This window comes from Homarus americanus, unplaced genomic scaffold (genome assembly GCF_018991925.1).
Source record: "Homarus americanus isolate GMGI-L3 unplaced genomic scaffold, GMGI_Hamer_2.0 scaffold53233, whole genome shotgun sequence".
Lineage (NCBI taxonomy): Eukaryota > Metazoa > Arthropoda > Malacostraca > Decapoda > Nephropidae > Homarus > Homarus americanus.
Window position 1 is genome coordinate 1,059,759 of NW_024751660.1, and position 117,500 is coordinate 1,177,258.

The 117,500-nt window shown below is 41.5% G+C and overlaps 4 protein-coding genes and 1 long non-coding RNA gene across 10 annotated transcripts; 3 read left to right on the forward strand and 2 right to left on the reverse strand.

Annotated features, from left to right (window-relative positions):
• Positions 1 to 13,360: 13,360 nt before the first annotated feature.
• Positions 13,361 to 14,720, forward strand: LOC121854714 (basic proline-rich protein-like). Its single transcript, XM_042349451.1, has 2 exons — positions 13,361 to 14,019; positions 14,300 to 14,720. Exons 1-2 carry the CDS (start codon positions 13,361 to 13,363, stop codon positions 14,718 to 14,720), a joined length of 1,080 nt encoding a protein of 359 aa, XP_042205385.1.
• LOC121854716 (collagen alpha-1(I) chain-like) lies at positions 14,717 to 16,709 on the reverse strand. Its single transcript, XM_042349452.1, has 4 exons — positions 16,684 to 16,709; positions 15,962 to 16,592; positions 15,010 to 15,480; positions 14,717 to 14,902 (listed from the first exon to the last, which is right to left on the reverse strand). Exons 1-4 carry the CDS (start codon positions 16,707 to 16,709, stop codon positions 14,717 to 14,719), a joined length of 1,314 nt encoding a protein of 437 aa, XP_042205386.1.
• Positions 16,710 to 25,343: 8,634 nt separating this feature from the next.
• Positions 25,344 to 48,707, reverse strand: LOC121854768. Of its 2 annotated transcripts, none has more exons than XM_042349534.1 (9): positions 48,615 to 48,707; positions 47,262 to 47,338; positions 45,680 to 45,794; positions 38,716 to 38,883; positions 38,078 to 38,152; positions 36,210 to 36,432; positions 33,579 to 33,784; positions 27,600 to 27,772; positions 25,344 to 26,418 (listed from the first exon to the last, which is right to left on the reverse strand). In XM_042349534.1, exons 2-9 carry the CDS (start codon positions 47,322 to 47,324, stop codon positions 26,152 to 26,154), a joined length of 1,290 nt encoding a protein of 429 aa, XP_042205468.1. In that variant the 5' UTR covers positions 47,325 to 47,338; positions 48,615 to 48,707; the 3' UTR covers positions 25,344 to 26,151. The 2 variants fall into 2 exon arrangements, with proteins under 2 accessions (XP_042205468.1, XP_042205467.1); XM_042349533.1 differs by lacking the exon at positions 48,615 to 48,707 and adding an exon at positions 47,614 to 47,965.
• A 5,525-nt stretch (positions 48,708 to 54,232) lies between these two features.
• On the forward strand, positions 54,233 to 58,591 carry LOC121854764. Of its 5 annotated transcripts, none has more exons than XM_042349519.1 (4): positions 54,233 to 55,088; positions 55,319 to 55,965; positions 56,217 to 56,380; positions 56,705 to 58,591. In XM_042349519.1, the coding sequence occupies exons 2-4, from the start codon at positions 55,911 to 55,913 to the stop codon at positions 58,556 to 58,558; spliced, it is 2,073 nt and encodes a 690-aa protein (XP_042205453.1). In that variant the 5' UTR covers positions 54,233 to 55,088; positions 55,319 to 55,910; the 3' UTR covers positions 58,559 to 58,591. The 5 variants fall into 5 exon arrangements, with proteins under 5 accessions (XP_042205453.1, XP_042205459.1, XP_042205454.1 ...); XM_042349525.1 differs by having other exon boundaries at positions 55,319 to 55,561; XM_042349520.1 differs by having other exon boundaries at positions 54,233 to 54,633.
• A 5,643-nt stretch (positions 58,592 to 64,234) lies between these two features.
• On the forward strand, positions 64,235 to 70,802 carry LOC121854793. Its single transcript, XR_006086639.1, has 3 exons — positions 64,235 to 64,638; positions 64,791 to 64,892; positions 70,563 to 70,802. It is a non-coding gene; the product is annotated as an uncharacterized LOC121854793 (long non-coding RNA).
• Positions 70,803 to 117,500: the final 46,698 nt, after the last annotated feature.

Sequence of the window (117,500 nt, forward strand, 5' to 3'; positions counted from 1 at the left end):
TCTACTTTCCTGGAAAAGTAGATACTTACGATCTTTTGTGAATTAGAAAAGTAATAAGTTAATTTTTTCTCTTAGAAGTTCGAGCTTATGACAATTAAAAAAGATCGTAAATTCAGTTGTCAAAGATCATTATCACTTTTCGGTGAGCGTGAATTTTTCTACTTTTTCGGAAGAATATAAATTAGCTCTATCATTTTGTCTTTGGAATCTTTTGATTTCTACTTTTTTAATAGGATTGTGATAAAAGAAAAGAAAAATATCTCTTTTTTCATTTATTCGACATTAAGTTCTTTGTAAATATTTATTGTAATGATTGACACCACGTTACTGCTAGGTTAGGTTGCCCATATGGCACTACAACCTGTGTACACAGAGATTAAAAGGCGACAACCTGGATCATCACAATCACCAGTGTACCTTGGTCGACTTGTCTCGCCTATATCACTATGGTAGAGGCTCCAGACAAACCCTCGGCACCCAGCCGCCAGCAGCATCACTGTCACTAGCAGTGACAGACAGCCTTCAGTGTCATCATAGCCCTTACTAGTTGTACACAACTACCTGTATAAACCCCCTAGAAGCATCATGTGGGTCTTAGGGGAGAGATCAATCAACCTCATCCAGAGACACAGATAGCTCTTAAGGAGCCTCCACATCCCCAAGTTACAAACATCACTTATCCTTGAAGATACACTGCCTTGTAATTAATTTTTTAATATGTATAACATTTGAAAAAGCAAAACAAATACAATTACAAAGTCATCCAGGAGAAAAATTCATTGATTTACAAAGTAAGTTGTGAACACGTAATAAATAAATAACTGATAATTGAGTAAATTCTTAAGCTGGCATCTCTTATTTTCAATTGCTGTGCAGCTAGGTAAAACATTGTTTATACAAATGAAGATAAGAAACTACTGTAGAAGACATCGCCTTCAACAATGTTATGACAGTGGCAGCTTATTTTGCACTTCAGTTTTATTTCACTTATAACGAACTTTTACTCTTGCTGGCACTGGATTAAAGCTGCTACTTCAGAATTTACATATTTTTCAGTTCTTCAGTAAATCATTACAACTTGGCATAGCTTGTTTCTCAAGTTCTCTGCACATTTTTAAGTGAGCTGAAGTCGCCTTGGGCATTCCATTTGGTGGACCACAGCAGTGACGTCACCGCCTAGTAGTCTGCGTCAATGGTGGAACAGACCACAAGAGCAATGACGTCATCACCAGTAGTCTGCCTCATTGGCGAGACAGAAGCCCTTCTTTACAGCTCACAATCAGTCCTTCCCTCACTCCTACACATCACAGTGAGGTCCTTCCCTCACCTACACATCATGCTTGAGAGACCTTCCCTCACTCCCTACACACATCAGTGATCCTTCCCCTCCTCCCCCCACATCACATTCCCTCACTCCTACACACATCACAATGAGTCCTTCCCTCACTCCTATAAAACCTGCCGTCCTCCTGTCCTCCTTAGCAGGTAAAGTAGTCCTCCTCTCATTCATTAGGGGGTCATGATCCTTCCCCTCATTTACGAACATCACCATGTCCCTTCCCTAGGTCTATACAACACCACAAGTCCTTCCCTCATTCCTACACAATACTGAAGTCCTTCCTCAATGCTACACAATACTGCATGTCCTTCCCTGTCACCGGTAATCCAGTAGATAAACTTTCAATACACCGTTATAATCTATTTTACTTTATAAAGACTTGTCGAACCAACAGTAAATATTATACACGATACAACTTTACTGTCATGTCGGGTGGAGCTGACATTTAGGATATATTCATCTTTTTCTGTACTGGCATTAGGAGCGTCAATTAACCTCCAGTCACAAGTACAGTAGCTCTCTAAGAGCCTCACACATCTCAGGTTGATAATTACCAATATAGCCTAAACAGCCTCTGGTTGAATCAGACTACCCCTGACAACCTTACACCATTCACAACACTTCAAGTCCTTCTCACTCATACACCACATTACAAATCCTTGTCTTTCTCCTACACAACCCTGCAAGTCCTTCTCAATCCCTTTAGTCCTTCCCTACTCACACTACAAGTCTTCCCCTCACTCCTACCACTACAAGTCGTTCCTCACTCCTACAACAAAGTCCTTCCTCACTCACCTATACACTAAGTCCTTCCCTCATTCCTTCCTTATCTCTTCTTCACAACCTGTAATTCCTTCCTTACTCTACACCACACACTAAAGTCCTTCCCTCACTCCTGCACCACACTACATGTCCTTCTCTCCTCTACACTGCAGATCCTCCTGCACCACACTACAAGTCCTTTTCTCACTCTACACAACCCTATAAATCCTTCCTTACTCTACGCCACACAACAAGTCCTTCTCGCACTCCTTCACAACCCTGTAAGTCCTTCCTACTCCTACACAATACTACAAGTCCTTCCTCAAACCTACACACAACAAGTCCTTCCCCTTACCCTACACAACACTAAGTCCTTCCCTTACTCCTGCACCACACTACAGTCCTACTCCTACACCATATAAAAGTCCTTCCTCACTCCTACACAGCCCTGCATGTCCTTCCTTCTCCTGCAGCACACTACGTCCTTCCTCACTCCTACACCTCATAAAAGAGTCCTTCCCTCACCTCCTACAGCCCTACAGTCCTTCCCTCCACTCCTACACCACAAAAAAGTCTTTCCTTTCCTCCTACACAGCCCTGTCCTTCCGTTACTCCTGCACACAAGTCCTTCCCTCATTCTACCACTACAAGTCCTTCCTCACTCCTACACATTACTAAGTCCTTCCCTCACTCCTGCACTACAAGTCCTTCCTCCTCCCTACACCACAATAAAAGTCCTTCTCTCACTCTCACAGCCCTGCAAGTCCTTCTCTCACTCCCTTCATTAACCCTGTAATTCCTTCCTCACTCATACACACACTGCGTCCTTCCCCCAGTCCTTCTTAACCCCTGTAAGTCCTTCCCTCTCTCCCTACCACTACAAGTTCCTTCCCTCAGTCCTTCACACCCTATAAGTCCTTCCCTCACTTCTGTTGCTTACTCTGTAACCCTGGTCCTTCCTCACTTCTACAACACTGCAAGTCCTTCTCTCACTCCTTCTTAACCCTGTCCTTCTCTCCTCATACACAACACTGCAAGTGCTTCCTCCTCCTACACAATACACAAGTCCTTCCCTACACCTACACCACACTACAAGTCCTTCCTCTGCAATACTACAAGTCCTTCCCTCACTTCTATCAACACTGCAAGTCCTTCTCTCCCTCCTTCTTAACCCTGTAAGTCCTTCCTTTGCTTAGTCCTTCTCTCCTCCTTAACCTGTAGTCCTTCTCTCACTCACCCTGTGCCTCACTCACACAACTACCGTCACCCCTTCCCCAACATACCAAGTCCATCCCTCATTCCTACAACATACTGGTCCGTCCCTCACTCATACATAATACTACAAGTCCTTCCTCACCTACACAACATACCTAGCCCTTCCTCACTCTACACAATACTATAAGTCATTTCCTCACTCAGCAGACATAAAATGTCTTTCCCTCACTCCTTCACAACATACCAACTCCTTCCCTCACTCCTACACAACATACAAGTCCTTCCTCCTCTACAAGTCCTTCCTCACTCTACACAATACTACAGTCCTTCCTCACTCCTACAATACTGCAAGTCCTTCCCTCACTCTACAATACTACAAGTCCTCCCCTCACTCTACACAATACTGCGTCCTTTCCTCACTCTACAATGCAGTCTTCCTCACTCCTACACAATACTAGTCCTTCCTCACTCACTACACAAACTTCAAGTCCTTCCTGACACTGGGTCCTTCCCTCACTCCTGCACAATACTACAAGCTTCTCTCCTACTACAAAATCTTCAAGACCTGCCTCATTCCTACACATGTGCTAGGAGTCCTTCCCTCACTCCTGTATAATGCTACAGAGTCCTTCCTCACTCTACACAATACTAAAGTCCATCCTCACTCTATACAATACTACAAGTCCATCCCTCTCTACAACATACCAAGTCCATCCCTCACTCCTACACAACATACCAATTCCATCTGGCTCTATACAATACTACAAGTCCATCCTCACTCCTACACAATACTACAGTCCTTCTCTCCATCTACTACATACTTCAAGACCTGCCTCATTCCTACACATGATTAGGGGTCCTTCCCTCTCTCCTACACAGTCCTACAAGTCCTCCTCATCTTGTACAATACTACAAGTCCATCCCTCCTCCTACACAACATACCAGTCCATCCTCACTCCTACACAACATGCAATTTCATCCCCGGCTCTATACAATACTACAAGTCCATCCCTCACTCTATACAATACTAAGTCCATCTCACTCTACAACATACCAAGTCCATCCCCTCACTCTTACTGCAAGTCCTTCTCTCTCTCCTTTATCCCAAGTCCATCCCTCACTCTATACTACAAGTCCATCCTCACTCCTGACAGTCTGTCATCCCCCCTCCTACACAACATACCAAGCCAATCTCTTGCTCCTACACAACATACCAGGTCCTTCCCTCACCCTACACAACATACCAAGCCAATCTCTGGCTCACCTTCTCAAGTCCTCCCCTCACTCTACACAACATACCAAGTCCTTCCCTCACTCCTACCTTCTCAAGCCAATCTCTCCTCTACACAACATGCAGTGCCTTCTCACTCTCAACATTACCAAGTCCTTCCTCACTCTACACAACATACCAGTCCTTCCCTTAATCTACACAACATACCAAGTCCTTCCTCACTCTACACAACATAACAAGTCCTTCTAACTCTACAGCTACAAGTCCATCCTATCTTAAACAACATACCAAGTCCATCCCTCACTCCCATCCCTCACTCCTACACAACATACCAAGTCCATCCCTCACTCCTACACAACACTGCAAATCCTTCCCTCACCCCACAACATATCAAAGTCCTTCCCTTACTCCTACACAAAACTACCGAGCCATCCCTCAATCCCCTACACAACCTCACCCAAGTCCATTTATCACTCCCTAAACAACATAACAAATTGACTTCCCTCACTCTCACCCAACATACCAGATCCATCCCCTCACTCTAAACAACACTTGGAGTCCATCCCTCACTCTATACCAACATACCAAGTCCATCCTCATTCTAAACAACATACCAAGTCCATCCTCACTCCTACCTGTTATACCAGAATCATCCCTCACTCTACGCACCCAACATATAAGTCCATCCCTCACTCCTAAACAACACATACCAGTCCTTCCTCCCTTCTACCCCCAACCTCAAAGTCCTTCCCTCACTCTACTGGCTGCTTCAAGTCCTTCACTCACTTCTACCTAGCACCCTTTAGATGCCCTCACTCCTACTGCTGTGCCAAAGTCTCATCCTCTCTACACTGTCACCAAGTCCTTCACTCACTCACCCCTGGCAGCCACCAAGTCCTTCCCTCACTCCTACACAACATACCAAGTCCTTCCCTGCAGAGTTAATCACCATCTATTAAATCTCTGATTCTTTTTTCATTCGACTTCCGAACTGTAATAAATTATGGTCACTGTAAACTACAATTCTCTGGTAGGTGTTGCCAAGATATATGTTAAACTTTTCCAGTGCCATAAGCAGAGCCACAGCTTCTTTCTCTATAGTAAAGTAGTTCCATTGCACCAGCCCCAACATCACTGGTAAAACATAAATTTTACTTACGAACCATTCAAAATCCTGTCTCTGCCTCGTCCAGTTCAACACGACTTCAATCCATCTGGCAATCGAACCCGAGGCCTCCATCATCCACAACAGGTACTTTGCCAGTGAGCCACCATACTGTGTTGAATAGTATATACACCAGTGTCAACATTAGATCGGGTCAAAAAGGGCATACATATTTTAAATTGCAATTTAGAATTTGTAATAGTCTTGAAAAGTTTCACCTATATAAAGTTTATCAAACTCCAACATGTGGTATTAGTCTTGTATTATTACAGTAAAAGATGGCACCAATTTGCAGCCCTTAACTAATACTACGTAGATCTATCCATACTATTAATACTGAAATGTGCTCCTTAATTTGGGTTACTTGATCAACAAACACCTTTCCCTCAATACCAATATTTTGTTCTTTTTTTCCATCAGTATATAATACAGTTATCTTTTATTTTTCCTCTTCAGTGTACAACAGTTTACATTACCCATCATCATCTCTGACGTTTGCCTCGAGCTGCTGGAGGCTGCCCACCATCCGTGCCTCCACACTCGCCTATTTTATTTTTCTAAGTCGCACATTTTCACCTATATGAAGGCGCCAATTCATGATATAAGTGTTAACAAATTGTGTTTGATGAATATTGTTCACTTCTTTGATAACTGCCTTGTTCACACGGCACGAGAGATGAAGCGCTGGTCAGGGGAAAGGTCGAATAAAATTGACCTTTTGGACTGGCCATCTAAATCTCCAGGTCCATATTCAATAAATTTCTTTCAGTTAAACAATACAACTTTTCCTTTACCCAATAGAATAATAATGTTGTATTTTTATTGAAACATTTAATATCACAAATATAATATTGTATAGGGCCATTGCTTGTGTTAAGAGATTACTATGACTGAGTGCTACCCAGACCTCAACCCTATAGAGACCATTTGGACCCAGATAGTGAACGCGTGGGAACCTGAAGACAAGCTAAACACTGGTCCCGACTCCTCCTACACACCCAGGACGAGTGTGAGCAGTTTGTGATTCTGTTGAATTACGTGGACGTAGTCCCGACACGAGCCTTCTTGGTGGCGGTCAGGTGGTTTCGGCTGGGCTCAGGCCGGATTGGGATTGGGGTTGTCCTAGAATGTGGAAGGATACTGCAGGTTTACAGATGTGTTGGACCCCCGATCGTGGACACCATAACCCCACTCTTGGACGTGGTCAGTGTCAGGTGTGCGCCAGACTGGGGTCACGCACCGCTGGAAGACACTTTGCTTGTATGTCTGGTGGTAAGGTATCGTGGCTTGACTTGGAAAGAAAGGTGGTGAATGTGGTTTTGTTTGAGCCTAAGATTCCGTGGCCGCTGGTATTTATGCCATCCGCTACCAGTTTTGAGTTCTGTTTCAGGCTTTTGTGTGACTTAGGTCAGGAGAAAGTGTTTAATCAGATGGCTGCTGGCTCCTTTTAAAACTTTCCAGCGTTCCGCACTTACAAGTTGCTAAGCTTGTTCCACTCGTCCCGCCACTTTATTTTGTAGAGGGCAGTTCCTTCTTTTCCCTCTAAACCTAAACTTATCAGCAAATCCGTTTGTCGAGTCTATCCTGCTCGGATACTATGGGCTGCTGCAATACCCATATCTCCTTTATTGATTCACTTTCACCGCCATCTTCTATCGTGTCTCTCCTTTCTTCAGAGAATGCAAGTTTAGTTTACTTAACCCCTATCTTGATATGAAAGGTTTCTAAGTCCGGAATCATTCTCGTCATTCTTACATTGCACCGACTTCGGTGAATTGATATGCATTCTATAATAAGGGCACTAAACTGAACACGCATAATGGAGTCTTGACCTGACTAGCGGCGCAAGACTCTTAGTTGCAATAAGACACTCTGCACTGCACCCATTACTTTTCTGAATATAAAACCTATCCTCTGTTGTATTGGCCCATGTTTCGCCAAACATATAAAATTATATAAATGGGTTAGTACATTTGATTTATAATATGATTCATCATAGGCAGCTTTCCACTGGCTGTACATATTTTAAAATGCACGTGATAAGGTGTGCAGGCTTTGTCTGCACTTTATGCTGATAAGGCATAAGTAACGCTCCTGCATACCTAAAGCAGGCATAGTTTGATATCCTTGACAGAGACGTTGTTGAGAAACGCCGCCGTCGGATGGCTCCGTCTTCCCCTCGGCGAGCAACGCGCATCTATTCGTTCTCACCTAAATGGAGGTCACTACCAGTCCTGCTCAGTAACTTTTACATCCGAACGGACGTTGATTCGCATCTGTTACGCAGGCGGCGTCACTTTCTTATCGTATATAAATAAGTGGAACACGGTTTGATCTGCACTCCAGGGAATTGTAAATAATACTTTTTTAATAAAAGAAAAACTTCCAGTGGGTTTTCGTTACTAAAAGCCTAATAATAACCATACGCGAACCAACCTGGTTACTTTGACTTAACCAGCCGGTTCATGTTTTGCCCTTATTTCGAACATTAACGCGCACACTGTTTTTTCCTAGGCATCAATTAAAGTGCTTACAAGTACCCTAAGTCTCTTTCACAAGTCTGACTTCTCTAGGTTGATGTTGTTAAGGCTGTATATATTGACAGTATTTGTTCTTCAATATTAATGCCTTTGCACTTGTAGTGTTGAATTTCATTTGCCATTTTTACAGACCCTCCTGCAGTTTATTTAAATGTGTAGCCAGGGCATTTGCATCGCTTCCCTGAATTAATCTGCGCCCTATTTTGGTGTCATCCGCAAACTTACTTATGTCACTGCTGATCCCAGTATCTAGGTCGTTTATGTGGGTGCGAACAAGAGTGGAGGCCCAATGCTGACCCTGGGGAGCCCACACAAGTTACAGCCACTCAGAATTTAACACCATCTACGCTGTCCTCTGTGTTCTATCGGTAAGCCACTTGATTTACCATCAATTTAAAACTTTCCCTCCTTACCGCCCAGGCCTTAACTTTTCTCAGAAGCCTCTGATGCGGTACTCTGTCAAGCTTTAAGTCTGGTAAATAACATCATGTTTTCTCGTCATACATCTGCCCCTCGAGAACTTTTTCTAGCGTCAGCTGATTTTAGACAAATTTTCCTTTGTAAACCCTTGTTGAGAATCGTAGATTGGTTGTTTTTCTCGTAATCCTGGATGGATATTTGTTGCTATAATTGATTCAGGGGTACCACTACTGACGTCAACTAATCGGCCAGTGATTTGACGCTGATGATCTGTCTCCTTGCGGAATATGGTTGCTACATTTTGCCTGTTTCCTAGAGTCTGGCACAACTCCCGTGTCTATCGTTTTGTCATCGTTACGAGGGTCCCATAATCTGTTCCTTACACTCTTTCAAAACTCATTTCATCGGCCCTGGGGATTTGTCTTCTTTGAATTTGTTATCTTCTTAACCACATCCTCTTTTCTGATAGTGATATTCTTTGTTCTCTTCTTCATTTTCTGTCTCAATGAATATCTTGCGAAAGGTCACAAATATTTTTTATCCCAACAGTAAATACTGGTGATAATTCAAAGTAAACTATTTATTTGACCATTGCCTTCGCGGCTATGTAATAATTTAAAAGCACAAAAGTATATTATTCTGCTTTGTCATCTATCACGCCACACACTGTGTTGATTGGAGGTTGGCAAATTTTACCTACGCGACTTCTTCACACTTACCACTATAAACACTTCCTCACCATCACTGTACTTCTACTTACCCCAGTGCTTCCCCACCATCACGAACCTTTTCACTTCTCACCACTTTAGACTTCCCCCACCATCGTTCACTCTGATGACCGGCAGTGCTCAAGATGGATTTGATTGTTCCTGGCTACAATATTTGACTGTCAGGTGAACACGGTAACAACGCCTCTTACACTGGGATTTAAAACGCTCATAGAAATCGTGTTTAGTTTAAACAAGATAAAATTATGAAATCACGAAGATATGGCAGCAGCCCATCTTATATCACCTGAAGATTAACTACCCTATCACACCCCCCACCACCACCACAAGTGGCACTTCTGTGTATAACAAGTAAAATCTGATTGAGTGCCTAATCTTCACGTGATGGCTAATGTCGAGCTGAGTTTGGCTGCGCTGAGTGGTTAGTTGCTTATATTGTTACATACGTTTTAGCCTAAAAGTGCTGTTTACATTTTGCTCCCGACAATCATAGACCACTTAGAACACTTATGAATACACCAATGAAGACTGAAGGCATAATGTACACAGTTGAGACATCTCTATTACGCCGACTGGGAACAACCACTTACAAGGTTTGATCATGGACACGATTAGGTGTTAATCTAATGTTCATAATCCTCTAAAGCCGTGTTAAAGGACTCCGTATAAATGCTAAACCGGATAATGGTCTAGGGGAGAAGGTCGGGTTAATCACCGTGGGTGGTCGCCTTGTTCTGGTACCTAACCTTAAACTCCTACAACCAAATCACGTTGAAATGGATTTCTACCCCAGTGAAGCTGTCAAGATCATTCAGTATAATTAAGTCCCAGTCATCAACATTTCTATACAATTAATGGGCCATCGAATTGACGTAGATTGGAGAGAGAAATAAGTTGTAAGGGAAATACACACAGCGACATACCATATATTTTTCAACATCAACACACACATGATGGCGTCTGTATTTTATAATCCTTGACAACTGGATGTATTAATTTAGGAGCATTTTGTAGACGTTAACTTCCATCACACATCCACTAATCGCCTCGACCGTCTCACTACTGGCCGGCTCCCTCCCTCCACGACTGGCTGTCCCTGGTCTAAAGTTCATCCACATCTCCACCACACACTGAACCATCTCCAGTACGAACATACGCTCTTGTGGTCTTGAAGCACATGATATAAAGCGTCACATGTGAACCTTAGTAATAACACTTAATCGGATGGCTGGCGTGGCCATATTTGTTTTGCTTAATTTGACACCATAAGACAGTACTGATGCCTTCCAAAGTGACAACTGAGAGCTCGACTCCCAGACACTGAACCACCCGATCGAAACTTCGATCTAACCGACGCTCTTGTAATTTTATGGACCGGATATTACATGTAAATGCTCACTAACAGAAAAACTGAGTTGCTTCTGCAGGAAATAATGAGAAACGTTTTTTATTCAGCTGATCAACAAAAATCACAGATGGTTCAGAGAAATGTGGCTCCAAGCTCGACTCCTGATTCAGCGCTTCGTTTGTGGTGCCCAGCCACTCAGAACTCTCGATACAGATTCAGCGCTTCCTTTGTGGTGCCCAGTCACTCAGAACTCTCGATACAGATTCAGCTGTGTTGACCAGCCACTCAGAACTCATGATACAAACGACAGGTTGACATATTCCCCTGGAAGGGCCTCTGGAGGCTCCCCTGGTTTTGGAAGAGCCCCTGGAATGGCCCTTGGGGGCGACGTCACCCTTGGAAGGGCCCCTGGGACCGCCGCCGCAACTGGCAAGGCTCCTTGGATCGCCACCGCCCTTGGGACGGCCCATAGAGTACCGCAGCCCCTGGGAGGTACCCCGGTAGTGCCACTGCTTCTTCGAGACCTCTTGGGGCGCCACCGCCGTTGGGAGTGCCCCTGGGGGCGCTGCTGCCCCTAAGGAGAGCCGCTGGGTGCGCCAATGCCCCTGGGATGTCCCCTGGGGGCAGTTGTTTTAGCACAGTTTAGAGCTCTAGGAGATATGACGTTAAAAAAATACGCAGTCCATCGCATTTCCAGTATCATCGCACCCTGAATAATGTAAAGGAGAATAAATATCCAACAGGAAAACATAAGATGGGGTGTTGTGCTGACTGACTTCTCTGATCTCCTATTGGCTGTAATTTCGTGGATTTACATTATAGTCCACCAATCACAGTTAAGTACGGGATTACTGGACGAATGCAATATTTACGACACCACAATCAAGCCCCTGGTGCCGCCGTCCATGGAAGGGCCCCCGCCGCCACTGGGAAGGCCCCGGGAACCTCCGCCGCCCTTCGGAAGCCCGGGACGACACTGCTTCTAGGAAGGCCCCTGGGGGCATCGCCGGCCTTGGAAGGGTCTCTCCTGCCTCTGTCAGGGCCCCTACTGCTCCTGTCAGGGCCCCACTGCGCATGGGAGAGACTCCAGCGCCCCTAGGATGGCCCCTGGGGGCGCCGATGCCCCTCCGAGGGCCCCTTTGGACGCCGTTCCCCTGTGAGGGCCCCGAGGGTGCTGCCGCCATTAGGTGGACCCTGGGAGCGCCACCGCCCCAGGAAAGGCCCCTAGGAGAGCTGCCGCCCCTGGGAAATCCCCTTGATTCGACACTCCCCCTGAGAAGGCCTCTGGAGAACTAACACCTCTAAGGAGGGCCCATGGGGGTGATGCTGCCCCTGGGAGGGTCCCTGAATTGCCACCGACTCTTGAAGTACTCCTGCTGCCCCGAGGAGGACCCCAGTGGGTGTGGCGCCGCATTTGGGTAGGCCTCTGGGGGTGCCGCAACCCCTGGGAGTGTCGATGATGGCGCCACAGCCCCTGGAAAAGGACCCTGAGGGCGCCACACCTCCTGTCAGGGCCTCTGGGGTCTTCGCCCCCCCTGAAAGGGTTCCTGGTGGGTTTCACCGCCCCTGGGTGGGCCCCTGGGAGCGCTGCAACCATTGACAGGGCCCCTGGGGTCGCCACTGCCCAAAGGAGGTTCTTTGGGGGCGCAGCTGCCCCTAAGAAGGACTCTAGGGGCGCTGTCACGCCTAGGGAGGAGTCCTGGGGGTTCTGCCGCCCCTGGGAGGGCCCCTGGGGTTCTGCCGCCCGGGGGTGGGCGTCTGGATTCTCTGACACCTTATGGAGCGTCCATGGGGGCGCCGCCGTTTCTGGGAGGGATATTGGGGCGCAGCAACCTTTGGAAGGGCCCCTGGCAGCGTTATCTCCCTGGGAGAGCTCCTGGGGCATAACCGCCCCTGACAGGGCCCCTGGGGTCTCTGTCACTCCTGAGAAGGCCCCTGCGAGCACCGTAGTCCCTGGCAGGGCCCCTGAGAGCTTTGCCGGCCCTGGGAGTAACCCTGGGCTTGCGCCACCTTCCCTGAATGCGCCATCGCCACTGGAAGCGCCACCGCCACTGGAAGGGCCCCTAGGCGGCACCACCGCCGCAGAGAGGGCCTCTAGGGGCGCCACCTTCCTTGGCAGGGCCCATGGGGTCGCCACCACCACTAACGAGGGCCCCTGGGGGGGCAGTTGTTTTTGCACTATACAAAATTCTGGGAGATATGATTTTAAATAAATACACACAGCATTTCCAGTATCATCGCAAACTTAATAATGTAAAGGAGAATAAATATCCAAGAGGAAAACATAAGAAGGGGTGTTGTGCTGACTAACTACTCTGTTCTCCTATTGGCTGTAATTTGGTAGATTTTATTAGTCCACCAATTACAGTAAAGTAAACGATTACTGGACAAATGCAATATTTACGACACCACAAACAAGCCCCTGGGGGCGACGCAGTCCCTGGCAGGACCGCCGCCACCGGGAAAACCCACGCTGCTCCTAGGATGGCCTCAGGGGGCTCCGCCGCCCTTGGAAAACCCCTTAAGGACGTCACCGCTTCTAGAAAGGCCCCTAAGATGCAACTGCCCCTGGGAAGACCCTGGGAGCGCCGCCGCTCCTGGGAGGGCCTCTGATGCCCCTGGGACGGCCCTTTGGGGCACCGCTGCCCTTGTCTGGGCCCCTGCCCCACCTGGGGGCACCGATTCTCCTGGGTTGGCTCCTGGGGATGCAGCAGCCCCTGTGTGGTCTTCAAGGGGCGCCTGGGCATGTGGGAAAGCCCCTGAGGGAACTTCTGCCTTTGGGAGGGCCCCTGAGAGAGCCACCGCCCCAGGGAACTCCCCTGGGAGCACCGCCAGCCCTGGGAGAACCCCTTGTGGCGACGCTGACAGTCGGAGGGCACCTGGGGGCGCTATCACCAATAGCAGGGCCCCAGTGGGCATCGCCGACCCTGGGAGGCCCGTGGGAAAGCCGCTGCCTCTGGGAGATCTCCGGGGGGCGCCGCAGCCCCTGGAAGGGCCTCTGGAGGCTCCCTGCATTTGGAAGAGCCCCTGGGGGAGCCTCCGTCCCTGGGATGGCCCTTGGGGGCGATGTCACCCTTGGAAGGGCCCCTGGGACCGCCGCCGCATCTGGCAAGGCTCTTTGGTTCGCCACCGCCTTTGGGACGGCCCATAGAGTACCGCAGCCCCTGGGAGGTACCCCGGTGGTGTCACTGCTCCTGCGAGACCTCTTGGGGGCGCCACCGCCGTTGGGCGTGCCCCTGGGGGTGCTGCTGCCACTAAGGAGAGCCCCTAGGTGCGCCAACGCCCCTGGGTGTTGTTTTTGCACAATTTAGAACTCTTGGAGATATGACGTTAAAAAAATACGCAGTCCATCGCATTTTCAGTATCATCGCTTCCTGAATAATGCAAAGAAGACGAAATATCCAACAGAAAAACAGAAGATGGGGTGTTGTGCTGACTGACTGCTCTGTTCTCCTATTGGCTGTAATTTGGTGAATTACATTTTAGTCCACCAATTACAGTTAAGTACAGGATTACTGGACGAATCTAATATGTACGACACCACAATCAAGCCCCTGGTGCCGCCGTCCATGGAAGGGCCCCCGCCGCCACTGGGAAGGCCCCGGAAACCTTCGCCGCCCTTGGGAAGCCCGGGACGACACTGCTTCTGGGAAGACCCCTGGGGGCATCGCCGGCCCTGGAAGGGTCTCTCCTGCCCCTGTGAGGGCCCCTCCTGCTCCTGTCAGGGCCCCCATTGCCCATGGGAGAGACCCTAGCGCCCCTAGGATGGCCCATGAGGGCGCCGATGCCCCTAGGAGTGCCCCTTGGGATGCCGATTCCCCTGTGAGGGTCCCCGGGGGTGCTACCGCCCTTAGGTGGACCCTGGGAGCGCCACCGCCCCAGGGAAGGCCCCTAGAGGCGCTGCCACCCCTGGGAGAACCCTTTGATTCGACACTCCTCCTGAGAGGGCCCCTAGAGGACTACCACCTCTAAGGAGGGCCCATGGGGGTGATGCCGCCCCTGGGAGGGTCCCTGAATTGCCACCGACTCTTGAAGTACTCCTGCTGCCCCGAGGAGGACCCCAGTGGGTGTGGCGCCGCATTTGGGTAGGCCTCTGGGGGTGCCGCAACCCCTGGGAGGGTAGCTGATGGCGCCACAGCCCCTGGAATAGGACCCTGAGGGCGTCACACCTCCTGTCAGGGCCTCTGGGGTCTTCGCCGCCCCTGAAAGGGGTCCTGGTGGGTTTTGCCGCTCCTGGGTGGGCCCCTGGGAGCGCCGCAACCATTGACAGGGCCCCTGGGGTCGCCACTGCCCAAGGGAGGTTATTTGTGGGCGCAGCTGCCCCTAAGAAGGACTCTAGGGGCGCTGTCACCCCTACGGAGGAGTCCTGGTGGTTCTGCCGCGCCTGTGAGGGGCCCTGGAGGCTCTGCCGCCCAGGGGTGGGCCAATGGGTGCTCCGACACCTAATGGAGCGTCCATGAGGACGCCGCCGTTTCTGGGAGGGATCTTGGGGCGCAGCCACCTTTGGAAGGGCCCCTGGCAGCGTTACCTCCCTGGGAGAGCTGCTGGGGTCATAATCGCCCCTGACAGGGCCCCTGGGGTCTCTGTCACTCCTGAGAAGGCCCCTGCGATCACTGTAGCCCCTGGCAGGGCCCCTGGGAGCTTTGCCGGCCCTGGGAGTACCCCTGGGCTTGCGCCACCTCCCCTGAATGCGCCATCGCCACTGGAAGCGCCACCGCCACTGGAAGGGCCCCTAGCCGGCACCACCACCGCAGAGAGGGCCTCTAGGGGCGCCACTATCCTAGATAGGGCCCATGGGGTCGCCGCCACCACTAAGGAGGGCCCCTGGGGGGGCAGTTGTTTTTGCACTATACAAAATTCTGGGAGATATGACTTTAAATAAATACACAGCCCATCGCATTTCCAGTATCATCGCATCCTGAACAATGTAAAGGAGAACAAATATCCAACAGGAAAACATAAGTTGGGGTGTTGTGCTGACTGACTGCTCTGTTCTCTTATTGGCTGTAATTTGGTGGATTTACATTTTAGTCCACCAATCACAGTAAAGTACAGGATTACTGGACGAATGCAATATTTACGACACCACAAACAAGCCCCTGGCAGGACCCCGCCGCCACTGGAAAGAACCTATGCCGCTCCTAGGAAGGCCCCGGGGGCCTCCGCCGCCCTTGGGGACGTCACCACTTCTAGGAAGGCCCCTGAGATGCAACTGTCCCTGGGGGCACCGCCACTCCTTGGAGGTCCTCTGATGCCCCTGGGACGGCCCTTTGGGGCACCGCTACCCTTGTCAGGGCCCCTGCCGCCTGTGGGGGTGCCGATTCTCCTGGGTTGGCTCCGGGGTATGCAGCAGTCCTAGTGAGGTCCCCAAGGGGCACTTCCTCATCTGGGAGAGCCCCTGGGGGAACTTCCGCCTTTGGGAGTGCCCCTGAGAGCGCCAACGCCCCAGGGAACTCCCCTGGGAACACCGCCAGCCCTGGGAGAACCCCTTGTGGCGACGCCGACAGTGGGAGGGCCCCTAGGAGCTTCGCCGACCCTGGAAGGCCAGTGGGGGAGCCGCTGCTGGGGGGCGTCTCAGCCCCTGCAAGGGCCTCTGGAGGCTCCCCTGCTTTTGGAAGAGCCCCTGGGGGAGCCTCCGTCCCTGGGATGGCCCTTGGGGGCGACGCCACCCTTGGAAGGGCTCCTGGGACCACTGCCGCAACTGACAAGGCTCCTTGGATCGCCACCGCCCTTGGGACAGCCCATAGAGCGCCGCAGCCCTTGGGAGGTACCCTGGTGATGTCACTGCGAGACCTCTTGGGGGCGCCACCGCCGTTGGGAGTGTTCCTGGGGGCGCCGCTGCCCCTAAGGAGAACCCCTGGGTGTGCCAATGCCCCTGGGAGCAGTTGTTTTAGCACAGTTTAGAGCTGTAGGAGATATGACGTTAAAAAATTACGCAGTCCATCGCATTTCCAGTATCATCGCATCCTGAATAGTGTAAAGGAGAATAAATATCCAACAGGAAAACATAAGTTGGGGTGTTGTGCTGACTGACTTCTCTGTTCTCCTATTGGCTGTAATTTGGTGGATTTACATTTTAGTCCGCCAATCACAGTTAGGTACAGGATTACTGGACGAATGCAATTTTTACGACACCACAATCAAGCTCCTGGGGGCGACACCGTCCATGGAAGGTCCCCCGATGCCACTGGGAAGGCCCACGCCGCTCTTAGCAGGGCCCCGGGAAACTCCGCCGCCCATGGGAGGCCCGGGACGACACTGCTTCTGGGAAGGCCCCTGGGGGCACCGCCGGTCCTGGAATGGTCTCTCCTGCCTCTGTCAGGGCCCCACTGCTCCTGTCAGGGCTCTCACTGCCCGTGGGAATGGCCCCGGCGCCCCTAGTATGGCCCCTGGGGGCGCCGATGCCCCTAGGAGGGCCCCATGGGACACCAATTCCCCTGTGAGGGGCCCCGGGGGCGCTGTCGCCCTTAGAGGGACCCTGGGAGTGCCACCGCTCTAGGGAAGGCCCTAAGAGAGCTGACGCCTCTGGGAGAGCCCAGGGGGTATCATCACCATTACCTGCACCATCATCACCATTCCCTATCCCATCATTACAATTACCTGCACCATCATCACCATTACCTGCACCATCATCACCATTACCTGCACCATCATCACCATTACCTGCACCATCATCACCATTCCCTATCCCATCATCACCATTACCTGCACCATCATCACCATTCCCTGCACCATCATCACCATTACCTATACCATCATTACCATAATCTGCACCAGTATTATAACTGGTTCACTGTAGAAGGTTTGCTCAACTAAGGCCTTGACTGTTCAAAATGTTCCAATAAATTGATGAGAACACAGAACTCTTATTACATTCCATCACACATCTGGCAGCCATGTATTATGTTGGCTCTTTTAATAATATTCAATAAAATAAATTAACCTTAGCTACAGAAATTAAAAAAACAAATTCACATAATCGAAATTTTAAAAAAATTTGCAAAATTAATTTTACATTATAGATTATCAGTAATATATCCGTTAGCCGGAATCCCTCAAACCCGGAACTCTCCGATAGCTGGAATTGAAATTTTCTCAGAAAATCGTTCCCAAAGCCAGAATTTTCCAGAAAATTCTGGCTTTGGGAATGATTTTCCGAGGGGCACATTTTCCGGAAAATTCAGGAAAAAAATTCCCAATACCTGGAAAATTCCAGGGACGGATCTTTTTTCCGGGTTTGAGAAATGAAAATGAGGCAAATTTTGCGGAAATTGAGAACATTTTTCCGTTACTCGGAAATTCCGGGGATGATGGATTTTTTCCGGTTTTGAGAGAGTCGTCTCATTACCCGTAAATCTCTCATTCCCAGAAGACCTCTGCACCAATTTTTCTGGCTTACGGGGATATCACTGTATTAACAAATTAAAAAAAAAATTAAATGGATTTCAGGATTATTAAAAACTCTAGTACAGAACTATAAATTGGTCTGATTAGATTAGGTTAGGTTAGGTTAGGTTAGGTTAGATTAGATTAGAATAAGTTACGATTTGGTTAGGTTGATATGTTTCTATTCCATTATATCCATTTTTAGGCAAAGAAAAACAGTTATCATGCACATTTTATTAGCTAGAGAATATACAGTACATAATTTATGTATAAGCCTGAAATATATTTGTAAAATAACAGTAGGCCTACTAAATTGAGGTAAAATATTAGTCCATATATTATGACATTTTACAAACATGCATGGGTGTCCGCAGGGGGTGCCAGGGAGTACAATTGTCCCACCCTGGAAAATTATAAATGTTTTTCTTCCCACAATCTATCTTCACATTATGTACATGATCAGTGGTCGAAATAGAAAATTAGAATGGAATGGTAGTACCGTTTCCTTTATTTTTTAAGCAAGGTACATTGTTTTTCTAACCTTTACATCGTATTATGATTATACAGTGGTCCCTCGGTTGACGAACACAATCCGTGCCAGCAGGCTGCTCGTTAACCGAAACCATTGTTTCAATGGGTTTTTGGGTAATTGGTTCCAGCTCACCGAAAATTGCCTAAATTCAAATTTTTTTTTTAGAAATTGACACTTACCTTCAGGTGTGTATATAGAAGGCTCCTGGATGAGGATGCTGATGTGAATTTGAAGAGAAGGAAGTGGAGGTGGAGGAGAAGCATTTTACTGCTTCTTGGAAGGTGAGCCACCTTCCATGAAAATGTCAGGAACCTCTGGACTGACAGATTCTCCACCATGAACATCCTCTCTCCTTCTAGAAGTGGAAGGCTGAGGGATAGCATCTTGTTCCCTCTGCCTTTTACTGAAGAAAGTGTCAATTGTGGTCTGTGGGGCATCTCTCCTCCTCACCATTAACTTATGTTTAAAGAAGGAGACCACTGAGTCCTCAACATGACACAAAGTTAGTTCATTTCTTTCCACATCTAGGTGCTTTGATGCCAGTTCCCTGAACTTCTCCCAGTGGTAAATCACATTTTTCAACTCTTTAGTTGACATATGGTCATCACTTTCAATTTCCTCCTCACCACTGTCAGCCTCTAACATCTCATCCAGTTGCTTCAAGTCATCAGGAATAAGTTCCTCCTCATGAGACATCACAAGCCCTTCGACATCATCCTCTTCCACGTCAAGACCCAATGACTGACCAATGGACACAATCTCCTGGTCCAACTTTGTTTCTTCCTCAAATCCCTCAAAATCATGGACTACTGATGGCCACAGTGCTTTCCATGAAGAATTGAGGGATCTAGTGGAGACTTCTTGCCATGATGACACAATCAATTTTACAGACTCCAGGATGTTGAATTGTGTCTTCCAGAACTGTTTCAGTGTTAGTTCAGGATCATTGGAAGTTGCCTGATGACACCTCCTAAACATTTTCTTCATGTACAACTTCTTGAAGTTGCTGATCACATTCTGGTCCATTGGCTGTATGATTGATGTAGTGTTGGGAGGCAAAAACAACACTTTCACAAAGTCAAATTGATACTCCAAAGTTCTGGCAAATTCAGGGTCATGACCAGGAGCATTATCCATGAGGAGAAGAGCCTTTAAAGGGAGTTTATTGGTGGTTAGGTAGCTCTTGACAGAAGGGCAAAACACGTCAACAGCTCATTCATTAAAGAGCTGTCTTGTCACCCATGCCTTACGGTTGGACTTCCAATAAACTCCAAGCTTTGTTCTTACCACTTTCTGTTGCTTGAACACCCTGGGGTTTTCAGAGTGGTAGACAAGCATAGGCTTCAGTCGGAAATCCCCTGAAGCATTGGCACCAAGCAATAGAGTGAGACGGTCTTTCATCGGTTTATGCCCAGGTAAAGAGGCTTCATCTCTGGTGATGAATGTTCTTTTGGGCATCTTTTTCCAGAACAGCCCAGTTTCGTCCACATTGAACTCTTGCTGTGGAAGATAATTTTCTTCTTCCAAGAGTTCTTTAAATTCCACTAAAAACTTTGCTGCCCCTTCCTTATCAGCACTAGCAGCTTCACCATGCCTAACAACACTGAGAATGTCACTTCTTTTCTAAAATTTTTCGAACCAGCCTTTGCTGGCCCGAAAATCTTCAAATTCTGTGCCTGAAGAACCAGGTTGACCTGTCTTTAAATGTTCGTAAATCTCCCTGGCTCTTTCACAAATGAATTCAGTAGAAACTGAATCACCTTTCATCTGTTTTTCCCTAATCCAGATGAGAAGTAACCTCTCAGTTTCTGCAATTAGGGATCTACTTTTGAATACTCTGGTAGATTTGTCTCTCACTTTCACTTCTTTAAATTTGTCTTTCTGTACAAGAATTGTCGACACAGTTGATGTCAACATGCCATATTCTTTGCATAGCGCATTTGTTTTAATGCCTTGTTCATGTTTTTTTATAATTTCCTGCTTGGTTTGGATTGAAATCGCTTTTCTTGATCTCTTAGGCCCCATGCTGGATTCAAACAATGTCAACACGTGTTTTTTAAAGTTAAACTAGCTGTAAATAAAGAATATTTTCTTTAAAATAACACTGCACTGCGCTATACAGTATATTGTCAATATGTAAAATAAATTTCAAAATGACCAATAATTTGCTTGGAAACAGAAAAAAAGCATTTAGTTGAAGAGTCTCAAGCAAGATGTTACCTCCACTGAAAAAAGAGAGACTAACGCTTGTTTGCTGTGTTAAGAGGCTGGATGGTGCGCATAAAACTCGTCACTTTACCTTCAAGTATGTTCAATAATTCACTGGTCATCATAAAAAAAAAATTCTCATGGTTCTGGATCAAAACAGTCTGATTCTAGTGTAATTGTATGTGCTGAACTCAATTATGACATTCGTATAGCTGTATCAGGCTCAGTTTTCCAGAACCAGCATATCTATATATTTAGTGTACCATGCTATTCATACAGTAATTTATATGCTCATTGGCTCCACTTATGCAATTATTTTGTCCTGATTTGTGCTTTTTTGTTTGTTTCAGTTTGCTGATTCATGATATTGCATATCTACACCTGCATGATTTGTAATTACTCTGAAATTAACAAAACATGGAACGTCGCAAGTGTGTGAACGGTGCTGACAGTTTTTGCTACATATGTGGTGCCTTCACTCCTGGTAGCCTCAAGAAACCAATCACAAAAGCTGTTCGACTGAACTACAAAAGTTACTTCAAATGTCATTTGGGTGACCAAGACAAGAAATGGGCACCTCATGTAGCCTGTAAGTCTTGCGTTAACCACCTGAGCGAGTGGATGTGTGGTAAACGAAGTTCAGGAATGCCGTTTGCTGTACCAATGATATGGCGTGAACCTAAAGACCACAGTAGTGACTGCTACTTCTGTCTCACAAATATTAAGGGAATAAAAATCAAGACACGAGGCAAGGTACAGTACCCCAATATTGCTTCTGCAATCCGACCAGTACACCACAGTGCTGAACTTCCAGTCCCAAATCCACCGACTGAACAAGAATTGAGTGATTCCGATTCTACCTCTACCTCAATGGAAAACGACTACCAGGATGACTCTGAAAATACCAGGCCTAAACTATTTACTCAAGAAGCGCTTCATGATCTCATCAGGGACCTAAACTTGTCAAAAGAAAAGGCTGAAGTTTTGGGATCCAGACTAAAGCAACATAACCTGCTAGAAGATGGAGTGCATATCACTGCAACGAGAAGAGAGCAAGCTGTACAAGAGAAAGAGTAAAGTTCAGAAGCACTTTTAGAACTTCACATTTTGTCATTATAAAGGATTTGAACTTATGTGTTTTGGTACAATTTTTTATGAGCTTATCTGTGATAGGTTTAAAATTGTATCTTGCATGACGCGATAATGTTACTATATTTACTATTTTTTTTATTCTTTAAGAAAGTAGGTCTGATGGTAGAATGAAACATCCAATTAATATTCATTAATATGAAATTAGTCATGAAAGCACAGTCACATGAGATAATCTCATCTTTTGCACGACACGTGATGGAATATTAAGTAATTGTACCTATTGATTTTTTATAAAACCTGGTCTGATAGAACAAAACAAATATCAGATTCGAATTCAGCAATATGAAATTAGTTGTGTGAGCATGATCTCATATGTGAACCATTTTGGCTGTTGACCATTGAATTGTTAAAATGACTAAAAAATTTAATATTAAACTTTTAAAATTATTGAATAGTATAAATTTCTTGATATTTACTAAAATAGTAAGGAATTTAAGCCCTAGAAACAGATTACTGTATTGGCGGACTAATACTACAGCTGGTTGACAGCCAAGTTAGCGAAAACTTGTTGAGGTCGGTTTCACTTTCGTGATTTCTCATTCTGGCGTTACCTTGCCAGAACGGACTTTCACTTTCACGGTGCATCTAGTCATATCTCGCGTGAAGTATAATTTTTTTTTTTTTTATTTAGCTCATAAAATTCATACAAATTACCCGGACAGAATATAATCTACATTGCTGGAATTCTTACAATATGATGATCATTTTGAATATAAACATCATGGATTTGCATTGAACATACAAATTTTAGATCTAATGTAATAATTTGGTTTTACACAAAAGCAAGTATTTTTATCTTTTGTGCAAAATATATGAAGTTTACATTCAAAATATTCCCTGACCTGCAAGGAATCCAGAAATGTCAATTATATTATCTAACTTTAGTCTGAGTTATTATTTATTAGTAAAATGTAAATTACTAATTTCTCCCAAAGCTTCTCTCTGGTAGGAGGACCAACAGCTAGGGCGAGTATTTTGATTGACAGATAGTTTCCTTGAAGAATATTTCTTTGTTTATTTAATGAAGATATATGTTTTAGCTCATAAAATTCATACAAATTACCGGTCAGAATATAATTTACATTGCTGGAATTCTTACAATAAGATGATCATTTTGAATATAAACATCATGGATTTTGCATTAGACATACAAATTTTAGATCTAATGTAATAATTTGGTTTACACAAAGCAAATATTTTATCTTTTATTGCAAAATATATAGCGTTTACATTCAAAATATTCCCTGACCTGCAAGGAATCCAGAAATGTCAATTATATTATCTAACTTTAGTCTGAGGTATTATTTATTACTAAGCGTTAAAATCTAGTGTTTCACCCAATCATTTCTCAGAGGTAGGGCCACTGAGCTGGAAAGAGTTGGTCCTATTTGAATGGACATTAACCTGGCGACTGTATTTCTCTTAAATATTAATTGTGTGAGCATACCATCATAAAATTTAGATGTTATTTTACTACAACATAGGTATTGTGTAGGAAAAAGTGGAGTTTAGAGGTTGGGCCAGTCTCTATTGGAATTAATCCCATATGCTCTGTTGTTCACTTTCTGTGATACTCTGTGGGTTCAATTGACGCGTAAATCGAGGTACTACATTATATATATATATATATATATATATATATATATATATATATATATATATATATATATATATATATATATATATATATATATATATATATATATATATATATATATATATATATATATATATATATATATATATATATATATATATATATATATATATATATATATATATATATATATATATATATATATATATATATATATATATATATATATATATATATATATATATATATATATATATATATATATATATATATATATATATATATGTAATCAGCGCTCACCGGCAGGGTCGAGACCTGGGCCTGCGGTGGGACTGGGGGTTACGCTGGGCACTGGTCTAGTCACCCAGTAGGTGGGGTTCATTCTAGTGTTATTCAAGTCGCGTGTTATATGGACTAAAATGAGTATATATATATATATATATATATATATATATATATATATATATATATATATATATATATGTAAATATATATATATATATATATATATATATATATATATATATATATATATATATATATATATATATATATATATATATATATATATATATATATATATATATATATATATATATATATATATTCTACAAGGAAGATGTGATTACAGCGCTGAACCTTGTTTTCTTCCGTTTATCATATATACCTGAATCACCAGCACCTACAGTGATTTAGCATATATATATATAAATATAAATATAATATAAATATATATATATATATATATATATATATATATATATATATATATATATATATATATATATATATATATATATATATATATATATATATATATATATATATATATATATATATATATATATATATATATATATATATATATATATATATATATATATATATATATATATATATATATATATATAATATATATATACAGTGACCCCTCGGTTAACGAATAATCCGTTCCAGAAGGTTGTTGTTAACTGAGTTAGTCTTGAAACCATTGTTTCAATGGGTTTTTGGGTAGTGGTTCCAACTCACGAAAATTTCCTAAATTCAACAAAAATGGTGAAAAGTTCACTTACTTTGAGGTGTGTATGTAGAAGGCTCCTGGATGATGATGATGATGATGATGGGAATTAGAATGGGGTGGAGGAGAAGGAGGAAGAAGAAGGCATTGGGGTGGAAGAAGTCACCCCATGGCACCATTTCACCCATAAAATTTTAGTTCTCTTGGTGTATTTCAAGATTATTTTCTTTAAATCAACACTGCACTGCATTATATATTGTCAATATGTAAAATATATTTCAAAATGACCAATAATTTGCTTGGAAACACAGAAAAAAAGCGTTTAGTTGAAGAGAGTCTCAAGCAAGATGTTACCTCCACTGAAAACAGAGAGACACTAATGCCTGTCTGGTGTGTTAACAGGCTGGATGGCATGCCAGAAACTAGTTTCTTTACCTTCAATTATGCTCAATAATTGTTAAAATGACAAAAAAAAGTTAATATTAAACTTTTAAAATTATTGAATAGTATAAACTTCTTGATATTTACTAAAATAGTAAGGAATTTAAGCCCTAAAACCGATTACTGTATTGGCAGACTGATACTAAAGCTGGTTGCCCGGCCAGTGCAAGCGAAAACATGTTGAGGTCGGTTCGTAAGAAATTCGTTAACCAAATTTTTGTTCGTTAACCGAATTGAAGATCCTTATGGAAGGCAGTTCGTTAACCGAAATTTCGTTAACCGAGGCGTTCGTTAAACGAGGGGTCACTGTATATATATGTGTGTGTGTGTGTGTCCATTTGTTTCACACACAGTACATATCAGAAAAACAACAACGAATACGGTATATAAAACAAGATATATCTAAGCAGGAGGGTTACAGGGCGGGTAGGCTTAATGTAAAACACACAAGCTACACAAAAGTAACTTGTACATGTGCAACAGTGGAAAGACATCCTGCAGTGGACCATTTTGTGATAATTTCAGTTATAACACTGATAAGTGATAATGCTTATCAGACAGTACTCAAAAGTATGGTAACTTGATTAAACTTTATAATACTTTTTAATAAACATACTGTATGTCAGGTCTTGTCTTGCTTTCTTTGCACCCACCTGGACACAATCCTGCGGACACCCATATGAGAGTTACATTACTCTACTGTATTCGCTTCCAGAAGAAACAAATTATTAAGTTTCGTCTTCAACCTTTGGATAATGAAATTTAACTGATTTTTTCCCCCAAAAAAATTTTCTGCAAAAAAGACAAAGTCTTTAATTTACCAAAACACATCAGATAATATCATGTTATTTCAGATTAGTATAACTTTCATCGTGTTCACTTTTTGTCAAGATATTCCCTGTAGCATTAAGTGATCTTCAAAAATATTTAACATTTCTATAAACAGTTATTTGCGAAGAAGATATAGCATAAATTATATATTATCACACTCTGTATAGCACCAGTGACAACCATAGTCAAAATACAAAAAAAAATTATCACTAAATCATTCTCTTTTACAGAAGAATGTTCAATTAAATTTTAGCTTCGTTTCCTTTTTCTTTTGGTAAAGAAGTGTGCGAGAACTTCTGAACAACAGGTTGTAGAAAATAACAGCTGACACAACACAGACAAGAACAATAACAGATATGTACTCGGCTCGGTTGGGGAACGGCGTACCACAGATGGTGTACCATTCCATTCCATCACTGACGCGCTGTCCGCCCGGTAAACAATGGAAATCATAATATTTCTCATCGTAATCGTCGGTACACAGATATGTCTGCCTCTTTAACACCTGAAAGATGAAATTTTAAAAGAAAATTACAGTACAGTAATTAGAAAAACATCAAATAAGATTCCAACAGATACACAGTGTCTATGCATCAGTGCAACTAATATGATAAATATCCCCCACCAGACCACAAGGTGCAAATGGCTATCACCTGGGACTTATACCTTGCAGTCCTGGGTTCAATAGGTTATATTGATTGCATTAAATTACACCATCTGAAGTAAAATTATAAAACAGATATGAGAGAAATATTATATGATATACCTGCTCGCCATGGTAGTGAGAGGGTGTGGGAGATGTGGCTACAGTGAGAAGTCTAACTTGGCACCAATGTCACCAGCAATGTTATCAGATGCAAACGAAAGTAAAAATATCTGTAAATCTTTATTTACATCAGATCTTTGTAGATTTAAAGTGGCACCTATATTGAGTCACCAAAACATAAGTGGCCAGCCGGTGAAACTACAAGATGCCCTCGCTCGATGGGAGGTTTGCTAGGTACAGATAGTCAAATTTTCGTTCATGTTACCATCTGACCACATCCTTCTTTAGGAGGTTTGTCATGTAAAGGAATTTCTAAAAGTACCTGTAGTGCTGTTTTTGGGAGTTGCCTTGTGTTACAATGTCAGATAAGGGAGCTTCAACCTGTATAGTATACTGTATACAGTAGTATATATTGTTTAAGGTAGTGTTTGAATAAATAAATATAGCGATTCTTTCTGGGGACAAAAGAATTTGCCTCAACAACCGGAAATTTCTCAAACCCGAAAACACACTGCACCAATTGTTCTGGCTGACGGGGATACAATATTAATTTCCTGTGTGCCGAAGCAGTGCAGGTAAACAACTGAATTAAACAATGAGGCAACTTGACCAAGGATAGCTGACAAAGCTATCAGCTGCATATTTCCAGGAGAGATAATTCATCTTAAAGTGAGCAGCTTAGACGTGTTCTTACACCTCCAGTTTAATGTAGAAACACCAGAATTAGAACTTTTATGTGAAATGTGACTGTGAATAAAATTTTACTACTAATCCAATTTCCTCTGTGAAAACAAGTCATGGGGAAGTCAGTTGTAAAGCTCAGAATAAGGAATTAAAGTGACGTAACTTTTAAAACTGATACTGTGCCTGTACCTGTATAGTATAGTCTGGAAATGTACAGTAAAAACAAAAGAACTTACACCACCAAAAGCTGTATACACATCAGTTTTTTCATCACATGGTCCAGTGCGTTCATGTAAACCTATTGACACCTCTTCTTCAGGCTTGCCAAACACAGCCATTGACAGGTAGAGGCCGTAATGGATGACCATGTTGAGTACGATGATTATCACCGACCAATGAGATTTTTCACCTGTAATGAAAATTTCCTACTGAAGTAAACTTGATTAAAAACTCAATATTAACACTGTAAAATAAACCTTTATATACACAAATTCTCTGTATGTGATCTCTGAATAGCTCATCACACACTTGGTGACCAAATAAACTATCTCAGTCCTATATCAAGATGTAATACTATAAATACCAATGATATTACTGTACTGTACACAAAATATGAACATATTTATCACATGTGAAAAAATAATAATAATCTTGAAATGGTTGCCCTATGAGGTGGGTCCTGGGTGTACCATAAAAGAGATGAAAAATACAGGTTCAATTGTTAACTTGTAATACAGTACAGTAAAAATATAACCCTAGACTATCCTTCCCAAAGTAAAGTACAGTATAGTACAGTACAGCACAGCACAGTACAGTACAGTACAGTACAGTACAGTACAGTGCAGTACAGTACAGTACAGTACAGTGCAGTACAGTACAGTACAGCACAGCATAGTACAGTACAGTACAGTAGACCCTTGCCATTTGCGAGTTTGTGATTTGCAAATTCGACGATCTGCAGTGAGCAGATGGTGGCTATGGTGGCTCGCTTGCAAGCCTTTTCCCGCAGCACAAAGAGTCATCCCAGGCAGCATCTCATGTTGTTGTCTCAAAACTTTAGTGTTTCTGTGTGAAGTGGTCCCTAAAAGACTGCCTAGTGTCAGTGCTAGTGATGCTAGTGGAATGAAATGTAAAAGGCAGAAGTCAGTAATGACCCTAACAAAGAAAGTTTTATTATTAGATAAGTTAAAAGTGGGGATGAGTGCTGCCGCGGCTGGTCATTTGATTGGTATAGGTATACAGTGGTGCACTAAGGTAGTATAAGTTGCTATTTGTGGTTTTGCCGATTCGCACCATTTCTTGGAACCTATCCCTCGCTAATCGAAAGGGTCTACAGTACAGGACACTTAAATAGTTCTAGGGCACTTTGTCACCAGACAAATCATCACTGGCTCAGTATAAACCTAACCTAACCTAACCACAGCTTTATTGTCTCCAAAATAAAGATATTATCTAACTTTGATAAATAAAACAAAGTATTTAACAGACTGGTGACAAAATGTGTGCTCACCTCCTCAAACATGAAATGATAGACTTCCTGGATAGGATGTTGCTGTAATAACAGACTAGTGTCTCAGGACTTGCCATGAAATAAAATCGAATTAGAACCATTGTCAAAAATCTAGACAGTTGCCATGTGAGGCGGCAGGGAACTGAGGGGTGAGCAACGCCCGTAAACTGATACACAACATGGTAAATACAGCAGCCTCTTAAGTTTATTATCATTATAATGTACAGTAGCTAAAAAAGTATCTGTGCACACACTGTGTGAAACGATATGAGACCACGGACGATTGGTATTGGGATATGCATGTTATCTCCTTATACTATGTGGTAGTAATCACTTAACTGTTTATTTTATTCCTATATGCAAGCTCACCCCGTGTTGCATATTGAATGGTGGTGGGTGAAAACAAGCATACGAACCCTCCCGAGACATCACGAGTTGTAAGTATAACTTTGGAAGTCACCGGACCCACCCTGTTGGATACCGTATTTATTTTTACTTTTTTTACTTTTACTTTTATCTTCTTCACCACTGATCGGCTAGTTAGCCGCTTGGGCGATCGGTCATGTCTCTGTTGGCAAGTACTGGGCATGCACCGGCTCCTGAATGTACCTGAACCTGCTCCAGTGTTGGTCAAGTCTTGTCTTGAAAGAGCTCACACTCGGTGCCATCACAACACTTTGTGATAGATTGTTCCAAGAGTTCACAACTCTCACTCCGAAAAAGTTTGCCCTCACAGTTTTCTGGACTTGCGGCTTCTTCAATCTTGAGCTGTGACCCCTTGTGGGGCGAGCGTCCGCCAGCTCCAAGTAAGGACACTAGACTGAGTAGTGCCCCTTGAGATGCTTATACACCTCAATTAGGTCACCCCTTGTCTGTCTGTAATATAAGCTAGGCAAGTTCAGGTGCTCCAATTTCTCAGGGTAGCTGAGGTGCCGAAGTGCAGGCACCAGTCTGGTGGCCCTCCTTTGAACATTTTCAACCAACTGACAGTCCCTAGCATATCTCGGGGACCAGACGGGGTGACAGTACTCCAGATGGGGAAGCACTTCACTCTTGAAGATCGTTACGAGGGACGAACCGTCTAGACATCTGAACGACCTTCTTATAAGACCCAATAATTTATTTGCCTGATTTATTTTCTTCTCGCAATGGCCCGAGAACTTCAGCTCATTGTCAACATACACACCTATAGGGGGCAGGGAAAAAACACTTTTATTTGAGTTGCAGGCTGCACTTTTCAGGCATCGTTTGTATGGCTGTAACAAACACCTGTGCAAAATTTCATGCCATTTCATGCATACTTACCCTGCCGCATCGCGAACGACTTTTTGTCAACTTTTAGTGTATACCAAAAATTAGGTGTCATTTAATGTTTTCCAGGATAATGATAAATTTTACATGGGTGACATCGATTTAATTCACATGTTATTTTACAGGTACACCGTATAGAAAATCATTACAAGTTCATATTGAAATTCTTTTTTGTGCGGAACCTTGGCATCATTTTCCTAGACAATAATCTTTGCCTAATATATCCATCTCTCGATTCGTATCCCGTCACTTCAGTGCAAGCTTCAGTCATCACTTTTATGCCTCTCTCGACCGCCTGAGTGCTGTTTGGCCACTTGGGCACCACTAATGGTGTCTCAAGAATGTCATTAACCTGTAGATTTGACAGAGAAGCAATGTAAGGAGGCTCAGTCTTGAGTTCATTCCTCCAGTTAATCATGGAATGATAGTTTTTTGCTTGCCACTTTAGTTTCGGAGTCACCACCTTTCTCATGTTGACTACAGGAGGCACATCCTCATTCCCATCTCCATCTTTACCCTCCTCATCAGTATAGTTTAACAAATTCTCGTCAACAGCAGCATCAGAATCTTCCTCCTCCTCTTCAGATCTGCCAGTGCATTCTTCCTCTTGCTGATTCTCCTCTCTAATTTTCTTATCATTGAGACAGCTTTTTCTCTAACAGTCATGTCCTCATCTGCACACATACCAAGAAGAAGTTGATCTGTGTGGGCGAAGTATGCATTTCTCTGGACAGCCTTCTTCACTATCGCCTCCTCCTCACTATTCAGGTGTTTCATATATAGCAGGGACTGGAATACGTTCCTTGAGCCGTGTGTTACGTAAGGGTGTATCTTGATGTAATGACAATTCTTTTCAACTCATGGCTGGGTCTTGATGTTGCTACATACAGCCTGAGGATTCTACTCCATAAGGTGTTCCACCTTGACACACAGGGAGGACCTGGCTCAATAGCAGCCAAGTCATCTTCAACAACACCTGTGATAACTCCTTTACAAATCCTATACAGGTATTTCTGATCCCAGGACAGATCTTTCTCCATTTCATCATTAAACACAGGGAAATCAGGGAAACTGACTGGCTGGAAGGCGACAACTGGAAGCTCAGACAAAGACTCCTTGATCTGCTTTCCAATGGGACCACGCCAATGCTCAGGACCACTTGGTTTACCATCATAGTGATAAAAAACTGCGCGGAAAGGCAGCTCATTTCCGTGAAGCTGACATATGAAATAATGGAGCGGGTGACCAAGTAACATTTCAAGATGATGAATGACTCCATTTTCTGATCCTACATTTACATTGGTTCCATCACAACCAACACACACAATGGGCTGCTGGGTTAGATTTTTCTCCACCAGAAACTCGTGAATAGTTTTGGCAATCTGCTTTCCGTGTCCAGTCTTGGGAGTCACATGTGTGAGATATTCATTGCCAGGCTCAACCATGATGACATAATGATCTTTCACCATCATCCTCGAACTCCATTTCTCGGTCTTCTCATTCTTTATCATCACACGAGTGGCGGTCTTCTTACCATCAAAATAGAGTGACGTCAAATTATCTAAACTAGCCATCTCAATTTCTTGCCTCTTAAATCGGTGTGAACTGCTTAACGATAACTATTTGAATAATTTCAAGTGCGCCAACTTACCCAGGTCTCCCCTACATTACAGTACAATAACACAACATTGAGAAATGAAATGAGAAAAGGCTGATAATCAATATAGACATAGCACCATACTCATCTGCAACAAGACAACTTAAATGAAATAAGAGATATGAAAAAAAAGTTGATAAACACTGAACAGAACATTGCACCGCCACAGCGGCTGTTTGGCTAGTACTGTAGGTAAATTTAAAAATTTCAGTAGAAAATGCGGCAGACTAAACCTCGACATATTAGCTTCAAATTTGGCATGGAGTCTTAGATATGTATATGGAACAATGCCTGAAGAGTGCAGCTTTGAACAAAATTTCACTGCCCCCTACACACCTAGGTCCTCTTCACATTCAGTCACAAATAGTGCAGTTTCTTCATCCCGTTGGGACATATGATACGCCTCCTTACCGTTGGTATGCCCCAGGTGCATCCTCTTACACTTCGTGACATTGAATCTCAGCAGCCATTTCTTCGATCATTCTTGGAGCCCACAGAGGTCCTTCTGCAGCTCTTCACAGTCAGCCTGGTTTTTTACTTAACTGCATATACTGTAAGATGCACAGCCATATGAGACGCACTCCCAATTTTAGCAGGAAGAATTTAAGAAATTTTTTTTTGCGGATTTTCCTCCTGTAGCCATAGTTTTCTTAAAACATTATGTACAGTATCAGTAAATGTGAGGAATAAATAAAAATAAATACCAATAAATAAGTTACAACAGAAAATACTGTAAAGTATTGCCAAACCGGTAAATAAAAGCCAATTGAAAGTTTAACAGTCGCCACTTGCATTTAGTCCCTGGTTCACCATGGCAATTCAGACGATGTCTCCGCCAATTAACTCACAATGCCCCCCACGCCTCGCCTCCTCCCTCACTGAAGCAGGTACCTCGTGTGTGAACAAATGTATATTCCCTTTATGTGTTTGCCCTTTGGTCAATTATTTCTTTTACTTTCTCACAATATGTATGTAGGATAGTGTGTGCATGGAATTGAGTAAAATGAAGAATGTTACGTATATCTACCCAAAAATACCTTGTTACAATGCTGCCAGCGAGGTTAACGGCTGCAAATGTGAAAAGAAAGTTATCTGTTAATCTTCATTTGTATCAGGTATTTGTCGATTGAAAAATAAATGTTGCAGGTATGGCATTAATAGATTGCAATGCTTGTAAAACCCCCAAACAGTGGGTCATGCCTATAGGGCTTGGGTGGGCACGTGCCTCCCAATTTACTTGAGTATACCAATAAATATGGTAGCGAGTGTCGAAAAATTTAAGGAGCCGCCATATTAAATCAAGATCTCTCCTCTTACAAAAAAGTTTAATTGATTCCTAACTAATTATGTACTGTATTTCAAATTATAAACTAATATATTAAAGCAGCAAAAATTTTTACAATTCTTTTGGATGACGCCCTAGATGTGCCCCATACTAAGCAGGTCTCCAGTGTTGTACGTTTGGCTGCTGACATGGACACCAAAGATCATTTCATACAGGTGTGTTATGTGAAGTCAACAATAGGTAAACAACTGGATAACATGGTTATAGCTATTCTTGAAAACAATGGATTAAAAATGGAAAACATCAGGGATGAAGGTTATGATGGAGCTCCAAGTATGAGTGGGCCTCACAAGTGCCCTTTTATCAGTTGAGCACCTACCCTCCTAAAAGTCTGTGCATGGGCCTGGTTAGAACTAAACTACCCAATGGGGAACATACAAACTCACACTTACCCTTCTGTCTGCGTGATGTCACTCGCGGCGTACGGTCAGCTGCCCAAACAATCAAGAAGTACACGAGAACAATAGCTAGGGTGCAGTTCTCTGTGTGGATGCCATAAGTGTCATGGAGGGGGTGATACAAGAAGATGAACTGTATGACTCCCCCGGGCATACCACATAAGCCAGCCAGGAAGGCACAAACAATTTCTTTACCAGGACTGGAAAAAGAAAACAATTTGGTACAGAAATTATCCCATAAATTTATCTCATCCTATATCCTACAGATTCTATTCACTACTAAGGAGTCCATGAACGATCTTTTCAAGGTACAGTACTTCAGGTATGCTGCGTTACTTCTTATCTGCTCAAAGTAACGTTTGTCTTGTATATTAACTGTACTGTAACCTATCTACTATGGGATTAAATAACATCATAGAAGCTAAGGAAAAGTTGGGTATACAGGAAGACAGTCTTATCCCAAAATATTTCTAAGTAAACAGGGTTAAGAATGTGTCCCCATAAAAAAAATTAATTAATAAATCTAAGTTCTGATTCACTGAAGCGTTTGAGCCAGGGCCACTGAGAGTTGGCCAAGGCCCTTGAGATAGATAATTTTATGGGCCTCCTTTTGGATTGTTAACAGCTAATAATATCTATCTATAACACTTTTGTTCTATATATTTATTTTTAGCGTTCCATTTAATTCGAATACCTTTTTATAGATATACAGTGACCCCTCGTTTAACGAACGCCTCGGTTAACAAAATTTCGGTTCACGAACTGCCTTCCATAAGGATCTTCAATTCGGTTAACGAACAAAAATTCGGTTAACGAATTTCTTACGAACCGACCTCAACAAGTTTTCGCTTGCACTGGCCGGGCAACCAGCTTTAGTATCAGTCCGCCAATACATTAATCGGTTCTAGGGCTTAAATTCCTTACTATTTTAGTAAATACCAAGAAGTTTATACTATTCAATAATTTTAAAAGTTTAATATTCAATTTTTTAGTCATTTTAACAATTATTGAACATAATTGAAGGTAAAGTGACTAGTTTAATGCGCGGCATCCAGCCTCTTAACACAGCAAACAGGCGTTAGTCTCTCTCTGTTTTCACTGGAGGTAACATCTTGCTTGAGACTCTCTTCAACTAAACGCTTTTTTTCTGTGTTTCCAAGCAAATTATTGGTCATTTTGAAATATATTTTACATATTGACAATATATAATGCAGTGCAGTGTTGATTTAAAGAAAATAATCTTGAAATACACCAAGAGAACTAAAATTTTATGGGTGAAATGGTGCCATGGGGTGACTTCTCTTCCACCCCAATGCCTTCTCTTCTTCCTTCTCCTCCACCCTCATTCTAATTCCCATCATCATCATCATCATCCAGGAGCCTTCTACATACACACCTCAAAGTAAGTGAACTTTTCTACCAATTTTGTTGAATTTAGGAAATTTTCGGTGAGCTGGAACCAATTACCCAAAAACCCATTGAAACAATGGTTTCGGTTAACGAACTTTTCGGTTAACGAACGACCTTCTGGAACGGATTGAGTTCGTTAACCGAGGGGTCACTGTATAATTAATCTATCCCTAGAGGCCCCTGTCCTGGGGATTTATCCCAGCTTCCCTGTACTCTCGGTAGCCCTGATTAGAGCAGACAGATAAATATCTCGTGTAGCTGTAAAACTGTCAGAAAATCTTAAAATCTTTTTATTTCACCAACTCGGGCCACCAGATTGGTGCCTGCACTCTGGCACTTCAGGCAACTGGAGAGATTATAACACCTGTAGTCGCCTAGCTTATACCATAGGCAGACAAGGGGTGATTTAATAGAAGTTTATAAGAACCTCAGAGGACATTACTCAGTTAAATGATCATCTGGAATTAGCAACTGCTCACCCCACTAGAGGTCACAGACTGGTTAAAGAAACCACAAGTTCAGAAAATTGTCATGGCAAACTTTTTTAGTGAGCGTTGTAAACTCTTTGAATAACCTGCCAGAGAGCATTGTGACAGCACCAAATGTGAACTCATTTAATACCAGACTTGACAAACACTGGCACAGGTACAAACACATTCTGAAGCCAGTACATACCCAGTACTTGTCAACAGTGTGTAACAGAGACTTGACCAACTGCCCAAGCAGCTATGTGACTGATCAGTGAAAAAATAAAATAAACTAGAGTTAAGTTTGTGTCCCCCACCTGTAGTACTCCTGAGTCCTTCCTGGAGTCAAGATGACGTAACCAACAACATAGGCTTTTGTGTATTAATTTTTCTATTATTTCTTATTTTTTCAAAAATAAATCCAGAATATGAACAAACTCACTGAGTGTCTTACTGGCCCATAGAGAAAATAAGTAGCCAAGAACCTCAGTTCCAGAACAGTATTTTTTGCAGGCCTATAAAGATCTACAAGTGTCAGTGCACAACCAGATGTTTTGTATCAGCAAATCAATAAAGCAATGTTTCCATAATGAAGGTTTTCCTGTATACAACAATTCATTAAAATCAAGACATACCATAATGAAAAAGTGTTTGATCAATGTTTACACACAAGTGTACTGTATCAAGTGCCTTACATCTAAACCTGACCTAATGTTTTCACCAATCTTTACAGAGTATACAACTGTACCTGGACACTTCTCCTTTGTCGTCACTGCCGGTTATCTTGCGGCGCCAGAAGTTGAGAGCAAACGTGAATGCTGTACCAAAGGCAAGGTGAAAGTAATAGGAGTTCCAAGGCACCCAGTAGTGACGGTCATAGATATTGGGGTCTGTGTCGTGCCACGTCCAATGAACAAATTTGACTGCCATGATATCATAAGGAATGTCAATCAAGACCTCTACCAAGCCAGCTGGGGAGAGAATAAATTCATTACTGATATATAAAGTATCCTTAAGTCATCCCATCTGTCAGCCATGTGCATCTGGGAGTACGTGTACTGTACTGTACTCTGGATATCTGTAAGCCATTTGGGTGTTGATTATGGCACTTAATGATGGGCCTGAGGCTACACCACTAACTGTACAGTCTTTATCTAACTGAAAAACTGTTTGATAATTGCCACTCATTAATGAATCATCTGGGACTTATGTGTCATGTATACCAGTCTACAGCTGAAAGCAATGTTACCAGTTTCAATTTATACAGTTTTACCAGTTAAGGCTAAAAGCACTTACTACTTTAGGTCTGCAAAATAATCTACAAGCCATATATTATTAGCCCACGACAATATCACATTGTGTTATGTGCTAAAAGATTATTATGAAGTCAATAGAAAGCAATGGTTTCTGCAATATTCCAATTATGTATATACAGGTAAACAACCTATTTTCCTTCACCCTTGGTTCCAAACCCTTGTCAGATTATCCGTTTTGCCGGACTAACCGAGGTCAGGTAATAATAATTCAACAATACACCTCTGAACCACTAATGATACACCTCCCATGTCTCTAAAGCACCATGGACTGCTAAAAACCTAAATTAAACAAATGTTAAATATAAATTAAATGTGAAAAAGCCATAACTTTGAGCAACATATTATTGTACTCACTACACTAAAGGACTAAAATTTTATCTCTTGTGCAAACTTTGTGATGTTCATACTCAAATTATTTGCTATCTTGCAAGGATTCCAGCAATGCAAGTTATATTCTGCTAAGTCTAGTCTGTGACATTTTATAAGATAAAAACGTTAAGGCTAAAACTACCTTCACCCTGGCTGGGAGGGAAGGAGGGAGGGAGGGAGAGAAGTTAAGTGACCTCTCATAATTTTGTCCGGACAAAAGGAGGTGCCGGACCATCAGTTCTCGGAAAATCGGTGGTATACCTGTACAAAAAACTGAATAATTTTATGCTCTAATAATAATAATAATAATAATAATAATAATAATAATAATAATAATAATAATAATAATAATAATAACAATAACAATAATAATAATAATAATAATAATAATAATAATAATAATAATAATAATAATAATAATAATAATAATAATAATAGGTGTAATATTATTATTATTTTTATTGTTAATATTATTAATATTATACATTATATAAATTATTATTTATTCAGTAAAATCATCATACATGATTACAATTGGTTTGACATGTATGAAGACTATGTAGGCATACAGTTCAGCATGTGCATAGACGACACAGATATACGGTGTACATAAACCATGGAAGTACAGTATACAGTTTCCAAAGTATACTGTACCTTGACAGTATAGGTAGACAGCAAGAGTAAGCAGTAAGGTAATTTGATCAAAGATAGTCAGCAAAAGCCATTAGATACTTATTTCCAGGTAGGGTCGTGTACTTAAGGTTGGTCTATATCTACCAGAGTAAATGGTGAAGTTTTGTGATAAATATAACGAGTATTACATTACACTTGGACAGTCCTAGGCTGATGGATCACTTCAACAATACAACATTCTCTGGTTAATAATACAGAAACTCACTCTTCTTAAGCAAGGATTTAAAATGTCACTGACCAGCCATGGGTTCTGCCCACCGAGGAAGCTTTGCATGTGCGACCATATATGCTGCATTGTACATGAGTGATGGGTCTGGAAAATAATCACATATCAGTACTGTATTGACATGTACAATATTTGCATATACTGTACAGTCAAGATCAGAGAGAGGGATACTATAAAGAAGACTATAACAACTGATACTGTTACACTCTCTGTATACTGGGTCTCAACACAACATTTTAATAACTAGCTACAGTATATCTAACCATCCATATCGTTTAGTTTCAATATCAGTAAAAAAAAACATTAAATGAAGAAAAGCCCAACTGATCACTGCACTATATTAACTACAAGAAAATGATAAGTATTTGAGTCATATACAAAATTCACTGGAAAACATATTACTGTACATGTACTGCATTACATCTATTAGCACTGTACTCTATATTCACCTCCCCAACTTATGTAAAGTAAGGTACCCATTTACTGCTGGCTTGACATAAGTAATGGTAATATTTGTTTATCCATCAGTTTATAGTTAAATAATATCAAAAAAAAACTAACTTTCCATCCAAACTACATATTTAAATTCTTGTACACAGTAGATGAACCTTATTGATTTTGCTATCAGTCAAGCCATTTCTGTAACTTACAAATCAAGGGTATGTGGAGTGGAAGTCTGCGACCCAGAAACATTATGGTGGTCTGTGAGTGCCAGTAGTTGTCTATGTCCGGCATCCAGAATGAGACCATCTCCGTAGTCCAGCCATGAAGGTAACACGCCAGCCAGTGGTACTTCCAGCGGCCCCCCACAATAAAGGCTAAAATTATAATCCTAAGTCATTAAATATTATAACAGTGTTCAGTAACAGTTAAGACCAGGTTAATTTCTTCTTATACTTATTTAGAGGAAGAAAATACCCAACTGACTCACAAAAATAGAATGATAGAATGATGACAGTAGAAAAAGTAAACACAATGATAAATAAAGCGAAGAAAAGACAGAATGATAAACAGAAAATAAAGGGAAGGGAAGATGTCATTAAGTAATCTTTCTTTTGTATAAATTTCAATACCAATTATAGTGAAAGGCTTATTATTAATTATTATTATTAGTAGTAGTAGTAGAAGTAGTTAGGCTTGGATTAATTACAGTAATATCTCCGTTAGCCGGAGTCCCCCAAACCCGGAACTCTCCGATAGCCGGAATTGAAATTTTCCAAAATAAAATTCCCCGTACCCGGAAAATTCCGAGGATGGGAGATTTTTTTTCCGGGTTTGAGAGATGAAAATCAGGCTCAATTTCTGGAACTTCTGAGAAAATTTTTCCGTTTCCCGGAAAATTCCGGGAACGAAGGATATTTTTCCGGGTTTAAGAGATGATGTAATGGGCAATTTTTGGAACTCCAAAGAACATTTTTCCATTCCACTGAAAATTCCGGGTATGAGATATATTTTTCTTGGTTTGAGAAATGATGTAATGGGCAATTTCTGGAATTTCTGAGAAAAATTTTCCGTCACCCGGAAAATTCCAGAATATTCCGGGGATGAAGGATTTTTTTTCCGGCTTTGAGAGAGTCGTCTCATTACCCAGAAATCTCACATTCCCGGAAGTGCTCTACACCAATTGTTCCGGGTAACGAAGATATCACTTACATTATTTAAGGTCAATTACAATTTCAATTAAAATTACTCAATTAAAGTTTAAATTACAAATATGTACAATTACAATTACTTGGTTCACAATACTGTACTCTCAAATTACAATTACAATAACATAAAATGTTGAAATTAATTACATATAAAATTACAATTACAAGTTTTTTACCCATGTTCGGACTACATAGTTAAGTTTCTAAGTACCAAGCAAGCACATTTTATATCAGATTTTGCACTTTATTGTGGTTCGAATTTTTGCTTACATTTTCTGTCACTATAATTCATTGCTATTCAATTCACAAATTGAAGCTTATCATATATATCTTTGCTGGACTTGATCACCAGAAGTTTCCGGTGCTGAAGTGGCTGTGCAGCTCAACATTTCTCTGGCCAGGTGCTTCAGGAGGAGTACAGTATCTTTGGAGGAGAATCCCTCCAATAGACCAAGGGGTCCACGTCAAATGGGACACAGCCCTCCACTTATATACTCCATCAACACTTGTTCAAACTTATCTGTGTGTGAGTTCTGCTCACCGTTAGTTGCAGGAGACGTGAAGGAAAAAAGGAGAGGCCTCTTTTGTAAACTTCTGAATGGTTTACACAACTAAGGCAAATAATAAAAACAAGTAAGATGCCGACCAAAACTTATTTGTTTCCAATAAGCTTAACCTTAGCCAGTAGTCCCAGTACACCACTCATCCTCGACGTGGCACTGTCGATACTGTAACCGAGCGCCGAGCGACATTATCTGTCACAGTGGGCTCCACACTGGACCACTTGGCGTACGAGTGTTGGACGTGACTAACTCTAGTCCCGACTCCCAAACGTGTGTACTGTCAAGTGTATAAGGACTACATCCTTGACCACCGAAGGGTCAAGACGTAACTGGTGCTCCTCTCGGAGCAGCCAGGTCAACTGTTAAGTTGGCCCATACTAACCCCCTCCCCTGAACCCTCCTCCCCACCTGAATATCAACAAGTTCTCGCCAGAAGTTACAATTTCATTTAGGAAAGGAATGGAACCAGTGTTAAACAGAGGTGAACAGTGGTGAACAGTGCTTAAGTCAGTGAGAACAACTCAACAGTAACAGTCGTACCCAAGTTAACCTTCACACAGTGAGGTCCCAGGTACCCAGTGATAACGGCCCCCGCGAGACCCAACAACAACCACCGATGTGTTAATCCGTCTACAATAGGAAGGCCTGGGACCAAACCTCACTCATATAACACCATCTGTGAGGGAATTACTACACCACATGTCCCTCATAACACCATATGTGAGGGAATTACTACACCACATCAAGTCCCTCATCACACCATCTGTGAGGGAATTACTACACCATGTGTGGTCCCTCATAACACCATCTGTGAGGGAATTACTACACCACGTCAGGCCCCTCATAACACCATATGTGAGGGAATTACTACACCATGTGATGCCCCTCATAACACCATCTGTGAGGGAGTTACTACACCACGTGAGGCCCCTCATAACACCATCTGTGAGGTAATTACTACACCACGTGAGGTCCCTCATAACACCATCTGTGAGGTAATTACTACACCACGTGAGGCCCCTCATAACACCATCTGCGAGGGAATTACTAAACCACGCCAGGTCCCTCATAACAACATCCGAGGGAACTACTACACCACGTGAGTTCCTCCTAACACCATCTGGGAGGGAGTTACTACACTACGAGTTTGCTGTTCAACACCTACATTAATCTGTATGTTCACTGTATGTTCCTCTACCTTTCTCTAATGAAGGCTTTTGTTAAACCACCAATGTATGTAATAAGTCATTTATGTCCAATGTATATTTTCAGCCTTCGGGCTGCAGAATTTTTTCAATAAACCGTTAATTATTATTATTATTATTATGTTGGTACCTATTATACTTTTATCAATATTTAAGTAATCCTTCATATTTCACAATGTCCCAGTTTCATGGCATAATTGTAATTGGATTAAACTTGAACAGCAAATTGCAATTATAATTAAATTACTTTTTATTCTCAAAGTTCAATTACAAATACAATTACAATTATTCAGAATTGTGTAATTAATTACAACCAGCTTCAATTACAATTACTAATTGATCCAAGTAGTAGTAGTATCACTTAGTAATACAGGTTGCACTTCAAAAATCTGAACATCAGTTTTCTGAAAACATAAAAAATCTGAAAAAAAAAAAAAATGAGTGGTGGCATTTTTAACTACTGTATAGTAGACCCTGCCAACTATGGATTTCCCATCCGTGGATTCCGGGTATCCATGGTTTTTACTCTGTATACACCTAACGCCAACCACGGCACTGAATTTCAAGTAACCGTGAACTAGCATGGCATCTTTATCTCTCTGAGGTCTAATTTATTACTCTGTAAATGTGAGGAATGAATAAAAATAATACAAAAAAAAAAAAAAAATATTGCACTTCCATTTGGCAATGAACACAGGAGATAGAAATGCACTCCCCCTCCCACAAAGGGGAAGCCAGCCACTCAGCTGACTTAGAGATGTGTGTGGTTGCTGCCACGATGCTTTGTATGTATGCCGTGATGTCATATTGGGGGAGGCAGCACGACCGGGCTGGCAACGCAGCTACAGCCCACTGCCTCCACACACACATTCACAGCCCACACATACACACCCATGTTCTTCATTTTTCTTATTTTATAGTTTTATATTTTTGTTTTTTATTTCTAAGTCACATCAAAGTATTGACATGATTTTCCACAACCTTTATAGTTTTATTACATGTAACAATGTCAACGTGTACAGCCATCTCACAGCTGACCAGCTACGAGTGTTATGGGGAATCCTACAGTATTACTGCACACACCTTCTCTCCTTTCATTAGTTTAATTGCTGTATTATTATGTGTGTCTACATTGAGGATAGTGTTAATAAAGTTTGTTATTGTGTGCCACTGAGTGATAGCACTGTAGCACATTGGTGAGGTCTATAAACATAACTGTCATCACTGATGGAGTATTTTACCGCACTTATTAAAGCCCAAGTAGTCCTTCAAATACTGGTACTTAGTTGAATTTCAGTTATACTGTACATACAGGTATCATACATTACAGGTAGTTCATACAGTAATTTACATGGTGCTTAATTAACTATTAGTTGTTGTTGTTGTTGTTTATAATGATCTTTAGTTAACTGAAAATTTTAGTTATTCATATTGGGTCTGGTCCAAATTATTTTTTATTTTTTAAGTGTAACTTGTACCATCACAATATTACAGTAATTTAATACAGGTAGTCCAATGGTAATTAATCTGATGCCATTTCCAAAAATCCCAAAAGCTAACTCTGTTCAGAACCAAAGTTTAATTTAAAGTACTGTACTGTGCTGTACTGTACTGTACTCTGTATCATCAATAGTAGAGACAATCAAGCTAACATGTGCTTAAGAGATATTCCATTATACAGCACAGTATATGTACAGTACATGTACAGTATATTGACCCACACCCACCACCTCTCATCTAGACCCACACCCACCACCTCTCATCTAGACCCACACCCACCACCTCTCATCTAGACCCACACCCACCACTCTCATCTTGACCCACACCCACCACCTCTCATCTTGACCCACACCCACCACCTCTCATCTTGACCCACACCCACCATCTCTCATCTTGACCCACACCCACCACCTCTCATCTTGACCCACACTCATCATGATAAGATAATCACAACACAATCATGTACAGATCTCATTGGCTGGTTATGTAACCTTTCATTTTTAAGTACAGAATTTTTATTATAGCCGATGTATTCATTACACTACTGTACAACTCCAAATTCACTCTTCTCGCTGCGACCTTGATATTACTTTATCTATAATCAAAATACGATCTTTGGGTCCTTGAGATGTGACCCAAATTTCAATCAAGTTAAACCACTGGTTTCTAAGGTACATATACATACTGTACTGCACAAGTTAATCAAACTGCACGACTCAACACCACAAACATTGCTATTAATGCTGAGTGGAGAAGCCAGGGACTGATAAGGAAGAATCCACTGTTACTAGCCGTCAACAAGAGACTGATGACAATTACTTGGGAAATTACATAACAGTTCAGCAATAATTTCTCTTTGCTTTTACTTATTTAACTTTTGCAGTTTTGTCAAGCAACAGTCCGAAGTTTTAGATAATCAAGTCTACTAAATGAACAGGTCCCCCCAGAAAAATATAGTGGGCCATGGGGTCAATGTGGTTCGTAGTTTAGTGAGCAGTGTATAGTTCACTAGTTTCAGAACAGCTGGTACAATTAACCACAGGGTTTTTTTCATTCATCATTATCTACTATATGGATCAAATTATCTTGTAACAGTTTGGTGCAGAATTTCAAAATTACCGGACATACTCGTAATTTAAGTTTCATTCCTGCATAGCTAGATTTTATAAATGTATATGCTTGAATACTGTACTGTTGCATAAATGAAGAGTAGGTATGCCAACATTATGACAATGCACTTTGTCCAGTGTTTCAAACTATAGAGATGGAAAAATTACTAATACTGTACAGTTTTGGGGGACTGTACATCTACATAGTTGTCTACTGTATGGAAATTGGTCCCTATAAGAAATTTGTTAAAATTACTCAACAGTGTTACTTAAAAGAATGATGGAGTGAAAAGCAGAAAGGCACAGATACCATGAGGTACCTTAGTACACAGTAAGGTGACGCATTGTAAACCAGCTGGGGCCCTGTATGTGTCAGTACTATTAACAGACTCACCACACACACACACTCATGTAAACCATTGGAAATGTTTATTTATAATAATCATCCAATATCTTACTCTTACATAATCACGAACAAAACTCACCAAGAATCTGATAAAAAAGCAGACTGATCTTATCACTACAGTACCTGGCACCTAAAGTCTGTTCACAGGAGCTTCCAACTTAGGTGAAGGGTCAATTAGTAGTAAGGCAGCTGATTGGTTGGGATACTGTAATAAGTATTCTGTGTTGATCTCTGATAATTTCCTCACTTTGGGAAGCAAAAATTACCATGTGAAATGTATTGATAATAAAAATAATCTTAAAGAGAACACGAACATGATCAACAAATTCTAGGATGTAAACTCCTCTTCACCACATGACGACACGTAGAGCATTGGATGTTGTCTCTGAAATTTTTTATTTTTTCTCTTCTCTTCAAGATAATTGTACAGTATAACCAAAGCTTTTCACATGATAAATTTTGCTTCTCAAGTGTGGAAGTTTTCAGAGATAAACACATAAAAGTTATTATCTTTTAATATATCAGTATGATAGATAAAATACAGGTACTGAAGAACTATAAAAATTTTTGGGTGTCTGTCAGCCAACCAATCAACTGCCTTGCTACAAACTTACCCAAGGCCTTAGTTGGAAGCATCAAATAAAGACTATTCATCGGTATGTAACTAGCATTATGGTGGTAATGTTGAAGATCTTAGGCAACTGAGCCAACACAAACTGTGGTTAAAACAGCTACATTGCTGAGTTACAGCATTATTAGGCCACTCACAAGAAGAGCTTGGTTAAGCATCCTTAAACTTCAGACTTGCCAAGCCTGAAGTAATACATTACACACAAAGCTCACATTGCCTGCACAGAGCTAAGGATCTAGGAGAGGTGAATTATTTCAAGTCATATCTTCCCTTCTAAGCCATAAAATTAAACTTCCAATTCTTCATCCTATTCTTTATGGTTGATACAGAACACCAGACAAGACCCTTGAGACACCAGCCAGCCAGGCTAGGAATAAGACACAGGGAACACTGATGTTTAGTTTATTGCCAATAAGATCAAATTAACCAAAAACCTCACTCTGAAATTATGTAAGTTGCTCCCACTAATAACAGGAGATCTTGACTCAATTTGGCCAAAACTAAACTTATAATGTTATTCCTCCCAAAAGACAAAAATATAACATAATTACCATGAATTAATGACAGAAATGCAATGATCACATAAGACCATTCTGAAAGAAAGTAAGTTGGCTGGGCCTTGAATACTTCTGCTGGGTCTCTGACATGCACAAACCAATCTAGAGTCTGAAATAAAAGGCATAGCTACTACATACAGCATGAGGACAGACCATGGCATTATCATATACAGTAGACACAGTACAGTTCCTAACTATGTCAAAATTATGGAAAAAACTATCCTTTCTTTCCTTTTTCAAAATACAGTTTGTGTTAACTAGTTTATCAAAATAATTGAGAGATTTATTTAATACCATTGATAAACATAAGTGTTTACACTCTCTGTGACTAGTCAACAGAACAGTTTACCCAACACTGATATGACTCTTAGTCTCTGGAGAAACAAGTGAAATTAATGAAAAAAATAAACTCCCGCTATGACAGATAATGTGGGAGTGATAGTGAAAGCAGGCATTTGCTGCTCTTAGAAATATATTCTTGCTCAGACACTGTTGCTATATATTATCAAAGCTTTTTATTTAAAATTTCCCACAAAAAAAAATTGATTTAGAACCAGCACGAACAGTTTCACAGCTTCTTTAAGACAAAATTTACCCGGCAAAAACAGATACCATAATAATGTTCTCTGAAGGACAACCAAAAGATAAACACAACCATGCATACCAGTATTCCTTTAAAGCTCACGGTTTTATTCCCTTATAGCTCACGGTTTTAAAGCTTGCATCCCTCGGAAACTAATGGATTGCCACGGAAAATAAATCTGAGGCTGTGTGCCAGGGATCAAGATGAGTCAACACTACAGGGCAGTACAAAGCACCATATTTCCCAGGTCATAAGATGCACCCTATAATTGGCAAGGTATATTTTGGAGAAAAAAAAATTGCAGATTCAATATCCTACTGTGCTGGCAAAGCCAAATCACTGGCTATATGCTATCATGTTTTTCACTACCACAGTTAACTATGACTTTATGGACCTATTATATCAAACATTTGTTGGTATATTAATAAAATTTACCTAATTTAATTCAAAATGATATAATTGTATGTATAGGTACCTAAGGTATACACATTACAAATACAGTACAGTACCTATTGGGATCAGGCATGTGCACTAGGAACTGTCCAGTAGTTCAAGGATTTTTTACATCCTGTGCACCAGATCAGATGACATTTCAGAGGTATTGTCTTTGCATTGTCACTACCACAATTAACTATCACTTCATGGACCTACTGTCCATACAGTGTTATTCCATGTTTATGTTTATTTATATTATTTCATATTTATTATAATGTCTTATACATACATAATGTTGTTATACATGTGCATATAGCTCTATATATATATATATATATGTATTTTGCACACTCCTGAAACTGGCATCAAAAACTCGAGGACTCTGCTTTCTCACAGGGTCCATTACCTAACCCCAGCGAGCTTTAAGGGAATACTTTATAAAGATCTATATATGCTGCTGAATCTTATTATAAGTATGGTAGGTTAATCATCTTCAAGAACCATTAAATGAACATTTGGTGATCAAATTCCTAGAGTTAGGTGCAGTACAGTACTCACATCCTTGAAGGTGTAGTTTTCTGTCTCATCACCAAACCCACGAAGATCTCTTGGGTTGACCATCTTGCTGTCACCCACTGAAATGCCACAGTTCTTTACTCCAATTATTTCCTTATTTACATCAGATTTTATCCTCTCTATTTGTTATCAGTCTGAGAAAATGGAAGCTACTGTTAAATGTTAAGTGACAACAGTTGTGACAACCAGGTTATGATCACATGAACTGTACTGTGCCGGGGGAAATGTAATTATTTGTTACCAGTAGTTATAGTTAAAACGGTAACTCATTACAGGTAGTTAACACTTTATAGATGAATATGTCAAATATTGTCCTGGACATAGAGGTACAAACTGTATTTGTTAACTTCTCACGCCCATTGCTGATTAATTTCTGCAGAAGAGTAAGACATAGTTAACCTGTAGCTACAAATAAACTGTCTTTACACATTTAAGGATGATTCAATCAAAATAATTTAAATATTCACAGGGAAGGTAAAAAATCTTAACAGAATTAGTCATGAAGGCAGCATTTATACTGGCAAACAGAGAATACCCAGACCTAACCTAACAATCATTGGGTGAAATTTAGTCTGGTTTGGTTACATCATTTGTCAGAAATATGGGTCACTGATATACAGCTGCTCCTCGACATAGAAAATCTAAAATGGATGTCTCTTTTTCTTCTCAGCACCACAAAACTCTCACTTTTAAGCTTGCCAGCCATTTTAAAGTGAATTACAAACGAAAATTTTGTCAGTACACAGCGCAATCACTAATGTTGGGACTCGAAAATACGTAATTTGACAAAATTTTGGTACGACCGAGGCGGTCGTATGTCCGGATGGTCGGAGGTCGAGTATGTCGTAAGTCGAGGAGTAGCTGTACTTGGTCTGTTGAGTGAATTAAGAAGTGCTAACAGTCTGACAAATACCTTCATGACCATTGAGTGATATACAGTACTGCATACTGAATGTAACTTGGTGATATGATTAGTATTCTATGTGTAACTGTGGTGTTATGTTCAACAGGTTATGACCAATAAATCGTTGCGTCCACATCAGCGGGCTATCATTCCAACCTAATAGCTACATGACGATTAAACTGATATAGTTCGAAGATATTTTTGCTAATTTACGAAAAGGGAGGAGTCATTATCTAAATAAAATCAAAGGAATTATCCCAAATAAAATATTAAAACAGGGACTTAACAGCAGGTAACATGTGACTGGCCTCTTAACAGTGGAGAAGAGGCTAAAATAAAGCTCACATCATGCAGAAATAATGTACTACAACAGCTGAACCACCTCAATTAACAGCAGTAACATATGGTAACAGCTAAAACACCTGTCTTACCTCAACAACAGTAATATATGATAACACCTGAAGCTACCTGGCCATCACAGCTGACCAGGAAAAATGTTTTACTGCACTATCTTGCGAGACCTACACTACTAATATGGTTTTAATAGATTAATATTATTTTGAGTGTAACATAACTCTTAATTTATATAAAGCACAAAATGATATATTCATAAAGGGAACGATTATATCAAGTATATTCGTATTTTGGCAGCGGTACCTCTAAGATAATGGTTAATAGTATTTATCTTTGTTATCTTAGGAGAGGTTTATATAATTGTAGTAGCAAAGGTAAAGTCCCTCTAATAAACCACTTCTTTATCTCAGACACACTTGAAATTGACATCTACCCCTTCGACCTTCTAAGAAAGTCACGTTTAGAAGTCTTAAAGGGGAATAATTTGGTGGAGAGCACGTGTGTGTGTAGTGTGTGTGTGTAGTGTGTGTGTGTGTGTGTGTGTGTGTGTGTGTGTAGTGTGTGTGTGTGTGTGTGTGTGTGTGTGTATGTGTCTCTGTGTGTGTGTCTCTCTGTGTGTGCGTCTCTCTGTGTGTGTGTGTCTCTGTGTGTGTGTGTGTGTGTGTGTGTGTGTGTGTGTCTCTGTGTGTGTGTGTGTCTGTGTGTGTGTGTGTGTGTTGTGTGTCTGTGTGTGTGTGTCTCTGTGTGTGTGTTCCTGTGTGTGTGGTGTGTGTCTCTGTGTGTGTATGTGTCTCTGTGTGTGTGTCTCTGTGTGTGTGTCTGTGTGTGTGTCTCTCTGTGTGTGTGTCTGTGTGTGTGTGTCTCTGTGTGTGGTGTGTGTGTGTCTTCAAAATTACCGGGTATAAGGAATTTATTCAAACATAAGATTGATTAATGGACAAGTTCCGTGTGATAAACTATTAGTGCTTCAAAAAAATTCGATGATACAAAACTTCTCCATTTTCCAGCGGTATTGAAAGATTGGAGTGAGGGTTGTGAACTATGAACAATTTGCGAAGGTACAGATAAATCCTAGAGCCAGTACAGGAATAAATCAGGTTTACAGTACCTCGATAAAGCTCCTTGGTTAGTGGGAGGATTGGTGATGACGGCCATCTCGTTTAACCAAGGAGGCCAATGGAGTGTGTAGGATCCCTCCATAGTTCTTGATAATTTTGTTCAAGGTTATTTTGAAAACCAATTCTGTTCTCGATTCCACACCTCGTCTAATGCACCAACGGCCAACTTGTCTTATAAACCACTAATCTTCAGAATTCACAAGAATCCCAAGAGTCTACACCGATAACGTCCCGTTCAGCGCTGCCTCGAGCCACACTGACGGTCTGAAGTTGTGAACCCTCACTCACTGACTCGTTCAACTGCTTCGTTCTCAAGTTTCCAACGTGTTGTTGTTTTCTATATCAAGAAACCAAAATAAACTCCAATATTTGTATTGTAGAGTAAACCAAACCTTTCTTATTTATTCACTTAGTAGTTTAATTATATAGTTAGTTATTCCACTTATACCTTTGGTTATTTAATTGTTAACGTAGTTATTTATTAAACGAGTCACTAAATCTCACGTAACATCAAGTAACCTCACGTAACCTAACCTAACCTAACGTAGCCTCCCCTAACCTAACCAAACCCTCAACTAACCTAACCTAACCTCACAAAACCTATATAAAAAACTTACAAAACCCCATAAAACCTATTAAAACTTTACAAGACTTCAGAAACCCTCAAGTAACCTCACATAATCCCACAAGACCCCACATAACCTCACAAGACCCCACATAGACCCACAAAACCCCACATACACCCCATATAACCCAACAAGACCCCACATAACCCCACATAACCCCACATAGACCCACAAAACCCCACATAACCCAACAAAACCCCACATACACCCCACATAACCCAACAAAACCCTACATACCCCTGAAGATAACCCCACATAACCCCACATAATCTACAAAACCCCACATAACCCAACAAAACCCCACATACACCCCACATAACCCCACATAACCCCACATAGACCCACAAAACCCCACATAACCCAACAAAACCCCACATACACCCCACATAACCCAACAAAACCCCACATACACCCCACATAACCCCACATAACCCCACATAGACCCACAAAACCCCACATACACCCCATATAACCTCACATAACTCCACTTTAAAACGCTATTTCCGACAATTGAGCCCGAAAAGTAGTCTATTGAAGAACATGAAATTGAGGACCGAGAAATGAACACGTCCCTCTAAACACTGTGTTCCGTGATATTTGCCTCTAATGGTAATATTTTGAAGGGACGTACTGTATATCAATGAGGCTTAAATTAACCTGACATGACCCTTGGTGAACACATAATTAATAAGTATGGTACTATTAGTCTCTATCTTACAAGTAGCAAGCAATAAATAAACTAGTGAATAATATTAAAACTGATACATTACGTTACATTCTTCCTTCATAAAGTACTGAAATTCCTAAGGCCTTCCCTCTCTCCTTCACCTATAGAATACATTAAAGAAATACTGGTACTTATAACAGGTGAGTGGGGTGGGTAAAACTTTAAGAATGGCCACTCAGTAGGGATAATATTTTACCAATGGCCACTCAGTAGGGATAATACTTTACTAATGGCCACTCAGTAAGGATAATACCTTAAGAATGGCCACTCAGTAGGGATAATACTTTACTAATGGCCACTCAGTAAGGATAATACTTTAAGAATAGCCACTCAGTAGGGATAATACTTTACTAATGGCCACTCAGTAAGGATTCTCTGCCTGAACCTGAACTTTGAAACAGGTTCGAAACACTTAGAGTGAAGCACCTGCTGTGTATAATGGTTGGTGGTGTAGTGGAGTGTGCACTTTGGTGTAAGTTGATGGAGTGATAGTGTGAAAATGGACATAATTGACAATGAAGGTCTGGATGGAATATGGTTGAGATAACAAATAGATTAGGACAGTCTAGTTGAAGGTTTGATGAGTGGATTATGAAGCCTGGTGGAGTTGACAATGGCGCCATGCGATTGATCATAGAATTTGGTGGAAATAATATATTGTAGAATGGAATAGAGGACTGGTAGATGAGTTGTGAAAATTGATTTGAGAGCTAATAATAATAATAATAATAATGATGATGACAATAATAATAATAATAATAATAATAATAATAATAATAATAATAATAATAATAATAAGAGATATTAAATAATAATAATAATAATAATAATAATAATAATGATGACAATAATAATAATAATAATAATAATAATAATAATGATGACAATAAATAATAATAATAATAATAATAATAATAATGATGGCAACAACAACAACAACAACAACAACAACAACAACAACAAAACAACAATAAATAAACAACAACAATAACAACAACAACAACAAACAACAACAACAACAACAACAACAACAACAACAACAACAACAACAACAACAACAACAACAACAACAACAACAACAACAACAACAACAACAACAACAACAACAACAACAATAATAATAATAATAATAATGTCACTTGCACTAACATCACAACCCCTCACTACAACCCCCCCTCACCACCACCAACCACATCCACCACCACACTCCCATCACCACCCCCACCTCAGCCCACCACCACCCACTCCCACAACCACCACAAACTTCATACACAACTCACAGTGATTGGTCGTAACGGGTCGTCGCTGCTGTGGAAGGACCAATCAGAGCAGAAGGAAACTGTGTGTATGTGTGTGTGTGTGTGTTCTGAAGTCCGTATAATACCAGGAAATAGGAAAATAAACAAGAATAAACAAGTAAGAAGAGAAATAACATCAAATAATAGGAAAATAAATGTAAATAAAAATAAAATAAATCACAATTGCATCAAAAATAAGAAAATAAACAAGAATAAAGAAATAACAAGAGGAATAAGGTCAATAAATAAACAAAAATAAATACAAAAAAATGATAACCAGAAGAAAAACAAGTAATAACAATGAAAAACAAACACAACAAAAATAATAGAGTTACTTTCATGGACCTAATTAGGCTCACAAAGACACCTGGAGATTAACTTACCTGTTGCAATTGTTTCTGTTCCTTTTAAAACACTGACTTAATGAATACAGGTGTAGACGAGGTAACTTAGGTGAAGTAAATAATGTTTTCAGTGGAGAGAGAGAGAGAGAGAGGAATGATATAGAAGGAGCAAGACAGACAGAAAGACAGAGAAAAGATAGACAAACATATACAGACAGACAGACAGACAGACAGACAGACAGACAGACAGACAGACAGACAGACAATCTCACCGGACGGGCTACAAGCAATTCGTACACAATCCAAATATCACACATTCTGAGTGCCTCACCGCCTCTCCCCTTCACCAGAGATTGTGGCAGTGAGTGTCTCCCGAGGACCTGAGCCACACAGTTAGGAGATGAGAAGTAGAGATAGGGCAGGTCTCCTGTTCATCTTATTTAGTCTCTTAGGGGTCCACATCCTGCATACAATAATCGGCCACAGTCATCACACACTGTATTATAAATTATGTATTAAATTCAGAAAAATAAAACATGAAATATAAAAGTCAATCATATACCCAGACACTGCAGGTAAACCAACGGGTCACAATAAACATGTGAAAGTCGAGACTGAATATGCTCTGTAGTTTAGGTGACATCTGGTTCAAATTTAATCAAAGTTGATGCCTTAAGTTCTTTTGTGTGAGTGTTAGTGAGTTTTGAGCGGTACAGTACTGGTTCTTTACATAAGTCTGACGTTGAAGGCGTTGTCAACTTTACTCACTTCACTCTGCTGTCTTGTGAGTGTTTCAGGACATTAACCTGCAGGTCCAGCAACTACTGTACAGCTGCGTCACCACGACTTCCCACGTCTAGCAGTTATTCTTTCCCTCTCTTCCTTTACTCTCACACCTCTCCCTTCCTTCAATACCCTCCTCCTTCTCTGTTTGATGGCAGTAGCTACCTCATCCCGGGATGGAGGATAGCTGAGGTTGGTTAGCTCTGGATGCTGAGGGACCTGCTGGGTAGTCAGGACATCAACATCAATGTTTCGGTTGAGCAGTGAATGGTAGCGATCTTTCCAGTGTTGTTTACCAGTTAATGAAAGCAGCACGTTTATCAGAGAGGAGTATCCCTGGACGTCAATTTCCTGACCAATTTAATAAAACCAAAGACACACTTGGTATCTTAAGTGAACAACAATCATAAAGTTAATAACGAGATCATGACTCAACTTTTACGACGTCACTTACAATTTTAGATGTGTTGTATCGTCTTTATTAAAGTCATACGAGTATAACAGATGGAAGCAGGTTTGGTAATCTTATCAATTTGTAAGAGATAAACCCTGATAGTGATAGGAATTGACCGTAATGGCGATATTATACTTTTATTTTAAATAATGGCGATCAGGAGAACAAGCAGTAATGATGTAATGTTGTTCTCGCGAGACTGCAGTGCCGGTGCTGAGAGAAGACTTGTAAAAAAAACGATAGAATTGACGTAGAACACAATTATAAGGTGTTGATGACGGTACCGTGTGTCTGAAAGATAACCCTGATTGGTCTTATCTCACTGCCTTTATCAAGTCCAATGCATCTGTGTCGTTCCTCAGTGATCGTTGTAAGGCAGAGTTCAGTTAGTTCTTATGCGAGTGTCATTGTGCCCTTATGACCACGACTGTGTCCAAGGTACGCACCTATTTCTCAAACAGCCTGATGCAGACAACAAGACACAGACAACCTGACACAGACAGCCAGACACAGACATTCTGATACAGAATGCCAGGCAAAAACAACCCGATACAAAGAGTCTGACACAGAAAACGTGACACAGACAATGTGACACATAGTCTGACACAGCGGCCAGAATAAAACAGACTCCTTCAATCTCATTAGCAAATCTGTTGGCTTCAAGGAACTTCCTGCTGAAGAAGAGGAGCACGTAACATCAGCAAGGCAAGCAGTCATAAAGAGAAACAATGGACAACCTGTATCAAGTGAGTGATCGTGAAAAAGTGAAAAGAGTGAGACACAATAGGTAAAGTCATCTTGGTTCAGAGAAAGAAGTACAGTCCACGTGTTATCTATTTTCCCCCTCAATACCTATCAGTCTCTCGGGCGTGGCAAGGTTGTGAGGCTAACGATGTGTTATGGAACTCTTAAGTGCACAGAAGGAGATATTATTAAGAGCGAATCAAAAGAGGAAGCAAACACGAATTAATATAAAAGTATAAAACACAACTACAAGAGCTGGGAAATAAACACAAGAAAGTTAACAAAGTATTGATAACATTACAAGACGACGAAAGGAAATTTATTAAACATTAAATACATCATGAAATTATTAGAGGATTTGAAGCTTCACCAGTTACAATAAGGAAAGGAGAGGAGAGGAGAGGAGAGGAGAGGAGAGGAGAAGAGTTGCTGCCTCACCACCACCAGCCACCCTTAGGTAAAAAAAGAAGTCATCGACATTGCATTGACATTTCAGAGTTCCTATGTTGTCTTACTCGAGCAGGTATTAATGTTTGTACTCTTGTTTTACTGTAAATATAATAGTTAACTGTTATAAATTAGTATTTCTCAGTCTTGTCTCAATTTGCACAGTATAATGAACAGTTTCCTTGGATGTATTCTTACAGTCTACATGATCTGGTCTGTTAACCAAAGTCATTATTTCAGAACTCGAGTCTGATTAATGGGCCTAGGAGTTGGAGTACTGCAGAAAGAGGGTTATTCTGTAGTGGCCGTGACATTATCCTGCCGCGTCTACGTCATCGTAACTATAGTGAAGAAGACAACAATAGAAAGGTGGACAGAGGTGGACAGGATAAACGGTGAAATAATCTTCGACCAAAGAGACGTGGAGGAATGAACGACGACCGAATGTTAACAGAGAGAAACATTATATAGAGAGACAGTGAAGTAAGTGATGACAGTGAAGTAAGTGATGGCAGTGAAGTAAGTGATGACAGACAGTGAAGTAAGTGATGACAGACAGTGAAGTAAGTGATGACAGACAGTGAAGTAAGTGATGACAGACAGTGAAGTAAGTGATGACGGACAGTGAAGTAAGTGATGACAGTGAAGTAAGTGATGACAGACAATGAAGTAACAGGTGACAGACAGTGAAGTGATAGCAGACAGTGAAGTCAGTCATGACAGACAGTGAAGTAAGTGACGACAACAAGAATTTTACTGAGGAAGATCTGAGGGCTGTTGGCTCCATGTTGGTGAATCATTAATATTTACTGACAATTAAGACAAATGTCAGATGTGGAAGTTGATTGAGTGGCTCCGGGCGACGTTTGCTTCAGCTGATCTTGTGGGTAAGTTCAGTATATACACGGCAGTCTCTTTCTTATGCCTTTGTTAAGTGTTTAATATTGTTAGTGTTCCCTGAAGAGTTTTGTTGAAAGTATATTAAGTTTATCTTTACTACAGCTTTCTTTAAGGTCACAAAAAGTTAATATTTTCTGGAGTTATACATAAATACTTTATCTTAAACTTTCACTGAATGTATGAAAATGAATAATTTGGTACATAAATTTACCAAGTAAGTGTTTTAATTATTTTACAGCACCGCGAGGCATAATGAGAGTGTGGGTGTGGGTGATGATGTGGGCGTGTATGGGGCGGGTAGTGTGGGTGTACCCAACCTGGGAGGTGAACGTGGGTGTGGATGCTCCTTACTGTGAGTACAGGAGTCCCACACTCGTCTGTGACTACAAGAAAGTGAATCAGGTAACATTATACTGTACATACATTCTCAGGGTAGGGTAGGGTAGGGTAGGGTAGGGTAGGGTAGGGTAGGGTAGGGTAGGTTCATTATACTCGTTTACTTATAAGTTCATAATAACTCAGCAGGAAGTAAATTCTTGATTTGTTCGTTATCAATTAACATTAAGATCAAGTGACAGTAAATATAAACAGATGGCGGAGACTAGAACACGTTTCCTTATGAGTTAAGACCAAACAATAAGAAACAGAAGTAAACAATTAATGGCTTGTGTTACCCTGAATACATGGTGAGTCTTATGATGATCATTCACTATAACTCTCCCACAGATGGTGAATATGGTGCAGGTGAACGATACAGTGCAGATGGTGTTTGTGAACAACGCGGTGAAGCTACAGCTGAGTGAGTCTGTGTGTGTCAGTGTTATGTTGAAGAATGTGGCCGACGTGGTGGTGGTGAAGGGCAAGGACCACCCCTGTCACCGTCACCTTACACTCTCAGCCACAAACTCAACCTTGAACAGACTGCCCGGCCGGGTGGGTCACGTTCACCTGGAGGACGTCAACATCACCTCGCTGGACACCACCGTCAACATCACGCAACTCAACGTCATCAACTCCATCATCAAAGTCCTCGACATTTCCAGCCCCCTGACCTCTGTTATCTTCTTCTCAACTCACATAGACACTCTCCAGAGCCTTCACGTAGCTGATGGCTCAGAGCTTCTTCTACAGAATACAAAAGTTGACGATGTTGCTTCTAAGGCTGTGATAATAGACGGAGGAAACTTGGTGATGAGAAACTCTTCTATAGTCAGAGTAGCAGAGGAGAGTGTCATCATGTTTCCAGGATCTCACCTCAGTCTAGAACACTTCTTTGGTAGCTTGAGGGTGAAAGCTGTGGAGAGTGTTGCTGCCACGAGTCGTCCAACACCACAGTGTCCTACAAGGTCCAGTGAGTGTGAGCCAGTGACCAGTTATCTCGGTGGGTTTGTAACTTGCCTCTTACTACTGATGGTCTCGGTCACCATAAACATATTGGGTGTTGTCTACGTGAAACACAACTACCCACAAAACGTCGGTCAAAAGACGACAGAAGAACACCAAGACCAGCGAAAACCTGAGTCTTGTGTTGAATATTCTAAGGATGAAGAAGAAAACCTGTTACTTCAACAGTCACCTTCAGACAGTTTCCTGACGTACATAAACAGTCACTCACAGTTACTCAAAGATTTTAGTGATGATCTACAAAGTGTAAACTCAAAACATGAATCATTTACCTCGGAGGTGAGTCTTAAAGACGAAGCCGAGATGAGCGAGATGAAAGATAATCCAGATGAAAAGTTGAGTGAAAATAATGAGTCGAAAACACCGAAGATTTTAGAGTTGGAAAAAGAGATACAAGAGTTGAAGTCTTCAGCAAATGATAGGGATAAAAGAAAGATATTACGAGATAAACAAGAGCTCTTAGAAGCAGAATATAAGAGCAACAAACTCGATAATACACGTAATAAAAACGCACAAAAATTAGTTGACAGAGAGAAAGTTTGTAGTGAGAATCACCAGTTGCTCAACACTATGGCCGAGATGGGACAAGGTTGGTTATCACGGTGGAACGAAACTCTTAAAACTCATGATGAAATTATGACTCAGTTATCACCTGTTATGGAGTTATTTATAATTACCGATAATTTGTTGAGTTGTAGAATTAATGATGTGTTAAGTAAGTATAAACAGCAGCGTCCAGAGACGGAGAGAATTATTATGAGTTTATCAGAAGAAGAAGATGAAAAGTTTAGGGAAATTGAAAATCAATTGTTATCGCAACTGCCGAAGCAAGAACAACAACACTTACAAGGTCGTGATTATGTGAGAAAGTTTGCACGACATTTGATTGGTGAAAGGTTAAGCAACCAACATCACTCATTACAACTGGAGCTCCTCAAGGTTCGTCACTACATAAAGTTACAACAAGAAATGATGAATCACTCAAGAGGTGACGATAAGTTACGTCACCGGGAAGCTCTCGTGAGGCACCAAGAGAAGCACCTGACGGACATACAGACAATACTTAACACTATATTGTTTATACAGAGTTCTTATGTTGCCTTACTGAAGCAGATATTTGACCGACAGACACACGGGACTGAACAAGACGAGGGTGAACCTTCAACACGGGACTGAACAAGACGAGGGGTGAACCTTCAACACGGGACTGAACAAGACGAGGGTGAACCTTCAACACGGGACTGAACAAGACGAGGGTGAACCTTCAACACGGGACTGAACAAGACGAGGGGTGAACCTTCAACACGGGACTGAACAAGACGAGGGTGAACCTTCAACACGGGACTGAACAAGACGAGGGTGAACCTCCAACACGTGGTTGAGACTCAGTAAAACAGTCTTTCACCTCCACACCTTGGCAGGGTCAGCGACGTCACTCTTAACTTTACTTCATTAAACGATGATTTAATTGATTCTTTTAATGTTATTGTACAATTAATAGTTGTTGGTAGTATTGTAGGTTAGGTATTACTTGTATCCTCTTCACCACCGATCGGCTCGCCAGCCGCTTGGGCGATCGGTCACGTCCCTCTTACGCACTGTTGGCAAGTGCTGGGCATACACCACCTCCTGAATGTACCTTAACCCGCTCCAGTATTGGTCAAGTCTCGTCTTGAAAGAGCTCACACTCGGTGCCGTCACAACACTTTATGGTAGATTGTTCCAAGAGTTCAGCAGCGTTGTCACTGTGCACATAATTATGATGTTTGTTAACAACTGTTGTTTACATTAACCTCTGACAATATTATAAGTCTCTGGTCTCATACTACCAACTGTGTATTATGTAGACCTATTTACTGTCGCTAAATATTGTTATGCCGAGGCATAATTTAGTATTATAATTTTTGTGAACTAGGTGTTCTGATTATTTTCTATTCCAAGCAGCAGTTGTTTTGGCAAGTTTGGGGAGATTTTCTTGTATATATTGGTGTATTACCTATATAAGAATTTTCTAGAATATATTGCACAATTTTTGTTATGATTTTCTTACGTATTGTAAGCCTCAATCATTCTAAACTCTCTAGGCGTGTCTCGATCTCGATAAAAATGTTCAAAGCAGTGCCACCAGACTGGTGCCTGCACTTCGGCACCTCAGCTACCCTGAGAGATTGGAGCGCCTGAACTTGCCTAACTTATACTACAGACAGGCAAGGGGGGACCTAGTTGAGGTGTATAAGCATCTCAGGGGGCAGTACTCAGTTGAGTGTCCTTACTTGGAGCTGGCGGACGCTCGCCCCACAAGGGGTCACAGCTCAAGATTGAAGAAGCCGCAAGTCCAGAAAACTGTGAGGGCAAACTTTTTCGGAGTGAGGGTTGTAAACTCTGGAACAATCTACCAGAGAGTGTTGTGACGGCACCGAGTGTGAGCTCTTTCAAGAGAAGACTTGACCAACACTGGAGCGGGTTCAGGTACATTCAGGAGCCGGTGCATGCCCAGTATTTGCCAACAGTGCGTGACAGAGACGTGACCGATCGCCCGGGCGCCTAGCGAGCCGATCTTTTGGTGAAGAAGATAAATGAAAAGGAAAAGTAATCAGAGACGTGACCGATCGCCCAAGCGGCTAACAAGCCGATCAGAGGCGAAGAGGATAAAAGTAAAAAGTAAAAAAGGTCCATGTGTGACGCCTGGTGGTGCGAGGCGGCTGACGAGAAGTATATAACACCAGGCGTCTGGTGAAGTAGTCGCCCGTTCTTGCTCACAGTGTGAAGTACAAGCCTAGTGACAACTAAAGATAGTTGTTGTTAAGTATTGTGGAATTGTTTTGAGCGATATAAAGTGAAAAGACTGAGGAATTGTACACTGGTAGTGTACTGACTATATATTCGAAGTGAGAAGTCCAGTGATAAAGACATTACCTAGTGAACAATTTTGTGAAGACTTAGTGATTATTAAAGACGACTACAGTGCACCAGTGTGTTTCTGTGACCTGGTGTAACTCTACCTGCCTGTTGTTTTATCTGTATATACCGATCGTCGGAAAATTACCGGAGACTGGTGGGACAGCCAGTGGTAATTCGACGACACTTGTGATATATCTACTGCTTCTGTATGTACGACTCTGGCCGCTGGTAACCAGTGGTGGAAGCTAGGTAAGCGGTGATACGGGTTCGGAACAACATATTAACACCAAAAGACTTTTTAAAAACTAAAATGTGGTTAAAAGAGCAAGTCGAGTTCCCACTAATGGTTGATTGGTTGTGCCCGAGGCTCCCCCGGCCCACCTAGATGTGATATGACTTCACTTGATAGTTTGGAAAGTGAAGGTGGTCGAGTACAGTGCCGGTCAACTGTGTTAGTGTTCACTGTACTGTATCCGCACCCCCAGTAAGAGGTAAATCATCCCATATTCTTGTTCATTCTTTCTTTAATATTATCAGTTTATTATCGTTTACTTCTCTACAAGTTGTTTTTATCCAACTTTACTTTCTCCAGTAGAGGAAGTGTAAATTATACATTGAAACAAAAATATAAGTAAAAATCCAGCCAAAATAATATGTCCGCCTAATAAGGTGGCGACTCTTCTCCTCACTGAACAAAATAAATAATACCAGCAGACAAGACATCCACCAATCAACACTATATTTTGTTGTCTTTTATCTTCTTCGTCCTTATTGTTGCTGCCTCCTATAGTGACCGATTTTCTTTTGATAAAATAGAGGAGATACCCGTAGAAAGCGTCAACCCATGATGTAAATCAGAGAAAACAGAAAGCCTTTCGGGACAAACTCGTCTAACCTGGGTGACACCGATCTTATGGTAGGCTGTCTTCAGTTGCATGGACACTAGAGACATTATCGTGATGCTGTGTATATGTCAGCTGATGCAGTTGGACAGATAATATGACCAAGAGAGAATTAGGGATTAGGAATTTCATATAACCTATGAAAACGATTCCATTGAGGACTTTGGGACCAATCAACCAAGGGACTACTATTACGATTGGATCCCATTTAAACAACAAACAATGGCTCGATTTTACAAGGTCAAACAGTGAGACAGACCTAAAGATAGACAGATAAATGACGGACATAGAGAGAGAGGCAGACGTACACAGAACTCACTGATATATTGGTAAATATACTTTTACTTTTATCCTCTTCGCCACTGATCGGCTCGTTAGCCGCTTGGGCGGTCGGTCACGTCTCTGTTGGCAAGTACTGGGCATGCACTGGCTCCTGAATATATCTGAAACTGCTCCAGTGTTGGTAAAGTCTGGTCTTGAAACAGCTCACACTCGATGCTGTCACAACACTCTCCGACAGATTGTTCCAACAGTTCACAACACTCACTCCGAAAAAGTTACCCCTCACAGTTTTCTGGGCTTGTGGTTTCTTCAACCTTGAGCTGTGACCCCTTGTGGGGCGGACCTCCGCCAGCTCCTGGTATATACAATCGACCGAGTAGTGCCCTCTGAGATGTTTATACACTTTGATTAGGTCGCCCCTCGCCCATCTGTAGTATAAGCTGGGTAGTAAGGTTTAGGCAGCTACCAAACAGGGAGGTACTACCGTCTGGGAAGATATTGGAAGCATAATGTGTTGTCTCAGGGTAGACTCTGCTGCCATATGGCATCACAAAAATTGTGACCAAGTCCCAGGTTGATGATCTGACTTTCTGCCTCATTTACACACAATTGCAGGGTCTCAATTGCTTCTTTTACTATTGACAACACAACATACATATATCGTTTCTCACTATTGATCTTTTTTTTAATTTTTCTATTTCGTTATGGTTCTTTTATTATTATTATTATTATTATTATTATTATTATTATTATTATTATTATTATTATTATTATTATTATTATTATTACAGTTTCGTTATTATTATTATTATCATTATTATTTTATTATTATTTTTAATATTGCATTTTTATTATGAATTATCATTATTATTATTATTATTATTATTATTATTATTATTATTATTATTATTATTATTATTATTATTATTATTATTATTATTATTATTATATTTGCGCCCCCGAGGCCCCGATGTGGGTCAGTGACCTGTGCCCGGGAGGGCTAATCCCTGTAAACAAAAAACAAAGTTGTAGGCGTTCTATTCTCTCTGGGTAACTGAGGTTCCGAGACAGACAGACAGACAGACAGACAGACAGACAGACAGATAGAGATAGATAGTAAATAGAGAGGGTAGATATATGAAAAATGGTTGTGACTATAGGAGTCTTGTGTGAAATAGTCAGGTGGGGGGCGGTAAATAATTCAACTGAAGAAAATCGTAAAATGCCTGAAGATTCTCACATGTAAATCGAAGATTGTAAACTGTAAACAAAAATATGCTTACATGTGACTTATATATACACAGTTGGTAAAATATAGATACATATAAATTTAATATTTTCTCTTGTAAATTATGAAGAAATTATGTTCTTTTTAAAACAGAAATTTTGTCTCTAGTAAATCTAGGATTTTTTTTACAATGATGAAGTTTAGATGATCCATTAACATCACTAACACCTACTAATTTACAAAGTGTTAAATATATAATTTACACTCACCCATAACGTTGCTTGTAAATCAGGCTCACGGTTTTTACGATGGGGAAGAGCCGGACGTCTGTAAACGTCACAGACACTGTAAATATTTTATTTGTAAATAAATGAAAGAAACCGATTTTTTACAAACGTGAATTATTACACCATACACCCAAATCTGTCTCTCATAGTGCACATGATTTACATTAACACTAACCTTGATCTGTAAATCTCTCTCTGTCTCGCCCACCCTCTCTCTCATCCACCCACCCTCTCTCTCACCCTCCCTCTCCCTCTAACCCACCCTCCCTCTCCCTCTCATCCACCCACCCTCCCTCTCCCCTCTCCTCATCCACCCACCTCCCCACCCACCCTCCCTCTCCACCCACCCCCTCTCTCATCCACCCACCCTCCCTCTCCCACCCTCCCTCTCCTCTCATCCACCCCCTCCCTCCTCATCCACCCACCCTCTCTCCTCTCCTCTAACCCACCCTCCCCCTCTCATCCACCCACCCTCCTCCTCATCCACCCACCCTCCTCTCCCTCTGACCCACCCTCCTCTCCTCCATCCACCCCCTCCCTCATCCACCCACCCTCCCTCCCTCTAACCCACCCTCCCTCTCCCTCTCTCATCCACCCCCCCTCTCCTCATCCACCCACCCTCCCTCTCCTCTAACCCACCCTCCCTCCCTCTCATCCACCCGACCCCCTCTCATCCACCCACCCTCTCTCTCTCCACCTCCCTCCCTCTAACCCACCCTCCCTCTCCTCTCTCATCCACCCCTTCTCCCTCTCATCCACCCACCCTCCCTCTCCTCTAACCCACCTCCTCTCTCTAACCCACTCCCCTCCTCTCCTCTAACCCACCCTCCCTCTCTCTCATCCACCCACCTCCTCTCATCCATCCACCCTCCCTCCCTCCACCCTCCCTCTCTCATCCACCCCCACCCACCCTCCCTCTCACACCCACCCACCCTCCTCTCCTCTAACCCACCCTCCCTCTCCTCTAACCCACCCTCCCTCTCTCTAACCCACCCCTCCCTCTCTCATCCACCCACCTCCCTCTCTCATCCACCCACCCTCCCTCTCATCCACCCTCCCTCCCCCCCCCATTAACGCCACTATGTCCATTGTTTTGGTGGCAGTAATGACGTCGAGTTGCGTCCCCACAAAACACTACCTACCCCCACCGTCACACACACACACACACACACACACACACACACACACACATATATAGAGAATGCCTTTTTTTAAACCTTTGCACACACACACATATATAGAGAATGCCATTTCTTTTTTTAAACTTTGCATCATATTTTTCCAGTGAATGTGTGATTATTACGCTGGTCCAAGAAACAAACAAACAAACAAACAATAAACAAAGGCTCATGTTGTTTACCTCAAGAATGCGCTCGTTCCATTACCCAAACAAGTCACTGATAATTAATTGATCATTTCTGCAAATTGAAATTTTTTTAGTAGATTACAATTGACTTGCGATATATTTACAGTAATTTTGCCAGCTAAACATTTACTTCACCGTGAGATAATTATTTGAACAATATTTCAGATGTAAACAATATCGTGTCAGCCAGAGTCAGCAGTGTAAACATACTTTGTCCACCACTGATTGGCTGGTAAGAGAGTTGTGCCGCGTTGAGTGACTATCTCCAGCTGATGTTTTTAGTGTAACAAGTAAGAAACCAGTAAATATCTCCGCCTCCCTCTACCTTTTATATATGTATGGTATTATCACTTAATAATTTTCTTTTATAAACAGTACTTTCTTCTCCTGAGAGTGAAATACAACACAACGTAAAATGACTAAAATACAGAGTTTTTTACAGCACCAGGGAGACTGTGGCAGCTGTCTGGATACACTGAGATGAAGGCCAGAATTACCAACCCTGCAAACAACCTTTACATACAGCAACAAACAAACGGATAAGGTAATAGTATTGTAATTTGCTGTATTATAATTTTTGAGTGTTACAGAGGGAAACAATTCTTAACGAGTGATGGTTCTCAGGTTCATTATAAGGCGGTAAGACCCTATTTCTCTCAGGGTAAGAGGCTTCGTTAGACACTGGTGTATGGGCTTCGTTAACTATTACTGTATGGGCTTCGTTAACTATTACTGTATGGGCTTCGTTAACTATTACTGTATGGGCTTCGTTAACTATTACTGTATGGGCTTCGTTAACTATTACTGTATGGGCTTCGTTAACTATTACTGTATGGGCTTCGTTAACTATTACTGTATGGGCTTCGTTAACTATTACTGTATGGGCTTCGTTAACCACTGATGTATGGACCTCGTTAACCACTGATGTGAGAGGTATTGGTAGTGTGTGTCTTTCGTTAACCGCGGTATGTTAAAAGAAGTTCAATGAGGTTCAACAATAAACTAGTAACGTTATTAAAGAGTTCAACGATGTGTAATAATTGTGTATGTGTGTGTGTGTGTGTGTGTGTGTGTGTGTGTGTGTGTGTGTGTGTATAAGGTCCTTAGCCACCGCCATACTGCCCACATTAATTAATAAATAATTCAGAGCCTAATGCCACGTTATTAAATTATGCAAATGACATAATTACAACCTTTTTTGTGAACTCCGTCAGTACTTGAGGTGGTAAGTGTCTGTCTGTCTGTCTGTCTGTCTGTCTGTCTGTCTGTCTGTCTGTCTGTCTGTCTGTCTGCACTGGTCTGTCTGTCTGTCTGCACTGGTCTGTCAGCACTGGTCTGTCTGTCTGTCTCTGTCTCTCTCATCCGTCTTTGTTATTCTGTTATTCTCTTACATCTGTCATAATCTCTCCCTACCTGTCACTCAAAGATACACAAACGTTCACACCTGTAATCAGAGTAGCGCGGGGGCATCAATGGGGAGTGATTCAGGTCGCAGGTAATTGATGATTGAGCCTCACTAATAAGCGGTGACCATCTTTAGTGAGTAATTTGGTCATTAGTATTGACCTTAATGTCCCTCTTGTGCTGAGAGAGAGAGAGAGAGAGAGAGAGAGAGAGAGAGAGAGAGAGAGAGATAGATGCTTAATTTAAACAATAAACATAAGCATAAATTTAAAGAGGATTGATTTAGTGATTATAGATTAAAATTAGTGTATTTGTTGAAAGGATAATAGAGGGTGGATAGAGGAGGATAGGAGAGGATAGGGGAGGATAGAGGGCTAGATAGGGGAGGATGAGGGGTGGATAGGGAGGATAGAAGGGTGGATAGGGAAGGATAAAGGGGATGGAGTGCAAGGGAGAAGAAAATGTGGAAAAGGGGAAAGATTTACGAGCGTGGAACACAGGAGATGTCGTTTGTCAAGCTGATACAGGTGGTAAGACGTGGGCGGATCTCTCTCTCTCTATCTATCTATATTTTTCACTTTCTTTCTTTCTTTCTTTCTTTCTTTCTTTCAGTCCTATTTTTTTCTGTCTAGCTTATACATACATACATACATACACACACACATACATACATACATACATACATACATACATACATACATACACACATACATACATACATACATACAGAGTTATTTACTGTAGTCTACTTGGAGTCGTTGTGTGTTTTACCTGTAGATGTCAGCAAGGGCAACACCTGTCTCTGTTTACCTGTTAAAAAGGAACGAGAAGGACAACAGCTATTAATTGGTTACCTTCAACAGGTGTGAGGAGGTGGTAGGGGAGAGAGAGTGGGGAGGGGGTAGGAGGAGGTGGTAAGGGGAGGTGGTAAGGGGAGGTGGTAGGAGGAGGGAAGAGTGGGAGGGGAAGGAGGTAGTGGGGGAAATGAAGATGGTCGAGTGTAGTAAAGGCTTAGTATACAGTGTACTATATCCACCCCACCCCTAACAGACCAACTGTCATTACTCTATAATATTTTTCTCATTAAAACGTAAGTCAACTTCTACGACAGTTTTAGGTAATCTCTAGACAATTTGACTCTTATTAATCTTCTAATTCTCAGTTTACGATATATTGGTTTTTCAAGATGGCGATATTTTTAACTCAAGACTATAACTATTTCATTATAATACTTTGGGTGGATAAAAATATGTTGTTTGTGTAGAAGTAATGTCTTGTTAAGGATGACCTAAGGGGTTACTTAATGATAGGAAGATGGTGTACACGACTGATGTAAGGGATCACACACACACACACACACACACACACACACACACACACACACACACACACACACACACACACACACACATACATTCTCCTCGTGATATTCATTCTGAGCCCTGTCCCCTCTAAACGACCAAGATACACACATATACACACAAAGACACCCCACCACACCACCTCACCCACACATCTTACCCCACTCCCCACCCTGCCCCCACCGATAAACGGAGGAATCCAGAGGAGCAGAGCAGTATGTGGCTTCGCCCCATTTGTTTAAGAAGAGCTGAGATCAAGACGAAGAAGGGACTGTTAAGGGAGGGAGGAGGGTGGGGGGGTAGGCTGAGGAAGGGAGGAGGGCTGGTGTGGAGGGGTGAGGGGTGGAGGTGGAGGGTGGTAGGGCTGAGGAAGGGAGGAGGACTGGCGTGAGGGGTGGAGGGTGTGAGGGGTGAGGGGTGGGTAGGCTGAGAAGGGAGGCGACTGTGTGTGAGGTGTGGAGGGGCAGGTAGGCTGAGGAAGGGAGTGAGACTAAGTGGGAGGGGTAAGGTGTGAGGGGTGTGGAGGCAGGTTGGAGGGAAGGGAGGAGGCTGGTGTGTGGAGGGGTGTGGAGGGGTGAGGGGTGGAGGGGTGGTGGGTAGGCTGAGGAAGGAGAGGGCTGTGTGGAGGGTGTGGAGGGGTGTGGAGGTGTGTGTAGGCTGAGGAAGGGAGGAGGCTGTGGAGGGTAGAGGGGTGAGGGGTGCAAGGGGTGGAAGGGAGGAGGGTTATGTGTGGAGGGGTGGGGGGTGCGGGAAGGAGGAAGGTGGGGGGTAGGGAAGGGAGGAGGGGCATGATAGAGATACCTTCCAAGTCGAACATGGAAAGGGGAGGGATGACATCACATTATCCGGATTTCCAGAGATCAAGCAGTATGGGCAATAACTGCCCATGTAGACGTGGGTACAATGGGCAGCCTGTCTGTTGTCTGGTTGTCGTCTGTCTGTTCCTACTTTGCTCCACTGTTCCTCCTTCCTCATCTTCTCCCTTCGTTCCTCCCTCTCCATCTTTCTCTCCTCCCCTCACCTTTCTCCTCTCCTCCCCCATTCCTGCCCCCTCCTCCCAGGAAGATATCAGACAATCACCCTGTAAACAAGTCTTTTAAGCATGAGAAAGATCGATGGGAGGATTTTCATGGTAACGACGCCATTTACTTCCGTCTGTTCTATTTTTAGGTGGACGTTTTCCGTTTGTTTGTCTGTCTGTCTGTCTGTCTGTTTTTGGGTCTGTCTGTCTGTCAGTCTCGTTTTTCTCTCTTTCTCATCACTGCTTGTCATTTAGTCGGTCTCTCTCGAGGTCTTTGCAACTAAATATCTCTGACAATTTCTCAGCAAATACAGAATTGAGAACGTGTTACAAAATCTTTAGATGCGGAATAATACACATACATAATAATAATAATAATAATAATAATAATAATAATAATAATAATAATAATAATAATAATAATAATAATAATAATAATAATAATAATAAAAATAATAATAATAATAATAATAATAATAATAATAATATTAATAATAATACTAATAATAATAATAATAATAATAATAATAATAATAATAATAATAATAATAATAAAATAATAATAATAATAATAATAATAATAATAATAAGTATGTTCAATAATAATAATAATTAATACTAATAATATTAATAATAATAATAAAATAAAATAATAATAATATAATACTAATAATAATAATAATAATAATAATAATAAATAATAATAATATTATAATAATAATAATAGTAAAATAAATATAATAATAATAATAATAATAATACATATATGATAACGATAATAATAATAATAATAATAAAAATACCATATTTGATAATAATAATAATAACACACATTAATAATAATAATAATAATACTACCATATAAATTAATATCAAAATTAAAACCCAGGATTAGTACTAGCCTGTAAAGATTAGTGGGTCTAGACAAGAGTGATTAGAAAGTGGAGGAGCTTCATTTATTATTATTATTATTACACATATATATTATTATTATAATTACATATTATTATTATTATAATTTCAGCATCTGTACTTGGAGGTTAGTTCCAGTGCAGGTTTGATTCACACACACACACACACACACACACACACACACACACACACACACACACACACACACACACACACACACACACACAAGAATGATTTAAAAGGTTCTGTAGTGAATTGGCTGAACTTGAGGTTCTTATGCTTAGTGGAGAGAGAGAGAGAGAGAGAGAGAGAGAGAGAGAGAGAGAGAGAGAGGAGAGAGAGAGAGAGAGAGGAGTCACATCACAACAAAACTCACGTTTATTCACAACACAGAGCCTCCTCCTCCTCCTCCTCCTCCTCCTCCCCTTCCTCCAGCATTCCTCCTTCACCTCAATCTCCTTCTCTCTCCTTTCTTCCCTCCCCTATACCACTCTCATCTCTCCTCTCTTCCCCAACGAGAAATTTTAATTAATTCACACATTAAACCACATTATAGTAGTTTCAATTTTACCTTGATCCACAAACTAACGAGGGTTTGTCTGGGACACCTGTCTGTCTGTCTGGTCTGTTCAAAGGTGTGTGTGTGTTCACCTGTCTGTTCATTCAGATTCTCTCTCTCTCTCTCCACGCGGGGTCAGTTATCATGACTTATATGGCTAAATAAAAAATCTTTCCTTATATTTATTAAGGAAGAAGAGAGCAAAATAATTCACTTAAGATTATTTGTTATTATGATTTTTGTTGTATTAAAGATTTATTTTCAACCTTCGTCATCAGCTATGTTTTGAAGATATAAGGGGGGGGAAGGAGGAGGGGTGGTAGGGGGAAGGGAGGAGGTGGTAGGGGTAGGGGAGGTGGCAGAGGTGGCAGGGGTAGGGAAGGGAAGGTAAAGGAGTGGGAGGTGTAAGTACAGTTTTATTACGTCGTGGAAAATAATTAAGAAGTCTTTGTATTATTTTATTTAGTGACGTTATGACATTTTCCGTTCTTCACATCTTCTATACGTATCCTTCCTCCCCCTTCCCTCTCCCCCCTTCCCCTCTTATATTTGTCAGTCTGTCTCTTTGTCTCTTTATCTCTTTATCTTTGTCTTATTCTTCATTTATTAATTTTACATCAGTTAATTCTCTCCACTTTTAATAAACACCAAGAGTTATTATAATTGTCATAAAAATATTGTTTAAATACCAAACTACACAAATTAAATAAAAGGGAATTTTACACAAACCCAAAGTAATGAAAATATCACAGGAATAATCTTGACTATATGAAAAAAAAATCCCTTAACGTGATTTTTTTTTAATAACAAATAAAATCTTCTCTAGTCCTTCAAACATCACATGAATATTTTTAAGAACAACTATTCCCACAATTTCAAATATCAAATAATAAAAAAATAAAAATAAAATACGACCAAAAAATTAAAAACCTCCCACAATTTCATTTTTATCCTCAGATGCCCCAAACTGCCGAATATTTGGCACCATGGCAGGAGGTTCGACCATCAAATACCATCCATAATTCCTAGATGATCGCCTGATAAGTTTGTGAGTTATTAAGACCCTCATAACTCAGCCTCACCGTCCTCATCACCATCAACGGTCGTCACCATCTCATCATCACTAATCCGGGTGGGGAGTAAAAAAAAGTCACATCTCACGAGTCTAAGTTTTGTTAGGTAAGGGAGGGAGGGAGGGAGGCGACTACTGGTGCCTTGTGTGTATGGAGGTCATGGCGTCTCCTGATTGGTGCTTTCATTACTTTGTTGTCTGCTGGTGTCCCGTACACAGGGAAGAAACTCACATACACCAAAAACAAAAATAAACACACACACACACACACACACACACACACACACACACACACACACACACACACACACACACACACACACACACACACACACCCACACACCACACACACACACACACACACACACACACACACACACACACACACACACACACACACACACACACACACACACACACACACACACACACACACACACACTGGTCCAGACCCCTCAATTATCATCAGACATCATCTATTATCATCGTGACATCATCTGTCAGATTGAGACCAAGTTACTACACCATCCTCAATACCGCCACCTGCTTCCACCTGAGATCCCTCGACCGTGAATTGCTGCTCGACATCACAACCGCATCCAGCCCCTACAACCTCGCCTTGATCGCTACAGCAACACCCTCATTACAACTACTGGAAAATTGATCAATAATTTGCAGATAACTTGTGTGTTCACTGCCTATCCTCCCTGTTATACTGTCCACCAACACTGAAAGCCCTTGTCAACCAACCCTCCCCCCTGTCACTACATGTTATGTAATACCACTTGTGTCTTTTTCTATGTTTTAAGCTTACAGCTGATGTATTACCCAATAAACCGGTAACTATCATTATTATTATAATTATTATTATTATTATTATTATTATACACACACACACACACACACACACACACACACACACACACACACACACACACACACACACACACACACCGAAGGGTCAAGACGTACCTGGCGCTCCTCTCGGAGCAGCCAGGTCAACTGCTATGTTGGCCCATACCAACTCCCTCCCCTGAACCCTCCTCCCCACCGAAATATCAACAAGTTCACGCCAGAAGTTACTATTTCATTTAGGAAAGAAATGGAACCAGTGTTAAACAGAGGTGAACAGTGGTGAACAGTGCTTAAGTCAGTGAGAACAACTCAACAGTAACAGTGGTACCCAAGTTGACCTTTCACACAGTGAGGTCCCAGATACCCAGTGATAACGGCCCGTGAGACCCAACTACCAGCGATGTGTTAATCCGTCTACGATAGGAAGGCCTGGAACCACACCTCACTCATATAACACCATCTGTGAGGGAATTACTACACCACGTGAGGCCCCTCATAACACCATATGTGAAGGAGTTACTACACCACGTGAGGCCCCTCATAACACCATCTGTGAGGGAATTACTACACCACGTGAGGCCCCTCATAACACCATCTGTGAGGGAATTACTACACCACGTGAGGCCCCTCATAACACCATCTGTGAGGGAATTACTACACCACGTGAAGCCCCTCATAACACCATCTGTGAGGGAATTACTACACCACGTGAGGCCCCTCATAACACCATCTGTGAGGGAATTACTACACCACGTGAGGCCCCTCATAACACCATCTGTGAGGGAATTACTACACCACGTGAGGCCCCTCATAACACCCATCTGTGAGGGAATTATTGAGACCACGTGAGGCCCCTCATAACACCATCTGTGAGGGAATTACTACACCACGTGAGGCCCCTCATAACACCATCTGTGAGGGAATTATTTACGACCACGTGAGGCCCTCATAACACCATCTGTGAGGGAATTACTACACCACGTGAGGCCCTCATATAACAACTACTCTGTGAGGGAACTACTACACCACGTGAGGTCCTTCCCTAAATACCATCTGAGGGAGTTACTATACTACATGTTTTTGCTGTTCAACACCTACAATAATCTATATGTTCACTGTATGTTCCTTTACCTTTCTCTAATGAAGGCTTTTGTTAAACCACCAATGTATGTAATAAGTCATTTATGTCCAATGTATATTTTCCGCCTTCGGGCTGCAGAACTTTTTCAATAAACCGTCAATTATTATTATTATTATTATATATATATATATATATATATATATATATATATATATATATATATATATATATATATATATATATATATATATATATATATATATATATATATATATATATATTATATATATATATATATTAACATAACTATTATTTTAATGGGAAATTAATTACTTTACCTGCACTGCCTCTATCCGAATGAAAAAGCTTCAGTTTCAATCTGAGTTACGAGGGAGAGAGAATATGTTCATTTAGCACACCAGGGCCTGGGGTCGTGCCGCGCTTACAAATAATTTCCCGCGTTTAAAGGATTTGGAAAAGGTGCGCTAAATATAGGAGCAGGAAGTGACCTTTGACCTTCTGTGACCTGTTTCTGTGTAGCTCAGTACAGAAGGGCATACTTTATTGTAGCTCAGTGTACAACGGTATAGTTCAGTATAGAAAGGAATAGTTCAGTATAGCTTGATATACTTCAGTAAGTTCAGTGTAGTTCGGTATATATCGATATTATTCAGGATAGTTAACTGTAGCTGACGTTTATCAGTAAAACCTTATTTCAGTACTGCCCGGCCTGGCTCGGTTAGGTACAGTATGACCTCGCCTGTTGGCCCTCCCACAATAGCCGTGTGTAAAGTTTCACGTCTCTAACTTCTTCCGTTTTGGAGCTATGGCCAGAACAGACAGACAGACAGAAAGATAGACACCTCCTTTTGTTATTATAGATAATTCAGTATAGTTCAGTGTAGCTTATAGTTCAGAATAGGTCAATACAGTATAGTCTATTTTATAATCAATATTTTTAAATTGGTAAAACTTAGCCACGCCCCCAACTGGAATGCTGAGCCGTGATTGGATGAACCACGAAGGGCCACAGCGTGAGGTAATAATGAGTCACTTTGGTCATCACTCCAGTTGGCCACACCTAGCTGACCACACCTAGCTGACCATACCTAGCTGACCACACCTAGCTGACCACACCTAGCTGACCATACCTAGCTGACCATACCTAGCTGACCACACCTAGCTGACCATACCTAGCTGACCACACCTAGCTGACCACACCTAGCTGACCACACCTCGTCAGTAAAACAATAAACAAAAATAAAACAAATGAAAAGTAACAAAGGAAAACACAATAAAAACCAAAAAACAAGAGTAAAACAAAAACAAAATATAAACAAGGTGAATCAACTTCCATTATGAAACGTCGTTGTTAAGAAACCTAAGTATAAAAAACAAAATAAAAAACAAACGAAGTGAAAAAAACAGCAAAAAAAAGCAAAAATATCGTAAATATAAATAAAATCGCCAAAAATCCACGAAAAAAAACTACAATAAAAAAAAATACCCAATAAAAATAATAAGAAGACTACAGAATTAACCCCTGACAATAAGCACTTTCTTCACTAGTTTCCTTCACAATAAACTCTTCTCGCTGGGCCGGCCGGGAAGAGTAACAATAATTTCTTACTACAGGAGCGAGATATTGTTTTAGCGAGAGGAATGTCCGGCCTCGGGAGGTTTTATTAGTTCCAGCCGACGTCATGTGAGTTTTTAATGTCTTTAATAACTGTCTAAGGTGATACACTATGCTGGGGTGAATGTGTGTGTGTGTGTGCAGTGAGGGAGGCGGTAATTTTTCTGGTAGGAGGTAGGGAAGGGGTGTAGAGTAGGTAGGTAGGGAGAGGGGTAGGAGAGAGGGTAGGTAGGGAGAGTGGGTAGGTAGGGAGAGTAGGTAGAAAAGTGGGTGGGTAAGAGAGAGAGAGAGAGAGAGAGAGAGAGAGAGAGAGAGAGAGAGAGAGAGAGAGAGAGAGAGAGAGAGAGAGAGAGAGAGAGAGAGAGAGAGAGAGAGAGAGAGATTATTCATTTAAGTATGAAGGAGGGAAGGAATTCTCCTTCCCTCTTGCTGTTCATTATTTCCAGAAGGAGAGAGAGAGAAAGAAAGGCGGTGTGTGTGTGTGTGTGTGTGTGTGTGTGTGTGTGTGTGTGTGTGTGTGTGTGTGTGTGTGTGTGTGTGTGTGTGTGTGTGTGTGTGTGATGATGATGAACTAAGAGAGAGGAAGGGATAATAAAGGTTAAAAATTAATCTCTGTTAAGGGAGGGATGACCCAAAGTGGATTCGTTCATCATTAAAACATTAGATCAGGGACTCCGCACAGGCCAGGATCTATCAGTATACCAAGTGCAGTTTCTACCTGTGCTCTAACCCAGCCTATGAGAGGGGGGAGCTCTACTGTTTGTGGTGGAGTTGGATAATAATAATAATAATAATAATAATAATAATAATAATAATAATAATAATAATAATAATAATAATAATAAAAAAAAAAAAAAATAATAATAATAATAATAATAATAATAATAATAATAATAATAATAATAATAATATGAAGGAGAACAAGAATAAAAAAAAAACAGCAAAAACAACAAAAATATCAAAACAATATCAACAACAACAAAACAATAACAAACAAAACAACAAAGCAATATCAATAACAACAAAGCAATAACAACAACAATAAAAAATAACAACATAACAAAAACAATGACAACAAACAACATTTTATATCCTCACCTTAATATTTGTTTGTCATTTCCATTCTTTCTCACACCTTTTGAATAAACCAATTCAGGCAACAGTGACTTTACTCCCTTCACTTTCCCCGAGCTCACTCCTCTTCTGCCCTTAAGCTCTTAGATTGGGACTCAGGTCGACTTACCAATAGCAAAGAGTCAGGAAGGTTTGATCATTGACTGTATGTAAATATATGTGTAGATATCATATTGCCAACTCTTACTCGATCAAACCTTGTAAGTTTATTGGGAAATTTTCATTTGTTTTAGTTACTTCAAACTCGATTTTCGTCCGTCAGCTGCGTCCCGGAGACAAGGAGCACTTATGAAATGAACTGTTCCCAATGTGTACCAAGTCTAATAGTGTTTTAAGATATTAATTATTCCAAAGACGTTTATGAGCGAGACTACAGTATGTACCTGTAGTATGAAGAGACGTTACCTGTTATTTTCCCTTTACTTTTGGCGGAATTAAGTGAAATATAATTAAAATATGGTGAAAGATGATTGTCCTTTATATCACGACCAAGATATTTTTTAACCGATTGACAATGTTTACACATATTCATTTATTACATACAAGTTGAGAACACAACGAAGGTAACGCTAATTATATAACTAATTATGAATTTATTAATTGTTGGAAAAATTTTAATTAGCTGCTGTAAATGCTAATGATCTCACACACAGACAGAACTGAAAATGTTGAAACGAACGTTATCTTAATAATATTGAACGAAAAGTTATGAAAATTGAGTTTTGATTTTAAAAGTGTTTCTAAAAGTATAATGATTCATGGCCCAGGGCCAATGGTCTATTTCCGAGTCACTGTCATAGAGAGATTGGACTTGATTCATTTCTCTTCCCGCCGGTGGTGGGGACGACTGGACACTCAGTTGAACCATATTAGATCGTATTGGCCTTCACGAAACGTCCAGCCATTGGTCTCTGGCTTTACCTCTGTCATGTCAGAATTGTCAGCATTTTTCCACATCAACGAAATGTAATTTGCCCTCAACGATTGTTGTCTCAGAGTGGAGCGACATGGGGGCAAGGATCTGGGGTTTGTCCCTTTGACTGTCTCCAGTAGTGTGTGTTTATCGTGAGCCTTGTGTTTGTTTATGAAGATATTGTAGCGAGTTCTGTTTATTGTCTCACTATATGAACCTCTCAGTATTTTCTTTAGTCTCCTGTGATGAATTTTTGAATTCCAATTCCCCAAAAGTAATTTGAAGTGATAATTCTTCTCTAAGATCACCAGCAGTCTCAGCTTTCCCTTGCTCTTTAGTGCAGGAGAGTAGTCAAGACACGTCAGTGCATCCAGGTCAGGCAGTGCTGTACACAAAAGCTGTCCAAACACATTTGCCAAGTTGATGACATCTATGTATCGTGTAGTATTGACACCTGATTGTCCAATACCCGCAAGCAACTTGTAAAATACATTTCATATTGAATTCTATCAGTAAACGTATGTCATGTGTCGCATGACCCGTGTGTCAGCTTCAACATGTTTCTCTTCTAGATCCCCTCACTCGTCCGTTGTCATAAGCCCATCCGTCACCTTGTATTCTTACCAAGTTTCACCCACTGCATAAATCAACTTTTTCATCCCCATCATGACACATTACCCATTTGACTTACATCTTGGGAAAACAAATAGGAAAAGTCCTGAACGATGACGATGACAGCACTCCCACATATTGTCTTGGTGTTGTGCTGTGACCTGTGACGAGGTGGTGTCTGGTCTGGGCAAGTTGTACCCCGGATACAGTGTGACCTTTGTAACCTGATTAAAATTTTGTAAGCGATGAGACATGTGCAGGGAGGGATTGGGAAGGGTGAGACATGTGCAGGGAGGGATTGGGAAGGGTGAGACATGTGCAGGGAGGGATTGGGAAGGGTGAGACATGTGCAGGGAGGGATTGGGAAGGGTGAGACATGTGCAGGGAGGGATTGGGAAGGACTCAACCAATCACGTTAGGCATATAGCTTCATACTGAGTTGGCCAAATTCTTTCTACACTAAGGCGCTGACCACCACCACCACCCCCACCACCACTACCCCCACCCCCACCGCCACTGTTCCTGCCCACTGTCATGAATACATACACATCACAGCATTGTTCACGTCTGCTGTTGCTGCTGTACTTATTATACCTGCTGTATCTGCTGTATCTATGCTGTATTTGCTGTAATTCTGACACTTGGTGGTTGAGAGTCTCATGGTACCTCTAGTGTGTAATAAAGGTTATCTTTCTCCACCGTTATAGAGATCAATACCCAACCACCCAGATAACACTACAGTAGGCCTATAGGTATATCTCACATGATAAAATATATATATATAATACATACCATACATACTAATTCACATTCTTATTAATTATCATCACTATTTCTAAAATTGTAACTGAGAAAAATCAAGATTGAATCCGGGAAAATAATAATAATAATAAAAATCAAAATTTTTTCACTCGGTTTTGTGATTCGAAAATAATGACTATTGTTGATGGAAGACGAGCTTACGGAGACCTCATTATGGTAAAGAATACACGAGGGGGAGAGCTGGTGGCCCGGGGAGAGGCGCTCATGTGTGTAAGGGCGTCTGTGTTCTGGAGTTAAACAGCCAATGATAAAAGGCTGGGGGAGGGGGAGGTGGGGGAAGGGGGTGGGGGGGAAGGGGGTGTGAAGGAAAGGGGTGGCGGTGGGAAGGAATAGAGAAAGGATGAGTAGGGAGGTGGAGGAAGAGGGAAAGGAGAGTAGGGGTGTGAAGGAGTGGTAAAGAGGGTGGGAAGGAAATGGGGAGAGGAAGGGATATAAAAGGAAAGGGTAAGGGGTTAGGGGTGATAAATGAAGGAAGGGAGAGGATGGGAAGGAAAGGGAGGGAACCAAGAAGCAATGGGGAGAGGTGTGAAGGAAGGGGGAGAACAGGGTAGAGAGAGGACATATTCCACCACACAACCTACATCCCTAATCCTTTTCCAACAACAAACAAAATCCCCCAAATCCCACTATTCTCCAACATAAAAAAAATCCCCACCATGGCTGCCATTCTTACTTTACCAATACAACAAAATTGCAATAGGGAGAGAGAGAGAGAGAGAGAGAGAGAGAGAGAGTCTGGGAGTGAAGGGAAGGTGGGACTTATTACCTATGACTGGAGGTGCTACTTGTAAAGGTACCACCAGGGAGCATCGGGTGCCATTGTGACAAGCAGTAACTCGAAGGTCTGGTGTGAGTTATTGGTGTCTTGAAGTGAAGGCTGAGGTGTGTGTGTGTGTGTGTGGAGAGAGAGAGAGAGAGAGAGAGAGAGAGAGAGAGAGAGAGAGAGAGAGATAATTGTAATTAAATCAAAAGAAAATTATGTCTTCTAACTAAGGCATGAGATTCTGTCCAATAAGTTGTGTTGTCTGGTAAAGTTCTGTCCGATAACGTGATTTTTGTCCAATATGGTCCAAAATCTAAGGTTGTAGTCAGCATGTTGAAATGTGTGGAAAACACCCTTAGTGATCTTTGTCTCTGCTGACCTGTCTAAGTTATTGTATCTGGAGGTGGAGGGGGTGGGGAAGTGGGGGAAGGGGGTGGGGGAAGGGGGTGGGGGGTTGGGGAGGGAGGGGGGGGGGGTGGGGAAGGGGGGGGGTTGGGGGAAGAGGGGAGGCTAGCGGGGAAGAGGGAGGGTCAGGAAGGGGGAGAGGAGGAAGGGAGGGAAGAGGAGGAGGGAAGGAAAAAAGGGGGGAAGGGGCAAGAGAGAGAGGGGGAAGTGGGATGTGAGTGGGAATAAGAACAGGTGGGGAAGTAAAAAGGAGGGGGGAAGGAGGAGGGGGGGGGGAGGAGGAGGGAGGGAGAGGGGAAAGGGAAGGATGAAGGGGTGAGGTGGAGTGGGGAGAGAGGGAAGGTTGCTGTCACTTCCATGTTCCTGACTCAGCTGATCTCTCTCTCTCTCTCTCTCTCTCTCTCTCTGCCTTTATCGGCCCAAAAGAAAAAATATATATTTCCCTCACTTGTTTGTTTTCTTTTTCTCTCTAAACTTTCTCTCTCCTTTTTATTCCTTCCTTTATCGCTAACTTTCTCTTCCTTTTTTCTCTGCTTATCTATTGCAGTATTTTTTCTTTTAGTTCCCCCCTCTATCTCTTCATTCTCCATCTCACCCTATCAATATCTCTCCTTTCTTGTGCCTAGAGAGAGAGAGAGAGAGAGAGAGAGAGAGAGAGAGAGAGAGAGAGAGAGAGAGAGAGAGAGAGAGAGAGAGAGAGAGAGAGAGAGAGAGAGAGAGAGAGCATCTTAAACCTCAAGATTATTAAAGTGGACGAAGATCACAGCGAGGACTGAGACCAATCCACGTCGCAAAAATTCTGACCTTCTGACAGACAACTTCGACCTTCCTGATGTCAAGTTTAACTAAATTCACCGCAACGGAAAACACAAATCCTCCCTCTCCCGAGACACAATAACAAAGTTGTCTTCCCTCCCTGACCTTAATCTTCCACCAGCACAGTCAGCAGAAAAGGCACTACTATTCTCTTCGTCAACGAGGTAAAATCCACCACCTGAAAATGGACTAGTTTAAGGAAGCCTGGAAACAAGGAAAACACGTGACGTTCACTCATAAAACCCGTGTTGTGAGGGAGCCTACTGTATCCCAGCCCCCATTCAAGATAACATCTGGACTAACAACACTCCTAACAATCTTGCAAGCGTAATTATACATAACAATCTCTCAGATCACAAAGAAAAACAGACAGACAGACAGACAAAGAAACAGACAGAGAGACAGAGAGACAGACAGGCAGACAAAAGCCCAACACAATCCAACTTGCTTTAAGGTCTCAGAAAAAGAATTGATATAAAACCCAGAGGTCAGGTAGTGTGTAGGGAGGTCATGTAGGGTGTAGGGAGGTCATGTAGGGTGTAGGGAGGTCAGGTAGTGTGTAGGGAGGTCATGTAGGGTGTAGGGAGGTCATGTAGGGTGTAGGGAGGTCAGGAAGGGTGTTGGGAGGTCATGACCTTTGCTGATCTGAGGCTGATGATGTAACAGGTCGTAAGTGCTACCCCAGCTGATGAGCCTTCCGTTACCATGACAACTAAGCTCTGACGTCATCAAGCGGCTGTAGTTAAAACAAAGAAAACGGAAGAGAGAAATACAATGGTGGTGATAATAACAGTGGTGATGATAACAACGGTGGTGATAACAACGGTGGTGATAATAATGGTCGTGGTGATAATAATGGTCGTGGTGATAATAACAGTGGTGATGATAACAACGGTGGTGATAATAATGGTCGTGGTGATAATAATGGTCGTGGTGATAATAACAGTGGTGATGATAACAAAGGTGGTGATAATAATGGTCGTGGTGATGATAACAACGGTGGTGATAACAACGGTGGTGATAATAATGGTCGTGGTGATAATAACAGTGGTGATGATAACGACGGTGGTGATAATAATGGTCGTGGTGATAACAGTAGTGATAATGACAATAATAACAATAAAATATAATAAATTAGTACGTAATAATAACGCTAATAATTTTAACATAAACTAACAGCAGTTATAATAATAATAATAATAATAATAATAATAATAATAATAATAATAATAATAATAATAATAATAATAATAATAATAATAATAATAATAATAATAAATAATAATAACCAAATCTACTCAAAATGCTTGAAGATATAAATATTACCTAACCTAACCTAACCTAACCTAACCATACCCAACAAATCTTGAATTAATATACGGGGAGAACAATTTATTTATATATTACGAAGGGAAAGAGCAATTAACAGGTGTACTCTGAGGCCATTGAGCTCTGAAGGTGAGGAGGTGAGGTGAGGTTAGGTTAGGTTAGGTTAGGTTAGGTTAGGTTAGGTTAGGTTATGTTAGATTAGGTTAGGTTAGGTTAGGTTAGGTTAGGTTAGGTTAGGTTAGGTTAGGTTAGGTTAAGGGTTTATGGCAGCGCTACCTGGTGACAGTGAGAGGCTGTTGTGTAAGGGATTTCATTCTCTCTTTCTCTCTCTCATTACCTGTCCTCTCACCCTTTCTCTTTAACTCCTCTCTCTCTCACACCCGTCCTCTCTCACCCATCTCTCTTTTGCAATCCCTCTCTCTCTCACACTGTCTCACCACCTCTCTCACACTGTTCCTCACCCATTCTCTCACTCTCTCTCTCATTACCTGTCGTCTCACCCATTCTCTTTAACCTCTCTCTCTCTCCTTATTACTCCGTCCTCTCACCCATTCTCTTTGAACTCTCTTCTCCCTCTCTCTCTCTCTATTACTCTGTCCTCTCACCCATTCTTCTTTATTCTCCTCTCTCTCTCTCTCTCTCCTCTCACACACCTGTCCTCACCCATTCTCTCTCTCTCTCTCTCTCTCTCTCTCTCTCACCGCCAGACGTTCGCCACACTCACATAATAACTGTGTTTTATCCCCATAAAAAATGTAAAGTTTATGAACATTTAAGCAGACAGTGTGGTGTGTGAGAGAGACATTGTGACAGATAGTGGTGTGGGAAAGAGACACTGAAAGAGACAGAGAACAAGCTGTTTAATCTCTGTGTTATCTCCAAAGTCTCCCTCTAAAATGTTGAAATTATCTCTCCATCTCTCAGTCTCTATCTTGTTTTGTTCTTGTTTATTTTTATCTTTTTGTTAAGTTCCGTTTTTTGTTAATGGCTTTTACGTTAATGGGTTTTTGTTAATGGGTTTTTGTTAATGGGTTTTTGTTGATGGGTTTTTGTTAATGGGTTTTTGTTAATGGGTTTGTAATAGGTTTTTGTTAATGGGTTTTTGTTAATGGGTTTGTAATGGGTTTTTGTTAATGGGTTTTTGTAATGGGTTTTTGTTAATGGGTTTTTGTTAATGGGTTTGTAATGGGTTTTTGTTAATGGGTTTTTGTTAATGGGTTTGTAATGGGTTTTTGTTAATGGGTTTTTGTTAATGGGTTTTTATTAATTGGTTTTGTACTGTCCCCTCTACAACACTGCCATTATGAATGTTTGAGAATCGATCTTGGTGTCGTAACTTCAGTAGAGCCGATTAGAAAACATTACGTCGCGTTATCTAACTTACGATCTTTTAAGAAAATTATCTTAATTATCGTAAGTTAAGATAGATGGAACCTTATTAACAACACCAAAAAGATATAAGGGAAAGAAGTGGTAATTTATCGTATGAACCTCTGAGAATTCATAGCCTTAGCACAGATATTCACCCGTCGTAAAATTAAGTGAAAACTCCACCCAACCGAGAGAGATTTTGCGATTCATGGTATCATCAGTTTCAGGACGTAAATATGGTTGGTGGATGAGAACCGTCACCAACTGAATCGCATCATTAATTATCACAATATTGCCTGCCGGAGTGGTGTACTTGAGCCCGACTGGAGTGGACTTTGTTTATTTTTTACCCGTGCTGATGAAATTTTCTCGGCTCTGATTAGTAGAGTTATTAGTTCCTGATGAAGGAGGGTACAGGGAGGATGTTTATTGGTAGTTCCTGGTGAGGGAGGGTATAGGGAGGATGTTCAATGGTAGTTCCTGGCGAGGGAGGGTACAGGATGATGTTTATTGGTGGTTCCTAGCGAGGGAAGGTACAGGAGGATGTTTATTGTTAGTTTCTGGTGAGAGAGGGTACAGCTGGGGCTATATAATATTGTAGGGACTTCAATCAGTCTGAAATATGATGTAGACAGAGTGAAAGATAGAGAGGGTAAGAGATGACAAATGTCTATATTATATCTTTAGTTTATGTACAATATGAGTAGGGAGAGGGAGGGAGGGAGAGGGAGAGAGAGAGAGAGAGAGAGTACCTTTGTACACTAAAGAACGAAGCTATTACCTATTAAAAACAGATAACGTATTGCCCATATAGAATGTTGCAGCCTCGAACCAAGGACACCCAATTAACCCCTAACTGATGATAACCACTCAGCCACCGTCTCCAGAAAGTCAGAGAGGAGTCAACGAGGATCATTCACTATTACATCATGACATCCTCTGCCATCTATGACATCCTATGCCATCTATGACATCCTCTGCCATCTGGTGTGCTCTGTGTGATGTACCCCGGCCCCCACTTGGTCACCCGTGTCAATATTGTTGTTGTAGCTCAGGTTTTTATCTTTATTTTTCCGGCCGAATAAACTGTTTTAATTTCAGTTTCAATTTCAATCCTGGTATTAAGAGGTGTGAGTTTGTGTATTTTCCCGGGATAGTCTGTTTGAGCAGTATTGACGTTAGTAGTATATGAATGTGTGTTTGTATACAGCGTCACAGCCTGAGGTCGAGCAGGTTTAATGTAAGGATTTTCATCGAGACAGAATGATCATAGTTCTGGTGCGCCCCTTCATCTCCACCTCGACACACAACAATGACTGGCGGCAGTGTCAACTAGTAGCTAAAGTTGCCTAGTTTACTTCCCGGCTCTGACAACTCCAGTATTTGGATTCGAATCTTAGTGTAGTGATGATGAGCATTTTGTACGTCACCATCAGTCATTTCGGTGTTTAGTAAAAAGTGAAGTGAGTCCTAAAGGCCGTGTGAGACAGTATGGACACAACAGTGCTGAGTCTTCGGTGTAGGAGGCAGCAACATGGCCGACAATGTTTCCCCCCACCTGTAGTTCCTCAGCTGGGTGGACTGGGAGTACCAAGGAATCGAACCAGCAACCTTTAGGACAGGAGACCAGTGTTGTATCCAGCCAACAGCATAAAACGTGTTACTCCCGCTAATAACACATCATGTTGAGGGTGACTACCGGACCCGTGTGACATCATTATCACGTGAAGATTCCTGCACCATGGTGGTGTTAACGTCACCAGCACCGTACTTTGTCACCAGTCACTCCTGCACTCTATACCTAAGGCTGTAGTTGTAGAGACAGTTCTTCATGGTACTCACGATAACATATATTGTACTTTATATCTAAATACTTAAATAAACTGATAGTACTTAATAAACTCTCTACTGGTTAGGTTAGGTTAGGTTAACGTTGGTAACCAGACCAACACTATGAGACCGACACTTACGATAATACAGTGTTAACTCCCCCTAACCCCCACCCCCCCCCCCAAGTCTGAGTCATTGTAAAAATATTTCTTATTCCATAACTCTTGAGGGACCGCCATTGTGTCTCAGGGCCGGGTGTAGCTGTGAGCTGCTACATCCGTCACAGTGTCTCAGGGCCGGGTGTAGCTTCTGGCTCCTTTATACACACAACACTCAGGAAACAGTGTATTTGAAGGGAGTGAAAAGCTCTCACAATACACCTGGGCGTCTCCTTGTTGATGACTTCCTGAGCGGATTGTTTTTACCCCCCCTCTCTCTCTCTCTCATCTTGCCCACCACCCTTTCCCTTTATTTATCTTCTCTATGTATTAGTCGGGATTTAACGCTCCCTTTCTGTATGTATGTATGTATGTATGTATGTATCTATCTATCTATCTATCTATCTATCTATCTATCTATCTCGCCCCACCATTCATCACCATTATACATCACTGTCAGTCTGTCGGGGTAAAATATACACAGTCTCGACCAGACCCACGAAGCTGTGAGGACGCGTCAGCCCTGTGATGAACGAGTCACTATCCCCAGACCACACCACCAACACCTCTCCAGGGGTCAGAGGTCACGGCTGGGTCAAGAAAGTGACATAGAGTTGACCATAAGGGATGATATACGCGTCTCCAGGGGTCAGAGGTCACGGTTGGGTCAAGAAAGTGATATAGAGTGACTGTCGTAAGGGAATGGTACAGGTGAGGGGATTGAGAGGTCACACACGGTGGAGAGAGAGGTGACTCATTAATTATTAACGGGTGTATCTCTTGCTGGCTTTAAAGGTCAAAGATGAGGAAGGTGACACAGGTGAGATATATATATAACCAGGTGAGTGTTGTCCTGTCGTCCCCTGCCTGTCGCTGTCGCCAGGGGGAGAGTCACACGCCACCCAGAACCAACACTAACTGGCTGACTGTAGACACACTAACGGCCGGAAGATATTTGAGTTGATTTGTCGATAAACTGATTGGTCTCTTCCTGTTAGTTAGGAGAGTGTACACAGAGAGCCAGGAGCCAGGTACTCCGGTGATGCCAGGTTGATTGTTTGTCTCTGAATATCTTGCTGAATCTCCTGATGTGTGTGTGTGTGTGTGTGTGTGTGTGTGTGTGTGTGTGTGTGTGTGTGTGTGTGTGTGTGTCTCCCTTGTACACAGGTTAAGTGGTACAGATGTATATGTACGATTTTCTGAAGTGGATACAGCGCTCGTCTCCTGCCCTGAGGATTCCGAGGCTCTTTCAGTCCACTCAGCCGCAAACAAGTGCAGTACCGGGGATGCTCCTGCCTCCTAACCTAACTTAACCAAATCAAATCAAACCTAACCTAACCTAACCTAACCTAACCTAACCATGACAGTATATTTGTGGTAGTCGTTTAGAAGTGAAGCCAAGTCCTGTCGTTATACAGAAAGACAGTGTAATGTACCGCACAGTACGTCATTAAATTACACTTACTTTCTACAACTGTTAAACCATAAATGAAAATACAGTACCCAAATATTAAATAAAATCAAGATACAATAAGTTAGGTGAAGTACAGTACATAACCTTGTAATTACACCTGTATTGTTATTACTGTATAAAGATATATATAGTTTAAGAATTAACCCATGATGATATAGTCTACACCTCCTTACTTGTAGAATTTTACCCGATATTTTACATCTCTACAAAACCCCTCATTAAAAACAATACCATTTGAAGATTTAATACAATTCGAAAAAAAAATAAAAATAATACTACTGTTTTATGAAGAACCTGAAGCATTATATCCAACGGACAAAGAATAAAACTGTATTGAATCATTTTTGTTTCTTTGAGTAGAAATATGATAATGTGTTAGGAATACCACAATGTCCTCTTGGTACTCTTAAAGGTGTTGGTACTCTTAAAGGTGATGGTACTCTTAAAGGTGTTGGTACTCTTAAAGGTGTTGGTACTCTTAAAGGTGTTGGTACTCTTAAAGGTGTTGGTACTCTTAAGGGTGTTGGTACTCTTAAAGGTGTTGGTACTCTTAAAGGTGTTGGTACTCTTAAAGGTGTTGGTACTCTTAAAGGTGTTGGTACTCTTAAAGGTGTTGGTACTCTTAAAGGTGTTGGTACTCTTAAAGGTGTTGGTACTCTTAAAGGTGTTGGTACTCTTAAAGGTGTTGGTACTCTTAAAGGTGTTGGTACTCTTAAAGGTGTTGGTACTCTTAAAGGTGTTAGGTTAGGTTAGATAAATAATTACAGGTAGCAGCTCTTGTGTGACCTGTTCCTTACCTGCATTACCTGTTATTGAACATTAAAAGTGTGTGTGTGTGTGTGTGTGTGTGTGTGTGTGTGTGTGTGTGTGTGTGTGTGTGTGTAGTGAGGGGAGGGGGGAGGATATAAAACCCTTGACCCTTCCACTTTAATTCACTTTGCACTTTTACTTTGAGCTTGAAGCAGAGTTGACGGATCGTAGTTGTGTTGCTTCTAAGGGAGAGGCATGGCGGGTTAGGGGGAGGTTTTTTTACGCCTACAGAAAACACCTTTTTTTAGAGTTAGACTTTCTCTTTTGGACAACACACACACACACACACACACACATATATATATATATATATATATATATATATATATATATATATATATATATATATATATATACATAATATACATACATACATACATACATACATAAACACATGGCTTACTGATTTCTTGAGTGGACGTCGCCAGGCAGTGAGGTAACAGGGCTTGGTCTCCACATTTCAACACCTCACCTGCGGTGTTCCCCAGGGGACCAAGATGGGACCACTGTGCTTCCTCATCCTGATCAACGACGCTCTATCGGACACTCCTCACAGGTGGAAGTACGTGGATGACTGCACTGTGGGGGTTTCAGTGGACAACACCGCACCAGACTACTCATCGCTCCAAGGCACCCTGGACAGGCTACAGGCATGGACTACGGAGAACAAGGTCACCATCAACCACACCAAAACCGTAGTCATGCACATCAATACCGCCACCACTCCAGTGCAAGCCCCAGCAGTCACAGTGGGTGCCCATCCTCTCCAGCTGGTGCAGTCTGCCAAACTCCTGGGTGTAACTATAAACAACAAACTTGACTGGAAGGCCCATGTAAATAACACAGTCAAGGCAGCCTTGTACCGTCTCTACATGCTACGACGACTTAGGTCACTTGGGGCACCCACGCCAGAGCTGAGGACCATCTACAACGCCTTTATTCTCCGCAAACTAACGTATGCATCACCAGCCTGGTCGTCTTCTCTCAACTCCACCCAGCAACGTCAGCTAGAGAAGGTACAGAAAAGGGCCTGCAGAATCATGCTCGGCACAGAATACTCCGGCTACACCAACGCTCTCTCCACCCTGGAAATGCCATCCCTCAGTGACCTCCACCACCAAGCACTGGAAAGATTTGGCAGTGGACTACTGCACCACCCTCGTCATCGCCACCTCCTGCCACCTGCAGTCCCCCACCCAACTCGCGCAGTCCGCCACTACAACAAAATTCAGCCCATAAGAGCCCGCACCGATAGATATAAGAACAGCACCATCCCATCTATTGTTAAAATAATAAACAACTCCTGATTTATGTACTGTACAGCCCTGTAAATGTATTCAATGCATATTATATCATTATGTCTAAATCAAAAGTAAGTCTGTATATTTTCAGCCACCGGCTCCAACTCTATTAATAAACCGTTTATTATTATTATTATTACATACATACATACATACATACATACATACACATATATATAACAACACCAACCTGGAGAAGTCGACTTGTGAAAGAGACCTAGGGGTACTTGTAAGCCCGGACCTACGGCCTAGAAAACAAAGCGTTAATGTTCGAAATAAGGCAAACAGAGTATTGGGTTTTATATCTAGAAGTGTAAGTAACAAGAGTGCAGAGGTCTTATTGCAACTATATCTTGCGCTAGTCAGGCCGCACCTCGATTATTCGGTTCAGTTCTGGTGCCCCTATTATAGAATGGATATAAATTCACTAGAGTCGGTGCAGCGAAGAATCACAAAAATGATTCCGGGACTTAGAAACCTTCCATATCAGGATAGGTTAAAGAAACTTAACTTGCATTCCCTAAAAAGACGAAGAGTGCGGGGAGATATGATAGAAGTATTTAAGTGGGTGAAAGGAATCAATAAAGGGGATATAGATAAAGTTCTTATAATATCTGAGCAGGATAGGACTCGGAGAAACGGATTCAAGTTGGATAAGTTTAGGTTTAGGAGGGAGATAGGAAGAAACTGGTTCACAAATAGGGTGGTGGACGAGTGGAACAAGCTTAGCAACTTTGTAGTAAGTGCGGGAACTCTGGAAAGTTTCAAAAGGAGGCTAAATAGATTCACGGATGATAGAGAGTGGAAGTAACTCTCGACAGGAGCTGCCATGCACAGGCCAACCGGCCTATTGCAGACTCCTTATTTTCTTATGTTCTTATATATATATATATATATATATATATATATATATATATATATATATATATATATATATATATATATATATATATATATATATATATATATATATATATATATATATATATATATATTGTTTTTATTGCGAAATTTTAACTTATATGGCACTTTGGGGGCGGGGAAGAGTAGGAATTTTGATATTTGTAATTTTCTTTTTTGGGGGGAACGTGTGTGTGTGTGTCCACCATTACAAGGCCTCAAGAGACTACAATACAACAAATTGACTCATCATTTTACTCTCGTCTGTAGTAAACGGGATCAAGACGGAACAAGACGTGACATGATCACTAAACACTTCTCTACTGACGTCAAGGAAACCTGACCCTTGACTTATGAGCAAAAGGTCACCAAAACATTGTTATTGACGTAAGTGTTGTGTTGGTGACGTAAGTGTTGGGTTGGTGACGTAAGTGTTGTGTTGGTGACGTAAGTGTTGGGTTGGTGACGTAAGTGTTGGGTTGGTGACGTAAGTGTTGTGTTGGTGACGTAAGTGTTGTGTTGGTGACGTAAGTGTTGTGTTGGTGACGTAAGTGTTGTGTTGGTGACGTAATGAAATAATCGTGTAAGACTGTCATGGTTGTGTTAAATCCTGACAAGATACCGGTTATTCTCTGCAGCTGACCCAGGCTCCCGTCAGAAGTGTGTGTGACTGACGACTGTGCAACGTTTCTCACCTAACCTAACGCACAGGTTTCCTCTTTATATCTTGTGTCTTCCTCCATACATCATTGTCAATCATTAAAAGTTATCATTCGTCATCATTTCTTTACTCTACTCTGGCGGGTGACCCTCTAGACCTCAACTGTTCTGTCGCTCTATAAAGATAAAGTGAAAGGCTAAAAAGACCAACTGCAGCTCGTATAGAGGCAATTCTCTCCTTTCCATTGCTAGGAAGATTCTGGCACAGACTCGCTTGTACCCTCGTTAATTAAGTTGTCTTTGAGCCCTAAAGTGGATTCCGTGAAGGGAGAGACACCACTGATATGATTTTCGTGGCTCAACTGTTGCAAGGGAAGTGCCGGGAACAGCGCCAACATCGACTTAACTAAAGTGTTTGACACCGTCAGCAGCGATGCTCTCTGGCGACTTATGGAACATCTAGCTAAGCTGTCCCACACAGTTTGTGAAGATGGTCCGAGGCCTAGATGAAGGTTTGGTCGAGAGAGGACGGGACGCTCTGTGCACCTTTAACATCACCGACGGGGTAAAGAAACGGCGTGTCCTTGTCCCCTTACTTTTCTGCATCTTCACTGTCGTTGTCATCACCACCACCACAACAGAAATAGACCGCCGAGTATATATCAGGTCTCACCGACCGACGACTCTTTAACCTCAGCAGACAACACGCTTCTACCAGAGTGAACAGCGCTTTAACTACTGAGTTACCGACGACTTCTCCCTAGTGACCCATAAGGAACAAGACTTGTAGACAATTGGCGACAATTTTGCTGATGCAATCGGCGACTTTGGCCTCGACATCAGCCTCGTAAGAACTGAGGCCTCCATCAACCACCTCCGGGACACCCCAAGTCGACGCTAACATCACCATTAATGGAAATCTAATTAAACCCATGCAGTCATTCACTTATCTGGGCAGTGTCATCTCTACTGACGCCATCATCAACTCAGAAACCACCCAAGATAACAAGAAAACTGCTCCAGCTTTCGAAACGCTGAGAAAACTTGTGTGTGACGACAGGCGCCTCACCCATAGGATTAAAGTTCAGGTATATGTTGCTGCAGTCCTTCCACCTCTCCTGTATGGCAATGAACCCTGGGTAACCTACCGTTACTACCTAATATCCCTGGAGCACTTCCACCAGAAGAAGGTCCGGGTCATCCTAAATATTAAATGGCAGGATCGTACCCTGACCACCAGGGACCTCAGATGAGCTGGATGCACCATCATCATTAAAGCACAGTTACGCTGGTCAGGTCCACACGGGCGACGATAGGATGATCAAACAACTACCTTGTGATGAACTGTGCTGGGGTAAGCGTCAAGCGGGAGGCCAACACAAACGTTTTAAAGACACACTGAAGAAAACTGTGAAACTTTCCAAACTCTGGGAAGGTTTAGCCCATGACAGATCAGCCTGGCGAACGTCCACCAAAGCAGTCATCCATCACTCAGTATTTCATCGTACCCAGTCAGCCACCTGGAGGAGAGCCTACAAGCACCTGCTGGCACAGCAGGTTGGTCCAGTTCACACCTCTGGTGGCGCGTGACGTTCGCGGACTGTATTCATCAGCCATAATTATGAAGAGACAGTTAAGTGACTGGCGCGGCAGAGGTCACCAGCGTCTGGCTCGTGGACAACTGAAGATCTCAGTAAGACTGTCATGGTCATAACATGAGTAAGACTGTCATGGTCATAACTGAGTAAGACTGTCATGGTCATAACTGAGTAAGACTGTCATGGTCATAATTGAGTAAGACTGTCATGGTCATAACTGAGTAAGACTGTCATGGTCATAACTGAGTAAGACTCTCTACCCCCCACCATCTCCCTACCCCAATACCTACTACTTTCCTACCCTCACCCGCGCTACCTCCCTGCCCCCCACTCCCCCACCCACCCCTTACACCTACAGTAACAAGGCGTCACCAGAAACATAGACTGGAAAATCTTTCACCCATTGTCGCTGTCTGTCTGTCTGTCTTTCTATCTGTCAGTCTGTTTCTCTTTATATCTCTCTGTTTCTTTCTTTTTATTCATTTTTCCCTTCATCGCCTTTCTTTCTTTTTTCACTGTTTCTATTTACGTTTTTCATTTTTTTATTTGGAGTTTTTGCATTTTTTTCGCCTCAAAGTTCCTCTTTTCAGGTTATTTTGGACGTTTCGTAAAGCTCTTCATGAAGTATCTTTTTGTGTTCCGATTTTTGAACTTTATTGTTTTAAATTTGAACTTTTTATCTTTTATACATATTATTAATTACGATTTTTTTTACACTTTATCCTTCATTTCTTTTACATTTTCGCTGACTTTTTTTTACGATTTTTTCTTTCTTGCATTTTTTTTTTTACAATTTCATATCTGCGTTTTTTTCCGTTTTACATTTTTCATCTCCAAGAAGTGATGAATGAATAAAATACAACACACACACACACACACTGGAAAGGTTTGGCAGGGGACAACTGCACTACCCTCGTCATCGCCAACTCCTGCCACCTGCAGTCCCCCGCCCACCTCGCGCAGTCCACCACTACAACTAAATTCAGCCCATAAGAGCCCGCACCGATAGATATAAGAACAGCACCATCCCATCTATTGTTAAAATAATAAACAACTCCTGATTTATGTACTGTACAGCCCTGTAATGTATTCAATGCTTATTATATCATTATGTCTAAATCAAATGTAAGTCTGTATATTTTCAGCCACTGGCTGCAACTCTATTAATAAACCGTTTATTATTACTATTATTATTATTATTATTTTTACACACACACACACACACACACACACAGCCCTCCATACCCCCTTGTCCCCATGAGAGTGAGAGAATTATAGCAGATATTCGAAAGAGTGAAACAGAGTTATGGCTTATATGAGAAAAAGAGAGAGAGAGAGAGAGAGAAATCAGAGAAAGCTTTTTAATGTGTGAGAGCCAGGACACAAAAGTAGCCGTTCTGCAACACGCACTAATGTCTCTGGCTCACTGGGGGACGTCAAGTACCAGAGGAAAAAACTACAAGAAAAAAACGGAACATGACTTTTTTTCTCTTTGTTTCCCCATTTTTTCCTCTTTGTCCTGAACACAAAGTTGAAAATCTGGAGATGTGAGACGCAAGATTTATATTTTTTATTTTTTGAAATGATTGATTTTTTTATGTATTTTTGCTTATTATTTTGTCTAATTTTCTATTATTATTTTTGTTTTGCTTGTGAGTCCTCCGTGTTCTTTGTGACCTTCGACCGTAACTTTTGACCTTGACACCTTTACTGTGACCTTTAACCGTTACCTCTGACCATAACCTTTGACCTTGACTGTGACCTTTGACCGTGACCTTTGACCTTGACACCTTTACTGTGACCTTTAACCGTTACCTCTGACCATAACCTTTAACCTTGACTGTGACCTTTGACCCTGACCTTGATACCTTTACTGTGACCTTTAACCGTTACGTCTGACCATAACCTTTGACCTTGACTGTGACCTTTGACCGTGACCTTTGACCTTGACACCTTGACTGTGACCTTTGACCTTATTTTTTTATTATTATTAATTTTGTTCAAATTACAATATCCATTATTGTTATTATTTATACCAATATAATCATCGTCATCATCATCATCAATCATCATCATCATCATCATCATTATTAATTTATTCGATAATATATAAAAGAACTTCCTAATTCCAGAAACACTTACAGATATGTGCAACACCTCCTGATGACGCCTGCAAGAAGCATCTATTGACTTTTGCAACACTACAGTTAAGTGAGTGTTGCGTGATAATTACAACTTCTGAAACATAATCTAAAGGTATTAAGAAGTATGAACGTTAGTACTGATTAAAGAATACAATACAGTGTGGGTACAGTACTAGAGAGAGAGAGAGAGCGTGATATAGAAAGCTACGTGTATTGTGATGCCTTGAACTCTCTCTCTCAATACTCATCCAATGAACATCCATCGTCCGGTGACAACGTAACCAACACCTCTCTCTTACACTCGCTCTCAAAGTCACTGGACACGCCTGAGAGACTGACTTGCTGGAACGAGACTTTGAAGTGCTGGAACGAGACTTTGACCTGCTGGAACGAGACTCTGACCTGCTGGAACGAGTCTTGAAACTGCTGGAACTAGATTCTGAATTGCTTTAACGAGTCTTTAAACTCCTAGAGCGAGACTTTAAACTCCTGGAACGAGACTTTGAACTACTGGAACAAGTCTTTAAACTACTGGAACGAGATTCTGACCTGCTGGAACGAGACTTTGAACTACCGGAACAAGACTTTAAACTCCTGGAAAGAGACTCTAAACTGCTGGAACGAGATTTTAAACTGCTGGAACGAGTCTCCAAATTATTCACCCACTCATAGATGGCGCTGTACTGTCCCATGCGTCTCTCTGTGCAGTTTTGAACAAGAATAAACAGAGAGTGATCCATTCCTGCCATACTTCCAGTGACTATCTTCACGGTTTGCGCTTTTACCGGTACAATTAGGCTGATTGACCCTTCAGGTTATCTCAGGGGCCAGGGGGTAAAGATAACCTTATCCTGGAGTGATAAAACAACGGGGTTATGTCATTCTCCCCAGCTTCACCTCCTCCCTCACCCTCCTCCCTCACCCCCGTCCCTCACCCCCCTCCCTCACCCCCCTCCCTCACCCCCCCTCACTCTTGTTGCGGTGTGTGACCTTTTTTATTAGAGGTAATTAGATGGTAATAATGATAGTGATAATGATAATAATAATGATAGTGATACAAATGATATTGATGATGAAAATGATGATAATAGTGATACAAATGATAGTAACAATGATGAAATAGATAATAATAATAATAACATAAATAAAAATAACATATAACCACAGAGATAAAATGATGAACAATTGAACCTATAATAGAGGTCTCGAACCGTTGTCCCCTGAGTGTAAAGACGAGTGTTGTGCCACTATACCGTCCCCAACAGTATTACAATTCAATGGTGAAGTCAAGTACTGAACACCTCCACTTAGCAACTTCTCCACCGCACACCTGAAACTCTACTAGATTTTGGGAGTGAAATAATTTGTAACGGATTAAATAATAATAATAGATAGATAGATAGATAGATAGATAGATAGATAGATAGATAGATAGATAGATATATAGATAGATAGATAGATAGACACACACACAAAGATAAATATATATTCAAAAGTGAGTGTGTGTGTGTGTGTGTGTGTGTGTGTGTGTGTGTGTGTGTGTGTGTATGTCCATTTATTTATTTTTTCCTGCTCTCTCTCTCTCTCTCTCATAACATTACCCTTCAATATCTTAGCAATTTCCTATCCTAGCTGTTTACTAATCTAGCTCTTTCTTATCCTAGCAATCAACTATTCTTGCAGTTAACTATCCTAGCAGTTATATATCCTAGACGCTCCTTATCTAACCTAGCACTACTCAATCCTAGCAGTTCATTGTCCTAGCAGTCATCTATTCTATTAATTCGTTATCCTAGCACTTGGTTATCCTAGCAACTCCTTATCCTAGAATTATATGTCCTAGGAGTCTTATATCCTGTCAGACTGTTATAAATGACTGGCTGACCGTCTGATGTTAACTGTCACGCTCAGGGTAAGTGGAGGGAGGGAGGGAAGGAGGAAGGAGAGGGTTAGTGTGAGGGAAGGAGAGGGTTAGTGGAAGGGAAGGAGGAAGGAGAGGGTTAGTGGGAGGGAAGGAGGAAGGAGAGGGTTAGTGGGAGGGAAGGAGAGGGTAAGTGGGAGGGAAGGAGGAAGGAGAGGGTTAGTGGGAGGGAAGGAGGAAGGAGAGGGTTAGTGGGAGGGAAGGAGGGGGGACGACTGGAAGAGGGGAAAGAGAAAGGTAGTTGAAGAGAAAGAGGGAAGGATAATTGAGAGGGAGGGAAGGGAAAAAAGTGGAGAGAGAGAGAGGTGCGCCACCACACTCACACAGCTAAGGCACCACCACTCAGAGCTCGCCAGTGTGCGTGGTGAGCTGGTGAGGGAAGGATCACCCCGTCGTCGCTCGCTCCCCGGGGCGCTAAACACCTCCCCTCCCCCACTTGCTCCCCCAGGGGTGCTCAGTTCTGTCCTCTGCTGCTGCTCCCCCCACAAGTGTTCAGTTCTCCCCCACTGTTCCTCCCCAGGGGTGATAATTGCCCTAGTTCTCCTCATCTTAAAAGCCTCCAAGAAGAGATAATTAAGATTACTTAGTTGGTTGATAACTTTGACGGGGAAGATGAGAGAGAGAGAGAGAGGGACTTTATACACGTTAAACTTGGGATTGTTTGATGCTGCTGCTGCTGCTCTATAAGGACACGATGTTCATTACTGCAGCTAAACTCTGGTGCAATACCTTCAAAGAGACTGTGAAATGCGGTGTGTAGAAAAAAAAAAACTCGGCCAACAATACGTAATTCATGACCTCATCTGAAAACTGTCGTATTTAATCATTGAAAAACTTTTGTAGAAGAAACATTTAAAAAAACTCGAGATAAAAAAGAAGAAGATATTTATTCATTATTTCATTCCCATAATCGAACTTTATTTTGAAAGCTAATAACTCCCAAACCAAAAAAAAAAAAAAAACTTATGAAACTGAACTTTTGACTCAACAGCTATACGAAGGCCAGTGAATATACAGGTTTAATGCAGACGTTCCCGGTATGGTGTGTTTGAAGTCTGTATCTGTATTGATGTAAGTTCAATACGGCGTGACCTAGTGGACCTCCCTTCACTATAATTGGCCCCGTGTCGTCAGCCCCAACCTACTACCCCTCTCCTCCTCCTCCTACAGAGAGACGTAGGATAAGGCTGGTCCATCCTACACACTGAGAGTATAAAACATCAATCCTTGTCTCTATTTACTTAAGGTTAAGGATATCTGTTTAATCCGATTTCCTGACGGATTAAAGAACGATTCCTTATCCATTTCTGTGGTTTTAATTCGAGATAGGATAAGGCTGATCCATCCTATACACTGAATAAGATAAAGGGTGAATCCTTCTCCCTCCTGTAAAGCTGGTTAGGTTAGGTTAAGGATGTTCTTTTATCCTACCCACTGACAGACGAAGGAACGTTGCTAAGGATAAGTTCTGTCATATCCCACGTACTGCAGGAAGTAAAGCAATATCCTTTTATCATTCTCATATATCCTTAAATCCTTCCTCCTACTTGTCGTCTAGGATTCATTACGAGGCATTAAGGGATTACTCTACGTCATCCTAATCAACGGAAAGACATCTACTTATCCTACTAATAATAAAACCCCTTAATCCTAACTACTGAAAATATCTAAAATCCTTCTTCTCTCTCGCAGGATTTATTACACACGTAGATATTAAGGATGATTTTCCTTCATTCTATCTACTGAGACTGAAGGATATGTCTCCCTTATCCTATACAGTGAAGGATACAAGACCATATCCTAACTAGTTTCTCCAAAAATTCCTCCCATCCTAAGAAAGACGTCAAAATAAAAGGAAATCAGGAAGAATTAAATTAAAAGAGGAAGAAGAAAAGAAGAGGAAGAAGAATTCAAGAGGAATAAAGAAAACCAATAAAAGTTAATAAAGAAGAAAAATATAACGTATAAAACAATAGAGAAAAATAAGATAAAACAGAGACATTAAAGAGGAAATTAGATAAAATAAGAGAAAATCAAGAGAAAATACGCAAATAAAAGACTAAATCAAGAAGAAATACGTAAATAAGAGAAAATCAAGAGAAACTAAAGACCGTTAAGAGAAAACGAAGAAGGAATAAATAAAAGAGAAAGAAAAAAATAAGGAAAAATTGACACAATCAGAAGAAACAAGAAAATTTAAAACTTCTTTAGAGGAAAAAAAGTAAAAAAAAATCAACCAGAATTAAAAACAAAACAAAAACATTATTTTCCTGAAACTGAAACTAGAAAACTCTTATAAAATGAAACAAGAATTGAATCCCCTTACAAAAATATATCACTGAAACTCGCGTGGAAAAATATCGAAACCACTGAAATCAGAAACCAATAAAATACCATAATATTAAAACCAATGACATTTGAAACCTAAAAGAAATTTCTCATTACTGACTCTGGTAGGATCTGAAACCATAGAAAACTCCCATTATCGAAACCAATGAGACTTGAAACCCATCCCATTAAAAGAAAACAGTATCGAGGCTCCAGTAATGTGATCTAAAATCCCAGAAAACTGTACTAAAGCTACTATGAAATCTTAGAAACCTTTTAATAGTGAAACCATTGATATTTGAAACCACATCAAAACCTCTATTAATAAACAGAGACTTGAGACCATAAAAACCTCTCTATATCGGAACTAAGACTCGAAACCTTGGAAAACTCGTCATATTGGGATCTGAAACCACAAAAAAAAAATGGTTTATTGATGCGGTAATAAAAGTCTTAAGTGGTAATGGAAACAGAGAGTGTGACCCTCATCTCCTCCTGACCTCAGCTAACATTATCGTGTGTGAGGGAGTGAAGGAGAGAGAGGGAGTGAGAGAGAGAGAGAGAGAGGGAGTAAGGGAGTCAGTGAATGCAGAGTATAACAGGGCCGATCAGGTGTGAGCGAGGCGTTCACCTGTGCGGCGCTCAGCCAATCATGATCTTCCATCGTCCCCTCGTTCTAGTGACCTTTTTACTCGTCGCCATGGCAACTGTTCGCTCACAGGAGGAAGACGAAGGTGAGTACAGAGTCAAAAATATATGAATCAACAGCAGGTGTTTCCTCTCATTAACGAGATTTAACATAATTTTTTTTAAGCTAGTTGTTAACGCTTGTCATACGTGCATTGGTAGACGTTAACACCAGGAAGTTTCGTAATTAAACATTTTTTTTACCATCAGTAAGTCACATAATTAAACATTGTTAACATCATAGGTGTGACAAGAGGTAGTTGTCAGGTGATGATTAAAAATACCAGGTGTTGAGGCAATTAACACGACTAAACATTACCTGGTTGTTCGGTAATACTCAGGTGTTGTAGGTGATAACACAAGTAAACATTGTTAGTTGTTAAACATTTGTGAGATAGGGTTAAAATCATGACTAAAAACAGTATCGTTGCCTAACACATAAAGAATAAACATTATTTGCCAGAGATATTTGTTAAAGAAAATAAACATTGAAACTAAACACTGATGGTAGTTTAGGAGAGCCTTATATAGTGATAACAATTACGAATTAACATTGACAACAGTTAATAATCTTGCCTTAAGAGATAATGTTATGCATGTATCTGGTCAAACTAAACATTGATAGTTGTTAAAAATGTTACTAAAATATTATGATGATAATTATTACTAGTAAACACTAATAAAACATAAAAAAAATTCTAAAACACGATAACATGACATAGTTATTTGAATATAAACACAACACATTTGAACATACTCTTGAACAAAAACAGAATTTGCTGAACATCGAAAACTTATTTATTATGTATTTAGAATAAAGTGAGATATTAACGAAAGATGTATTGTACAACGAACGATGCATTATATAACCTTCCTTACACACGAAACATAATAACATATAGAGTTATGTAAACATTAGTTAATCTTGTAATATTATAATTTGAATATATGAGGAAAAAAGATGATTATTTTTAACAATGGAAAATATTATATGAATCACTAGGAAAATTAAGATGGTTGGGAAATTCATCACAAAGAAGTATACACACACACACACACACACACACACACACACACACACACACACACTTCTAAAACAAGTAAAATTTCGACAATTTCACAAAAAGCCCAAAATAAAAACCCGAAAAAAAAACGTTTTACACACTAATTCTTTTTTCCTACAAATGAATTATTTTTGTGTGCAGGAAGAAAAATTCTCTCCCATTTGACCATAATCTTCCTCATCCAAACATTACTCAGACTAAAACTGTAGGGGGAGGGGTAGGAGGAGGAGAGGAGGGGGGGGCAGGAGGGGAGGTTGGGGAGGGAAGAGGGGATGGGAAGGTGGGGGAGGGGGAGAAGGGAGGGATTAAAGGAGGGGAAGGAGAAAAAGGGGGGAGAGAAGGAAGGGGAGAGAGGGGAGGGAAGAGGGAATTACTCTTTAAATGGTTAATAGGGAGGGATGAAGGAAGGGGAGGGAGGGAGGGGAGGGGAGGTTAAAACGATAGGGAAAAGGGGGAAGAGAGGATATTAGCCTCACAGGTAGTGACATGGGGTTGATAGAGGGTAGGGAGGGGGGGGGGAGGGGTAGGGAGGGGGGGAGGGGTAGGGAGGGGAGGGGGGGAGGGTAGGAGGGGAGAGGGAGGGTAGAGGGGAGGAAGGGGGGAGGGAAGAGGGGAGGGGGTAGGAGGGGGAGGCAGGGAGGGGAGGGTAGGGAGGGGGAGGTAGGGAGGGGGGGAGGGTAGGGAGGGGAGGGGTAGGGAGGAGGAGGGGGGGAGGGGTAGGGAGGGGAGGGGAGGGGAGGGGGAGGGAAGGGGGAGGGAAGAGAGGGGCTGAGGAAAGGACGATTATTATGTTTATTTCTATCACTTCTTTGGCGGAGGAAAGCTCATTCTCACTGTCTGTCTGTCTGCTCATATCATTCTCACTGTCTGTCTGTCTGTCTATCATCTTTCTCACTGTCTGTCTGTCTGTCTGTCTGTCTTTCTGTCTATCCTCTTTCTCACTTTCTGTCTGTCCGTCTGTCGACCCACTTGACTAATATCCGCCACCCCTGGAGAACGACACTAATTACCTTATTGAATACAGTCTCAGAGCAACTTTGACACCATCTTGTTCCCTCGCCTCTTATTACAGGTGAACCCGTGTGTGTGTGTGTGTGTGTGTGTGTGTGTGTGTGTGTGTGTGTGTGTGTGTGTGTGTGTAACCAGACATAAGCCACGCCCCTGGAGGTTGGGTGGTGGACGTGAAGCAGTTGGTGTGTACTCCAGCAGAAGGCGAGGCAGGAGGTCAGGTGATGGCTAAGGATGGGTCACTTCAAAGAGCCCAAGAGTCCTGGACTGAGAGGGTGGAGAGGGAGGGGAGGGAATAAGTAGAAGGGGGACGGAGAGGGATATGAGAGGGAGGGTGGAAAAAGAGAGAGAGAAAATAGGGAAGAGGTGAGGTGGAGTAGACGTTGTAGGAAAGAGGGAGAGAGGGAGGGAGAGAAAATGAGGGAGATAGGAAAAATGAAGATAAAGTGAGGGAGGTAAAGAAAGAGTGATATAGAGATAAGAGAGAGAGAGAGAAAGACTGAAAGAAGGGAGAGATACGTATATAAAATAGATAGACAGACAGACAGAGACAGACAGACACAGACAGACAGAGAGGCAGACAGACAGAGAGAGAGCAGACAGGCAGACAGACAGAGAGACAGGAACATACACACCCTTCCCAGCGCTGACCGACTCTCAGGTTAGGTAAGGTCTCAGGGCTGGACGACTCTCTCAGCTGTACGGTACATCAGAGCTCAGTATATCCTAGGACAAAAAGGTGTGTGTGTGTGTGTGTGTGTGTGTGTGTGTGTGTGTGTGTGTGTGTGTGTGTGTGTGTGTGTGTGTGTGTGTGTGTGTGTGTGGTCCTACAGGTGTTCAGTGAGTGACCTTCAGTGTGTATGGCAGTGACCTTGGTGTGTATCAGTGTACCGTGGACCTCCAGACCCTTGTATACTTTAATTATCTAACATTACCGAGTGTTAATATGTTAAATATAGAGTTAAATTCCTCTTTCTAGTTAGTTATCAGAGTTGTTTATTAAGGGGGGGTTTAATGGTCTCGTTGGGGGTTGTTTATTAGGGGGGTTAGTTGTGGTCTCGTGGGGGTTGTTTATTAAGGGTTAGTTGTGGTCTCGTGGGGGTTGTTTATTAAGGGGTTATTTGTGGTCTCGTGGGGGTTGTTTATTAGAGTTGTGGTCTCGTGGGGTTGTTTATTAAGGGGTTAGTTGTGGTCTCGTGGGGATTGTTTATTAGGGTTAGTTGTGGTCTCGTGGGGTTGTTTATTAAGGGGTTAGTTGTGGTCTCGTGGGATTGTTTATTAAGGGTTAGTTGTGGTCTCGTGGGGGTTGTTTATTAAGGGGGTTAGTTGTGGTCTCGTGGGGGTTGTTTATTAGGGGTTAGTTGTGGTCGTGGGGGTTGTTTATTAAGGGGTTAGTTGTGGTCTCGTGGGGGTTGTTTATTGGGGGTTAGTTGTGTGGTCTCGTGGGGGTTGTTTATTACAGGGGGTTAGTTGTGGTCTCGTGGGGGTTGTTTATTAAGGGGGTTAGTTGTGGTCTCGTGGGGGTTGTTTATTAAGGGGGTTAGTTGTGGTCTCGTGGGGGTTGTTTATAAAGGGGTTAGTTGTGGTCTCGTGGGGTTGTTTATTAAGGGGGTTAGTTGTGGTCTCGTGGGGTTGTTTATTAAGGGGGTTGGTTGTGGTCTCGTGGGGGTTGTTTATTAAGGGGGTTAGTTGTGGTCTCGTGGGGGTTGTTTATTAAAGGGGTTAGTTGTGGTCTCGTGGGGGTTGTTTATTAAGGGGTTAGTTGTGGTCTCGTGGGGGTTGTTTATTAAGGGGGTTAGTTGTGGTCTCGTGGGGGTTGTTTATTAAGGGGGGTTAGTTGTGGTCTCGTGGGGGTTGTTTATTAAAGGGGGTTAGTTGTGGTCTCGTGGGGGTTGTTTATTAGGGGGTTAGTTGTGGTCTCGTGGGGTTGTTTATTAAGGGGGGTTAGTTGTGGTCTCGTGGGGGTTGTTTATTAAGGGGTTAGTTGTGGGTCTCGTGGGGGTTGTTTATTAAGGGGGTTAGTTGTGGTCTCGTGGGGTTGTTTATTAAGGGGTTAGTTGTGGTCTGGATGTTTATTAAGGGGGTTAGTTGTGGTCTCGTGGGGGTTGTTTTAAAGAGGTGGTCGTTGTTTGGTAGTAGTGGGTCTCGTGGGGGTGTTATTAAGGGGGTTAGTTGTGGTCTCGTGGGGGTTGTTTATTAAAGGAGTTGTGGTCTCGTGGGGGTTGTGTCCGATGTGAGACTGGAAGAGACAATAAAGTTTTAAGTATATAATGATAGATAAACACACAGTAAAGTAACACACGTAGCTGTTATAATCATTGTGTTGGTGTGTGTGTGTGTGTGTGTGTGTGTGTGTGTGTGTGTGTTTTTAAATGAAAGGGTTAATTAATAAGAAGGAATGTACACCTCTATGTCGGTAGCTGGTATGTACACAATGTATGTAAGAAGCTTGGCGTACACATGTATATTGACCGGTAGTGTGTACACCATCATAATCACAACACATTAGCATCACAACACCACTACACCACAACACCACTACACCACAACACCACTACACCACAACACCATTAGCATCACAACAACACCACTACACCACAACACCACTACACCACAACACCACACACGACAAACACCACTACACCACAACACCACATATCACAACAATCACCACTACACCACAACACTTACAGTATCACAACACCACCACTACACAACAACACCACTACACCACAACACCATTAGTCACAACATGTCACACAATATCACTATCAATTTCACTACACCCTCACAAACACCATTAGCTTCCAGCACACAACATTACCATACCACAACACTATTAGCATCATTAACACCACTACAATTACTACCACTACCAACATTTCAGTATCAACAACATTACTACAATTCAGCTTAAATATAATAACACCACTACACTATCCTTAACGTAATATCTTCAGATGCTCATGACTTATACAATGAACGAAAACAACACACACACACACACACACACACACACACACACACACACACACACACACAGCCTTTTCAGTGAAAATTGTCTTTAAATATTCATGGTAAATTTAAGTATTAGTTTGTGTTTTGACGGTAACTGTTGTTTTGATTTTTTTTGACTTTTGTGGTGCTGTGGTAGGTGTGTGGTGGTAGTGGTGCTGTGGTGGTAGTGGTGCTGTGGTGGTAGTGGTGCTGAGGTGGTAGTGGTGCTGTGGTGGTGAGTGGTGCTGTGGTGGTAGTGGTGCTGTGGTGGTAGTGGTGCTGTGGGTAGTGGTGCTGAGTGGTAGTGTGGTGCTGTGGTGGTAGTGGTGCTGGGTGGTAATGTGGTGCTGTGGTGGTAGTGTGGTGCTGTGGTGGTAGTGGTTGTGGTGGTAGTGGTGCTGTGGTAGTGGTGCTGAGGTGAGGCTGTGGTGCTGTGGTGCTGTGGTGGTAGTGGTGCTGTGGTGGTAGTGGTGCTGAGGTGGTAGTGGTGCTGAGGTGGTAGTGGTGCATAGTGGTGCTGTGGTGGTAGTGGTGCTGAGGTGGTAGTGGTGCTGAGGTGGTAGTGGTCTGTGGTGAGTTGGTAGTGGTGCTGGTTTGGGTGGTAGTGGTGCTGTGGTGGTAGTGGTGCTGAGGTGGTAGTGGTGCTGTGGTCGTAGTGGTGCTGTGGTGTGTGGTGCTGTGGTGGTAGGTGCTGTGTGGGGATGAAGGTGCTGGGTTAGTGTGGTAATGGTGCTGGTGGTGGGTAGGTGCATTGAAGTCACCCAGGAGCACAACCTTATCTTCTTGGGATATGTTAGACCTGTCAAGGTAGGCATAAATGGCCTCCTTGATGTCATTCCTGCATCCAGTGTTGGGGCATATGCACTGATGAAGAAGGCATGACGTGAGTGATTCAGTGGGACTCGGGAGCGTCATGAGGTGCTCGTTGATCCCAACAGGCATTTAAGTTAGCCTGTAGGATGCAGGATGGCAAAGCCAACTCCATAAATGGGGTTTCTCTTGCAGGCTTACCCTTGCAGAAGAAGGTAGCGCAGCCCCGTTCTGTGAGTTGACCCTCGTCTGGGGAGCAGGGACTCACTAATGGCTGCTATGTCGATGTTATACCTAGCCAGCTCTTTCAGGACGCTCATTTGTGCCAGTATCCAAGGGTCCTGACATTCCATGCAGCAACCATAAGAGGCTTAGTTTGTGTTTGTTTTGGATCTGGGATTTATTGTGTTTTCGACCGCAAAGGGATGACCTTACCGCCGTGCGGTGCCCAGTCATGTTGGTTCTTTAGGCAGGCTATGTTTTAGGGCACCTTTCAGCACCCCCGTGGGGTGAGCAGAGTGGCTCCTCGAAAGGGCTGCTCAGTCGCCCAGACAAGACCGGATTGCACCGCTGCCTAGATCCCAGTGCATAAACGACCATCTTATCTGTGCCGCCCGTGTGCAGAGTTGTGACTAGAGACTCCCGGCAGTCGTCTCTGAGGCAGGAGCACAGGCTGCAATCTGCAATCCCTCATCTTGGCTCTCCTTTTCCTGATCCAGTAGTGCAAGTGTTGCAACAACTGGAGAGAGGGAGAGTTGCAATGGACTGCTGATAGTCCAGTTTGTTGGGTTTCGCCTTAGTAGCCTGTCCATCACGCATTGCCTTCGTCCGCCGGTGTAGTCGTTGGGTTCCCATACACTCTTCCGCCTACACAGCCGTTGGGGTTAACACACACACACACACACACACACACACACACACACACACACACACACACACACACACACACACACACACACACACACACACACACACACACTTACTCTGACCAGAAACAGGATCAACATCTTTACAAAATCTTTCAAAAGGCTAATTTATGCAGCCAACGTTTATTTTTTTCGCAGGATGGCTGAGTCCTTTCATGCCGTCCCTCCTGGAGTTAAGAACATAAGCCAATGGACTCTTTAAAGATATTTCCAAGTCGGCTTTTTTCTTTCTCTCTTTTCTTAATTCGTGAAGTTAATATTGAGAGTAATAAGACGAGGTTTGGCTTCTATCTTTTTCTGTCTATCTTTCTCTGTCTCTATCTCTCTCTCCCATAGTCATGATATTAATTGATTTGCCAGTCAATGAAACGCATGTCGAGGGTGAACTCTCTCTCTCTCTGTCCATCATGATATTAACTACACGTCGAGGGTACTCTCTCAGTCCATCATGATATAACCACACGTCGAGGGTAACTCTCCTCGTGATGGAGGGAAGCAACAGCGTGTTATAAGATGAAGGTAAACACGAAGGGTTAACCTCACTCAACAAGGTGAAAAGTTCCACACTGCCATGAATACCTGAGTGATTGTAGGCAAGCAGGAGAGTAATGGTAGTCTTGAACAGCAGGCAAGCAGGAGGTAGAGATACATTATAAAACAACAACAATAAAAGTGACCAACCCTCAGTCAATCGATTAAAAACAAAAGCCTCAGTCTCTCTAACCTAACCTAACCTAACCTAACCCAACCTAACCTAACCTAACCTTAACCTAACCTAACCTAACCTAACCTAACCTCTTCACCTCCTCAAGACAAACTTCCCGACCTCCTCAAGACAACCTCTCCGACCTCTCAAGACAACCTCAAACGACCTCGACAACCCTAACGACCTCAAGACAACCTCAAACGACCCCTCTCAAGACAACCTCAACGACTCCCTCAAGACAACCTCAACGACCTCCTCAAAGACAACCTCAACGACCTCCTCAAGACAACCTCAACGACCTCCTCAAGACAACCTTCAACGACCTCCTCAAGACAACCTCAACGACCTCCTCAAGACAACCTCAACGACCTCCTCAAGACAACCTCAAGCTGACCATCCCACTCAGGAACCAACCCCTCCAGCTGACCTCCTCAAGGACCAACCTCAACGACCTCCTCAAGACAACCTCAACGACCTCCTCAAGACAACCTCAACGACCTCCTCAAGACAACCTCTAACGACCTCCTCAAGACAACCTCAACGACCTCCTCAAGACAACCTCAACGACCTCCTCAAGACAACCTCAACGACCTCCTCAAGACAACCTCAACGACCTCCTCAAGACAAACCTCAACGACCTCCTCAAAACAACCTCAACGACCTCTCAAGACAACCTCAACGACCTCCTCAAGACAACCTCAACGACCTCTCAAGACAACCTCCACGACCTCCTCAAGACAACCTCAACGACCTCCTCAAGACAACCTCAACGACCTCCTCAAGACAACCTCAACGACCTCCTCAAGACAACCTCAACGACCTCCTCCGATAACCTCAACGAACTCCTCAAGACAACTCAACGGCCTCCTCAAGACAACCTCACGACCTCCTCAAGACAACCTCAACGACCTCCCTCAAACAACTCCCTCCTCAGACAACCTCAACGACCTCCTCAAGACAACCTCAACGGCCTCCTCAAGACAACCTCACCATTATTATTCCTCACCTCCCCTCACTCCCCTCGTTACCCTGTTTCCCTCTTCTCTCCCTCGAGAAAAACTTCACGACCTTTGTTCTCGTCTGCCCCCTCACCCTCCCTCACCACTACCCCTCACCACTACCCTTACCCTTCACCACTACCCTTACCCTTCACCACTACCCCTCACCACTACCCCTCCACTACCTCACCACTATCCTCACCACTCATCACCCTACCCCTCACCACTGCCCCTCACCACTGCCCCTCACCACTACCCTCACCACTACCTCCCCCTGCCCTTCACCTACCCCTCACCACTGCCCCTCACCTGCCCCTCACCACTACCCCTCCCTACCCCTCACCACCTACCCCTACCTATCCCCTCACCCTACCCTTCACCACTACCCCTCACCTGCCCCTCACCACTGCCCCTCACCACTACCCCTCACCACTACCCCTCTACCTACCCCTCACCACTACCCCTCACCACTATCCCTCACCCTACCCCTTCACCACCCCTCACCCTGCCCCTCACCTGCCCCTCGCCCTCCCCTCCACCCTGCCCCTCACCACTACCCTTCACCTACCCCTCACCCTACCCCTCACCACCACCCTTACCTTCTACCAGCCCTTCCCTACCCTCACCCTACACCCCTCCACCACCCCTCCCACCCTACCACTCCCACCACTATCCCCTCCCACACTACCTTCCCACCCTACCCCTCCCACCACTACCCCTCACCACACCCCTCCCCACCACTACCCCTCCCACCCTACCCCTCACCCCTACCCCTCACCTACCCCTCCCCACCCACTATCCCCTCACCACCTACCCCTCACCCTACCCTACCCTTCACCACTACCCCTCACTGCACCCTTACCCTTCACACTACCCCTCACCACTACCCTTCACACTACCTCACCACTACCCCTCACCTACCCCTCCACCCTACCCTTCACTACTACCCTCACTACTACCCCTCCCCACCCACCCCTCCACCACTACCCTCACCACTACCCCTCACCCACCCTCCCACCCTACCCCACCCACCCCTCACCCACCACCCCTCACCACCACCACTCACCCTACCCTCACCACCACTCACCCACCACCCCTCCCACCACCCTCCCACCACCCTCACCCTACCCCTCACCCTACCCCTCACCACCACTCATCCCTACCCCTCCACCACTACCCCTCACCCACCCCTCCACCACCACCCACTCACCTACCCCTCCACCCTACCCCTCACCCTACCCTTATCACCACCATACCCTTCACCCTACCCTACCCTACCCATACCCCTTCACCCACTACCCTTACCCTTCACCCACTACCCCTCACCACTACCCCTCACCCTACCCTTCCCCTACCCCCTCCCACTGGCCCGGGGAGAGAGAATAAACCCTAACCCTAACAGCAAATGGGCTAGTCTGTCTCTCCTCTTAAACTGTGTCAAGGAAATGAATTGAAAAAGCAAAGGAAAATACTGTGTCTTTCCTCTTTTAAAAGTTTGTGTGTGTGTGTGTTATAGGGCTAAGAGGTCCCCTGATGTGCTGATTGGTCACAGCTACGAGAGAGAGAGAGAGAGGTCCTTAAATTACATTATAAAATGTAATGGTCTCACTGTGTATCTGTTATTGTCGTCTTTACTATCTACTGCCCTTTCTTCCTCTTCCTTTTCTCTCCTCTTTCTTTCTCTTCTGCCTTATTGCTATTTGATGTCTATTATCTATTTTTCTTGTCTATATCTCCTTTCTTCCGTATCACAGTTTCTTCTTTTTCATAATATATTACCACCATCACTACCACCACCGTCTACCACCTACCATTATCACCACAACCATCACCACTACCACCATCACCACTTCCATTACCACCACCATTCCTACTTATGTAAGGGATCTTTAACACACACACACACACACACACACACACACACACACACACCACCTGATGTCCCCCATGACCACGTGAGGTCCTTCATATCAACACCCGAGGACGAGTTACTGCACCACGTGAACACCACACCACCTAGTGTCTCCAAGACCAGCCCAGGCCCGGGCCATCAACTGTTACCTATAATAATTTGTATGTTCAATTCACGTTCCTTCTCCTTCAGTAACGAAAGCTTTTGTTAAACTGTACTAGCCGCTGTCTTATAGGCAGTAGTATTTGTATAAATGGGTTAATTACATTTGATTTATATACTCTATCACCCTCCGTAACTTTCCACTAGCTATGAGGTAGCATGTTCAGAGCACGTGTTAAGGTGTGCCCACGGGAAGTCGCGTCACTTAGTGCTGAGCTAAGGCATTAAGTAGCCGGCTCTCTGGCCACCTCTTGCGGCAGTAGTTTGATATCCTTGACGAGAGGAAGACGTTATTGAGAGCCATCGTGGATGGTTCCGTTCTCCTTCGACTGGTATTACAGGGATTGTCACTCAGCACCTCACACCAACCGGACGTATTTAGCAGAGCTATTTAACACAGCCTCCGTCCTCCTCTTAACACCCGTAGCTACAGTGATAAGTTACGGTTATATACACTGGGAACTGTATCTGAGATAGTTCCTCAATAAATACATAACAGACAATTGGGTTTCGCTACTAAACCCTATATAATATACGTGTTCCAGCCTCATTAACCCAGACGGAATCAACGGTTAAAGGGCTATTTCAAAACGACCCACCTACCCCATGTCTTTGTATGGAATAAATCATTTTTGTCCTATGTATTTTCAGCTTTCGGGCTGCAGAACTTTTTCAATAAACCGTTAATTATTATTATTATTATTATTATTATTATTACACACACACACACACACACACACACACACACACACAAATACACCCAAACAATCCAGCCCCCATATACATCCATTTAAAAACAACTCATGAAAATAAAACTAGCGCCTGGGCCCCAAAATACTCTGAGAGCTGTCTAGTGAACCATAAAATATTCTGCTTTTTATTCTCAATAGAATTTCCAGACCAGGTATTATTGTTTGGGGCCTTGAGTCTAATACGGCCTGTGTTATAACGAGAGAGAGAGAGAGAGAGAGAGAGAGAGAGATAGAGAAAGAAAGATAAAACAAGAGAGCGAGATAAAGAAAGAGATATAGATATAAAAAGAGAGAGAAAGAGAGAAAGGAGAAGAGAGAAAGGGAGACAAAAATATCGAGTGAGAGAAATATAGACAACAAGTATAAAGACCCAAACATACAAAGAATAAGATAACGAATGACTAACAGACAAACAGATAAAATAAATCAATAATATAAAAAAAACACTTCAAAATAAACTAAATTATTATCTGTTTCTCAAGAATAAACACCATTACCGTTGTCTTCTTCACTGTTGACACTTTACGGAAACAGATGAAAAAAAAATCTTGGAAAACCATAAATTAATGTGTAAATTTTAATCCCCTTAAAAAAATAAGGAACTAAAAACTCTCTGTGACGTCATTAGGATTTTGTCCCGATAATATACACTTAAAAAAATAATGTTAAATTTGCCTCGATATAATTACACAGTTAATCTTACTCTCAGCAACTATATATAACATAAATCTACCTGTACATGAAATAATACATAAAGATAATATAATTAATTAACAATAAACTCACCTGACACCTGCTACCTGTCCAAGTTGGCCTTCCATGTCATAGATGCCAAGTTGTCTTTTCATCCAAACCTTTAGAAGAAAATATTAAATTAAGTCCAATAATTAATTTAACATATCAATAACTTTTGTTAATTTAGGTTAACTTTTTGAATTATTTTTCACGAATTGAGTTTGAAAAATAAAATAGGATTCAATATGAGAATAAATTGTAATTAGCAGATACAATTTCCTTGGCTGATGTCATGGCTGACTCTAACAAATGACTAGCAATTTTAGGTCGAATTTTTATTAGTTAATTAAATTCTGACAAAAGTGACTACAAGTTCCATTAATTAACTGGTTTCATTGTTATAAGTATCGGTTGTGCTACTTAATGAGTCACTTAGAAAAGTTATTGTCTCACAGTGTTCACAGTCACAGAACATATGAACAATTTTCTTTTGTTCAGTCATAAAGAACACACAGTATATTCTGAACACTAAAAATACTAATGTATATATTTATACTTTTCAACCTTGAAGAACAAACTGAACATCATAACATTGAACAAACTAAATTATATATACATTTTTTTCACCCGTGTAGAACAAACAGAACATCTTAAACACTGCACAAAAAAAATTATATATTTATACACATTAGTTTGGCTTTAATACAAACTATGAAAGTAATATTTTCTAACACTCGACGGACAGACTGTACTCATTGCCTCATTGAAACTCAGTAATTAATTAAAAATGCTTCCGGAGTTTACCTCAAAAAACACTAAACACTTCAGTTAATTATTCCCTGTAAACATTAATCATTTCAACACTTCAGACCATTAAACATCAACTAGGTAGACTTAACACTTAGTTATATCTAATTTAACTAAACACTATAAACATTCTATTAAGGTTTAATATGTACACTAAACATTTTTGCCATAGCTAAGTTCAGTAGATTAAACATTCTGAAATATTTAAGGTTAGTAGATACACTTAACAATTTGCAATATTTATATTTAATCGGCTAAACATTCTGAAACATTTATGCTCATTATGAAGAATAAACATTTCGCATCATTGAAATTCAAGAACCTAAACATTTTGCTGTATCTAAGTTCAACAGACTAAACATTTGGGCTTAGCAATTACATTAAAAATTTTACAATATTAAAACTCAAATACCTAAACATTTGAAATATTAATCCTAATAAGCTACAATAATTATTTTCCGCTGATGAACGTAATAGATAAGAATATTTATGATAATTACAGTATATGACCTATAACGAAGATTGAAATACATAAAAATACTCGCGGGTATTACAGAATTTACGGCTGTATTTCGCAAACACAATCAACTCACCTGTACCTGTAATTTATACGTAAATACAGTCATCACTTGGGAATTACTGCAGCTGTAATTTTATACGAAATCTGTACTTTTATTGCTAATTCTGTTAAATACTGACACCATATGCAGATTACTACACCTGTCCTTAATAAACAAAACAACTACACCTGTCCTTAATAAACAAAACAACTACACCTGTCCTTAATAAACAAAACAACGACACCTGTCCATAAACAACGACACCTGCTCTTACTATGCAAATCTTTTTTCTTTTTTTTTGTAGTGATATTTTCAGCTTAAATTTCCCGACTCACATTTACACATTTCTGACTTCAATGCATATTCACTTGACAGGTTTAAATACATTATTCATTTAGGTAATTGGTCACTCTTATTAAGGATCACTCCATCAACGGGTTCAGTTTCACAGGTGTAATTATGGTAAAGTGAACACGATTTACAACACACCTGTAAAACACATAAATTTTTTTTTTTCATCACTTCTAATTTGCGAGATCAAACGATGATTAGTTTATGCAGGTGGTGTGGTAATTGTGCACGCGCGCGCGTGTGTGTGTGTGTGTGTGTGTCTGTGTAATAATAAAAATAATAATAATAAACGGTTTATTGAAAAAGTGTGTGTGTGTGTGTAAGTAAAATGTGTCGGGAATTACGTTTTGTTGTGTCTTTGTGGGGGAGAGAGAGAGAGAGAGATGAATCACTAATAATAATAATAATAATAACATCGGCTATACTTTTCCCCCAGGACGGGTAAATAAGTCAAACAAGAAATATATATTTTCCCCAGGAGTACCAGGGGTCGTAAACCACACACTCCCTCACCATAACTACCGCCAATATAAGGGGTAATAGACTGTTATAAGATATATATATTATTTCCTGTATTATACGTGCTATCAGGTCATATACCCTCCACATATAACAAGACTTTACTATCAAACAAGAATATACTGAAACTATCACTCACTCATCAACCACTAAACACATACTAAACAAAGTCTTCAAGATAACAAAACGTAAAGAATTTCTAAACATTAAAAGCTATCTTACGTGACCCTTCTCGTCAGTACTCCAGCGAACAGAAATTCTTTTAGAAGCTTGACGACGGCGGCGGCGGCGAGGAGACGGAGGATTCACGTGAAATTTTATGGAAAATTCTTAGACATCTGTTTCTATTTGGAGGCCGGAGGGAAAGATGAAAACATTTTGTCTGTCTTGAGGAAACTTTTGCTTTACCGGGGAAAATTTGTCGGGTGAGGAGGGATATTGTCTTTGTTTATTTATGTTAATGATATCTGAGTATTGGTTAGGGTTTGGAGGTTAATATTTTGTGGTTTAAGGGGTTATTTTTTATAGTAAGGGAAAGGGAATATAGATTAACCTCTAGGGATTAATATTCTCTGGTTAAGGGGGTATTTTTCTTCTTCATGTTAAGGAGACGTGAATATAGTTTAATCCATTATGGTCAATGCTATACTTTATCCATTAAAAAACAAAGGGGTTTAATTCATTAAATCTAATGGGCTCGTAACATAGATTCAACTTAAGGGGGTTAATACTCACCCCTTTACCATTAAGTACCATTTACCCTTAAGGGACCTAGACAGTAGTTAGGTCATTATCTACCTGTTGGAACATTAAGGTAAAGTCTCAGTCCTGAAGGTGGATGACGCAACCTCATTAATAAACTGGCTAATATTCTTCATATATTTTGTTTATAAAGGATTTTGCTCTCTCTCTCTCTCTCTCTCTCTCTCTCTCTCTCTTTCTCTCTCTCTCTCTCAAAACCTCTCCACCGATCTACTTGCCAATTCATCTACCATTCTACATCACAATCTACATATCTACGTATATTATGAAGGTAAATAAATATATACATAATATATCCTCTAAGTACAAATATATATACGCATAAATATACAAATGGATAGACTCATGCGCATGTAAGAACGCATATATGAGATATTAATTAACATATCTTCACGAATGCCATGTGTGTATTGTATTAGTGTTTATGCATGTATATATCAACGTGTGCATGTGTATATATGTTCGGAAATACACTAGATTTTTCTGTATATAAGGTGGGTAAAAAAGTGTCCCTGTGGCGCCAGCACTTACGGACAATGGAAGAAATTCAGTTGCTAATGGATTTCCGTCAGAGTAAGGTGGTGGTGGTGGTGGTGGTTGTGGTGGTGGTTGTTGTTGTGGTTGTGGTGGTGGTAATTTAATTTTTGCCTTCTGTTGTTACCCCTTCACTTCTTAGCTCTTCGTTTTTATCTGGGTTTTTTTGTGTTTTTCGCTTTTTATCGAGTTTTATTTTTTGTTTCTTTAATTTTGTTTTGTTTATGTAAGTTTTGTTTTTTCGTTTTTTTTTCCATGTGGCGGCTTTTCAATATTCCTTCTTATATATTATTTATGTTTTTTCACTTCTCTCTTTTTTCTTTCGTTGTTTTTTTCACAATTATTTTTACTTTTACATTTTATAGATAAATCTTGTTCACGCAAATATATATTTTCTCTTTTTTTTTCTCTATCTCTTTTTAACAATTCTACTTGATCTTTCTTTTTTATATTTTTGTTTTAAATATTTTTCACGCTCAAAATTTATCATTCAGTAGTGTTTATTATCGTTCATTTGTTTATTTATGTTTTTTCAAATGTTTTTAATTTTATATGATTTTTGTTTACTAAGATTATTTCGTTTTATTTTATTATGTTTACGTTTTCTGTTGTATTATTCACTTCGTTTCGTTTTCTTTGAGTTTTTCACGGTTACTGTTTTATTTACCTCTGTTTATTCTATATCATTTAAATATGTTTGGCTTTTTCTGTAATTTCATTTAAACTTATTCCCAGTCTAAAAAACTGCGGCTAAAATATATTCGCTTTCTGTATACTTTCAATCGAGATAAATTCAAACTCTATTAGACTTTCATTGAGATATACTGGAATGGTAATGCTCTTCCAGTGATAAATTTTATACTTACTTTTACTTTTATTCTCTTCACCACTGATCGGCTCGTTAGCCGCTTGGGCGGTCGGTTACTTCTCTGTCACGCACTGTTGGCAAGCACTGGGCATGCACCGGCTCCTGAATGTACCTGAACCTGCTCCAGTGTTGGTCAAGTCTGGACTTGAATGAGCTCAAACTCGGTGCCGTCACAACACTCGCTGACAGAGTGTTCCAAGAGTTCACAATTCTCTCTCCGAAAAAGTTTGCCCTCACAGTTTTCTGGACTTGTGGCTTCTTCAACCTTGAGCTGTGACCCCTTGTGGCGAGCGTCCACCAGCTCCAGGTAAGGACACTGGACTGAGTAGTGCCATTTGAGATGTTTGTAAATTTCAATTAAGTCACTCCTTGCCCGTCTGTAGTATAAGCTAGGCAGTTGCAGACGTTCTAAGTGCCGTAGTGCAGGCACCAGTCTGGTGGCCCTCTTTTGGACATTTTCAATCAACTGACAGTCAGTAGTATATCTCGGGGACCACACGGGGAAGTACCTCACTCTTGAAGAGCGTTACGAGGGACGGTCTAGATCTGAACAACCTTCTTATAAGACCTGCTAGCTTGGTGGTAATGTGATAGTGAAGGAAACACGACTAAGAGGCGGAACTTTATTCCTGTCGTTTAGTCACGAGACTCTTTCAAAGGAATGGACAGACAATATGGGTAACTGCCATTTATACAAAGAAAGTCCTCAGCGTGTTGTTGTATGTGATACTTTAAGGTAATCCTCGCCACACTAGATCTCCCTATGAATGGTGGATCATAGGCACAATCACATTTATTTAGAAAACAGAAAAATTCCTCTCTTGTTTGTAGCACCTTTATTGTTTCCTCGTTACTCCAGAGCGGTCACTGTTATCGCTAATGACTGTCCCAGCTGAAGGCACAGTATTACACTCTCTGATTGACGGTCAGTAACAGCCATGAACACTCCTAATTTAAATTTTCTGTATAAATCTCGGCACACGGCATTGATTTTACAGTTGTATCCACACAACTCGGCTCTGGCCAAGTACAGCAGAGCGGATATTTCAACCTTTCTCGCGAATAACAACAAAAATCCTCCATTGATGATCTTATATTGAATATTATTACCTAACACATTGTGGATGATGGTTCAGACCTTCGTCCTTCAAGGGTTTAAATCATCGTTCGCAAAGGGTTAAACCATCGTCTTTAAAGGGGGGGGGGGGTAAACCATAGATCTCAATTATTTTAAATATAACTCTCAAGGGGTTAAACCATCGGTCTCAAAGGTTTGACAAACTTCCTGTTAACTTGAGAAATCAGATAAGCCACAACTGAGTAAACTGAAAAAAAATATATATATATGCATTTCAACGGGAAAAATTTACATATGTACACATTAGCCTTACAACTAAATATTAAATTGTTGTACAAACTTGGCCATACATACACTTGGTGTGTGTGTGTGTGTGTGTGTGTGTGTTGGAGTGAGAGACTTGCAACAACTAGACGTTATTGCAGGGCTCGTTGCAACAGCTGTTTGGCCAGTACGTTCAGTTATGTGCTATTATGGAAGTAATGGTCGCACCTTCATGCCTGCTGGTCCCACTCTCAGCTACTGTGTGCTGGCACGATTGAGTTGTCACCAATGTGTTGGCAGAAATCTCTTGCCGTGATTGTGCTGGCAATAACAGAGGCATGAATTCACAGATGGAAATGTTTTAGTCTTGAATTGTTGTAAATACTGTTGTCAGAAACATATTATGGTGAATGTTGGTAGATATTTGTTACCCTTACTCTTGGCAGTATTGTGTTAAGGTGATTTTGTTGGCAGAAATACTATTGGTGTTGGTAGAATTCCTCAGTCATGAATGTGTTGTTAATAAATGATTGAGAGAAATGTGTTGTCAAGAGTGTGTTGTCAATCAATATGTTGTCACTTGAATACTGCTGTGGATACTTTGTCATAGGTTTCAGTATAATTGTGTTGTCAGGAAATATGATATGATTAAAATGATATATGTGTGTAGTAAGTATTTTGGTGTATGAGAGAGAGAGAGAGAGAGAGAGAGAGAGAGAGAGAGAGAGAGAGAGAGAGAGAGAGAGAGAGAGAGAGAGAGAGAGAGAGAGAGAGAGAGAGAGAGAGAGAGAAAATAAAAATAAAAAAAATATAGGTCATACATGTTTAGGAGAGAAAACAATGAGAAAGCAAAATTCTAAAAAGCGTCTCTCTCTTTATCTCAGTATAGTCAATCTATCTCTTCTATTTCTTGTTTGTCTCTAGTAATAACAATCAACAGGTTACTAATGTGTGTGTGTGTGTGTGTGTGTGTGTGTGTGTGTGTGTGTAAGTTGCTGTTTGTTTATTTGCGAATATCAATAACTTATAACGTAAACACAGTTAACGAAGTAACGAAGAGCATTGTCGTCTTTATAATATATGAAGAACACACACACACACACACACACACACACACACACACACACACACACACACACACACACACACACACACACACGGCCTGACACATATCACATAACAGCTTCTTTCATTACATTACAGCACAGCATCTATAACACAGCATTACAGCATCCTACACTACATTACAGTACATCATTTACAGTTTCATGACTGAGATAATAACAGTAATTACAACATATTCATTGACAGGTTACAGCCATTAGTCTATTGAATGATGCTGTAAATCTGTCTATGCTGTATCACTGCCTAAGATAATGCTGCACAGTCTTGTAATTATATCATTTATTATGAGGGAAGTTATGCTGTAATGCTGTTATGAAGGATGAGCGTACTGTAATGT

What these genes read in the sequence shown, in the direction of transcription:
- LOC121854714 (XM_042349451.1), top strand. Translation starts at nt 13,361, where the DNA reads ATGCCCCTGGGACGGCCCTTTGGGGCACCGCTGCCCTTGTCTGGGCCC. An exon ending in CCACTAAGGAGAGCCCCTAG is followed by an intron (nt 14,020 to 14,299) that starts GTGCGCCAACGC and finishes ACCACAATCAAG; the next exon opens with CCCCTGGTGCCGCCGTCCAT.
- LOC121854716 (XM_042349452.1), bottom strand. Translation starts at nt 16,709, where the DNA reads ATGATACTGGAAATGCGATGGACTGC. An exon ending in TGGCGGTGCCCCCAGGGACA is followed by an intron (nt 15,481 to 15,961) that starts GTTGCATCTCAG and finishes GGTGCCGGCTAG; the next exon opens with GGGCCCTTCCAGTGGCGGTG. An exon ending in CCCCAGGGGCCCTGTCAATG is followed by an intron (nt 14,903 to 15,009) that starts GTTGCGGCGCTC and finishes TGACGCCCTCAG; the next exon opens with GGTCCTATTCCAGGGGCTGT.
- LOC121854768 (XM_042349533.1), bottom strand. An exon ending in ATTTCTGTCATTAATTCATG is followed by an intron (nt 38,884 to 45,679) that starts GTAATTATGTTA and finishes TTATAATTTTAG; the next exon opens with CCTTTATTGTGGGGGGCCGC. An exon ending in TGTATACAGCTTTTGGTGGT is followed by an intron (nt 26,419 to 27,599) that starts GTAAGTTCTTTT and finishes TTCATCTTTCAG; the next exon opens with GTGTTAAAGAGGCAGACATA.
- LOC121854764 (XM_042349519.1), top strand. Translation starts at nt 55,911, where the DNA reads ATGTGGAAGTTGATTGAGTGGCTCCGGGCGACGTTTGCTTCAGCTGAT. An exon ending in TGCTTCAGCTGATCTTGTGG is followed by an intron (nt 55,966 to 56,216) that starts GTAAGTTCAGTA and finishes ATTATTTTACAG; the next exon opens with CACCGCGAGGCATAATGAGA. An exon ending in ACTACAAGAAAGTGAATCAG is followed by an intron (nt 56,381 to 56,704) that starts GTAACATTATAC and finishes ACTCTCCCACAG; the next exon opens with ATGGTGAATATGGTGCAGGT.